The sequence below is a fragment of the Lonchura striata genome, chromosome W, assembly GCF_050655825.1.
Source record: "Lonchura striata isolate lonStrDom1 chromosome W, ASM5065582v1, whole genome shotgun sequence".
In the NCBI taxonomy this organism is placed as follows: Eukaryota; Metazoa; Chordata; class Aves; order Passeriformes; family Estrildidae; genus Lonchura; species Lonchura striata.
The window spans coordinates 3,014,918-3,159,096 of record NC_140743.1 but is presented as its reverse complement, the minus strand read 5'-3'; the positions used below and the strand labels follow the sequence as shown (position 1 = coordinate 3,159,096).

The 144,179-nt window shown below is 45.7% G+C and overlaps 1 protein-coding gene across 1 annotated transcript; it reads right to left on the bottom strand.

Moving 5' to 3' along the window:
* Window positions 1–142,480: 142,480 nt before the first annotated feature.
* On the bottom strand, window positions 142,481–143,559 carry LOC146762991 (endogenous retrovirus group K member 8 Gag polyprotein-like). The gene has a single exon (XM_085571342.1). It carries the CDS (start codon window positions 143,405–143,407, stop codon window positions 142,481–142,483), a length of 927 nt encoding a protein of 308 aa, XP_085427468.1. The 5' UTR covers window positions 143,408–143,559.
* Window positions 143,560–144,179: the final 620 nt, after the last annotated feature.

Sequence of the window (144,179 nt, the reverse complement as noted above, 5' to 3'; positions counted from 1 at the left end):
TCTTGATTGCGGCGAGGGTGGTGAGAAGCATCTGGAATGGTGTTTTCTCACTGTGGTTCTAAAGTCTTTTCTGTAAGAGACTTAAGGTAGACTTAATTCCTAGGCTCTATGTTATGTATTGGTTCATTTAGCTCCTAGCTCTGAGTTCTAGTTACATGTAATATTGTGACTGGAACTCCAAAAGCGGTATTATTTAGTCTGGTCACTTTGACAGTTCTGGTGGGGAATGTTTCTGGCCACCTTGAAAATGTATTTGCTAATATTCATAAATACTGACACCCCCCTTTCCATGGGGGCTTTGAAAAGCCAATTTACGACTGCTGTTTAGATCCATGGCCCTTCCCATACTGACTAAGTTTTGTCTGGGGTATTCCTGGGGTTAGTTTGGAGGCTGGGATCACACTGTCAGTTCACCTGGCATATAAGCTCCTGGAAATGATCCTTTAAATCAGATATGTGTTATAGAAAGCCTGTGGAAGCTACCACTTACTTTCGATGCACTCTGTAACACTGGCAACCTTGGTCATTCTGGGAAAGGAGCCACACTTTATAAAAGCTTTTAAGTAGTTAAGCCCCAGTGTGTTTTCTGGTGCTCTTCCCTTACTAGTGACCACACGTATGGGAAGGGATTTCTAGCTCTCCTTCAATGGTAATCTATAGCTTATCCTTCTTGGTTATATGTCCCTTTTGATTTGTATGATTCTTTTCTGGCTTACCTTTATGGGAAATCTGTCCATAATTACTTCACCCTCTACTGCTTTCTCTGCCTTTCTATCCACTAGCTCATTTCTTTTTCCCAATTCTGAGCTCACTCTCTGCTGTGCTTTAATATGCATACTTCCAGCTGCCGGATTATCTCTTGTGCATGTCAGATGTTCTTTCCTTAGGGGGTCAGCAGTCCCTTCTCTCTCTCTAGACAGCTCTATGTGTGTGCATGTGGGAAGATTATGCTCCAGCACGGTGGGGGTGGAGGGAGGCAGAGATCTCTGAAGCTTGCTCTTGGGGAAAGAGGTTTATTGGGGGTTTAGGAAGTCCCGAGCTTCATGCGTGGCTGGGCCTCAGAGGGTGGGGGAGGGGAGAGACAAAAGGTAGGAGAGGGGAGGCCCCAGGAGGGGAGGAAGTCCAAGAGCACGCATGGCCCCTCGGAGCTCCCTTTTCAGGGGCTCCTAGATGGGCCGGGACAAGGCATGGGCCAATGGGGTTACAGACATTGATGTTTTAGGGGCAGGTACAGAGGTGTGAGATGAGCCATACAATCTTTTGGAGGGTGGGATGGAACAGTTCATTTCACTCCAGGATTCATCCAAGGGCAGAAGTCACATCCGGCTAGCTGAGGGAATAAGTATATCTATCTATCATCTGCAACAATTGCCCCTTTTCGTTAAACTTTTTAAAAGGTAAATACTGACTTAATTACTATTTTTGCACAACTTGGGGTATATAACATATTGGCACTGAAACTATACTTATTACTCTCAAAACAATCAAGCTTACTTTACAGAGTTCCTTCAGCCAAGATGCAGAGCTCAAACCTTTAGATAAACTGTTTAGCTAGATTACTAATTGTAATCGAGATGGAATTTATTTCTTTACTGATTGAGCATTTTAACCTTTTAACTGCTTTAGTCTAATGGAAGAATTTAACTGAGGTAGTGTTATCAAAACCTTTTGGGGAAGGTTCTATAATTGACTAGGTTGAAAAAGTCTATTAGGGCTTTGTATCAGTTAGAGATATGGTACCAGAGCTTGCAGTCTTGGCCAGAGTAACCCAGGCATTTGTCTTTGGTTAACCTATAGGTGAAAATTCAATACAAAATTTGAAACAAGAGAACAAATGTAACAACAAGCGAACAAAAGCAACACACATGTGTAAACGAATGTCCATAGTCTTGAGTTGTTTCTGGCGGGCAGTTTTCATTTCAGCTTAGCACAGTTGAAGTCTGAGCACTTGCTTCTTGGTTTGCACCTGCAGAGTCACCGTTATCTGTGAGGGTACTGCTAGATTCTGGTGCGTGGTAGGACTTTACCTTCTTTTCTGGGACCACCTTGGATCTTTCGCCTGTGAAAACACAAGCAAACTCTCTCTCCCATGTTACAAGGTTGCATGGGCTTTCTATTCGTCCTGTGACTGAGGTTTTGATTAAGACTTTTATTTTTGCTTTTTTGTTGTTCAGAAAGTGTCTGTAAATCGAGATGTCAGGCCCTCCTATACAGCAATTTGAAAAATTGTATGCATATGGGGCTTTGCTGAACCTGTTTTGGGGTGTGGCCTGATACATTCCCCTCTTCTGTTTTAATAAGCTGCATTCTAGGGCCTCAGATGTCTTTTCCATGGTACTTCCCAACAGCTGGTAACCATAGGAAAAAGGGAAACTACTATCTTTTGCTGCTTTTAGGAATTTTCTCTCGTCCTGAGATGGGACAGCTGTCCATTCTCTGGGACTATCCGGGTTGAATCTATGACTGTCTATCAGTTGGAGGTTATCAATGCTTTTCTGGGAATTTTGGGAAACTGGGGTAGCAGGGGTGGTATTGGTAGGGATAGTATAGTTCTTTGTGGGTCCTGTATTCATCAAAGCAGCTGCCAGGTTCTGTTCCTCTCTCCCTTGCTGCATGCTAAGCTGTAAGTCAGATGCAGCAGCTGCTGATAGCTGGGGTGGAGGGGCAGGAGGAGAGGTGTCTGTAAGCGAAGCCACCAGGGAGGAACCGGCACGTGTGGAAGGACGTATCGAGGATGAGGCTGCAGCTGTTGAGTGTGGATACAGCGTAGGAGAGGAAGCGGAGGCGTCCAGGAGCTGCGGGGCGGCGGCGGTGTGAAGGGGAACTATTTGTTGCATGGATGCAGGGAGGTCCGGGCATATATGCGGCACGGAGGAATCCGGTGGCGAACCCAGAAGTGACGCAGGAGTCCCCGGCCTCGGCAGCGGCGGTGGAGCTCCACCCGCGAGCTCTGGGGGTCCCACCGCCGCCGTCGCTGGTCTCGGGGGTTCTGGCTGATCGCAGACCGCGGCACGGGGTGCGGAGGGAGCGGCGGGCTCCATCGGCGGCTCGGCAGAAGCGGCGGGGAGCGGCCGAACCGGGGGCACCGCGAACTGCGCATTCGCGGGGCGCACCACGTGGTCCGCCGGCCGAGCCAAGATGGCGGCTGCGTCTGCCGCGCCGCCGGGGCCCTCTGGGGTTGGGGCCATGCCGCGGGGAGGTTGCCGAGGGGCAGGGGGTGGCGGGGTCGTGGCGCGGGGCCCCGGGGTGTCGCCCCGCGGCCGCAGCTCTGGCTGGGGTGGGAGCGCCAGGCTTCCCGATGGGTTTCCCCACGTGGCCGGGATTGGAGGCGTGGCCACACGCTCTCCCGGCGCGGGTGGCGGCAGCAAGGCGGCGGCGGCAAGCGCCGGTTCGAATGTTTGTAGAAACGCGGCAAAGCTGCTTTGTAACAGGCCAGTGAAAGTAGCAACCGCTGCTACCAGATGCGTTTTGGGGGGAGACGGGGCGGGCACGAGCTCCGCGGCCAGTGGGGGGGGTGGGGCGGCCGCGGGGGCCGGGACAGGAGCGGCGGCCGTGGGTGATGGGGCACGGCAGGGGTCAACCACGGCGGTAGGGGGTGGGATCGCGGCAGAGGCGGGTGGGGGAGGGGCAGGGCGGAAGGGGATCGCGGCGGGGTCATCAGCAGCCGCGCAGGCCGGCCACATGGCCGGGACCGGCTTTCGCGGAACAAACAGTTCGGACACAGCTCTAAAAGCTGGGAGCAAATCGCAAGCTTTTGGGTCTCTTCTACAAATGTCAATAAAAAGCTTATCACCTACTGAGTCCCAGAATTCTTTGGTAAAGGCGGTTGACCGATCCGCATGAGGGAAGTTGGGCAGGACCCATTCCAGGAGGGATTTTAACTCTTTCTTAGGCAAAGTACTGTTATGACTACGTAAAAGATGGTTAAGTTGCTTATAGAGATCTCTATCTAGGGCAGAGTGGGATTGTCCCATATTTTAGACCTGTGTAGCTCACCTCGAGTTCACAAAAGCAGAGACCCTCTCCTCAGGGCTCTGCACAGGTCCCCTCAGAGCTCGGATGTCTCTCAGGACGTCTTTTCCGTGCTCGGGACCTTCAGACCTCCCCCCTCGGGGCTTCCAGTGCAGGCAGTGCTAGGCAGTGCTCAGTACGCTCTCTTAACGTGGCCACATGCCACCAGATGCTCGAGGCAATTCCAAGAGCTCCAAAAGCCAGCTACTCACTGGCTATGGTGCTCAAGGGTAGATTGCCTCGGCAAATCTTTAAAGAGCTAAGGCTTCTACGTTGCTTAGCAACGACAGCCTGTGCTCAGTGTGAAGAGGAGGCTATCACAGGTAATTACCGTGCATGGAGAGAGGTGTCGAGATGCGTGGAATCCTTTTCCTTCCACGTTGGGCGTCAGTTGTGAGAAGATTATGCTCCAGCACGGTGGGGGTGGAGGGAGGCAGAGATCTCTGAAGCTTGCTCTTGGGGAAAGAGGTTTATTGGGGGTGTAGGAAGGTCTGAGCCTCATGCTATCGTAGCACGAGGCCAGGCTTAAGAGGACGGGGGAGGGGAGAGACAAAAGGTAGGAGAGGGGAAGCCCCAGGGGGGGAGGAAGTCCAAGAGAGGGAGGAAGTCCAAGAGCACGCACGGCCCCTCAGAGCTCCCTTTTCAGGGGCTCCTAGGTGGGCCGGGACAAGGCATGGGCCAATGGGGTTACAGACATTGATGTTTTAGGGGCAGGTACAGAGGTGTGGGATGAGCCATACAATCTTTTGGAGGGTGGGATGGAACAGTCCATTTCACTCCAGGACTCATCCAAGGGCAGAAGTGACATCTGACTAGCTAAGGGAACAATCATATCTATCTATCATCTGCAACATGTGCACAACTCTTAAAGCATATCTAGAGCCTGTTTGCCATTTCTAAGACATGGGGCAGTGCAAGAATCTCGGCCTTCTGCGCAGAGGTGCCTGTTGGTAAGGGTCTGGATTCTATTACCTCTCTGCAGGTAGTGACTACATATCCAGCATGTCACTTTCCACTGGCAATGTAGCTGCTCCTATCAGTGAATCAGGCCTCTGCATTGCCTAAAGGAGTGGAGTGTCCTTTAAGTCTGGGCAGCTGGAGTAAGTAGCTTCAGTAGTCTCCGGGCAATCGTGGTGTACTGCTTTTCCTTGATTTCTACTGAGAAAAGAAGCTGGATTGACAATGTTAGTTACCACTGTCCCTATATCATTTTTTCTACCATGATGGCCTGGTACTTCAGGAACCTCTGTGGTGAGCCTTTACTTCCAGTACTGCGGACACTGTGTGGGACACTAGTAGAGTCAATTTCTGTCCCTGGGTAAACTTGCGTGCTTCTTGACTATTCAGCATGACTGTCCTGTGGGACTCAGATTCAGTCAAAGAAAGAAACTGAGAGTTTCTATCCAGGCAGAGGCCTGGGAAAGAGCTGGGAAAGAATGTAAATAATTCTTTATATATCTTGTTTTTCACATTGTTTATAGTTAAGTTCTATCACTGTGCATCAAGCACTCTGCACCAATGGTGGTGGGTTGTTTTCACTTCAGAACCAATGGATTTTGTCTTTGTGGAGCTCTGTATAAAAGAGCAGTGTATTTTGAATAAACCGGAGTTTTACTCTCACAGCCTTCTGAATCATATTCCTCTTCATTCCCGTCCTGCCTCGACAGCGACACTGTCCTACACCTCTGAGGCAGTCTGGCCATCCTTTGGCATTGCATCAGTTGCTTGGAAGCAACTGCTCTCTGGTATGAATACAATTTTTGAGCCACATGGGAGAATCCCAAAGCTGGAGCTGATATGAGGGCACTCTTTAACTGGTGAAAAGCCCGTGTGGCTTCTTCTGTCCATTGGAGATCTCTGTCTGACAAACAATTTGTAATTATAAAAACACACCCGGCACCACCCTGCCATGCCTGTGCCTTTTCTTTAATACCCTGTATCTTCGGTGTTATAGGAAATTTGAAAGGCTTCTTCCTTCTTCCTGTGGAATTTCCCAAGGCTCTGGATCTTTGCAAGTTGTTCTCTAAATAGAGTGGGAAATTTTGAAGCTTTGAGGCACATGGACCATGTGAACAAGGTTTTGAGTCCTCTTTTAGGGCTTTTCTATTCAAATGAAAAAAATTTCTGTCTGGCTTCGTGGATAGGGAGGTGTAGGGAAAGCTGTGCTCCAGGACGGCTTTGATGAATGGATACGAGAGATCTCTGAAGGCTGCTTTTAGAATATAAGGTCTATAAGGGATGGTGAAAGGTCTTGCTTGGAGCTGCCAGATGCAGCACATGGCAAGGCCTGAGGGGATGGGGGAGGGGAGAGACAAGGGGTAGAGAGGATGCTCTAGGAGAGGGTGGAATTTCTAAGAGGGGGGAAGATCCAAGAGAGGGGAGTTCCAAGAGGGTGTCTGGCCCCTCAGAGAACCCTTATCAGGGGGCTTCAAGGTGGGCTGGAACAAGACTTGGGCCAATGGGGTTACAGACACTTGATGTTTCAGGGGAGGGTTACAGGTGTGGGATGAACCATACATTTTGGGGGTTGAGATGGAACAGTCCATTTGACTTTTGGACCTATCTGTAGGTAAGGGTATTGTCCAGCCAGTAGGGGGGATTTTTTTCATCCTGGCTGTACTATTGTAAATCTTTTACCAGAATAAGAGGAGGGATTGTGAAAAATGCATTTTTTATGATTGGCTTTTTGCAGATATTACAATGAATATTATATGTGTAATGTTAGAAGGTTATGCTGTATTAATTTTCTAAAGTAGTGTGTTAAATATAGTTTTAGGTTATAACACAATGTTAAAATAGAAACTATGCAATGTAAGATTTTTTGTACTAGCTCAAGAAAGAGAAGAGATAATCAAGAAATTATTCACACAGAGATAACAGCGATGGACACATTAAGAGTTACTGCCTCCTTATCAGAAAAGACAAACATTCTTCCCTCTTCTCTCTATCTTTATGGAACCACCAGGATTAAGGGGAAGAAGTTGACAAAAAACAGAAAAATTCTTAATTCGCAAGGAATTTATGTATCATGTATGAGATATATGAATATGCAACAGGCTATTGATTTTAAGAGTTATTCCTTTGCTCGCAAGGTATGTTTTTGGCAGCTTAGTGCCCAAAAACATCCAGACATCCGTAATTCTTTGCTTTTTATTGTCTTGTAGTGTCCTAATCCTTATTGTCCAAATATTTATTACTCTAATTTTATTACTATTTTTATAACTATTTTATTACTAATAAGCTTTTAAAATTTAAAAAAATAAGTGATTAGCGTTTTTCACAGGTTGAAGGGGAGTGTGGAGAAATATTGTTAAGCAGTGGGAGGCTAACAGTGAGGACTGTGAATTTCCCTGCTTTATCTTAAAAATCTGTAGTCTAATACAGGGCCCGTTGCAAGTCTTTTCTATTCCTGGCTTCCATGATAGGGAAAACAGGGAGGTATTGTTCCTACACCCCACCCCTCCCTGCGTTATTATGGAGCCACAGTGGAGGCTTTGGGTTTATTTCCTTGATATTCAGGACTTAGGGGCGTTTCTGTCCAAGGCCAGGTGCAACCAGCAGCACAAGCTGGGGGACCTGTGGGAGAGGTGCAGGACTGAGCTGAGGCTGTGAGACAGCCAGGACTCAGTGCTGGTCAGTGCCCAATGCTGCCAGCCCCGTGGGCAGGGGCTGCAGTGGCTCTCTGGCCCTATGAGGTTGCAAGACTCCCCAGCCCCCTGCCTGTCCCTGTAGCACCTTCGGCTGTGCCCATCTGTTGAGTTGTGCCAGAACCTGGTGCTTTACAGAGCTTGTGGTGGTGTGAGAGTGGCCCAGGGGCCCAGATGGGTGTGCTGTGGGGGTGTCTGGATGCTGTGACTGGACAGGGAGTGTCTTTGGTGTGCAGTGTAAAGATAGAGTTTTGGTATACACTGTATAAAGGTATACACTTTGGTATGTAGTGTAAGAGACAATGAATCACCAAAGCCTGGCCTGATACACGGAGGGGTTTTGTTTGTCACCAGAGAAATTAGTGATTTTGAGCTGTGGGAGAATTAGCACCCACAGGGGCCGCAAGAGGAAGGGCAGAATAAGGCCCTGGATGAACTGGTTAAAAAGTGTATGTAGGAAGGGATGAGGAAAAGGTGAAAGCAAAGGCAGAGGTGATGGCAGAGTTCTTCAGCCCCAGACAGATAAACCTGTTATAAATAACTATGTAGTTGTTGGCTTTCGCTATTATGTATTGGCTTTTGCAAATTATTATTAATCACAGTGAAATAGTGAAAATTTAACAGGGTAGAAATCCATTTGGATTTAGGTGAAATGTGCAGCTTTGAGCTTGCTAGCATAAGTAAAATATGCTGTTTAGCCTGGTAACTATGCAGCACTAGTAAAACTGCCCCAGCTAAGGAGAAAGAATGTGTTTTTCCAAGCTGAAGAGCTAAGAGAAGCTCCTTAAACCTTGAAAGAGACAGGGCAGGGTGACCCAGGAGTTCTTTCTGTACTTTCTGATAAAAAACTGGCTACAAGTGTAACTAGCTGGAAGTGTAAAATGAAATCAGTACAATGAATATGCATGAACCTATTGTGAAATTCTATGCATATGTAAACTAGTAAGGGGTGATAAAAATGGATCAGGAGTCCTCAGGGGCACGCATGTCCTTTGAAGGGGAACAATCCCCCACATACATCCAGTGCTGTAATAAACATACCGTCCCTGCAAATCTTTACAGGGATTGTGGGGGTTTGATTTTTCATCCATGTTTCATTATGACGTGCCAGCCAGGAAAATTTCTGTCCTCGCAGGGACAGAGGGGAGAACGGACCTCCTTAGCACACCCTGGGGAATTTCCCTGGAGGGGGCTCCGCTCTGTCTTGGCTTGCCACCTCCAGAGACAGACAACAACCTGCTGGTGTGCGGATAATCAATATGTATATTAAAGGACCCCGGGGGAGACAGAGACAGGACTGCTGAGTAAGACACTCAGAGACGTCTGAGTGCACAGCCTTGCACAGCCTTGTTCCTGGGCCTGTAGGCAGCCCGGCCAATAGGGCAGCTGGAGATGGGTTCTATAGCTGATAGAGAAGCTAGAGACGGGTTCATTGTTCGATAGAGTGACTGTGAGTGACTCTGGTGGTGAGTCAAATGACCCCGAAGTTTGTATGCTTGTGGTGTCCGGACATTTTGTGGTTCATGTGTTTGTAATCGTGTAAATGCGTGGTGTAAAAAGAGAGTGAACGAGCGAACGAGTGAGTGTACCTGCGGTGCAGAGGGAGGGAAGTTCTACTCGTGTCTGAACCAGCCAAATGAGGCCCGAGGCGCCGGCTGGGACAAGCTGTGGGGGCAGGGAGTGCCCCACGGAGAAGTGAAACAAGTGGAGAAATGTGGGTGAGGACATTTATTGTGTTTAAAGGTGGTGATCTGTGTAGACCGTGACTAGACGAACTTAGGGGGTTCCTCTGCCCCAGTGGTTTGGAGCTGATTCCTGGAATTTTACCGCATGCTGTTATTCTGATTGTGACCAGAGTGTGTGGGGACCAGAGGAAGATGATGTGGATAGGTGCTGAAGTGTTGTATGCTGTGTTGTGTTGAGAAAAGTGGGCACTTCAAGGGATACCACCTTTCCCAGTGAGTTTGTGTGGTTCTTCCCCCTCATGGTGGCTGAAATGAACAGGGTCTATGACATGGAGAGGGTCTATGCCTTTATTCGTGTTCAGCTCTTTATTAAAAATTCAGCTCGGCAGGGGGGTGTTGTAGCTTCTTCCGGTACCCGAAGGGTGAGAAGGCGTGCAGAGTCTGTCCCTGGAGTCTCTGTGGCACACTGGTAGCTGGAGGTGAAGAGGTGTCCAGTCTGTATCTGAAGTCCCAATCAGCAGACCGTCCTCTCTCCTTTCCTCCTGGCACACTGGTAGCCGAAGGGTGGGGGAATGTGCAGAGCCTGCTGCCGAGGTCCAGCAGCAGCTATCCCTCTCCTTCCCTCCTGGTAACACCAGGAAGAGTGTCTGTCTTCCTTGTGCCTGCTTCCCACAGCCCAGTCCAATCTGGTTCTCTGCAGGTCATGGTGACAGGTCAAACACAGACTAGGGATGGGGTTCCCTTTTCCTCACCCTGCACACCCATCTAGCCCCCTCCACTGTGCACCTCTTTTTCATTTTGGGATGTTTTTCATCCCCAAAACCCCTTCCCATGATTCCACTGGATTATTTTGCATCCCAGTCCTAGTTTGGGTGGGGGTAGGTGATTCCCAGGAGCAATTAGGTAATTAACACTTCAATGTCAGTACTTAGTTCGAGCCAAGTGTCCCAGCCAGGCTGTTTTGTTCATAACAAATCCCTTCTCTATTTCTTTGATTGGGCTTAAGCCCGCATCAACTTAGTCTCTGGCTTTTGAGGGTTAGCTTCTTTGGGTAATTCTCTTAATTACGTATATCAGCTTCTAGCAAGCCTTCTTTAAAGCTAATTTTAAGTCTTTTGGTTCCTTAATTACTGTCTATGCACAAGAGGAGGTGGGTTGGGTGACCCTCTAAAGGATACTTATTAAATAGTTACAAAGTACTTAAACTTTGACCATGGTACCTTAACTCAGAAGCGGTTACCACCTTACCGTATATCAGCTTCTAGCAAGTCTTCTTTAAAGTAAATTTTAAGTCTTCTAGTCCCTTAATTACCATCTATGCACAAGAGGAGGTGGGTGACCTTGTTGGGTCTGGTCTGGCATCTGGGGGTGGCACTGGTCCTTTTACTCTGGGGATATGGATCCAGCCTTTTTCTTGGGTTCGCACCGCAGTGTGTGTGGTGAGTAACACCTGAAAAGGATCTTCGAATTTGGGGGTTAGTGGAGTGGTGGTGTTCCAGGATTTTATTAACACATAATCTCCAGGACTGATGTTGTGGGCATTGCTATCCAGAGGGGAGGTCTGGGGAAGATACCCCTTCTTTCTGAGGCCTTCTAGGGATTTTCCTATGATTTTTAAATATTTCTGAGTTGCTGCCTCCCCTTCTAAATAATCTGCCGTACTGAAAGGGGTGATTAGAAAAGGGAGTCCAAACATCATTTCATAAGGAGAAACCCCTATGTCGGACCGAGGTCTTGTTCTGACGCGCAAGAGAGCGAGAGGTGAACGCTTGAGCCAATTCATTTTTGTCTCTTCAATTAATTTGGTTATTACATTTTTAAGAGTTTTATTCATCCTTCCTACCCTTCCCGAGCTCTGAGGATGCCATGGGGTGTGCAATCACCACCTTATCCCCAGGGCTTTTTGTTACTTGATGCAAAGTTTGAGCAACAAAATGTGGACCTTGGTCGAGTCAATCTTATTGACTAGCCGACATTGAGGTATGATATTTTCTAAGATTATTCTTGGAACTTTTTGTGTGGTTTCCTTTTTGGTTGAGAAAGCCTTCACCCAGTGAGTGAGATGATCTATGATCACTAGTAAATGCTTGTACCTCTGCACAGAGGGCATTTCAGTGATATCTACTTGTATGTTCTGGAAAGGTCTTAAAGCAAGTTTTCCTCCCCCATGTGTTGTTTTTCTAATTACCTTTTGGTCAGTTTTCAGGCAAATCGCACACCCTCTTGTGACTGCTTTTGCCAGGTCATACACACTAATACATAAATTCTCCAGTAAAAAGTGGTCGTACAAACCTTGGATTCCCCAGTAGGTCAATTCACAACTTGAACTCCTATCTTTTTATCTCGTGGGATGATCCTTACCCTTTTTTTTTTGGACTTGCAAGTCTCTTCTTAAGAGATTACTTTTTAAATTTGGCAGAAAAAGTCTGTCAAAAATTGTCTAGAATTCTCCTTGATTTTTATATTTTTGGCTATAGATGCTTTAAATGACCTTCCCTTCACCTCTAAAACCTCTCAGACCTTCTTCCCAATGGTGACTATTACTGGTAACTTGTGCTGGATTTATCTGCCCCTGTGTTAACTGAGAACTCAAAATCTTTATAGTGGGGACTTTAAGGTTTACCAAGGGCTCTTCTTGATGGTTGATTGGATCTCTTCGCTTATAGAACCCCTAACACCTCTAGTCATCTCCCCTTGAAATATTTTATAAGACTTCTTGTTCTTTATGCATTGCTTTATCAAACTGAAATATAAGACACATCCCACTACAGTAATAGCACCTCCTGTTGCTCTGTGAAGCTTCAGGTTTCCTAAACTCATTGAAGTTCTTATTTCTCTCATATGATGGTGCTGGTTGGTCTCTTTTTTTTTTTTTTTTTTTTTTTTTTTTTTTTTTTGATAGCCCTGGTCTATTCCAGCTTGACTTAGACATCAGTGCTGGCGATTTCTCTACTCTTACACTTTCTCGAGCAACTGCAACCATAATTCTGGCTTTGGTTTTGGCCTTTTCTTCCTCCCTCCTTAAATATATTCTTAGGGTTTCTAGGTGTTGGTTTAGCTGATTATACATCTACTGATATTGGGTTCCATACCTGCGGGAGGGTAACGCTCCAGAACGGTGTACGTGGAGGGAGGCAGAGATCTCTGAAGCTTGCTCTTGGGGAAAGAGTTTTATTGGGGGTCCAGGAAGGCCCGAGCCTCGTGCTCTCAGGCGTAGCACGTGGCCGGTCTTAAGAGGACAGGGGAGGGGAGAGACAAAAGGAGGGTTTAGGAGAGGGGAAGCCCCAGGAGGGGAGGAAGTCCAAGAGACCGCATGGCCCCTCGGAGCTCCTTTATCAGGGGCTCCCAGGTGGGCCGGGACACGCCATGGGCCAATGGGGTTACAGACTCTGATGTTTTAGGGGCAGGTACAGAGGTGTGGGATGAGCCACACATCTTTTGGAGGGTGGGATGGAACAGTCCATTTCACTCCAGGATTCATCCAAGGGCAGAAGTGACATCCGGCTAGCTGAGAGAACAATCATATCTATCTATCATCTGCAACACATACCATGGCCACTCTCCCTATAATTTTAACTCTGGCCATACTTCCGTACTCTTGTCTAAACCCTTTGTGGTCTCCCAAGATACAAGTGCCCTAATGGACTGTTAGGGGGAATTCTCTTTGCTTTCTCTTTTGAAGGATCTGCTCCTTTGCTATAACCTCTTCCCATTTCCAGGCCTCAAAAAGAAGAGAAAAAAATACCTGAAATGGTGCCCCCCTCTAAAATGGAATATACAGATATGCAACTATAGTTCATTTGGCTCCTTCCCACAACTTAGTATTTTAAATCTCTTGACTGAACTAAATCTCTTTGAGCTAACCTCCCACTCTTGGCATTTATCTCTGTCCCTTGCCCAGAATAACCACTAATCACAATCACATATATTGTCTTCTGCTTTCCTGTTCTTTTTTGGACTTCTTGATGGACTTTCTAAGCTTGGACCCTGGGGAGGTCTCACCCCAATTCTTACTTGGCATTTTGCCCAACCGCCTTACTAGGCTGTCTTGGTTCGACAAGACAGGAGTCTGTAAAAGAGGGCAAAGCCTCCTGTGCAATGGAGAACGGCAAACCCCCTCCCTCTGAATTACCAGGATCTTTAAATTAAAAGGCTCTCAGGCAAAGATATGGGAATGGGAGTAACAATTCTTTACTAGGAGAAAACTAGACAACAATTTAAAAAGGCAAATGCAATCGGTACAAACAAAACCAGTGAAAAAGTCCAGAACCTGAGGATTCGGGGTGCCAGTAGCAGTCCTGCTGGGACGCTTGTTCCCCTTGCAGTGGCTGATGAATTGCAGCTGCAGTGGTGATCTTTAGAAGGGTATAGTTTTCCTCTGAAGATCTGGTGGCAGTGGGGCCGGTCTTCCTCTGTGCCGGGGTTGCCTCCGAGCTCCGCCGCCATCGCCTCAGCGCACTCCGGCTGCTTCGCTGCGAGTACCGCCGAAGAGAGCTGCTTCCCTGGGAATCCCGCGAAGAAAGAGAGAGCCAGCTGCCTCTCTCCCCAAAAGCTACCCCTTTATACCCAATAAAAGAGTGCTTGGCTTCCCCCTCTGGGTGGAACATCTCACAATAGCATGGTGTTATGTTACCAGCCCTGCATTGAATCAGTCAATGGCCCACTAACAAACCATTACCTCTTAGGAGCAAAACCGGTTCTTGGAAAAGATAACAAAACCTGTCAAACAGGTTTGCCTTCAACAGATGGCAAATAGAATACAAGCTTATCTTACAACCCAGGACATTATCCACCCCTTATTCTATTTCCATCTGCACACCATGAAATCTTACACCCAGTTCTCACTTAAGACCAAGTTTCCCTGTGGTACACAGCGGGTCTCCCCATCTTTCTGCATTACCCACTAAGTGTAACCAGGTCCTTGAGCAAAGACAATCCCACGAATGGGTTGGTCTTTGCCTGAGGTGGGATTAATCCAAACAGTTTTCCCTAAAATACCTTTCATATGTACTACAGGGACCTTATCTCCATCTACTGCGTGTAAGGGTTCTGACTGAGCAGGGCCAGCTCGATTGACAGACCCCCGGGTGTTGACCATCCAGGTTGCTTTTGCCAGGTTAATTTCCCAGTTTCTAAATGTTCCCCCACCAAGTGCCTTTAGGGTAGTCTTAAGGAGTCCGTTGCACCGTTCAACTTTGCCGGCAGCTGGAGCATGATCAGGAATATGATATATCCATTCGATACCATGTTCTCTGGCCCAGGTGTTGATAAGGCTGTTCTTGAAATGGGTGCCGTTGTCAGACTCAATTCTCTCAGGGGTGCCGTGTCTTCACAGGACTTGCTTTTCCAAGCCTAAGATGGTGTTCCGGGCAGTGGCATGAGGTACAGGGAAAGTCTCCAGCCATCCAGTGGTGGCTTCCACCATGGTCAGCACGTAGCGCTTGCCTTGGCGTGTCTGGGGCAGTGTGATATAGTCAATCTGCCAGGCCTCCCCATACTTGTACTTGGACCACCGCCCACCATACCATAGGGGCTTCACTCTCTTGGCCTGTTTGATGGCAGCACACGTCTCACAGTCATGGATAACCTGGGAAACACTGTCCATGGTTAGATCCACCCCTCGGTCTCGTGCCCACTTGTAGGTGGCATCTCTGCCCTGATGACCTGAGGCATCATGAGCCCATCGAGCCAGGAACAACTCCCCCTTATGGTGTCAATCTAAGTCTATTTTTGACACCTCTATTTTTGCTGCCTGATCTACCTGCTCGTTGTTTCGGTGCTCCTCATTAGCCCGACTTTTGGGGACATGGGCATCTACATGACGGACTTTCACCGTCAGCTTTTCCACCCGAGAGGCAATGTCTTTCCATATATCAGCAGCCCAGATTGGCTTTCCTTTACGTTGCCAGTTGGCCTTCCTCCACCTTCCCAGCCAGCCCCACAGAGCATTGGCTACCATCCATGAATCAGTATAAAGGTAGAGCTTTGGCCACTTCTCCCTTTCAGCAATGTCCAGAGCCAGCTGAACGGCCTTGAGCTCAGCGAGCTGGCTTGATCCACCTTCTCCTTCAGTAGCTTGTGCAACTTGGCGTGTGGGGCTCCATACGGCTGCTTTCCACTTCCGGTTCATCCCTACAATGCGACAGGAATTGTCAGTGAAAAGAGCGTAGCAGGTCTCCTCTGCTGGTAGTTGGTTGTATGGTGGAGCTTCTTCAGCCCTTGCCACTTGTACCTGCTCCTCATCATCAGTGAGAACAAAGTTTTCACCTTCTGGCCAGTTCGTAATTATCTCCAAAATCCCAGGGCGATTCAGGTTTCCAATACGGGAGCGTTGAGTGATGAGGGCAATCCATTTGCTCCATGTGGTGTCAGTGGCATGGTGGGTAGAGGGAACCTTTCCTTTAAACATCCACCCCAGCACCGGTAGTCGGGGTGCCAGGAGGAGTTGTGTTTCTGTGCCAATTACCTCCGAGGCGGCTTGAACTCCTTCAAAGGCAGCCAAGATTTCCTTCTCTGTGGGAGTGTAGTTGGCTTCAGACCCTCTGTAACTTCGGCTCCAGAATCCCAGTGGTCGGCCTCGAGTCTCCCCAGGCACTTTCTGCCAAAGGCTCCAGGACAACCCATGGTTCCCGGCTGCAGAGTAGAGCACATTCTTGACCTCTGGTCCCGTTCTGACTGGGCCAAGGGCTACAGCATGAGCGATCTCCTGCTTGATCTGGGTGAAGGCTTGTTGCTGCTCAGGGCCCCAGTGGAAATCATTCTTCTTTCGGGTAACCAGATAAAGAGGGCTCACAATCTGGCTATAGTCAGGAATGTGCATTCTCCAGAAACCTATGGCACCCAGGAAAGCTTGTGTTTCCTTTTTGCTGGTTGGTGGGGACATAGCTGTGATCTTGTTGATGACCTCAGTGGGAATCGGGCGCCGTCCGTCTTGCCATTTCACTCCCAGGAACTGGATTTCTCGGGCAGGTCCCTTGACTTTGCTCTTCTTGATGGTGAAGCCAGCTTCTAGTAGTATCTGGATGATCCTCTCACCTTTCTCAAACGCTTCTGCCGCTGTGCTCCCCCACACAATGATGTCATCAATGTATTGCAGGTGTTCTGGAGCCTCACCCTTTTCCAGTGCAGCCTGGATCAGTCCATGGCAGATGGTGGGGCTGTGTTTCCACCCCTGGGGCAGTCGGTTCCAGGTGTACTGCACGCCCCTCCAGGTGAAAGCAAACTGAGGCCTGCCTTCTGCTGCCAGAGGAATGGAGAAAAACGCATTAGCAATATCAATGGTGGCATACCACTTTGCTGCCTTGGACTCCAGCTCGTACTGGAGTTCCAGCATGTCCGGCACAGCAGCGCTCAGCGGTGGAGTCACTTCATTTAAGCCACGATAGTCCACAGTCAATCTCCATTCTTTGTCAGATTTGCGCACAGGCCAGATGGGGCTGTTGAAGGGTGAGTGGGTTTTGCTGACCACCCCTTGGCTCTCCAGCTCCCGAATCATTTTGTGGATAGGGATCACGGCATCTCGATCCGTCCGATACTGCCGGCGGTGCACTGTCGAGGTCGCAATTGGCACGCGTTGTTCTTCCACCCTTAGGAGTCCTACTGCAGAGGGGTTTTCTGACAGTCCAGGCAAGGCGTTCAATTGCTTAATGTCTTCTGCCTCTACAGCGGCTATTCCAAAAGCCCACCTGAGTCCCTTTGGGTCTTTGTAATAGCCGTTCCGGAGGAAGTCTATGCCTAGGATACACGGAGCATCTGGGCCAGTCACTATAGGATGTTTCTTCCACTCCTTCCCAGTCAGGCTCACCTCGGCTTCCACCAGAGTCAATTGTTGTGATCCCCCTGTCACACCAGCAATGGAAACAGGCTCTGCCCCCACATGTCCCGATGGTATCAGAGTACACTGTGCACCAGTATCAACTAAAGCATCATATTTTTGTGGCTCTGATGTGCCAGGCCATCGGATCCACACTGTCCAGAAGATCCGGTTTTCTCGTGCCTCTCCCTGGCTAGAGACAGGGCCCCCCTAACACTGGTTATCATTCCTTTCCTGGGCATACATACTAGAGGTCCCTTCAAGGGGGTCTGTCAGATCATACCCACAAGCTTGGTCACGGGAGGTTGAGGCTACCTTCACTTTGGTGGAACTCCCCCGGTTAGAGTTTCCCTCCTTGAGTTGATGGACCCGTGCCGCCAGGACAGAAGTGGGTTTCCCATCCCACCTCCCCATGTCTTCCCCATGGTCACGCAGGAAGAACCACAGATTAGCCCTTGGGGTGTACCCTCTCTCTCTAGCTGGGGATTGTTGGGCGCTGATTCTGGGGCCTGTGACTCTCACGGCTGCTGTATTAACCTTCCTTATCTCCTCCCTCATCTCCTCTTTAAACTCCTTAATCACGGCTGAGATATGAGCCTGCATTGGGCCATTAATCATACTCTCATAATTCCTAAGTTTGTTGGCAACAGAACCCACTGTCTCTCGGTGAGCGTCAGCATTGATTGTTGCAATGAAGGTGGTGTATTGAGATGGCCCCAGATTTGCTAGACTCCACAGCATTTGTCCCGTACACCTGACCTTGTCGGGGTCATTATTGTGTCATCCATCCCTCCCAAAGAGTACCTCCAATACTGCCACTTCCCTCAGCTGTTGGATCCCTTCCTCGAGGGTCTTCCAGCGCATTCTATGATGGTGCTCTTGCATTCTCTCTCTGTGGACAAACCTCTCCCTGACACTCATTAAGAGCCGCTCCCAGAGAGAAAGGGACCCTGGTTCCCTTACAAAAACCTGATTTATACCCGAGTCCTGGGTCAAGGGTCCCAAGTTCCTTGCCTCACCACCATCCAGCTGCACGCCTGTACCCATAAGATCCCAAACCCGGAGTAGCCAGGTAGCATAAGCCTCACGCCCTCGTCGCACAATGTCTTTATGCAGATTACGAAGACTTTCATACGTCAGGGACTCGGTGATGATAGCAATCTCTGGGTCCCCTGTGGGTTGTGAGGTTCCTCCATTCCTGTCCCTATCTGCAGGGTGCTTTGCTTTCACCTTAGACTTCCTTGTTTCTACCAGGGCAACTGCTGCTGACCGTGACTGCCTTTGTGGTTCAGCTGGAACCTGGACAGTTGTAACATCTGTGGGTTCCACAGCTGTACTATTAGACTGTCCCTCCTCAAGGCAAAGGGCCGGTTTCAAACCAGCTGGGGAAATGCACTCCTTCAGCATCTCTCGTATCTCCTTAACCAGAACCCACACCCAATCTGGGCGGTTCATTTCTGAGGTGGGCTGTGGGGCAGGGTCAGGCTCTGGAGCAGCAGCATCTCGAGTCTCTGGTGTAGGTGTGAGGGTAGTTATCCAGGTTAATCTTCCCTTATCTCTGAATGCTAAATATAACAGGACTATCAGCAACACCACCCATTGTATGGTATCATTAGCACTTATAAAGGATCTTAACCCTTTGAGAACTGGTGGAGCAGACCCAAAAAGATGGTTAAAAGGTTGGGAGAAAGTTTGCCCAGGTGCTATTTCCTCGCAGTAGGTACCGTTATTAAAGTAACCCCAAAAACATACAGTTAGCGTGTGATAGCTATGAATCCATGTACCTGCCTTCCAGAGGAAATTAAAGATCCATGAATTCCTCACCCAATTAACCCAGAAGCCAAACTTGATAACAGACACAGTAGCCTTAGTTATAGGACCCATTTTTAGATAAGGGTCTGCAAATGGGAAAAGTATAGCTACGATCACATGCCACCCAAACCAAGGTAAACTAGACCACATGGTGATGCTTAAGATGTTTCTACACACAACAACAACAAAAAAAAAAACAAAACCAAATTACTTAAGAACTGTTAATCCTTTTTCCCTCTCAATGCCCTCGGGCCCCACGTTGATGCACCAAAATCTGTCTTAGTTTGAACAGACAGGAGTCTGTGAAGGAGGGCTAAAGCCTCCTGTGCAATGGAGAAGGTAAACCCCCCCTCCGAATTACTAGGAGTTTTTAAATCAAAAGGCTCTCAGGCAAAGATATGGGAATGGGAGTAACAATTCTTTACTAGGAGAAAACTAGACAACAATTTAAAAAAAGGCAAATGCAATCGGTACAAACAAAACTAGTGAAAAAGTCCAGAACCTGAGGATTCGGGGTGCCAGTAGCAGTCCTGCTGGGACGTTTGCTCCCTTTGCAGTGGTTGATGAATTGCAGCTGCAGTGGTGATCTTTAGAAGGGTATAGTTTTCCTCTGAAGATCTGGTGGCAGTGGGGCCGGTCTTCCTCTGTGCCGGGGTTGCCTCCGAGCTCCGCCGCCGCCGCCTTAGCGCGCTCCGGCTGCTTCGCTGCGAGTGCCGCCGAAGAGAGCTGCTTCTCTGGCAATCCCGCGAAGAGAGAGAGCGAGCTGCCTCTCTCCCCAAAAAGCTACCCCTTTATACAATAATAGAGTGCTTGGCTTCCCCCTCTGGGTGGGACCCCTCACAATAGGATGGTGTTACATTTACCAGCCCGGCAGTGAGTCAGTCAATAGTGTATAAACAAACCATTGCCTCTACGGGGCAAACCATTGTCTTTGGGAGAGATAACAAAAACCTGCCCAACCTTTCGACAGATGGCAAATAGAATACAAGCTTATCTTACAACCTAGGACAGCTATCAGTTCATATAAAGGTTTAACAAGTAACCCATAGTTGTAGATCCAGAATCTACACCATCCTGTCATTCCCAAAAAGGTTCGCAGTTCTTTTATTGTCTGAGGTTGTGGGGTCTGGCATATTGCTTCTTTACGATCTTGTCCCAGAGTCTGTTGTCTGGCACTAACCTTGTACCCCAGGTAGATCATGTTTTGCTTTACCACCTGAGCCTTTTTCTTTGATACTCTGTACCCTTGTAGTCCCAAAAGTTTAAGAGACTTACCATCCAAGCCACACATGCCTCTTCTGTCCAAGTGGCTATTAGGAGGTCGTCTACATATTGCAGTAACTTTCCGTCTTCTGGTGGGGCTTCCCAGACCTCTAAATCCTTTGTAAGTTGTTTTCCAAACAAGGTGGGTGAGTTTTTGAACCCCTGTGGAAGTTGTGTCCATGTGAGCTGGGTTTTGCATCGACTTTTAGTTTCCCATTCAAATGCAAAAATTTTCTGACTGGCTTCATGTAGAGGAAGGCAAAAGAAGGCATCTTTCAAGTCTAAAACAGTGAACCAGGTTAGTTCTGGTGTTAAACATGTCAGTAGGGTATATGGGTTTGCTACCACTGGGTAAAGGTCCTCAGTAATCTTGTTAACAGCTCGTAAATCCTGCACCACCTGATATGATCCATCTGGTTTCCGAATAGGTAAAATATGGGTATTAAAGTCAGATTGACATTCCTTCAATAGTCCTTGCTGTAGAACGTTTTCAATCACTGGCCTAATTCCTTCTCTGTCTTTTCTCAAAGGGTACTGCTTAATCCTGACTGGCTGTTTTCCTTCATTAAGGTTAATTACTATAGGGGGTGCATTTTTTGCTCTTCCTGGCACATTAGAGGCCCATACCCCAGGGAACACCTGATTAACAATTTCCTCACTGATTTCCCCTTCTATCTCAGTGATTGTTAGTATTCAACTCAATGCCTCCACATATTGTTGATCATTTACCTCCAGAGTAATCTCTCCATCCTTAAAGCTAATAGTTTCTTGTAATTGTTCCAATAGATCTCTTCCCAAAAGAGCCTTTGGGGAATTGGGTAGATATAAAATTTATGAGTACCCCATTGTTTCCCAAACTTGTACTTTAGGGGTTTGCAAAAATAAGCCTTTTCAGATTGGCCAGTTGCTCCTTGTACCATAATATAATATTTTCCCACAGGCACAAGGGTTTTATTTAATACTGAATATGTTGATCCTGTATCAACTAGAAATTCTACCCTTTTCCCTTCTTCCCCCAGCCTCATGGTTATAACCAGGGGATCCTCTGTGGTAGGATCTCCTGGTCCTCTTCAGTCCTATTTGACACCAGCAACCACCCCTCTTCCCTTGTCCCCTCTCTGTTTGGGACATTCATTTTTCCAATGTCCAAACCCTCTACAAAATGCACATTGGTCTTTACCTAGTTGGGATAAACCTCCCTGGTTTTGCTGACTTTGTCTTCCTCCCCCTTTCTCTGCTCTTACCACTGCCATAAGTTTGTTCATATTCTGCTTATATGCTTCCTTCTCCATTCCTATACACTCTCCATGCCTCATCTACTAATTTTTCTAAGTTTCTCATATGAGGCCCTTTAAACTTCTGAAGTTTGCACCTAATATCTGTTGTTGATTGACCCAAAAATAAGTGTACTAATTGTTGAATGCCCACCTCTTCTCCAGGATCTAGGGTTGTATAGTGGTGCATAGCATCCCTCAATCGTTCCAAAAAGTCAGATGGTGATTCATAGGGACCCTGTTTAACATTGTATAACTCTGACCAATTTATGGTTTTAGGTATTGCTTGTTCCAGCCCTTTTGCTATCCATTCCTGGTATCTTTCTAACTTCTTCATGTCTTCTGGTCTGTTTGGTTTCCATCCTGGCTTCTGGAGGGGGAAATAGTCCTTTACATCTAATCCCTGGTCCTTACAATATTCCTCTGTGAGACTTCCTGCAGTTTTCAAAATGAAGTTTTTCCATCTCGGTTAGTGACTCCAACAATAATTGCATATCAGACCAGTCTGGGTTATGTTGTTTAATCAAGTATCACAAGTGCTGTGCGGTAGCTTCTGGGTCATCATGATAGTTTTTAGCAACCTTTTGCCATGATTCTAAATCGATACTTGAAAAGGGTGCTTTAACTATCACTGGCTCCTCGTCTGGCCCTACTGCCTCCCTCAGAGGTGCTATCATGATCTGTTGTTGTCTAGTCCAAGACACCACTGGACTGCTAGGGGGTGCCCTGCTGGGAGCTGATCTACTACGGGATGCTCTGCTAGGTGATGAGCTACTAATGGTTGACCTACTAAGAGATGACCTGCCACGGGATGCTCTGCTAGGAGATGAGCGAGCCTCTGGGTCTGCATCCCTTTCTTCCTCTTCCTCCTCCTGTGTCATGGTTTGACACTGGCACAATGCCAGTGCCCCCATGAAAATGTGATCCCTCCCTTGAATGCTGTGAAGTGGAATCTAGAACAGAGCAAAGCAGGCCCAAGCTTAATAACAGGGAAAAAAAACTTTATTAAGCTACTACTACAAAAGGAAAAAGAAAGGAAAAAAAGGAAAAAAAAAAACCACACAAAGATCAAATGAAAACCTTGCAAAGCATTCCTCCCCCCACCACCCAAATCCAACAAACCACAGTGAGACACAATCTGGACCCCAATCAGGTTTCCACCCTCCAAACAATCAATACTCAGTCCATCGAGGGAACAGAGTCTCTCCTGTGCCACAGACCCCCCAAGAAACACAGCTCCACATCCTGTGTTTCCATGTCACGCATGGCACCGCCCGGAGAAAAGTTTGCCATGGTGACCCTTCTCCTTTCCATGCACAGTGCTCTCACCACCAATGCATGGACAGACTGCTTTTAGGATTTTTCTTTTCAAGGATGCCCTGCCAAGAGGGGAGAAAACAACAGTTCAGTTTTTCATTGTTTGGGACCACAGTCCCCCCCATTTTCCCCTGGGGTCGAGGGCTCAAGAACAGAGATCTTCTTCTCTTCTCTTCTCTTCTCTTCTCTTCTCTTCTCTTCTCTTCTCTTCTCTTCCCAGGACAGGGGGCGCCACCACAAACCCCCTAACCTTTTCTCCATTCACTCCACTTTTGTCTTTTTCCCAGCTGAAGCAGGTCTCTTGACTCACTGGCATCCTCCCAAAACACAGTCCCTCTTGGAGGAGAAGATTGGTTCAGGTTGTGGCTAACACAGAAAAGTCCAGCCAAAAGCCACTCCTTGTCCCCCTCCCATCTAGAATTCCTCCTTCTAACATCCCAGAGTCCAAGGTGTCCCTCTTCCTCTCTTTCAAACTGCGGAGGGGAAAGGAAAAATTCACAAAGCTTTCATTTCTCAAGGAAGGGTTAAAAGTCCGAACTCCCAGGATGGCTCGATGCCCGGACATCCAGCAACTCCCACGCACTGGGCACCTTGCAGCTCCCCCCTCTCTCCTCCTTCCCCACGGTGGAATTGCTGACAAACAGCCGCTGTCTCTTTCTCTCTCCCTCTCGGGAGAGAAACTCTGGGGGGGGATGGAGACATCCCAGATTTCTTCCACCCTTCCATCTGCAGGGGCCAGCCCGGTTCCAGTCCTTCCACCACCCTTGGTACTACCTTTCAGGCCATGGGACTTCCCCTCCCCCACCCAGCTCGTTGCTGGGCAGGGGAGGTTTGCACTGCACGCTGACTGGAACCAAAGAGAGCGAGTTCCCCTGGGAATTCTGCTTCTAACCCTCTGTGTTCTCAGAGGCGTGTCCAACTTCAATTGGTCAGTATCTAAATTGACCTCTTCCTTCCGGAAAAAATTCTCTTTCCGTGTCAAACCACGACATCCTGTCTCTTAGGAGGGGGTGTCCATAAGTCTAATTGGTCTTGGTCCTGGTCCTCGGCTCGATATACCTTGTCCAATTTTATACACCTCTACCCAGTGCTGCAGGCTGAGCAGCATCTCTTTAATTTCTCCTTCTTTCATTTATTTTCTTTCTCTAGAGCTAGCACCAGGGGGTCATGGGGCGCTCTTATCCCGCAATGTCTCTGCCATTCAGGATGATCTTGGAGGGAGAAGAACATATCGCAATACCAAACTCCACTCCACTTACCCTCCCTCCTTAAAAATAACATTAATTGCAGCAAAGTATCATAATCTAATGCTCCTGTGGGTGGACACTTTACATCTTCATCTAGCCTATATAAAGGCCACCAGTGACTACAGTATTTAATAAGGGTGGACTTATTTTCAGTACCTCCTGTCCCTGCAACTTATTTCCAGTGTGCTATAATACAACCTAATGGGCTAGCTTTAGGAACTTCTACACTCTGCCCAGATCCCATTATCTCCTTCTTCGCGTCCTACTTTGCTCCTGTCCAAATTTTCCTCTCAAAACCTTACAGAAATCCTCAATTCAAATCAAAATTCTCACTCCGCCGCGATTATAATTTTTGACACAAGATGGCAGTGTCGTACCACAAATGAACTAAGAAGGTGTGACCAACAAAGAAACCAACAGAAACTACAATAAAACAATAAAATGCAGCAATTAGACAGCAATAAGACAGAACACAACGACAAGGCAGCAATTAGACAACAAAAAGTAACAGAAACTGCAATAAAACAACAACAAAGGAGATTTCCTCTGCTGGCTTTTCTCACTATGCAAACACAAACTTAACACGCTCAAATGCAAAACATACCACACTTCTTATTTACATTTCTATTATTAAAAAAACACTCTACTTACTTACACCACACTCTACACAATTACCCGAGGATTAAATCTGCGTAAATAACTCCCCTTTCACTCTGTTCCCTAGACACACCTTGCTCACCCTGCTTTCACCACTCTCCCAGTATCCAAACTTAAACACACACTACCTTTTATCTCTGATCATGCGGGAGCAGGGATCCACTTGATCCATGTTCTAGGATCGCTTCGTGGCTGCACTATCAACCAGGAAATCCCTTCACCAGCCTCCCCCTCCTCCCTCCTCCTCCCCTAGACCAGTGGGGATGGAGGACCTGTGCAGGTCCTGCAGGTATCAAATCCTTTTCCCAGCTGCACTATCAGCCAGGACATTGCAAGCTTTCACCTTCCTAGGGACTGTTGTACGCAGAACGTCTTCTGTGGATTTTATCAACACCCTTTAACCTTGCATACGTACGTCTTACAACCCCCTTAAAGTTGATACGTACCATTTGACCCTCGTGCTAGTGGCTCTTATCTCTAGCTGCAGTAATCAAGCCAAGGTCAGATTCCTCCTCCGGGAAAACTCCCAGGGGTGCGCCTGGATTCCTCTGTTTCTTAGCTCGATTCTTCAGACAGACAGAAACCTCCTGGCTGGCTCCGCCAAAATGATACACGGTAATAACTCCACAAGCAAGGGTTGTAAAGTAGGTACATATTTATTCAGCGCTGGTCACAGGGGGGCAAAATCTTCCCAAATCCTGTGTACCCCAGCTACTTCAATCCCCATATTTATTCACAAAATCATGCATATTCTATAGCGTCTATACATATTCAGCACCTACCTCTGCCTATTCTCTGCATGGTATGGAAATTAGCTGCGGCTGCGTAGTTCGTTCTTTTATTGAGTCAGTGGTCTCAAAAATGAGACTAGGGTCTGGTGAGATGAAGCTTCCATAGTCTTCCTCACTATTGAACTTTCAAACTCAGATGTCTTCGCATGCGCAGTTGCCCTTTTGCTTCTCATTTTTAGCAAGCTTAGCAATTTCCATCAGAGGCCCCTCTTCTTTTTGCCATCTCAGCATAAGTTTAATAGGTAACAGGTTTTCTTCAGAAAGTCCTGCGTAGAATTAATGTGCCCCAAATGTTCATATATCTATCGCCTAAATCATTCTAAATTCCCTATTAACCCTTAAATCCCCTCTTTCAAAACCCTTGTCCTCTTCTAGCACCAAGACATCATCCATCACTCCACATTCCAACATCCCAGAGTCTGCCAATCACCCCTCCCCCCTTTTTCAACTTCTTTCTTCCTTCCCTTCTCTGATTCAACACACCTTGGACCGCTTGAGGTGTACACACAACTAGTTTACTTCTAAAAGTAAGCTTGCAATCTTCTTTAACTAGGATCACAGTAGCTGCTATAGCTTGAATACATACTAGCCAGCCGTGGCTTATTGGGTCTAGCACCTTTGAAAAACTAGTTACTGGTCTCTTTACTCCTCCCTACTCCTGAATTAAAATTCTATGAGCTACTCCATTTTCTACATTTATGTGCAAATGAAAAGGGCTTTTCTAACGAGGGTAAGCTTAAAGCTGGTACTTAGGTGCCCTAGTTTAGGGCAAATTTGGGAGAAAAACCTCTGGAAGGAGCCCCCAGAAAACAAACCCTCACGGCCCCTCCCCACCCACCTGGTTCGGGAAGAATTTTCTCGGAGAGAAGTGGAAAAGAACCTGTTTCTTTAACAAACAAAACACTCCCCAGCACCAAAAAATGAACAACACCAGATGACAATGAAACTCTTTCACCACTCTGAAGAGATGACAAATCCAGAAAGTCTTTCCTGGGAGTGGTCACCCGGGTCTGGACACTGGGGATTACTCTCCGGCACTGGGGATGGCTGCTGCAGATCACAAAGCGCAGGCTCTCGGTGTTCCTTGGTGTTTCCCAGGTCCCAGTCCAGAGTAGGTTGGAGTGATATTCAGGAAAGGGAAAGGAAAAAAAAAAAAACAGTCCAGGGAAAAAAATGGACTGTTTAGCTAAACTAACTAAAAAGCAAAAGCAAAAGCAGAAGCAAGCGAGCAAAGCAAAGCAAGCAAAAGCCAGCAAGCAAATCAAAGCAAAAGCAAGCCAGCCAGCACTAGCCTCTTCTAGACAAAAGACCATGGGGGGAGATGAGCTAGCTGATAACAAGACAAAACAAACCTTCACTTTCAGAGTCAGTTCTGAAAGCACAGAACATAATATCAAACATAAACAGAACACACAATTGGGGATACTAGCATCATAACATCACCCCATGACATTAGGCCAGTTTTAACTTCAACTCTTCTAATTTAACACCATTTTCCTTTGTTAATTTTCTATATAAAACTTTTATTGCTTTTGTATACCCATCAATCCATAATCTGCAAGATCCTAATAATCCGAGTAGTCTTCTGATTTCCCTCTTTGAAGAGGGAGGGGGAAGAGATAAAATTCCTGAAATTCTCTTGTAGTTGAGTTTCCAGCTACCCTTACTTATTAAGTGTCCAAGATATTCTACCTCTGGTTCTACAAATTACAGTTTCCCTTTTGATACCCTTAATCTTTTTTCCTGCAGAAAATTCAAAAGTTTCATAATAGCATCTCCAACTTCAGCTTCCCTGGATAATAAAAGATACTTCCCCTTGGGCCTCTTTACTGGGAAAACAGGGTTATTATGAGGAGACTTACAAGGTTCTAATGTCTCATCTTTTATTAGTCCTTCTATTACTGGCTTCAAACCTTTCCGTCCTTCGAAGGATATATGACACATGGGAAAATCTTCTCTCTCAATTGTGACCCTTATAGGGTCTGTTATGTGTAGTAAATGTAATTTGCGCCATTCCTTGTATGAAATATGTAATATTGGATACTTGTTAGATTATGCCCATTGTATTAGTTCCCCCCCTTTGCAGGCGAGACTAGGTGTATATTGGAAACTGATTTAGAAGTAAAAGGATGTGTCTTGGCCAGGAGATGGGACATCTCGGGACTCCAGGTGCTGACCATTGGGACTCCAGGTGTTGATCATCGGGTGCTGATCATTGCGTAAACGGCCCAAGATGGATATCATGGAAATCCTCAGACAGATACATGTGAATGCAGCCTTCCTGTAAAATCTCATCAGGAATTCACCTATTCCGGACACTGAATTATTTCTCCTCATCACCAAAAAAGAAAATCTTATTAACCTATGGACTCTGAATAGAAGAAAAGACTGCTGAAATCTTGGCCTCAGGTGGAATTTTCCCTATAAAAACCGCTTGGGTCAGGATGGAGGTGTGTGGGCATAGGGGAAAACCTCTCCTGAGGCTAACTCCTTGTGGCACACCCAGGGCCGATTCCCGGGCTTGGCACTGTCTTTTTCTGTGGCTGGCTAGATAGAATTTGACCGCTAATAATTTTTTTTTTCCTTATTTTTAATCTGTCTGAATAAATTCTCATTTATAACAGGTCTATATCTAATCCTCCCCTATTTCCTTCCCCAGACCAGATTTCCTTGTTAATTTTTTTTCTCATGTCCCTGGCCAAGTATTAAAACTCTAGCTGTCATTTTCCCTTCTTCTGGTATAACCTCTATTCCTAGTTTTGGCTGTAAGTCTCTTCTTAATAAGTTGCTACCTACCCCAGGGACCAATAAAACATCCTCCATCTAAATTTTAGTTTCTCACTCAATTACCACATCTTTAATGACAGGAACTGTGAAACTCTCTCCTTTTGCCCCTATTACCTTTACAGTATCTTTGCTCACACTATATAACTTTTTGGAATATTTAACAGGCAGATTCTTTCTGCCCCTATGTCTACCACAAATTCTAATTCTTCTTCTTGGGGACCCACTTTTAAAGTTATCACCAGCTCCAGATGGTATTTGTCCCCTAAAATATAGAGCTTATGACTTCTCTATTCCTCTTCTGTACCCATCTCTCGGAAGATTTTCAGATCTTTTACCTGATTAGTACAATTTCTCTTATAATGTCCTAAGTCTGTCTAACTATTCAGTTGGAGTTTCTTCTTTCTCTCTTAAAAGCTGTCCCTAAAAAGCTTTTTTGGTTTTGACCCCACTCAGGAGGTGCTTCCTCTAGGGAGAGTTTCCCTGAACAGCCGGAGTTGTGGTTACCGAGCTACCGAGGGAACGGAGCGCAGGGCAGGAGGGGGGTTTAGGGGAGGGATCCGCGCCGAGGCTTGATCCTCCAAGGCGCAGGCGAGGTCGGCTGCCAGAACCGCCAAAGGGAGATCTTCTGGTGGAGACCGAGCCGCACATGGCCTAGCAACACGCTGCGCAGATGCAGAGCACATCGAGAATGTCACGAAGTCCAGAACTGAAGGGGTATGAGATAAGTAGAAGATAATTTGTTCACTGTAATATGCTTGCTTATCTTGGTTTGCATAAGAATGTACTGTGGTATGTTAACCTAATTTGTTTTGCATAAGATAGTGGCTAAGAATGTACTGGTGTGTCTTTGAAATGCTTATTTGCTTACAAGGTGATAAGGAGGTTGAGATTAAAGTCCTGGGCGTGTGTGTATCTGGTCTGCTTGCTGTATCTCAAAAGAAGAGACTTAGAAGCTATCACAACGACCAGACTCAGACTACATTTGGAGAGTCACGTCTGCAAGGAGAAAAGGGGGGATAAAAGGAAGGTTGGGACAGAACATTTTTGCGCGCCGTTGGTGGAGCAGGAGACTCCCCGGCCGCCCAGCACTGGATTTTGCCTGCCTTACTCGCTTGCTAATTTTAAATAAAATTGCTTTATTGAATTAAGACACTTCAAATTGCCGTGTCACAATTTATAACAATTTGGTGCCGTGACTCGGATGGAGAAGTAGATCAGTCGCTACGGGACAATCGGGAGGCGCCCCGCCTTTATGGCGGCCCGGCTGCCCCAGGCTTTCTGATCACTCTCCACCGACGAACCTAAATTGAGTAACGGGCAAAGGAGAACCGGTTACCCCTGTAAACTTTGTGCACGAAGAACCAGCGAAGACGCAGGACGCGTGAGTATAGGCCGGTTTCCCGCTCGGTTTGGGGTGGTTTTCCCGGAGTGCTGTGTGTGAGAGGTCTCGTGGAGACCAAGTGAGTGCGGACTCTGTATTAGTGCGTTTTCCAGTCCCCGCGAGGGGCTGGGCCACGAACCAGGGGAGCACGTGTGTGAGAAATTGAGTGCACTCCGGAAGATGGGACAGAGGAAAAGCAAGCCCTCTGGTCCCATGGGAGAGGGGACCCATGCTAAGCTTCCCCAGATTCCCAGGGATAGCCCCTTGGGTTTGATGATAATTAATTGGGATGCTTTCCCATCTAGAAAAGGGAAAGACAAAGTTAAAATGATACATTATTGTATGGAAGTGTGGGGGGGGAAACAAATTAGGGGAGACCATTTGTATTGGCCGGTATTCGGGTCCTTTGAGGATTGGATTTGTCAGGCTCTAAATATATATGTTAACTCAAAGGAAGCCTTTGATTCAGAAGAGAGCGAATATGCTTCCCTGTGGACAGTTGGGGAGACAAGGACAAAACTATTTGCCTTATCAGCCAGGGAAAAGAACAAGAAAAACAAGGAGGAAGATAATATGCCCCCCTACGTTCCTCCTCCATATATTCCTCCACTCCCACCCCCTGCTAGTCAAAATATATTTCCCCAGCTGCCTGCGGAGCCGGTTGGCCCCGGGGTCCCCACGGCTCCTTCAGACTCTGATGATGAGGCAGAGAGTGGAGGAACAAGGGAAAACAATCGTAGAGTAACTAGAAGTCAGACTAGAAAAAAGGAACAGGAATTGGGGATGTTTCCCCTAAGAGAACAAAGCATTGGTATGATCCCGAATCCCCAAGTGGGACAGGAGGGTCAGCCACCCCAAATAGCAGGGGTTGCCTATGTAACTGTGCCTTTAGACTCTGGGCAAGTCAGGGACTTTAAGAAGGAAATGGGACATTTGTTGGACGATCCTCTAGGAGTGGCAGAACGGTTGGACCAATTTTTGGGGCCCAATGTATACACATGGGAGGAGTTACAGTCAATACTAAGGATTTTGTTCACGGCAGAGGAAAGGAGGATGATAAGGGAAACGGGTATGAGGATATGGGATGACGAACACCACCAAGGACCCTTAGCAGATATAAAGTGGCCCCTACAAAATCCCCAGTGGAATAACCAGGATCCCTTGCATCGCACTCACATGGGTGATTTGCGAAACATCATCATTCAGGGAATAAAACAATCAGTTCCGCGGGGGCAGAATGTGAAGAAGGCTTTTGGATTACAACAAAAAAAAGATGAGGATCCCACGGAATGGTTAGAGCGCTTAAGGAAAGCCTTCCGCTTGTATTCTGGGATAGACCCTGATACCCAGGAGGGAGAGGCGGTGTTGAAAATGCAGTTTGTGGCAAATGCATGGGTAGATATTAGGAGGAAACTGGAAAAGTTGGATGGATGGCAGACTAGAGGATTAGAGGAGCTCTTGAGGGAAGCGCAGAAGGTTTTTGTGAGAAGGGAGGATGAGAATTTCAAGAGACAGGAGAGGATTATGGCTGCAGTTGTGCGGGAAGGGCCTAACCCTAATTTCCGTGCAAGGAATGTAGAACAAAGGGAGAATCGGGAGCAGAGTTATATTTCTAGGGAAGGAAAAGAAAGAGGTCGTGAAATTGTCTGCTTCTACTGTGGAAAGAAGGGACATATGAAGAGGGGATGCAGACAACGGATAGCGGATGAGAAGGCCTTTAAGGAAGATTAGGGGTGTCAAGGGCTCTATTTGTTGGGGAAGAAACATCATAAGGAGCCCTTGGTAAAGCTTAAAGTAGGACCCCAACAACAAGAGATGGAATTTTTAGTGGATACCGGGGCTGAAAGATCCACGGTGCAAGCCTTGCCGCTTGGATGTAAAAAGTCATCTGACACTGTACATGTAATTGGGGCAAAAGGAGAGCCCTTTGAGGTATCTGTTATCAAGGATGTGATGGTAGAAACTGATTCCAAATTTGGTATAGGTTCTTTACTACTGGTACCTGAAGCAGATTACAATTTATTAGGGAGAGATCTGATAATAGAATTGGGTATTAATTTAGAAGTTGTAAATAAAGAATTACAGATAAAGCTCTGCCCTTTAAGGGTAGAGGATGAAAAGAAAATTAATCCTGAGGTGTGGTATACCCCAGAAACGGTGGGAAAATTGCAGATTAAGCCTTTTTCAGTGGAAATAAGTGATCCTGGCAAACCCGTAAGAATAAAACAATACCCTATCCCTAGGGAGGGAAAATTAGGACTAAAACCTGAAATAGATAGGTTATTGGAAAAAGGGCTTTTAGAGCCCTGTATGTCTCCCTTCAATACTCCCATCCTGCCTGTAAAGTCAGATGGGTCCTACAGATTGGTACACGATTTAAGAGAAATAAATAAGAGGACTTTGGCCCGGTTTCCAGTAGTTGCAAATCCATATACTTTGTTGAGCCGTCTGGGACCTGAAAATCGATGGTATAGTGTTATTGATCTAAAGGATGCCTTTTGGGCATGCCCCCTGGATGAGAAAAGTAGGGATTATTTTGCATTTGAATGGGAGGATCCGGCAACACACCGGCAGCAGCAATTAAGGTGGACGGTTTTGCCGCAGGGATTCACGGATTCACCTAACTTATTTGGCCAAGCTTTGGAACAAATTCTTCAGGAATATAAAGTAGATAAAGGGACGACCCTGATTCAGTATGTGGATGATTTGCTTATTGCTGGGACAGGAGAAGAAACAGTGAGGCAAGAAAGTATTAAATTACTAAACTTCCTAAGCCTAAAAGGACTAAAAGTATCCAAATCTAAATTACAGTTTGTAGAGGAGGAGGTGAAGTATTTGGGGCATTATTTAAGTGGAGGGGTAAAGAAGATTGATCCTGAAAGAGTAAAAGGAATCCTCTCGATTCCAGCCCCCAGAAATAAAAGGCAAGTTCGTCAGCTACTAGGGTTAATTGGATATTGCAGACAATGGATTGAAAATTACAGTCAGAAGGTCAGATTCCTCTATGATAAATTAAGCCAAGATAGCCTAATGAAATGGAGCCCCACGGATGATCAGCGACTCCAGGAGCTCCAGAATGATTTGGTAAACGCGCCAGTCCTCAGCCTACCTGATTTAAAAAGACCCTTCTATTTGTTTGTTAATACGGAGGGAGGAACAGCATACGGGGTTTTAACCCAAGAATGGGCGGATAAAAAGAAGCCTGTAGCATATTTATCTAAATTACTGGATCCGGTGAGCAGAAGATGGCCTACATGCTTGCAGGCTATAGTAGCCACTGCCCTTTTGGTAGAAGAGGCTCATAAAATAACTTTAAATGGAAAATTGAAAGTGTTATCCCCACATAATATCAGAGGAATCTTACAACAGAAAGCTGATAAATGGATTACAGATTCTAGACTTCTGAAGTATGAAGGTATTTTAATTGATTCCCCCAATTTGACACTTGAAGTGGTTACCTCGCAAAATCCTGCCCAATTTTTGTATGGGAAACCCTGTGATGAAAAGTTAGCACATGACTGTTTTCAAACTATTGAAAGTCAAACAAAAATTAGACCCGATCTGGAAGAGGAAGAATTAGACGAAGGGGAGCGATTGTTTGTAGATGGTTCTTCTCGGGTTGTAGAAGGAAAAAGAAAGTCAGGATATGCTATAATTGGGGAAAAAGATTTAAAGGTAATTGAATCCGGACCACTAAGTAACTCCTGGTCTGCACAAGCTTGTGAATTATATGCAGTACTCAGGGCTTTAAGGTTATTAAAAGGAAAAATTGGAACAATATACACAGACTCTAAATATGCATATGGGATAGTGCACACATTTGGAAAAATTTGGGAAGAGAGGGGACTTATAAACTCACAGGGAAAAGATCTAATTCATCAAGAGCTAATTGTCCAAGTTTTAAATGCCTTAAGGGGCCCGGCTCAAATTGCTGTGGTCCACTTAAGGGGACACCAGAGAGGATTGGACTTTAGAAACAGAGGAAATAATTTAGCTGACCAAGAAGCCAAAAAAGCAGCCCTACGAACTCAGGGGAACATGGGGCAGAGCGACACTGTATCTGTGAACTCCCCCAAAGAAAAATGGCAAATATATAGTTTTACCACTCAAGAAAAGGAAAAATTACAAAAGATGGGAATTGAGGAGGGGTCTGATGGACAATGGAAGCTCCCAGATGGGAGAACTGTTTTACCTAAAAGCAAGGCCTCAGAAATTTTGCAAAGATTGCATGACCAGACTCATTGGGGAACTCAGGCATTAGTAGATCAATTTGCCACTAAATATATGAGTATTGGAATCTATGATTTGGCTAAAAGAGTAGTGGGAGATTGTCTGATCTGTCAAAAAGTAAACAGAAAACATCTTAGGGAAAGACCCATGGGAGGAAGGGAATTAGCTCACAGGCCTTTTGCCAAAATACAAATAGACTTCACTGAATTGCCTAAAGTGGGTAGATATAAATATTTGTTAGTAATAGTAGATCATCTCACCCATTTTGTAGAAGCTTACCCCACTACTCGGACTACTGCTCAGACAGTGGTCAGAATATTATTAGAAGAAATAATCCCTAGATATGGGATAGTAGAAACAATAGATTCTGATAGGGGACCTCACTTTGTGTCCAAAATAACTGAGGATATCTCACATGCTCTGGGAATTAAGTGGGAATACCATACCCCATGGCATCCCCAGAGTTCGGGAAGAGTGGAAAGAATGAATGGGGAACTAAAAAAGCAATTAACCAAATTAATAATAGAAACAAAATTGACATGGGTCAAGTGTCTCCCTTTAGCCCTATTGTACATAAGAACAAGACCCAGAGCAGATGTTGGGATTTCCTCTTTTGAAATGCTATACGGGATGCCATATGATTTGGAGGAACCCCGAGACCACCCCCGGTTAAAAGACTATAAAATAACCTCATATATTATTGCCTTAATGAAACGCCGCAATGAACTTTGGGAAAAGGGAATCATTACGCAAAGACCCCCTTTAGATTTAAAAATACATAAAATACACCCAGGAGACTATGTGTTAATAAAATCCTGGAAAGAATCTACACTAACCCCACAATGGGAAGGTCCTTATCTTGTGTTACTCACTACAGAAACTGCAATTCGGACTGCAGAAAGAGGATGGACACATGCCAGTCGAGTAAAAGGACCAGTTAACAACACTGTGTGGCAAGTAACCAGTCCTCCCGGGAACCTGAAATTGAAGTTACAGAGAAACTAATGGACTCTTATCAGATTGAATACACATCAGACTTATATTACTTAGATAGTGGGCTAATTAGTAATTCAAGTGTTAGAGTAAAGTGTAAAAATCAAAATTGTAATTGCTATCCTTTTGTATGCTATATCTGTAAGGTGTGTGGGGAACGGTGGTGGTCACATTGCAACAGAAGGTATCCTCCACGAGGAACTTGCAATTCCTGTTGGAACGTACAAAGAGAGATTACAGCTTGGGTACTGACCTGTAAAGTGACTAGAGGGGAAATCCGATTGGAATCTAAAGAGTGGTGGGAAATTTTCTCAAATTACTGCTACCATACAAACGAGCCGAGCCCATTTGTGGCAGAGATCATAAAAGGCCTTTGTAAGAAAGACCTAAAAGGGGTCAGTTGTACCGCATCAGAGGTAAAAGATCAGAATTGGCGTTCTTATTGCATGCGGCAAGGCACCAGAGGGCATAAATCCCCTCCTGAAGAATACTCTTGCTGCCAAGAAGATGGTACAACCTGTGGCTCGAAGCACACGAGTCGACAGGCGAGGCAGAGGAGTAAACAGCTGTGGAGGAAGGAGCCCTCAGGATGGAATACGCAAGCAATATTTGCGGAACTACCCCGGGACTGGGAGTAACAAAGGCAGAAATAGTTTTTGGGCTCAAAGGTATAATTGTTGCAGTGTGAGAAACCAGACCCCACATGCCATTTGCTTACTGCTTGTGATTTTCCTTTGTATATCTTGTAATACTGCGGAAGTAACAACTCATGAACCTTTCAAGTGGACTTTAGGAAGATGGGAGGATTCACGAGTTATAAGGAGCAATACTACAGCTGGAGCTCCCACTTTCCAGTTACCTGTGGCATCCTTAGGTACTGGTTGGGGTTCCCATTGGGTTTCATCGTTTTATATGTGTCCTGCTTCAAGTCCTGGTAAAGGGTATTGCAATAGTCCTGGACAATATTACTGTGCATATTGGGGTTGTGAAACAATAGCTGGTACATGGGACCCCCCCACTCCTGATCCATACATTAAGGTGGTCTGGAAGCCAGATGGTTGTATTCCTCCTGGCTACTGGACAGGTCATAAACCCCCAGAAAATATTTGCAGGAATATACAAATTACTGCATTAAGGCCAGAGGATAGTATATGGTTAATTGGAAAAACTTGGGGCGTTCGTTTATATTCGGCTGATTTTGGCAATTTTGGTAGCTTAATATTTATAAAGAAGGAACTTGTGCCCCCTGATCCTGAACCTGTAGGGCCAAACCCAGTGTTATTAGAAAAGAAGGTTGTTTTAGCCAACCAAACAAAAGAAAGGGATCAGACCCAGAATAAAATTCAGAATGAAAACACTTCAGGAGACGAACAGGAAAAAACCCAGGAGGGTAATATACTCTGGAAGGTTATGAAAGCAAGTTATGGTGTCCTAAATAGAACCAACCCAAAACTGACGGAAGACTGTTGGCTGTGCTATAATTTAAGACCCCCATTTTATGAAGCCATAGGGGTCACTGCAAAGCCCAGAAGAGTGAATGGAACTAATCCGAATCAGTGTTTTTGGAAAAAGGGTAAAGAGACAACACCGGGGCTTACCTTGGCTCAGGTAACAGGGAAAGGGAGATGCATAGGAAAAATCCCAACACAAAGAGAATACCTTTGTGGAGTAATAGAAACAGGTGGAAAGAAACCGGCTGACTGGCTATTGCCAGCAGCTAACACTAAGTGGGTATGTAACACTCTGGGTGTCACACCGTGCATCTCACTGAAACTCTTTAATCCAAGCCAAGACTACTGCATCCAGGTAACGATTATGCCCAGAATTACCTACCATACAAGTGACTACATATATGAACAACAAACTGTGCCAGAACACCATCTAATGAAAAGGGAACCCCTCACTGCCCTAACTATTGCAACTCTCCTTACCATCGGGGGAATAGGAGCTGGAACTGGGGTGGCATCCCTAGTAAATCAACAAAAGGAATTTAAAGCATTAAGAATTTCAGTAGATGAAGATCTGAGTAAAATTGAGCAGGCCATCGATGGATTGGTAAAATCATTAAGGTCCCTATCTGAGGTAGTGTTGCAGAACAGAAGGGGTTTAGACTTGCTATTATTACAACAAGGGGGATTATGTGTAGCCCTAAAGGAGGAATGCTGTGCATACGCTGATCATACTGGAATTGTTACAGACACCATGGCAGAATTAAAGAGAAGATTAGAGCAGAGAAAGAGGGAAAGAGAGGCACAGCAAAGTTGGTATGAATCATGGTTCAATCAATCTCCTTGGTTAACTACCTTGCTATCCACCCTTGCAGGACCTCTGATACTGATAATATTGGGACTGACCTTTGGGCCATGCATCTTCAATAAGGCAATAAAAATAGTAAAGGGACGATTAGAGGCAGCACATTTAATGCTCATTAGGGCAAAATATGAACCCATACACAATGTAGATGAGACCCTAATACTAAGTCACCAGGAGTTACAAAGATTCAGTGAACAAAATAAAGATGAACAAGAAAAGGGGGAAATTGAGATAAGTAGAAGATAATTTGTTCACTGTAATATGCTTGCTTATCTTGGTTTGCATAAGAATGTACTGTGGTATGTTAACCTAATTTGTTTTGCATAAGATAGTGGCTAAGAATGTACTGGTGTGTCTTTGAAATGCTTATTTGCTTACAAGGTGATAAGGAGGTTGAGATTAAAGTCCTGGGCGTGTGTGTATCTGGTCTGCTTGCTGTATCTCAAAAGAAGAGACTTAGAAGCTATCACAACGACCAGACTCAGACTACATCTGGAGAGTCACGCCTGCAAGGAGAAGGGGGGGGATAAAAGGAAGGTTGGGACAGAACATTTTTGCGCACCGTTGGTGGAGCAGGAGACTCCCCGGCCGCCCAGCGCTGGATTTTGCCTGCCTTACTCGCTTGCTAATTTTAAATAAAATTGCTTTATTGAATTAAGACACTTCAAATTGCCGTGTCACAATTTATAACAGGTATAAGAACTGAAAGACCGGGAGGTGCGGTGTGAGCCGCTGGAGGAGCAGAGACCCCCCCCCCCCCCAGCTTCACCCAGTGCTGTTTTGCTTGCTATCTCTTGCTGTAATTAATAAATTCTCAATTGACTTATTAAGGCTGAATCGAATTGCTCCCCAACCTTATAACAGTCGTCATGGGCAGGGCAGCCGGGGATGGGACGGCCGGGACCGACGGGACCCCCGCCCCCGGCGTGGTCAGAGCGGCTACCCCAGACCACGCGGAAGGATGGACCCCCGGCACAGCCGGCGGAGCGGCCGCGGGCCAGGCGGCCAGGACCGGGACAGACAAATTCACCGGCGAGACCGGAGCCGGGATTGGAACCGGGACCGGCAGGGCAGCCGCGGGCGGGGGACGGAGGGGACGGGGGCGGGGGGGGAGTGGGAATGGAGGAGGCAACACTTGCAAAGGATCCCGATCTTTTTCTTTCCTCCCTTCCTCCGGTTCACAGCCCTTTTCTTCCCCCTTTTTCTTTTCTTGCGTTGTATCGATGGTTTCTGATACTTTAAAGATTTTTATTCTCCTAAAATCTCCTGTCCAGCATATAGCATAGTCTTTCTTCTGGATTGAATGGTTCTTTTGAATTTATAAATAAATTTTAGAGCCTAACAAATCTAAACTTCTACTTGGATACTTTGAAATGGTCGAAGAGTTAAAATATAAACTATGCAATGTAAGATTTTTTGTACTAGCTCAAGAAAGAGATGAGATAATCAAGAAATTCTTTGCACAGAGATAACAGCGACAAGACACATAAAGAGTTACTGCCTCCTTATCAGAAAAGACATTCTTCCCCCTTCTCTCTGTCTTTATGGAACCACAAGGATTAAGGGGAAGAAGTTGACAAAAACCTGAAAATTTTTAATGTATGCATCATGTATGAGATATATGAATATGCAACAGGCTATTGCTTTTAAGGGTTATTCCTTTGTTCACAAGGCATGTTTTTGGCAGCTTAGTGCCCCAAAGCATCCGGGTGTCTGTAATTCTTTGCTTTTTATTGTCTCGTAGTGTCCTAATCCTCATTGTCCAGATTTTTATTACTCTAATTTTATAACTATTTTTTATAACTATTTTATTACTAATAAACTTTTAAGATTTAAAAAAACCCAAATTATTGTTGTTTTTAAGAGGATCTAATCTGAATTTATTATTATTTGTTTTTGAAACAAATCTGAGACATGTCTTAGAGATCCAGTCTTTTATGGTTAAGTATAAACTATGAATCTGATCCTGTTGTTATAGATACATATTATAATATTGGCTTTTCGCAAATATTAAAATGGATTTTATATGTGTGGTGTTAAAATAACTTTGCTATAAAGATGTATGTTGCAGTTAGTGTTTGTGTTACCCCAGCTTTCAGTTTTGTAATCCGGGTTCTCTGATAATGGTTGCTTCCAAATTCCTCCCTATGTTCCTAGGTTCCAAGTTGGTTTCTCCCTAAATTGTATTCATCCCTGATGTAAACCACTCCCCTTATTCCTTCTCTAAAGTTATCCCATTGGCTGGCTGTTTGTACCTACCTACCAGTTTTGGCCTGTTTATAAACACCTGGGGGGCTGGTCTGGCCCTCTTTCACTTCTGAATCTCTGGATTAAAGAACTATTGGAAGATCAGGCAGAAAGCATCCTTTGACTCTTTTACTTTTCTCGCTGATGCTGGTAAAGTTAATCCCACTGTAGAGCCACAGCTCTGAAGTTCAGCTCCTGGTGAATTCATCCTGGAGTTGTTCCATACACCTTAGCGTGGCTGCTGGAGTTCTAAAAGAGCTAGCTAAAGACTCCAGTTTCTAGCATCAGATATAGTTTTTATTTCTGCTGTTAATTAAGCTTAGACATAGTAGTGAAATAGCTGATATAAGTATACTTGTGTTAAAATGCCTGCTTGGATGGGATAACATCCAGTGAACATATGAATAGAAAACCTACTACAGATATGCCAACTATCAGCACCCACTGTCTGAAGACAATGTGGGCCAGGGCCCAAAACTGAAGGGGATGATAAAAAAGGACTAAAATCACAGCCAAGGAATATGCATGCTCTAAGAAGGTGGACCCAAGGAGAAGCCATGCTAAACAGTTCTTGAACATGTAAACTAGTTTGGGGGAAAAATTTACTATGCATAAGGGTCTATGAATATGCAACAGACTGATGTAAAGGGAAAAGTATTTAAAGCAGTATCCTCAAAGGTAATGGTGTGGTCTTGGCTAAGTGCTCTATGGTCCTTTTCTCCCATTGTCCTTTATTAAATTTTTTAAAATTTCACAGGACTGTGAGCGTGTTTTTCACACCTATTATAATTGCAAACACAATCCCTGTACCTAAAATCACAAGTAAACCCTTATCAAAGGCTCCAAACAAACCAGTTTTATTACTTCACACTCAATGTGTGCTACACTTTGACACAAGATGGCAGTGTTGCCTCAAAAAAACCCCGCCACTGCTACAAACACGATTACAACATCACAATCGTATTATGCCCACGGGAAACACTTCATACAATCTAACAATATACAAACACACTACACTAAAGCACTCATCTTCTATATTTCAAATTCCGCAAACATAAACACATGAACAGCGAAGCGCCGCTCCTATAATTTTTCAGAGTCCAAACCCTTTTAACATGAACACCGGGTGTTACGGTAAATTCCGTCCCCCATGACCGAAATGCACACACACAAAATCACAGCAGGGAGGGGATTTGATTAAGGATCATGCGCCCCTCTCACTTTGTTTTTCCCCTATTGTAAACACAGGTGAACCCAGTGGTATGAAAAGATGATGTCTGACTCCAGTTCAGAAGGCTGAATGATTTCTTTATTATAACTATACTATAATATATTAATATCCTATTTAAAGAAGATACTAAAACTACATACCTACTTTTTCTAACTACTATATCTAACTAACAACACGTGACCCTCTCGGGAGAGTCCAGACACAGGCGGATTTGATTGGCCATCAGGCTCAAACAATCCTCACCAGACTACAATCAAGCAATCACCCCAGGTAAACAATTCTCCAAGCACATGCCACATGTGAAAAACAAAGAGCAGAAATAGAAATTGTTTTTTCTTTCTTCTCTCTGTGCTCCTCTATGAAAAAATCTTGAGAGAGAGAAGAATGTGCCTTCCACATTCCCCGGCCTTTTCAGTAGCTCAAGAATGGAACCGTGGGTCTAAACTCCCACTTGCATCATGCTAACAGCATGTCTCAACAAATGCTCTCACAATCGTTCTCACAGTCAGGACACATTCATAATAGCATAACAACTTTAGACCAGGATTTTCCCTTATTGCTACCACATTGAGCCCTCTATGGCGAAACAAATGGCAAAATCCCTTTCTGCCAACAACAAAAGCCCGAGCTTGGTACAACAGTTCAACAACTCTTTCTGCTGGCAAACAGATTAACCAGATTTCAACTGCAACTTCAGCATGCAAGCACACTACAGAGGCTCAAGTTGCATATGGGACGTCTCCCACAACTTACCAATGGCCTTTCCTGACCACACGTACACCTTACAGGTCACTACTTAAAACTGTTTAAAGTTTTAAACATACTCTTTTGTCCAGAATTTTAGTAGTCAGGAGTCCTTTGCTGCTGGATGAACAGTCCGGGCAGTGAAGCCCACTCTTCCAGGAATATCTCAAGGGCGCCCCGAGGGGGTCCATGATCTGGGCTGGTCTCACAGCCGAGCAGAGTCTCCTCCTGACTTGGCTCGCCAATTGAATTGTTAAAACCGAAAATCAGGCACAAAGACTCTCTAAGTAGTCAAAGTTAAAAAGTGGTATTGTTAAAAATGGGAACACACTTCCGGTACTAAAAGTGATTTCAATATTTATTGTAATAAAAAGAGAAAGGCCTAAAGCACGGGGGCCAGCAGACTGAGCAGGAGCATTCCCATTGAGGATGCTGCAGTGTCAGCGCTGGGTCTTCTGAGCAGCAATATCCCCGATGTTCCAGGTGGAGTGGCATGGGTTCAGTGGGTCAGAAGCCCACTTTTTATCCTGTTTTTTGTCTCCTTGGATTGGTTTCTTTTTGGATTCTTCATTTGCATGAAGGTTTAAGGCGCTTGATTGGCCCATTACAGTTCTGTCCAGGCTGGCTCGCTTCACTTGGGAGTGGTGCACTTTACTTAAGTGCATTATGGTACGTAGAATACCATATTTCTGACAACTGAAACAGAGTAAAATTTAACAGGGTAAAAAATCCATCTGGATTTAGGTGAAATGTACTGCATAGTGGCTTGCTAACATGAGTGAAATATGTTGTTTAGTCTGTTAACTCTGCTGTGCTTGTAAAACTGTCCTAGCTAAAGAGAAAATAATGTAATCTTCAAGGTGAAGAGATAAGAGGGGCCCCTTGAACTCTAAAACTAAGAAAAGAAGAAGTCTGCAAAAATGGACAAAGGGATCAGAGAGTTCTCTGTATAAAGGGCCAACTGTAAATTGTAACTCAAAATCAACAGAATAAATATGCATAAACCTATTGTAAGATTCTATGTATATGTAAATTAGTGTGGGATAATAAAAAGGATCGGAAATCCCCAAGGAGCACGTGCCCTTTGAAAGAAAATCCCTGTGGCAGGGGAAATCCCGGTGTGCGCCCAGCGCTGAAAAAATAAAAATTACTGTTCCCTACAAATCTTTATTAGAATTGTGAAGTTTTGCTTTTTCATCTGTGTGTCATTTGGTGAGCCAGGCAGGAGATTTTCTGTCCTCGCAGGGACAGTGGGGCAGTGGACCCCTTGGCGTGCCCGGGGAATTTCCCTGGAGGGGCTCCACTCTGCCTTGGCTTGCCACCTGCGGAGACACACAACGACCTGCTGGTGTGCAGATAAACGGTATCTACTGAGAGGGCCCTGGGGGAGAGAGAGACAGGACTGCTGGTAAGTCACTCAGAGACGTCTGAGTGCCCAGCCTTGTTCCTGTGCCATCAGGAGGCAGCCCCGCTGATAGGGCAGCTGGGGTGAGCGGAGACGAGTTCACTGTTCCAATAGAGCAGCTGCTAGTGACTCTGGGGGTGAGTTGAGTGAACCCGAAGTTTGTGTGCTTGTGGTGTCTGGACACTGTGTGGCTGATGTCTTTGTAATGGTGTATGTGGTGAGTGTACCCGTGGCGTGTGGTGAAGTGGGTGAAGTGCTACTTGCATCTGAAGTGACCAGGGGGGGGTTTTGCTGGCTGAGCTGAGGAGAAGTGAGACGAGTGGAGATGTGTTAATTTACTGTGTTTAGAGGTGGTGAATTTTAACAGTGGCTAGACGAATTCAGGGAGTTCCTTTGCCCCAGTGGTTTGGACTTGATCTGTAGGAGTTTGTGAACCCTGTGGATTATTAGATAGATAGAGGAGACCAATGAGTTCAATTGGGGGGGCTTTATCAGACTTCAGCTGGTAACATTGTAAGTCTGGACTGGGAGCAACCTGCCGTAGAGGATTTAGAAGTCCCTGGAGTGACAAACGGAATAGCCTGCCTCTGCGGGCAGTTCTCAGGAGCTTTTGGTTTATCGAGAGGCTGGTACCCTGCATGGATACTGTTGCAGTGTAGTTTATGAAAGATGCTGGTATTGCTGCTCTAGTAGGCATCAGGGTATATGCCCTGAGTGTAAATTGAAGGTACCTGATCAGGCTAACTCAGAACCTGAGATCTTAAAGCTTGTGTGTGGAAAAACACATGTAATACCTGCCACCTGGGGTTGAGTGTGGGAGGAAGATTGGGAAAGAACTGTAAAGCTCTGTGAAGAGAGATTTGGATGGAAATTAAATAGAACAAGGAGAAGGAAGTAATGAGAACTAATCAGAGTAAAGAAGTTTCCTGGGGTGCATCTTAGCCCACTGGAAGGAAGTTGCCAGTAGGGGCGGCTCGGAAAATAAAAAAGGTTTAATTCAATATTGCACATGCTGGTAGCTGTTATACAAGTTGGAAGATAGGGTGAAGTGGCCTCCTGCTAAACTTTAGATTATAATATCTTACTGCAGTTAATGTTGTTCTTAAGACAGGAAGGTAAATGAGATGAAATTTTGTATGCTGATATGTTTTTTGCTTTCAGAAATCACCCAGAATAGCAGAGGGACTGTGGGCTCAGAGCTCCTTTTGACCCACTGGTGTTAGCTCTTGAAAAGGAAAACAAAGCAAAGAGAGGGCAAGTCAAATGCTCTTGTTCGGCATGCAGTATAGGACAGCAATGTATGAGATCAAATAAAGTTTATCATGCTGAGGAGCAAGAACAAAATACATTCCATCTGTTAAAAGCTCCTCCTAGAAGATGGAGATGGAGAGATGATGATCAAGATGAGGAGGATTTCCCAAAAAGAGAGGAGGAGGACTCAGGTAGAGAAAGCACATCTACTCTGATCTATCCCCCTCCTGCCAGCCCCATTTCATCCAGAACTAGGAGGCAAGCAGTGTTACAGGCCCGTTTGCGAGAGGCAGTGGGACCAGAAGGGGAGAAACTAATGATTAAAGTGCCATTCACCACTCTTGACTTAAAAGCATGGGAGAGGACTGCCAAAAATTATCGTGTTGATCTGATACTTAGTGCAAAACGTTTACAGTATGTTATCAAACAACACAATCCAGATTGGGCTGACATGCAGTTACTATTAAAAGCTTTTACTGATACAGAGAAACAGTTAATCTTAAAAACAGCAATAACTTTGGCATAAGATTACTACAAAAACAAGCAGCTAGATGTAAAAGAGTGTTTTCCCCTCCAAGACCCAAAATGGAATCCTAACATATCAGCAGAGGTAAAGAAATTAATTAATTATCAAGAGTAGATGTCATGGTTTGACACTGGCACAATGCCAGTGCCCCCATGAAAATGTAATCACTCCATTGAATGCTGTGAAGTGGAATAGAGAACAGAGCAAAGCAGGCCCAAGCTTAATAACAGGAAAATAACTTTATTAAGCTACTACTACAAAAGAGAAAAAAAATAAAGGAAAAAGGAAAAAAAAGCACACAAAGATCAAAATGAAAACTTTGCTAAGCATTCCTCCTCCCACCACCCAACTCCAACAAACAACAGTGAGACACAATCTGGACTCCAATCAGGTTTCCACCCCCCAAACAATCAATACTCAGTCTATCAAGGGAACAGAGTCTCTCCTGTGCCACAGACCCCCCAAGAAAACACAGCTGCCACATCCTGTGTTTCCATGTCACACATGGCACCGCCCGGAGAAAAAAGTTTGCCATGGTGACCCTTCTCCTTTCCATGCACAGTGCTCTCACCACCAATGCATGGATGGACAGACTGCTTTTAGGATTTTTCTTTTCAAGGATGTCCTGCCAAGAGGGGAGAAAACAACAGTTCAGTCTTTTCATTGTTTGGGACCACAGTCCCCCCCATTTTCCCATTTCCCCTGGGGCCGAGGGTCCAAGAACAGAGATCTTCTCCTTTTGAGACAGGGGGCGCCACCACAAACCCCCTAACCTTTTCTCCATTCACTCCACTTTTGTCTTTTTCCCAGCTGAAGCAGGTCTCTTGACTCACTGGCATCCTCCCAAAACACAGTCCCTCTTGAAGGAGAAGATTGGTTCAGTTTGTGGCCAACACGGAAAAGTCCAGCTAAAAGCCACTCCTTGTGCCCCTCCCATCTAGAATTCCTCCTTCTAACATCCCAGGGTCCAAGTTGTCACTCTTCCTCTCTTTCAAACTGCGGAGGGGAAAGAAAAATTCACAAAGCTTTCATTTCTCAAGGAAGGGTTAAAAGTCCGAACTCCCAGGGATGGCTCGATGCCCAGACTCCGGCTTCCACATGACTGGGCACCTTGTGGCACCCCCCCCCCCCCCGCTCTCCTCCTTCCCCACGGTGGAATTGCTGACAAACGGCCGCTGTCTCTTTCTCTCTCCCTCTCGGGAGAGAAACTCTGGGGGAGGGAATGGAGACATCCTAGATTTCTTCCACCCTTCCATCTGCAGGGGGCCAGCCCAGTTCCAGTCCCTCCACCCTTGGTACTACCTTTCAGGCCATGGGCCTTCCCCTCCCCCACCCAGCCATGGGCCGGGCAGGGGAGAGGCTGCACTGCGTGCTGACCAGAACCAAAGAGAGCAAGTTCTCCTGGGAATTCTGCTTTTAACCCCTCTGTGTTCTCAGAGGCGTGTCCACCTTCAATTGGTCAATATCCAAATTGACCTCTTCCTTCCAGAAAAAATTCTTTTTCCGTGTCAAACCATGACAGTAGATAATAACAAGAGTAGAAAAAGCTATTCCAAAGACCATAAAGTAGTCTGCCCTATATTTCCTTAATCAGGCGCCTTTCGAGACTCCATCTGAGTTTCTAGAGCATTTAAGGGATGCAATGCGTCGCCATACATCATTAGACCCGGGGTCTGAGATAGAGATAAACCAGATAGTTTAATCATTTTTGAGACAGTCTGCTAAAGATATTAGGCGTAAACTTCAAAAAATCCAGGGGCCAGAAAGGAGAAACCTTAAAACCTTGCTAAAAGAAGCATAGAGAGTATTTAGCAACCAAGAAGAATGATATAAACAGAAAACGAAAAATCTGGTGTCAGTGGTACAGGAGAAAAGGCAAGGGAGACGCAGGCAGGGACCACCCAGACGAGGCCCACCTCAGCTGGGCAGATGTCGGAATCTGTGGCATTGAAATGATTCTGAGATTGTAGAAAGTCTCTGTCAGCCCTGCTGCCAAAGAAGAAGTCGTAAATCATCTGTGCTGGTTTTCAAGGTTGTTTATTCTTGCTTATCTATAACATGTTCTGCTGCCCTGCCGCAGGTCTGTCCTGCAGGGCAGCGTGTGGGGCTCTGCCCCTCAGTGGGATGTTGCAAACATTATATACCAAAAACTACGCGTGCTATATTTACAATAATGTGCCAATATCTATCACCTACGTTGAACAGTGTGTCCCCAGCCTAAACCAATAGAAAAATGCCAACACTACAGTGAAACATGGAAGGCATGAAGAAGAAAAAGGACAAGGCACACCCAATTTCCTCCATCTTGTCCCCTTTGGACTCCTTATCTAGAATCCTAAAATTTTACTTTTGCACCCATGCCACATTTAATCATTACTTATATCAAACATTCAGAGCTTGTAATTCATCCTGTAAGATTGAAAACTCTTTTCCATGGACAGAGATCAGAGACTGTGTCTCTCGGGGTTCTGTACAGGGGGGTTCCTGACCCCCTGCCAGGGTCCCAGACCTTTGAGGGCAGCCAGAGGGATGTCCTGGACTCCCACAGGCAGAAACCAGTGTGCAATCTGTAAAAGAACTGGTCACTGGAAAATCCAATGCCCAGAAGAAAGGCAAGGTGACCAAAAGGTGGTTGCACATATACAAGACAACTGAGGAGGACTGGGGCATTCTACCCCAGCGGATCCACTGGTTATAACGATGAGGCTGGGGGAAGAAGGGAAAAGGCTGGAATTTTTAGTGGACACGGGTGCCACATATTCAGTTTTAAATAAAGCATTAGTACCTGTAGAAAATGATTATGTTGTGGTGCAGGGTGCAACTGGCCAATATGAGAGGGCATATTTTTGTAAACCTCTGAAGTATAATTTGGGACAGCAATGAGGTATTCACGAGTTTTTGTATATGCCCAACTCTCCAAAGGCACTTTTAGGGAGAGACTTGTTAGAGCAGTTACATGCAACCATTACATTCAAAAATGGGGAGGTTACTCTGGAGGTAAATGATCAAAAATATATAGAGGTGTTAAGTTTAACACTAACATCCATTGAGAATAAGGAAGAAATTAGTGAAGAGATATTAAGTCAGGTATTTCCTGGAGTATGGGCCTCTGATGTACCAAGGAGAGCGAAAGATGCCTCCCCTATAGTAATTAGGCTTAAGTAAGGGGCACAAACAGTAAGAATTAAGCAGTATCCCCTGAAAATAGAGGACAGGGAAGGAATTAGATCCATAATTGAGAATTTTCTGCAGTTAGGGTTATTGAAAGAATGTCAATCTGATTTCAATACCCCCATTCTACCTGTTCGGAAACCTGATGGGTTATACCGGATAGTACAGGGTTTGAGGGCTGTAAATAAAATAACAGAAGACTTATATCCTGTGGTAGCAAATCCATACACCCTACTGACTTGTTTAACACCTGAGTTTACCTGGTTTACTGTTTTAGATCTGAAAGATGCTTTCTTTTGCCTCCCTATCCACAAAACCAGCCAGAAAATTTTTGCATTTGAATGGGAAAGCACTAAAAGTGGTCATAAAACCCAGCTCACATGGTCGGTTGGTATTACCTCAAGGATTCAAAAATTTCCCTACTCTGTTTGGGGAACAACTTGCAAAAGATCTAGACTCTTGGGAAGCCCCACAGGAAGAAGGAAAGCTATTGCAGTATGTGGATGATCTTCTAGTAGCCACCAGGACGAGGTAAGCATGTGTGGCCTGGACGGTAAACCTTTTGAATTTACTAGGGCTCCAAGGATACAGGGTATCAAAGGAAAAGGCACAGGTAGTAAAGCAGATGGTAATCTACCTGGGGTACCAGGTCAGTGCTGGGCAACAGACTTTAGGGCAGGCTCGCAAAGAAGCAATATGCCAGACCCTGAAACCGCAGACAATAAAAGAACTCCAAACCTTCCTAGGCATGGCAGGGTGGTGCCGGCTGTGGATTTATAATTATGGGCTGTTTGTCAAACCTCTCTATGCTCTTATTGCCAATAGAAACAGAGAACTCCAGTGGGCAAAAGAAGCCACATGGGCCTTTCACCAGCTAAAAAGTGCCCTCATATCAGCTCCAGCTTTGGGACTTCCAGATGTAAGTAAACCATAGGAAACCATTGTCACCCTGATTCTTAAGATTTTCTAAAGCCTTCTGAGTTTACATTCTGTTAGAGAATTTTCTCACACAACTTTCTGTAAACAACCTATTGTTTTGCATTCCTTCATAGGGGTGGAGAAACTTGATGTACTAGTAGTTTGTCCAATGTCTTTGGAGAGGTGGCCCACTCACTCTCCAATCAACTGTCACCTTTGGAAAAGTATAAATGCTGGAGTCAGAAAATAAATGCTCTTTTTTTTCACCTTGCAAATAGCAGTGGCTCGCGTTGTGCTTTCACGTGTCCTATAGTGACAAACCATTCTTTCTATTTCCCATGAAAAACAAGGAATTGACCTGGGGATATTGGCTCAGGACTTGGGTTCCTACCGGAGGGCAGTTGCTTGTTTTTCCAAGCAACTAGATGCAATGGCTAAGGGATGGCTAGGTTGCCTCAGAGCTGTAGCAGCAGTCGTGTTAAATATACAAGAAGCATGCAAGTTTACCCTGGGACAAAAATTGACTGTATTAGTGCCCCACACAGTGTCCACAGTACTAGAAGTAAAGGGAGGCTGTGGGTCTCAGATTCAGTCAAAGAGAGAAACGGAGAGTTTCTAGCCAGGCAGAAGCCTGGGAAAGAGTTGGAGAAGAATGTAAATAATTCTTTATCTCTCTTGTTATTCACATTGTTTATAGTTAAGTTCTATCACTGTGCATCAAGCACTCTGCACCAATGGTGGTGGGTTGTTTTCATTTCAGGACCAATGGAGTTGGTCCTCCTGAAGCTCTGTATAAAAGAGCAGTGTATTTTGAATAAACTGGAGTTTTACACTCAGCAGCCTTCTGATCAGTCTTCTCATTCCCGTCCTGCCTCGACAGCAACAGGCGGCCACTAGCTCTCACCACAGAGGTTCCTGAAATACCAGGCCGTCATAGTAGAACAAGATGATATAGAGATAGTAGTAACTAACATTGTCAACCCAGCTTCTTTTCTCAGTGGGAATCAAAGAGAAGCAGTACACCACAACTGCCTGGAGACTATTGAAGCTACTTACTCCAGTTGCTCAGACTTAAAGGACACTCCTTTAGGTGATGCAAACACCTAGTTCACTGATGGGAGCAGCTACATTGCCAGTAGAAAAGGACATGCTGGCTATGCAGTCACTACCTGCAGAGAGCTAATAGAATCTGGACCCTTACCAACAGGCACCTCTGCGCAGAAAGCCAAGATAATCGCACTGACCTGTGCCTTAGAAATGGCAAAAGGGAAGAAAATAAATATTTACACAAACTCGAGGTATGCATTCGGAGTTGTGCATACACATGGAGCTATTTAGAAAGAAAGAAGACTGTTGACTTCACAAGAGAAAAATATTAAACATGCACAAAATATAATTTGTCTGCTGGAAGCAGTTCAGCTGCCCAAAAAGGTAGCAATTATGCATATTAAGGCGCACCAGAAAGTGAGCTCTGAATTAGAAGAAGGAAATGAGCTGGCGGATAGAGAGGCAAAAGAAGCAGCAAAAGGTAAGGTAACGACGGAAGGAGCTCTGATCCCAGATAGACAAATTTCCCTTGAAAATAAGCCAAAATATAATAAGAAAGACAGGAAATTAATCGAGGATCAAAAAGGGAAATATGACCACGAGGGGTAGTGTTGCAAATGATAGATAGATATGATTGTTCTCTCAGCTAGCCAGATGTCACTTCTGCCCTTGGATGAATCCTGGAGTGAAATGGACTATTCCATCCCACCCCCCAAAAGATTGTAGCTCATCCCACACCTCTGTACCTGCCCCTAAAACATCAGAGTCTTTAACCCCATTGGCCCATGCCTTGTCCCAGCCCACCTGGGAGCCCCTGATAAAGGAGCTCCGAGGGGCCATGCGGTCTCTTGGACTTCCTCCCCCTCTTGCACCTTTCCCCCTCTCTTAGACTTCCTCCCCCCCTGGGGCTTCTCCTTTCCTAAATCCTCCGTTTGTCTCTCCCCTCCCCCGTCCTCTTAAGCCCGGCCACGTGCTACGCTTGACAGCACGAGGCTCGGGCATTCCTGGATCCCCAATAAACCTCTTTCCCCAAGAGCAAGCTTCAGAGATATCTGCCTCCCTCCACCCACACCGTGCTGGAGCGTGGACCCATCCCACAGGGTAGGCCACTATTGAAGGGAAGCTCATAATCCCTTCCCACTTGTTGTGTTCACTAGTAAGTGAGGAGCATCAGAAAACACACTGGGGAGTAGATGCCCTGAACACCTATTTGACTTAAAAGATTATTGCCAGGAATCTATATGCCACTATTATTCAAGTGACCCAACAATGTGATCTTTGCCTCCAGACTAAACCCAAGAATATGCCCAGACCAAAACTCAGTCAGATTAGGAAGGGCCATAGAACTGGACAGCAGTGGCAAATTGCCTTTTCAGAACTCCAAAGGAAAGGGGGGTATAAATATTTGCTAGTGTTAACTGATACCTTTTCAAGGTAGCCAGAGGCATTCCCCACCAGAACTGTCAAAGCTTGAGAAGTGACCAGGGTATTATTACAAGAAATAATACCATGTTTCGGAGTTCCAGCCACAATCTCCTCAGACAGGGGATCACATTTCATTTCCAGAATAGTACAACAAATTAGTAACCACCTGGGCATAAATTGAGAACTACATACTCCATACTGCCCCCAGTCAAGCGGCCAGGTAGAGAAAATTATTCATCTGATTAAACAACAAATTGTAAGACTGGGGCAGGAAGTTAATCTACCCTAGCCCCAAGCTCTTCCACTGGCACTGTTGCAGATTCAAACTAAACCTAGAGCTAAAGAAAAGCTGAGTCCCTTTGAAATGCTTTATAGAAGGCCATATAGAGCACAAAAGGGGACGTCCACCCACATTATAGAAGTAACATTGGCCACCTATATGGTGGCTTTAAGTAAACAGCTCAGAGAAATTGAAAAACATGTGGCTAGAACTCAGAACAGAGAATTAGATGGACCAGTACATAACATACAACCTGGGGACTATGTATATATTATGTCTCTTACAAAAAAGACCCTAAAACCACTATAGGAAAGACCATACCAGGTGCTTCTCACCACCTTCACCGCAATCAAGGTCAAGGAGCAGAATGCCTAGATCCACCACTCTTGAGTAAAGAAGGCTCCAGAAGCCCCTTAGAAAGTGACACCAGGAGACAAGACTGAAACTAAAACTTACCTGGGCAAAATGAGTATATTGCGGCTGGGGGTAGCTTGTATTTTCATTTACATAATTATTTTGTATATAATTATAATTGGAGTCTTAGAATTAAAAAGTACCTCTATCCAAATTAATACTAAATAGCCTTGGTCCCAGGCTTTTGATCAGTATACTGGATCCATGGGGGAACCTTTTGAGATAAAAAATTTGAACCTATCTACTGTATTAATCCATGGGAATCAAGTATATGAAAAGCAAGAGTAGCAAGAAAAAGAACTGTAGACACTTCAAAAAATAAGAGAAGAAATTAAGGTAAGATGCTGGATAATCAATGGGACCACTCATGAGAGACCAGATGAAGTTATTGTCTCCACCCCTCCTGCATACAAGCACTGAGAAGTCTGTGATGGCCCAGATAATTTAGATTGTTGGTATAATTTCACATTAATTCAGCCTGTAGAAGTGATTTGTCTGTGGGCTCATGATACAATCAGACTCTCATTTAAATTTAAAATAGATGTTATCCATGTTACAACAATAAAAACACATACAACTCATACCAGTGCTCAAGCAGCTCAAACCCAGACTATACTTGAACCTCAAATATATAAAATAGGCCCATACATAGTAAGAAATATGGGTCAACAACAACTGTTGTTCAATCCAGAGTGGTCTCTCAAACATGTTGAATTGCTAATACAAATTAACATCTCAAAAATCCAGCCAGCCTGCACCTCTTTCCTAAAAACATCCTTTGAGGGCTGGACAATGTAGTTACAAAGACAAATATACCTCAGGAGCAAAATAAAAAGGGATCTGTGGGAACTCAAAATGTCTCTCAGACATTTTTAGAGGTTCCAGGCCTTGGTCAGAAGCATTTTAGATCATGGCAGGCAGCTGGAAACAGCTGTGATTTTGAGTTTGAGCCATGGAATGAATTACCAACTTTGAAGGTGGAACAAGCAGTCACAAAGGGTTAGATAGTATAGTAAAAGTAGCTACAAAACAGAGGGGAATTTTTTTTGGTATTGTACAGGGGGGGGTTTCAGCACCTGTACAGGGGGGTTGTTATTTTGTACATGTGGGTCAGAAGTTCTAAGATGGAGGAAAGTGGGCTGATCCTGTTCTTCCTCCTTCTTCTTCCTTGCCTCCATGTTCTTGGTGATGTTGGCACTCACAGATTGGTTTAGAGTAGAAAAGCACTTGTTAATATAGGTAGTAGGTATTGGGGAATAACTGTAAACATGTAGTACATAATATATCTTATAAAAGATAGCAGCAGCCCTGGGCAGGGAGGGAGAAGAAGACACCAGACAGTGAGGGTGTCAGGAGAGTGTGCCTCTGCCTGGGCCGCTGACCAAAGGGCCGCAGCCCGTGAAAACAATCTTTTAGATAACTAGCAATAAACTGCCTTGAGACCGAACATCAAAAGGCTGTGGAGTTTTTCTTTGGATGCACGGGTTGGAGGAGAGACTTTACCACCATACGAGACCCCAAACTAAACCCGGGGTTCTCACAGGATCTAACTGAGATATTAGGAACAGGATTAGGAGTTTTAAATAGAATTGATTCAGAGATACTGATGAATAAGCTGGCTACTGCAACAAGTAGTTTAACAAAATTAAAACAGCCTTTACAGTCATCTTTATTGGCATTAAGAACTAGCCAGTAGCAGATTTCAAAAGTACTGCCAAAGTGAAAAAAGGCTGGGGACCAAGACCACAAATTAATAGTAGAAGAGCTTAGCACAGTCCAAGATAATGTGTCTTTAGCTCTCAGCTATATGCAAGCACAGTTGCAGATGCAAGCAACAGCAGCTCTAATCATACAAGAAGGAAGTAAAGGTGAATTTCCAGTGAAAATCCAAAAGATTGTCTGAGATGATACGATTAATTTTGAAAGAAAGTTTCAGTCCTAGTAGACTTTAGTAAATTTTACCTATGATCCTGCATCCTGCTTCTAATATGGCCTCTGCCTTTGTGCTTACTATACGTAATGCCACTGTTTATGTGATCCACCCCATCATCACACTAAAATTAAATCATAAGAAAACAGTGCTATACCCCTCAGAGCACAGAGTGTGGGCACAAAAAGTAAATAAAAAGTAGGAAACAGTAAACTTAGAATCCTGTGTTGCTAGGGAGCAACTAGAATTCATTTATGAAGGCAATAACATTAATGCTCAAAATGTGTGTCTCTACGCTGAACAAAGTATTTGCCACTTTAAAATCCATCCAGTCACTTATCGAAAAAACTGTGGTTGTATATACTAGTAAAAGTTGTGTATGCTTGAGAACTGCCTATAATATTGCAAAAATCAATAACAGTGATTTTAGTTTGTCTACTAAAAATCATTCTAATTTTTGTATTTGCAATTTTATTAAGATTATTGAGTGTAATTTTTCATATTTAGCCCCAGTAACATGCTACCATCTGATTAAAACCAGTTTCACAATGTATCATAAACTATCACCCACTCCTATTAGAATAGACCTCACATTAGTAAAACAATTAAACACCAAGACCTATTAGAAATTTTAAAGAAAATCCAAAAAAAAGAGAGAAAAAACCCTAATTACTATTTGTCCTGCTTTGTAAAATAAGCTTGTATTCTATTTGCCATCTGTTGGAGGTTGGGCAAGTTTGTTATCTCTTCCAAGAACAATGGTTTACTCCGGAGAGGTAATGGGTCATTGACTGAGTCAATGCAGGCCTGGTAAGTGAGATGCTCCACCCAGAGGGGGAAGCCAAGCACTCTATTATTGTATAAAGGGATACCCTTCAGGGGACAGAGCAGCTCTCTCTTTGCGGGATTTCCCAGAGAAGCAGCTCCTTCGGCGGGACTCCCGAGAGAAGTGGCTGGAGCGCGCTGAGGCGGCGGCGGCGGAGCTCGGAGGCAGCCCCGGCGCAGAGGAAGACCGGCCCAACTGCCACCAGATCTTCAGAGAAAACTATACCCTTCTAAAGATCACCACTTCAGCTGCAATTCATCAGCCACTGCAAGAGGAGCAGCTGTCATTTCAACCGGACTGCTACCAACACCCCGACTCCTCAGGTTGTGGACTTTATCACTAGTTTTGTTTGTACCGATTGCATTTGCCTTTTTTTTTAAATTGCTATCTAGTTTTCTCCTAGTAAAGAATTGTTACTCCCATTCCCATATCTTTGCCTGAGAGCCTTTTAATTTAAAAATCCTAGTAATTCGGAGGGAGGGGGTTTACCTTCTCCATTGCACAGGAGGCTTCTGCCCTCCTTCACAGACTCCTGTCTTGTCAAACCAAGACACTATTCATCATGATACCAAAAAAACAGCCAGAATTCTGCAAAAGATAAAACAGTATGCAAATCATCACTAGTAAGATATAATCTTTAGATAGTCACCAACTGCAAATAAGATTTTTAATAAGTTGTGTCACCCCATTGTAGTTTTATTAATATTAGAGTAATATTGTAAATGCAGGCGAACCCAATGGGAAGAAATTACGATGTCTGACTCAATTCAGAAGGCTGAATTATTTCTTTATTATAACTATGCTAAAATACATCAATATACTATATAAAAGGAGGATACTAAAACTACATACTACTTTCTCTGACTCTAACACAACTCGTGACCCTCTCTTGAGAGTCCAGCCACAGGTGGATTGGATTGGCCATCAGGCTCAAACAATCATCACCAGAATCCAATCAAGCATTCACTCCAGGTAAACAATTACCCAAACACATTCCACACAGGAAAAACATAGAGCAGGAATAGAAATTGTTTTCTCTTTCATTTCTCTCTGTGCACCTTTATGAAAATCCTGAGGGAGAGAAATATGCTTGCCACAGAGTAAGTTTAGGATTATCCTTCATATTGCTAATATATGATTAAAAATACTACAGCAAATAACTATATCAACCTCCTTATCAAATGTACATAATAAAGCGTTAAGGGACACTTATTATTGCAATAATTTGCATTAAGTAAAAGAATTTACTTATATGTTTGAAAGGGGGGGATGAAACAGAGTAAAATTTAACAGGGTAAAAAATCCATCTGGATTTAGGTGAAGTGTACTGCGTAGTGGCTTGCTAACATGAGTGAAATATGCTGTTTAGTCTCTTAACTCTGCTGTGCTTGCAAAACTGTCCCAGCCAAAGAGAAAAGAATGTAATCTCCAAGGTGAAGAGATAAGAGGGGCCACTTGAACTCTAAAACTAAGAAAAAAAGAAGTCTGCAAAAACGGAGAAAGTGATTAGAGAATTCTCTGTACAAAGGGCCAACTGTAAATTGTAACTCAAAATCAACAGCATAAATATGTTCCCTACAAATCTTTATTAGAATTGTGAAGTTTTTATTTTTTCATCCACGTGTCACAACTACCCCTTTAAAACCCTTTTACCATAACCAAACAAACAGTACATGCTTAACAACTATCAATTATTTTACAATAGGTTCTAACCTATTTTAATAGTATGTTTATTATGCCGCTGGCAGCATGGGCGTGGTCGTCCCTGAAATGCGTGATGGTACCGCACAAGGATTTTTGCCTTCTATTTATTTCCCAAAATAATACATATGCATAATCCCAGTAACTCCTATCCCTGCTTTGAATTAAAATGAGGTTATTAGTCCTTCACACATTTGCAATTCTTCTCTTGAATTGGGTTGGTGGTCTCAAATTGGCTCAGCGGCCCCAGGGATGAAGTCAGAAAGGTCTTCTTCAGGTCTCTGTGACCCTCTGGCATGATCCAAGGCTCCCTGCTTTGTGATGGATTGACATAGAGTCCAGGTGCTGGGCATTGTTCTACTGTTTTCAATATGTTCCTGTAATGGTTCACTGGCTCCACTTCTTTCTACAAATTAGCTCATAATATAACAATTAGCTTTAGTGTTATAAATGAAAATTTATTCAGCCAAATTAAAAAATAAAAATAGTTTTATTTGCGGTCAAATTCTATCTAGCCAGCCACAAAAAAAACACAGTGACAAGCCCGGGGATTGACCCTGGGTGTGCAACAAGGAGTCAGCCTCAGCAGAGGTTTTCCCCTATGCCCACACACCTCCATCCTGGCACAGGCAGTTTTTATAGGGAAAATTCCACCTGAGGCCAAGATTTGAGCAGTTAGTCTTTTCTTCTATTCAGAGTCTATAGGTTAATAAGATTTTCTTTTTATGGTGATGAGGAGAAATAATTAAATGTCCGGAGTAGTTGAATTCTTGATGAGAGTTTACGGGAAGGCTGCATTCACATGTATCTGTCTGAGGATTTCCATGATATCTATCTTGGACGATCAGCGCCAATGATCGTGATGATCAACACCTGGAGCCCAGACATGGCCCATCTCCTGGCCGAGCCACATCTTTTTACTTGTAAATCAGTTTCTAATATACATCTAGTCTCGCCTGCAAGGGGGGGGGGGGGGGAAACTAATATGACGGGCATGATTTAACAAGTATCTAATATTACATATTTCATATAAGGAATGGCACGAATTATATTTTACTACACATAACAATCCCCCACCTTCTATATTAACTCATTAATTCGCGCCTTAATTTCTACCTTTATTCACTCTCAAGGTAGTGTATTGACTACCTTGAGACTGACTTTTAGTTTAATTTTGGAATATCTTGGTAAATTTTGTAGCTTTGTTCTTTTCCCTTTATTTGCCTTTCAAATTTTGCTAGAGCTTCAGTCGCCCTGCTGTGAGGAATTTTTTCTCCTAGTGTCATTATTTTTGGTACTTGATTTGTTTTTCTAAGGGCAGCTTCTGGGTTTTTGGGTAAAGCTGCTATTTGCATCCCCTGTACTACCGAATGGATGAGTCTTATAAAACAGGGGATGAGACAGGGTAGGAATATGACTCTTGCTATTGAATATAAAAATGAAGAAAATTATTTTCTTCCACTAAGCCTCATCAAACAAATGATCCCACCACAATGCCTGGAGAAGTGAGTTCCACTTTTGTACTGGAACATGGACTACTTCTTTAATTTTTGTGGTTAGATTTCTAATGGTTTTTCCATAATCATCTATTTCTACACAGGACTGAGATTCGTTAAATTTTCCACACACACCTCCTTTTATAGCTAGTAAGTAATCAAGGGCTATCCTATTTTGATATACAAAAGCCTTCATTTGAGAGTGTTGATGGGAAAATAATTTAAGAGTACTTGAAGTGTGATTGGATACAATCTCCACTACAACTTTCAACTTTATTAAGCGATTTAAATAGATGGGGGTTTGGTATCCCCACGACCCATCCAGTACAGTTACATTCATTATAAACTGGAATTGATATTTCCCTGTGCTCTTTTGATGCAGTTGATGAGCTGACTGTCCGTTTTTATGGTATGTTTTTTTATTTTTTTTTATTTTATTTCCCCTTTAATTTGTATACTCCCTGTTGAGTGTTTGTCTCAAGACACGGTTAAATAGGCTTACCCCTGCTGCAGTTCTATGAGGTGAGGGATAACTTCTCTGGGTATTTATCCCCAAGTTCCCCCTTGAGGCATGTGGCTAGGCTTAGGCTCACCAGGATTCCTCCCACTGTTAGGATCCCTCTGCTGTTCCCAGAGCCCACTGGGGTGCCTACAGCAGCGGGGCAAACCATTTTCTTGGCAGCAGGAATCTTCGTCTGCGGTTTTATGCTCAGGCTGAGCTGCATAGCTGTTTAAAAATGCCACTCTGGTGTAGTTCAGCAGAGCTTTGTATAACCAATGACATACAACAATAATAATTTTAGTTTTGCAAGTAATTTTTCCCTTAATCTGTTCTAATATGGGAAAACATCAGATTATTGAATTTAATTGAAACAATCTCAGCCTTGTGGCTATTACCAGAAAGCAGATAGTCAAGTCTAACTCTTGCTCAAAGCACTCCCACATAACCCACTTAGTTGGAGCAGTCTAACAGTATTCATAGGGGAAGCATACAAAGAGGATAATAGTTACACTCTGGCTCAGAAAGTTTGATTGAGATGTTTTCAGTCAGTTACTTTGCCAGTGCAGGGTTATCTTCATATCTCCAGGGTGGGAGGTGATTTTCCACTCTGGTGCTTGATCCTGGAGTTCGACTTTCTTTACCCTTGATGCATGTGTCCACCCCTTTTCTGCAGTTCGTATAGCAGTATCTGTGGTCAAAAGAACAATAAAGGGTTCCTCCCAATGAGGCGTTAATGGAAATTCCCTACACACTTTTACAAGCACTTTGTCCCCAGGTTGTATTTTATGTATAGAGAAGTGTCCTGGGTTGTAAAATAAGCTTGTATTCTATTTGCCATCTGTTGAAGGCAAACCGGTTGGACAGGTTTTTGTTGTCTCTCTCAGAGACAATGGTTTGCCCCGTAGAGGCAATGGTTTGTTTATACACTATTGACTGACTCACTGCCGGGCTGGTAAATGTAACACCGTGAGGGGTCCCACCCAGAGGGGGAAGCCAAGCACTCTATTATTGTATAAAGGGGTAGCTTTTGGGGAGAGAAGCAGCTCGCTCTCTCTCTTCGCGGGATTCCCGGAGAAGCAGCTCTCTTCAGCGGCACTCGCAGCGAAGCAGCCAGCGCGCGCTGAGGCGACGGCGGCGGAGCTCAGAGGCAACCCCGGCACAGAGGAAGACCGGCCCCACTGCCACCAGATCTTCAGAGGAAAACTATACCCTTCTAAAGATCACCACTTCAGCTGCAATTCATCAACCACTGCAAGGGAAGCAATTGTCCCAGCAGAACTGATACTGGCACCCCGACTCCTCAGGTTCTGGACTTTTTTCACTGGTTTTGTTTGTACCGATTGCATTTGCCTTTTTAAATTGTTGTCTAGTTTTCGCCTAGTAAAGAATTGTTACTCCCATTCCCATATCTTTGCCTGAGAGCCTTTTAATTTAAAGATCCTGGTAATTCAGAGGGAGGGGGGTTTGCCGTTCTCCATTGCACAGGAGGCTTTGCCCTTTTTCACAGACTCCTGTCTTGTCGAACCAAGACAGATTTTGGCGCATCAACGTGGGGCTCGAGGGCATTGAGAGGGAAAAAGGATTAACATTTCTTATGTAATTTGGTTTTTTGTTGTGTGTAAAAACATCTTCAGCATCACCATGCGGTCTAGTTTTCCTTGGTTTGGGTGGCATGTGATCGTAGCTATACTTTTCCCATTTGCAGACCCTTATCTAAAAATGGGTCCTATAACTAAGGCTACGGTGTCTGTTATCAAGTTTGGCTTCTGGGTTAATTGGGTGAGGAATTCATGGATCTTTAATTTCCTCTGGAAGGCAGGTACATGGATTCATAGCTATCACACGTTAACTGTATGTTTTTGGGGTTACTTTAATAACGGTACCTACTGCGAGGAAATAGCACCTGGGGAAACTTTCTCCCAACCTTTTAACCATCTTTTTGGGTCCGCTCCACCAGTTCTCAAAGGGTTAAGATCCTTTCTAAGTGCTAATGATACCATACAATGGGTGGTGTTGCTGATAGTCCTGTTATATTTAGCATTCAGAGATAAGGGAAGATTAACCTGGATAACTACCCTCACACCTACACCACAGACTCGAGATGCTGCTGCTCCAGAGCCTGACCCTGCCCCACAGCCGACCTCAGAAATGAACCGCCCAGATTGGGTGAGGGTTCTGGTTAAGGAGATATGAGAGATGCTGAAGGAGTGCATTTCCCCAGCTGGTGAGAAACCGGCCCTTTGCCTTGAGGAGGGACAGTCTAATAGTACAGCTGTGGAACCCACAGATGTTACAACTGTCCAGGTTCCAGCTGAACCACAAAGGCAGTCACGGTCAGCAGCAGTGGCCCCGGTAGAAACAAGGAAGTCTAAGGTGAAAGCAGAGCACCCTGCAGATAGGGACAGGAATGGAGGAACCTCACAACCCACAGGGGAGCCAGAGATTGCTATCATCACCGAGTCACTGACGTACGAAAGTCTTTGTAATCTGCATAAAGACATTGTGCGACGAGGGCGTGAGGCTTATGCTACCTGGCTACTCCGGGTTTGGGATCTTATGGGTACAGGCGTGCAGCTGGACGGTGGTGAGGCAAGGAACTTGGGACCCTTGACCCAGGACTCGAGTATAAATCAGGTTTTTGTAAGGGAACCAGGGTCCCTTTCTCTCTGGGAGCGGCTCTTAATGAGTGTCAGGGAGAGGTTTGTCCACAGAGAGAGAATGCAAGAGCACCATCATAGAATGCGCTGGAAGACCCTCGAGGAAGGGATCCAACAGCTGAGGGAAGTGGCAGTATTGGAGGTACTCTTTGGGAGGGATGGACGACACAATAATGACCCTGACAAGGTCAGGTGTACGGGACAAATGCTGTGGAGTCTGGCAAATCTTGGGCCATCTCAATACACCACCTTCATTGCAACAATCAATGCTGACGCCCACCGGGAGACAATAGGTTCTGTTGCCAACAAACTTAGGAATTATGAGAGTATGATTAATGGCCCAATGCAGGCTCATATCTCAGCCGTGATTAAGGAGTTTAAAGAGGAGATGAGGGAGGAGATAAGGAAGGTTAATACAGCACCCGTGAGAGTCACAGGCCCCAGAATCAGCGCCCAACAATCCCCAGCTAGAGAGAGAGGGTACACCCCAAGGGCTAATCTGTGGTTCTTCCTGGGTGACCATGGGGAAGACATGGGGAGGTGGGATGGGAAACCCACTTCTGTCCTGGCAGCACGGGTCCGTCAACTTAAGGAGGGAAACTCTAACCGGGGGAGTTCCACCAAAGTGAAGGTAGCCTCAACCTCCCGTGACCAAGCTTGTGGGTACGATCTGTCAGACCCCCTTGAAGGGACCTCTAGTATGTATGCCCAGGAAAGGAATGATAACCAGTGTTAGAGGGGCCCTGTCTCTAGCCAGGGAGAGGCACGGGAAAACCGGATCTTCTGGACAGTGTGGATCCGATGGCCTGGCACATCAGAGCCACAAAGATATGATGCTTTAGTTGATACTGGTGCACAGTGTACTCTGATACCATCGGGACATGTGGGGGCAGAGCCTGTTTCCATTGGTGGTGTGACAGGGGGATCACAACAATTGACTCTGGTGGAAGCCGAGGTGAGCCTGACTGGGAAGGAGTGGAAGAAACATCCTATAGTGACTGGCCCAGATGCTCCGTGTATCCTAGGCATAGACTTCCTCCGGAACGGCTATTACAAAGACCCAAAGGGACTCAGGTGGGCTTTTGGAATAGCCGCTGTAGAGGCAGAAGACATTAGGCAATTGAACGCCTTGCCTGGACTGTCAGAAAACCCCTCTGCAGTAGGACTCCTAAGGGTGGAAGAGCAACGAATGCCAATTGCGACCTCGACAGTGCAGCGCCGGCAGTATCGGACGGATCGAGATGCCGTGATCCCCATCCACAAAATGATTCGGGAGCTGGAGAGCCAAGGGGTGGTCAGCAAAACCCACTCACCCTTCAACAGCCCCATCTGGCCTGTGCGCAAATCTGACAAAGAATGGAGATTGACTGTGGACTACCGTGGCTTAAATGAAGTGACTCCGCCACTGAGCGCTGCTGTACCGGATATGCTGGAACTCCAGTACGAGCTGGAGTCCAAGGCAGCAAAGTGGTATGCCACCATTGATATTGCTAATGCGTTTTTCTCCATTCCTCTGGCAGCAGAATGCAGGCCTCAGTTTGCTTTCACCTGGAGGGGCGTGCAGTACACCTGGAACCGACTGCCCCAGGGGTGGAAACACAGCCCCACCATCTGCCATGGACTGATCCAGGCTGCACTGGAAAAGGGTGAGGCTCCAGAACACCTGCAATACATTGATGACATCATTGTGTGGGGGAGCACAGCGGCAGAAGCGTTTGAGAAAGGTGAGAGGATCATCCAGATACTACTAGAAGCTGGCTTTGCCATCAAGAAGAGCAAATTCAAGGGACCTGCCTGAGAGATCCAGTTCCTGGGAGTGAAATGGCAAGATGGACGGCGCCAGATTCCCACTGAGGTCATCAACAAGATCACAGCTATGTCCCCACCAACCAGCAAAAAGGAAACACAAGCTTTCCTGGGTGCCATAGGTTTCTAGAGAATGCACATTCCTGAGTATAGCCAGATTGTGAGCCCTCTTTATCTGGTTACCCGAAAGAAGAATGATTTCCACTGGGGCCCTGAGCAGCAACAAGCCTTCACCCAGATCAAGCAGGAGATCACCCATGCTGTAGCCCTTGGCCCAGTCAGAACGGGACCAGAGGTCAAGAATGTGCTCTACTCTGCAGCCGGGAACCATGGGTTGTCCTGGAGCCTTTGGCAGAAAGTGCCTGGGGAGACTCGAGGCCGACCACTGGGATTCTGGAGCCGAAGTTACAGAGGGTCTGAAGCCAACTACACTCCCACAGAGAAGGAAATCTTGGCTGCCTTTGAAGGAGTTCAAGCCGCCTCGGAGGTAATTGGCACAGAAACACAACTCCTCCTGGCACCCCGACTACCAGTGCTGGGGTGGATGTTTAAAGGAAAGGTTCCTACTACCCACCATGCCACTGATGCCACATGGAGCAAATGGATTGCCCTCATCACTCAACGTGCCCGTATTGGAAACCTGAATCGCCCTGGGATTTTGGAGATAATTACGAACTGGCCAGAAGGTGAAAACTTTGGTCTCACTGATGATGAGGAGCAGGTACAAGGGGCAAGAGCTGAAGAAGCTCCACCATACAACCAACTACCAGCAGAGGAGACCTGCTACGCTCTTTTCACTGACGGTTCCTGTCGCATTGTAGGGATGAACCGGAAGTGGAAAGCAGCCGTATGGAGCCCCACACGCCAAGTTGCACAAGCTACCGAAGGAGAAGGTGGATCAAGCCAAATCGCTGAGCTCAAGGCCGTTCAGCTGGCTCTGGACATTGCTGAAAGGGAGAAGTGGCCAAAGCTCTACCTTTATACTGATTCATGGATGGTAGCCAATGCTCTGTGGGGCTGGCTGGGAAGGTGGAGAAAGGCCAACTGGCAACGTAGAGGAAAGCCAATCTAGGCTGCTGATATATGGAAAGACATTGCCTCTCGGGTGGAAAAGCTGACGGTGAAAGTCCGTCATGTAGATGCCCATGTCCCCAAAAGTCAGGCTAATGAGGAGCACCGAAACAACGAGCAGGTAGATCAGGCAGCAAAAATAGAGGTGTCAAAGATAGACTTAGATTGGCACCATAAGGGGGAGTTGTTCCTGGCTCGATGGGCTCATGATGCCTCAGGTCATCAGGGCAGAGATGCCACCTACAAGTGGGCACGAGACCGAGGGGTGGATCTAACCATGGACAGTGTTTCCCAGGTTATCCATGACTGTGAGACGTGTGCTGCCATCAAACAGGCCAAGAGAGTGAAGCCCCTATGGTATGGTGGGCGGTGGTCCAAGTACAAGTATGGGGAGGCCTGGCAGATTGACTATATCACACTGCCCCAGACACGCCAAGGCAAGCGCTACGTGCTGACCATGGTGGAAGCCACCACTGGATGGCTGGAGACTTTCCCTGTACCTCATGCCACTGCCCGGAACACCATCTTAGGCTTGGAAAAGCAAGTCCTGTGGAGACACGGCACCCCTGAGAGAATTGAGTCTGACAACGGCACCCATTTCAAGAACAGCCTTATCAACACCTGGGCCAGAGAACATGGTATTGAATGGATATATCATATTCCCTATCATGCTCCAGCTGCCGGCAAAGTTTAACGGTGCAACGGACTCCTTAAGACTGCCCTAAAGGCACTTGGTGGGGGAACATTTAGAAACTGGGAAATTAACCTGGCAAAAGCAACCTGGATGGTCAACACCCGAGGGTCTGTCAATCGAGCTGGCCCTGCTCAGTCAGAACCCTTACACGCAGTAGATGGAGATAAGGTCCCTGTAGTACATATGAAAGGTATTTTAGGGAAAACTGTTTGGATTAATCCCACCTCAGGCAAAGACCAACCCATTTGTGGGATTGTCTTTGCTCAAGGACCTGGTTACACTTGGTGGGTAATGCAGAAAGATGGGGAGACCCGCTGTGTACCACAGGGAAACTTGGTCTTAAGTGAGAACTGGGTGTAAGATTTCATGGTGTGCAGATGGAAATAGAATAAGGGGTGGACAATGTCCTGGGTTGTAAGATAAGCTTGTATTCTATTTGCCATCTGTTGAAGGCAAACCTGTTGGACAAGTTTTGTTATCTTTTCCAAGAACCTGTTTTGCTCCTAAGAGGTAATGGTTTGTTAGTGGGCCATTGACTGATTCAGTGCAGGGCTGGTAACATAACACCATGCTATTGTGAGATGTTCCACCCAGAGGGGGAAGCCAAGCACTCTTTTATTGGGTATAAAGGGGTAGTTTTTGGGGAGAGAGGCAGGTCGCGCTCTCTCTTCGCGGGATTCCCAGAGAAGCAGCTCTCTTCGGCGGCACTCGCAGCGAAGCAGCCGGAGCGCGCTGAGGCGACGGCGGCGGAGCTCAGAGGCAACCCCGGCGCAGAGGAATACCGGCCCCACTGCCACCAGATCTTCAGAGGAAAACTATACCCTTCTAAAGATCACCACTGCAGCTGCAATTCATCAACCACTGCAAGGGGAGCAATCGTCCCAGCAGGACTGCTACTGGCACCCCGAATCCTCAGGTTCTGGACATTTTCACTGGTTTTGTTTGTACCGATTGCATTTGCCTTTTTAAATTGTTGTCTAGTTTTCTCCTAGTAAAGAATTGTTACTCCCATTCCCATATCTTTGCCTGAGAGCCTTTTAATTTAAAGATCCTGGTAATTCAGAGGGAGGGGGGTTTGACGTTCTCCATTGCACAGGAGGCTTTGCCCTCTTTCACAGACTCCTGTCTTGTCAAACCAAGACAGCCGTCATAGACAAGAAGATGGAAGGGTAGTAGAATCCAGACCCCTGAGTGCAGGGTGGTTGGCTCAGGCCTGTGAGCTGTATGCCATATACAGGGCTCTGCTGGGACTTGAAGGGAAAAAGGGAACAATTTTCTCTGACTCCAAATACGCATTTGGGGTAGTACACACCTTTGGAGAAATATGGGAGGAAAGGGGTCTGCTAAACACACGGGGAAAAGGGCTAATTCATGAAGAAATAATTAGACAAATCCTAAAAGCCATTAGGGGACCAGAAGCTATTACTGTGGTCCATGTAAAGGGACACCAAACTGGGATGCAATTCAGGACTCGAGGAAACAATTTAGCTGACAAAGAGTCAAAGAGTGCTGCTTTGTTAAAACTAAGTATCCCAGAACTTGGGAAAGGAAAAGCTCAAGAATTCCCCCACCACCTTTCTGAAAAAGAGATAAAGGCTTATCAAGAGATCAGGGGACAGTTAGAAGAAGGTAAGTGGAAGTTATCAAAAGGGCGGGAATTGTTATCAAAGGAATACACCAGGAAAATTTTAAAAAGATTACATCAACAAACACACTGGGGAGCCCGAGCTCTGGCAGAACAATTCCTAAGATTCTTTGGCTGCAGAGTGTGGAGTTGCGGTTTTATATGTTTTATTACATCTTTTTTCTGTCATGGTTTGTTCCAGTGTACCCCCATACTGTATTGGTTTCTCCCTGAGTTTTCCCGCCTTTCCTCAAGTGTCAGTTTCCCTAGAAAATGCCAAGTCAGTTCCCTGCCCCCTCCCAAGTGCCTTGTCTGTCACTCGGTGCCCCTTCCCCTACCTCTAGAAACTGCCATCCAGGGCACCGAGTGATTGGATGAGGTCCTGGGACCCCTACCCTGTCTCCCCCTCACTGGATCCCCCAGATGTCAATCCCCACAAGAGTCACTCCTGTCTGTTCCCCACTGGCTGATCGGCCCCCCTCCCTCTCCCTATGTAACCTGTTGCCAGCACCCTCAAGTTGCTCTTGTTGGCTGGTCCCCTCCGGTGCTCTTGGATCCACAGGACCTCAATAAACATTGGATTTTTGCCCCCAACAAGTGCCTCTCCTCATTTCCTTGCCATTGGAATCAGCAGCGACCTCAGGACCCACAAAGCACTCTCCAAAGCCCAGCCGGGTACAGCAGAGGGTGCTTCCACTCACACTACTCGCCCCGCTGGAGAGCTAGCCGAGGCTGAGGACAGGGGTCTGGGGCGGGAAAGCGGCAATTTGGCACCCGCCGGGGGGCCAGAAGAGAGCCTGACCCCACGGCAGAGGACCCTCGGAGTCCAGGAGACCCGTGGATTTATCCTTTCGGCCGTCAAATTACCCCGGTGGGAGCAGACTCACGTTTTAGTGAGCGGCGCTCCCGGGGGGACGGGACCGGCAGGTCCGGCCAGCACCACCGGAGTCGGTGTCCCCTTCGGCGTGTCTGCAGCCTGGATTTTACGTTTCTGCCTGGACGTGGCCGGACCCTTTTTGCTGGTGAGTGAGGGGGTCCTCGGGGCTTAGACTCCTGCTTTTTTTAAGGGTTTTCCTTTTGTCCTCAGTGTTGGGGGGAGGGATTCCCTCTTTGGGGGGGGTTTCTTGCTCCTTGGGTGTAGGGGAAAGACCCCACATTCTTTTGTTATAGCTCCCTTTCCCAGGGTGTGGGGAGCTTGAAGGGCAGGTGGTCTAAGTTGTGCAGGGTGGTCTTTTTTTTTTTGTTGTAATTCTCCTGGTTGTAGACTTTGTGGCACACCTTAAAATATGTCAGCATGGGTGCAAAGCTGACCCTGCCACAGAGGAGAATGTATTCCCAGGTTGTGGGTATCCTAGTTGGGGAGGATAAAAAGTTTTAAAAATCAGATATTAAAAGGTTTGTCCGGTGGCTGTCACAGAGCTTCCCAGATATTTCTGCAACCATATTATACCAAGTCCCCTTCTGGGACCAGGTTGGAAGGGAAATCCTCAAGCAGGGGGATCCTTCCTTGTCCAAATTTACTTATTTGGCACTGCATATTAGGGATAATATTAAAAACAATTATGAAGCTCTGCCACAGCCATGGGCTGACAAACCAAACCCCAGTTCTAAAAATCCTACCCCTCTCTCCTCTCCGTCTTTCCAAAAACCGGGCATTCTTAGACAGGCATTCTGGCTATGTCCACAGGCAGATTCTGGCCCCTCTGAGAATCCTCGGAACCCTTACCAGGACAGTGCTGGCACTGCTCTGGACTCTCCCAGTTCCCCTGTTTCCCTGCAATGTACAGTCCCATCCCGTAGACATTCTGTAAGCTTTAGTCTCCCTGATTCTGTTCTTAACCCCTTATCCCACAGTCCACAAAATGGTTTCCCCTCTTCTCAAAGGACACAAGATGGCAGGGAATGCATGGCTTTTCCTTGCACATGTGCTTCTTCTTCCCACAATCCCTTTCCAGCCTCTTCCTGAAACCCCTTCCGATCAACAGCCAACCCCTTCCACTCCCCAGATTTTCCCTCCCACTTCTCTCCTCCACCCACCTCAGTCACCGCCCCTCTTGAATTATTTAACATCTCGTCCCCCAGCTCCACCTCTGGGGGGAGCTTTCCATCAGCCACTCCCCCTGGCCCTCACTCTGCCTCCTCCTCCTCCCCCGGTTCCCATGCTTTGGGGTCACGTGAGGGCGGTGGGGGGGGGGGGGGGGGGAACATGGGAACTCTAGCCTGCCCCATTCCCTGCCTGCCTTCTCTGCTGCACCTGTCACCTTCACCCCACGGCAGGGGGGCAGGCCCCTCACACAGTGGTCCCCCATTCCACAACATGTCATCAAAGACCTCTGCAAGGCCCAGAAGGAATTTGGCCGTGAAAGCGAGTTTTTTAGAGGGATGTTAAAGGCAACACTTGCCTCTGCAGAGTATGTTCCCGCAGACATGCGAACTCTCTTTTCATGTTTAATAACTCAGGCTGAGTTTTTAGTTTGGGAGTCCGCATGGAGGCGGGAAGTGAGGGAGTTTTTGCCAGACCTCTGGGCCAATGCAGAAACCTCTACGGATGCGGATGGGGGAATGTTATCAATTGACCATCTGTGCGAGGCTGGGGATTGGGAATTTGGGCCAAAGCAGGCTGAAAAAATTCCCAGGGAGGCTTTAGTAGTCACTGCGAAGGCAACAGAGAAGGCCTTTTTTAAACTAAGGCCTGCCGGCCCAAATATTAACTATTTATCTATAAAGCAGGAGCCATTAGAGTCATTTGTGAGTTTTGTGGATCATCTATGCTGAGCCATTGAGGCACAGGTTCCGGACGAGGGCCTCAGGAGAGGCATCATCACCGAGGTTGCCAGGCAAAATGCCAACGAGGCATGCAGGCAGGCCATCTTGAGTCTCCCTCTCGATCCGGAGCCTACGTTACAAAGCATGCTGGACGTTTGCTCCCGCAACGTGAGCATCTGTCCTGGTTTTTAAGATAAGCTTGTATTCTATTTGCCATCTGTTGGAGGTTGGGCAGGTTTGTTATCTCTTCCAAGAACAATGGTTTGCTCCGAAGAGGTAATCGTTTGTTAATGGGCCATTGACTGACTCACTGCAGGCCTGGTAACGTAACACCATCCCATTGTGAGATGCTCCACCCAGAGGGGGAAGCCAAGCACTCTTTTATTGTATAAAGGGGTACCTTTTGGGAGACAGAGCAGCTCTCTCTTTGCGGGATTCCCGGAGAAACGGCCGGAGCGCAGTGAGGCGGCGGTGGCAGAGCTCGGAGGCGGCCCCGGCGCAGAGGAAGACCAGCCCAACTGCCACCAGATCTTCAGAGAAAAACTATACCCTTCTAAAGATCACCACTTCAGCCGCAATTCATCAGCCACTGCAAGAGGAGCAGCTGTCATTTCAACTGGACTGCTACCAACACCCCGAATCCTCAGTGTGTCAGGTTGTGGACTTTATCACTAGTTTTGTTTGTACCAATTGCATTTGCCTTTTTAAATTGTTATCTAGTTTCTCCTAGTAAAGAATTGTTACTCCCATTCCCATATCTTTGCCTGAGAGCCTTTTAATTTGAAAATCCTGGTAATTCGGAGGGAGGGGGTTTACCTTCTCCATTGCACAGGAGGCTTTTGCCCTCCTTCACAGACTCCTGTCTTGTCAAACCAAGACAGCATCCCACCCAGAGACTCGCAGGGGACTCCCCAAGCACCATCCAGGAGAGCCTCCTTCGCTGAAGTCGTCACCCCATCAACTACTCCTGCTCCCAAACGCTGCTTTCCAAGGTCACCTCCAAGACAATTTAATTCAGATAGACCCTGCAATCTTTGTAATAAAAGAGGCCATTGGGCTCCACAATGCCCATTGAGGGACGACTTTTTAAAATTCCGACAGCAGCAGCAAGGGTGAGGTGCCCTCAACCCAGGGGGGAACCAAAAAAACTAATAGACCAGTGCAGTCTCTCCCTGCGCGCAGAAATAATTATGGTGGGACAATCAATATCCAAGGAGGGGAGGGACAAAAACATCACCACTAGAAACTACACCCTATCGGATTTGACTACGGCTGACAAACCAGCCTATATGGGGGAGGATGTGCATTTCATTTCAAAAGCCTGGCTTGGCCGGGATCCCGACCACCCCAGGCCCATTCTTAATACTCAATCCAATTTCTCTCCCTATAGGTTGGCCCTGACTGAACCTTTACATCTGAAGGATACCGATTGGCACTTTATTACTGTTGACACCAAGGACCCTGGAACCTGGAGGAACCTCCACAGTAAGTGTATCGTTTTTGGGGACACAAAGTTCACGCCACTCAACATCACCATTGCACCAAGTCTGACATCTGCACATCCTAAACACTTGGTCTTGTGGCTGCACTGTGCTCACCCGCCAGTCTTCCTCCCCAAGGGCCAAATCATCGCCCAAGCCATTCCTGTATCTGGGCCTCCAGTTTTCCCCGAAGACATATGGAAGCAGATACCCGACAAAATCTACCAGGCGTGTCAGGCCCAGATACTGGGGAAGGAAAGACCTAAAATTTCGTGCTACATGTGGAAAGGCGAGGAGCACAAATATCTCAATGGACTTCTCGACACAGGGGCAGACGTGACAGTCATCCCCTCATGGGACTGGCCATCACGATGGGAATTGCAGGATGTGGCAGGACAGATTCAGGGTGTAGGGGGTTCTCAATTGGCCAAACAATCAAAGAGCATCGTAAAATTTGAGGGGCCAAATGGACAATCAGCTTATTTGCATCCGTTTGTATTGGACTATACGGAACCCTTGTGGGGGAGGGACCTAATGGCCCAATGGGGGGTCACAATTGACATACCGATCCCCCAGGTTTTTCGGGTAGCGGCCACTGAGGAACATCCTACTCAGAAGTTGGATTGGCTTACAGATACACCAATCTGGGTAGAGCAGTGGCCGCTCAACAAACAAAAATTAAAAGTGCTCTGGGAGCTTGTGGATGAGCAGCTCACTCAGGGGAACATCCAGGAAACAACATCTCCCTGGAATTCCCCCTTCTTTGTTCTCAAGAAACCTGGCAAAGATGAGTCGCACCTCCTCCACGACCTTCGTGCAATAAATAAAGTCATTAAAGACATGGGTCCTCTCCAACCAGGGATGCTGTCCCCCACGATGTTACCTGAAAATTGGGAATTGGCAGTCATTGATATAAAAAATTGTTTTTTTCCAAATTCCTCTACATCCTGAAGACGCGCCACGTTTTGCCTTCTCGGTTCCTTCCACCAACCGAGAAGCCCCAATGGAGAGATATCACTGGAGATGTCTACCAGAAGGCATGAAAAACAGCCCTATTATCTGCCAGTGGTACATTTCTTCATTGCTGTCCCCTGTGTGTGCAGCCACCGAGGGCGTGATAATACATTACATGGATGACATACTCATTTGTGCCCCCAACAGTGATTTACTTACACACGCGCTTAACCTGACAACTGATGTGTTGGTTGCTGTGGGGTTCGAGCTGCGATCAGATAAAATTCAATGGATGCCACCTTGGAGGTACCTTGGTTTGGAAATAAACAAGCGGACCATTGTTCCGCAAAAATTGGCAATCAAAAATAACATTCGGACCCCAGCTGATGTTCAGCAGCTGTGTGGATCCTTGAACTGGGTGAGACCCTGGTTAGGTATCACCAACGAAGACCTAGCCCTCCTTTTTGATTTATTGAAAGGGGGGGAAGAGCCTACTTCTCCTAGGGAACTCACCCCAGAGGCCAAGGCTGCATTAGAGAGGGTTCAGGAGACAATATCTGCCAGGCAGGCCCACAGGTACGATCCGGGTCTGCCCTTCAAATTCATCATATTGGGCAGACTGCCACACCTCCATGGTGTTATCTTTCAGTGGACAGACACCCTAGGGAAGGGTAACCAGGACCAAAGGGACCCACTCTCCATCATAGAGTGGGTTTTCCTAAGTTACCACCGGTCCAAGAGAATGACACGACCACAAGAGCTGGTGGCAGATCTAATCCGCAAGGCTAGAGCGTGGATTCGGGAGTTGGCGGGATGTGACTTTGAATGCATTCACGTTCCCATTAAATTAGAATCGGGCCAATTCACAAAGGCTATGTTGGAACACCTGTTACAGGAAAATGAATCGTTACAATTTGCTCTAGATAGCTACACAGGCAAAATTTCAGTTTTGAGACCGGCCCACAAAATTTTTAATTCAGAGATTCAATTCACACTATCAACAAAGCTAATTCAGAGCAAGAAACCCTTGAAAGCCCTAACAGTTTTTACTGACGCATCCGGAGGGTCCCACAAGTCTGTGGTGACTTGGAAAGATCCTCAAACTCAGCTGTGGGAGGCAGATGTTGTTGAGGTGGAAGGATCCCCTCAGGTAGCTGAGTTGGCCGCAGTCGTTAGAGCTTTCGAGCGGTACTCTGAACCCTTTAATTTGGTCAATGATTCGGCTTATGTAGCAGGTGTAGTGTCTAGAGTGCAGGATGCAATCCTACAAGGTGTTTCCAACGATGCCTTGAATAGGTTGCTCTCAAAATTAATTAAGTTGGTCTCCCATCAGGAGCAACCGTTCTATGTGATGCACATCAGGTCACATACTGACCTGCCGGGGTTCTTGGCCGAGGGCAATAGGTGTGATGATTGCCTCGCTGCCGCCCCCGTACAAATGGCACCGCTCCCTGATAAATTCCAACAGGCTAAAATAAGCCACCAGCTCTACCATCAAAATGCGCCAGGTCTGGTAAGACAGTTCCACCTTACTCGAGACCAGGCTCAGGCCATTGTGGCCACATGCCCATCCTGTAAGTCGCTCCCCCTACCATCGGTGAGCGCAGGGGCCAACCCTAGGGGTCTGAAGTCCTGTGAGGTGTGGCAGATGGACATTACTCACATCCATTCCTTTGGGAGGATGAAGTACGTCCATGTCTCCGTTGCCACCTTCTCTGAGACAGTTTTCGCCTCTGCCCACACAGGGGAGAAAGCCTCAGATATCGAAAAACATCTCATACAGGCTTTCTCTATGCTGGGCATCCCCAAATTAATCAAAACAGATAATGCCCCAGGTTACACCTCCAAGGAGTTCGCCAGCTTCCTACAGCAATGGGGAATAGAACACAAGACTGGCATCGCCTATTCCCCATCAGGCCAGGCCGTGGTAGAGAGGACTCACCAGAGTCTTAAACGGATGTTAAAACAACAACAGCCGGTAATGAAGGTAGAGTCCCCCCAGGTTCAATTAGCGCGGGCCCTCTTTACCATTAACTTTCTTAACTCCTCTTTTGAATGTTTAAATCCGCCAATCACTCAGCACTTTAACAACTACGAGCAGGGCAAGGTCAGGGAAAAGCCACCAATCCTCATTAAAGATCCTGAGACCTGGAGGCAGGAGGGGCCCTATGACTTAGTCACCTGGGGACGGGGATATGCTTTTGTATCCATGCCCTCAGGCCTGAGATGGATCCCCTCCAAATTTGTCAGGCCGTATGTCCCCAAAGTCCAAGCCAAACCGGAGAGTCCTCAGGTGGGACATGCTGCCTTCAGAAGGCGGAAAAAAAACTTCCCTTTTTGGGTCTACCTCTTCCCTTTCCAGTTCCCTTGGTTCTTTGTTCTCTTTTGAGCTGGACCTCCCCTACCCTGATTGTTAGTGTATCTTCAAGTAATTTTTCAGATTTTGTCCCAGTTTAGATCCAGCCCAGGATGTCACCCACACTGAGCTTCATCCTTCTCACCATCACGATCAGCGTAAGACCCCAGCAGGCATGGATTATTCCTCAGCCTCAGGCTAACGTGTGGACTACGTTGGCCAAATGCTGTATGAATCTAAGTTCTAAGGCAGAGGACACCCGTGCCACCATAGACAAAATGCAAAATATGATAACACATCTCAAGAAAGAATCATCAGACTGGCTGGGGTCTCTTTTCGAAGGATGGGGACTCTGGTTGGAACCAATCCCTGGTTCAAACTGGACTTTTACTTTTGTCAGGCATTGTTGTATTTGTCATTAGCTTTAGTATTATAAAAGTTATTTTTACTTCTCTCTTCCCTTTCCTTTTAAACAAAAAAAAAAAAAGAGGGAGATGTGGAGTTGCGGTTTTATATGTTTTATTACATCTTTTTTCTGTCATGGTTTGTTCCAGTGTAACCCCATACTGTATTGGTTTCTCCCTGAGTTTTCCCGCCTTTCTTCAAGTGTCAGTTTCCCTAGAAAATGCCAAGTCAGTTCCCTGCCCCCTCCCAAGTGCCTTGTCTGTCACTCGGTGCCCCTTCCCCTACCTCTAGAAACTGCCATCCAGGGCACCGAGTGATTGGATGAGGTCCTGGGACCCCTACCCTGTCTCCCCCTCACTGGATCCCCCAGATGTCAATCCCCACAAGAGTCACTCCTGTCTGTTCCCCACTGGCTGATCAGCCCCCCTCCCTCTCCCTATGTAACCTGTTGCCAGCACCCCCAAGTTGCTCTTGTTGGCTGGCCCCCTCCGGTGCTGTTGGATCCACAGGACCTCAATAAACATCGGATTTTTGCCCCCAACAAGTGCCTCTCCTCATTTTCTCGCTGTTGGAATCAGCAGCAACCTCAGGACCCACAAAGCACTCTCCAAAGCCCAGCCGGGTACAGCAGAGGGTGCTTCCACTCGCCCTACTCGCCCCGCTGGAGAGCTGGCCGAGGCTGAGGACAGGGGTCTGGGGCAGGGACATGGCAACAGACGTATATACGAATTGGCTAAACAAGAGGTACAGGGATGTCATGGTTTGACACTGGCACAATGCCAGTGCCTTTATGAAAATGTGATCTTTCTCTTGAATGCTGTGAAGTGGAATTTAGAATAGAGAAAAGCAGGCTTAAGTTTAATAACAGGAAAAAAAACTTTATTAAACTACTACTATTAAAGAAAAGAGAAAACTAAAGAAGGGAAAAAAATTACACAAAGATTAAATGAAAACTTTGTAAAACATTCTTCCCCCCACCACTTAATTTTAACGAACTACAGTGAGACATAATCTGGACCCCCATCAGGTTTCTACCCTTTAGACAATTGACACTTAGTCTATCCATTGAGGGAACAGAGTCTCTCCTGTGCCACAGACCCAACAAGAAACACAGCTTTACATCTTGTGTTTCCATGTCACACATGGCACCACCCGGAGAAAAAGTTTGCTATGGTGATGTCCTGGTTTGAAAGCAAAACCAGTGAGAGACTCCAAGTCAGAAATACATTTTTTTGGGAAAAGGGGAAAAGGACAAAAATACATGCAATAATACAAAGGGAAAGGCTACTGACAAAGTCAGAATACAACCTGGCCAGTGTCCTGGTAGCAGTCCGAATTGGAGTAGCTGCAGTCCTCTTGGGATGGCAGATTTAGTTGCTGTGTCTTCTCAGAGAACCTGTGGAAAGGCTCCCCTCTGTGTAGAAATCTCCAGTTTTATCCAGGTGGGAATGCCTAGCTCCTCCCCTTGGGCAGAGCATCTCACAATGGGTCATTATGAGTCACAAGGTGTGTCCTTAATCACCTCCTCCTCCTGGAGGGTGTTATCTCTCAGGCATTGATGGGGCCATTAACAACAGATAAGGAAAACTGCCCCAAGGCAACTCCTACTCAGATGGGAATTGGAAAACTTTTTTTTTAAAAAACTTGGACAGGTGACCTTCTTCCTTTCCATGCACAGTGTTTTTATCATTAAATGCATGGAATGGACAGACTGCCTTTAGGATTTTTCCTTTCAAGGATGCCCTGCCAAGAGGGGAGAAAATAACAGTTCAGTTTTTTATTGTTTGGGACTACAGTCTCCCCCATTTTCCCCTGGGGCTGAGGGCTCAAGAACAGAGATCTTCTTCTTTTCCCTTTCTTTTCCAGGGCAAGGGGGCGCTACTATAAACTTTTTAACCTTTTTTCTGTTCACTCTAATTTTGTCTTTTTTCCAGCTGAAGTAGGTCTCTTGACTCACTGGCATCTTTTCAAAACACAGTCCCTCTTGAAGGAGAAAATTTGGTTCAGGTTGTGGCTAATATGGAAAAGTCTAGCTAAAAGCTACTCCTTGTCCCCCTCCCATCTAGAATTCTTCCTTCTAACATTCCATCCCAGGGTCCAAGGTGTCCCTCTTCCTCTCTTTTAATTCGATGAGGGGAAAGGAAAATTCACAAAGCTTTCATTTCTTAAGGAAGGGTTAAAAGTCCGAACTCCCAGGATGGCTCGATGCTCAGACATCCAGCAACTCCCACAGGTAGCTTAGCACTTTGCAGCTTCCCCCCCCCCCAGCCGCTCTTCTTTCCTCCTGGTGGAATTGCTGATAAACTGCTGCTGTCTTCCCGCTGGGGGGGGGGGGGGGGGGGGGAAATGGAGACATCCCAGATTTTTTCCACTTTTCTATCTGTAGGGGCCAGCCCGGTTCTAGTCCTTTTATCACCCTTGGGGGCTTACCTTTCAGGCCATGGGGGCTTCCCCTCCCCCACCCAGCTCGTGGCTGGGCAGGGGAGGTTTGCACTGCACGCTGACCGGAACCAAAGAGAGCGAGTTCCCCTGGGAATTTTGCTTTTAACCCCTCTGTGTTCTCAGAGGCATGTCTACTTTCAATTGGTTGATATCTAAATTGACTTCTTCCTTCTGGAAAAAATTCTCTTTCTGTGTCAAACCACGACATTCCACCCTTCGCCTCTGAGAACACAGATTACAAAAAAAATTATTATCAAAATTACATTCAACACATTCTACATAAAACAGCAATTTACACTATCTCCACCCTAATTCATCTCAAAACTTAACACATGCTTTGCTCTTACTCCTTTTGATCTCATCTTACAGCATTCACTTTATCACCATCTTATCTTATCTTATCTGATCTTATCTTATTTTTTCCCGGTTAGGGAACCAAACGTCATGGTTTGACACTGGCACAATGCCAGTGCCTTTATGAAAATGTGATCTTTCTCTTGAATGCTGTGAAGTGGAATTTAGAATAGAGAAAAGCAGGCTTAAGTTTAATAACAGGAAAAAAACTTTATTAAACTACTACTATTAAAGAAAAGAGAAAACTAAAGAAAGGAAAAAAAATACACAAAGATTAAATGAAAACTTTGTAAAACATTCTTCCCCCCACCACTTAATTTTAACAAACTACAGTGAGACATAATCTAGACCCCCATCAGGTTTCTACCCTTTAGACAATTAACACTTAGTCTATCCATTGAGAGAACAGAGTCTCTCCTGTGCCACAGACCCCCCAAGAAACACAACTTTACATCTTGTGTTTCCATGTCACACATAGCACCGCCCAGAGAAAAAGTTTACTATAGTAACCTTCTTCCTTTCCATGCACAGTGTTTTTATCATTAAATGCATAGAATAGACAGACTGCCTTTAAGATTTTTCCTTTCAAAAATGCCCTGCCAAGAGAAGAAAAAATAACAGTTCAGTTTTTTATTGTTTAGAACTACAGTCTCCCCCATTTTCCCCTGGAACTAAAGGCTCAAAAACAGAAATCTTCTTCTTTTCTCTTTCTTTTCCAGGGCAAAGAAGCACTACTATAAACTTTTTAACCTTTTTTCTGTTCACTCTAATTTTGTCTTTTTTCCAGCTAAAATAGATCTCTTGACTCACTAGCATCTTTTCAAAACACAGTCCCTCTTAAAAGAAAAAATTTAATTCAAGTTGTGACTAATATAGGAAAGTTTAGCTAAAAACTACTCCTTGTCCCCCTCCCATCTAGAATTCTTCCTTCTAACATTCCATCCCAGGATCCAAAGTGTCCCTCTTCCTCTCTTTTAATTCAATAAAGAAAAAAAAATCACAAAACTTTCATTTCTTAAGAAAAAGTTAAAAGTCCAAACTCCCAAGATAGCTCAATACTCAAACATCCAGCAACTCCCACAAGCAACTAAGCGCTTTACAGCTTCCCCCCCCGCTCTTCTTTTCTCACAGTAAAACTACTAATAAACTACTACTATCCTCCCACTAGAAAAGAAAAAAATAAAAACATCCCACATTTTTTCCACTTTTCTATCTATAAAAGCCAACCCAGTTCTAGTCCTTTTATCACCCTTAAAAACTTACCTTTCAAGCCATAAAAGCTTTCCCTCCCCCACCCAGCTCGTAGCTAAAAAAAAAAAGTTTACACTGCACACTAACCAGAACTAAAAAAAAACAAGTTCCCCTAAAAATTTTACTTTTAACCCCTCTATATTCTCAAAAGCATATCTACTTTCAATTAGTTAATATCTAAATTGACTTCTTCCTTCTAAAAAAAATTCTCTTTCTATATCAAACCACAACAAGGGATGTATAATTTGCAGAAAAATAAATTGAGCAAACTCCCAAAAGTTAACAATGGGGAGTCACCCAGCAGCTTACCGGCCCTTTGAAAGGGTCCAGGTAGATTTCACTGATCTACCTAAGGTCGGGAGATACAAATTCCTATTAGTCATAGTGGACAAAATAACCCACTGGGTAGAGGCTTTCCCAAGCTTTCGGGCTACAGTCCAAACAGTGTCAAAAATCTTATTGTAAGAAATTATACCACGATATGGTTTCGTAAGCTACATTGATTCAGACCAGGGAACACATTTCACATCAAAAATTATTAAGCAATTGGCAGATGCTTTAGGCATTCGGTAGGAATGCCACACCCCATGACACCACCAGAGCTCAGGACAAGTTGAGAGGATGAATCAAACACTAAAAGCCCATTTAGCCAAATTGATGTTAGAAACAAAAATGTCATGGACAAAATGCCTCCCGTTGGCTTTATTAAATATAAGGACTATGCCTCACTCTGAAACAGGACTTTTACCTTTTGAATTGTTATATGGGATGCCTTATACCCATGGTATGCCTGTAGGGCATCCGAAATTAGAGGATAGACAAATACAACCATACCTAATAGCATTAAATAAGAATCTTGAAGAATTGCGAAAGCAGGGGGTGATCATGCAGCACAGTCCTCTTGGCTTTTCGATACATGAAATACAACCTGGGGACAAAGTGCTTGTAAAAGCTTGGAGGGAATCTCCATTAACGCCTCATTGGGAGGGACCCTTTATTGTTCTTTTGACCACAGATACTGCTATACGAACTGCAGAAAAGGGGTGGACACACGCATCAAGGATAAAGAAAGTCGAACTCCAGGATCAGACACCAGAGTGGAAAATCACCTCCCGCCCTGGAGATATGAAGATAACCCTGCACTGGCAAAGTAACTGACTGAAAACATCTCAATCAAACTTTCTGGGCCAGAGTGTAACTATTATCCTTTTTGTATGCTTCCCCTATGAATACTGTTAGACTGCTCCAACTAAGTAGGTTATGTGGGAGTGCTTTGAGCAGGAGTTAGACCTGACTATTCGTTTTCTGGTAATAGCCACAAGGCTGAGATTGTTTCAAATTAAATTCAATAATCTGATGTTTTCCCATATTAGAACAGATTAAAGGGAAAAATTACTTGCAAAACTAAAATTATTATTGTTGAATGTCATTGGTTATACAAAGCTCTGCTGAACTACACCAGAGAGGCATTTTTAAACAGCTATGCAGCTCAGCCTGAGCATGAAACCACAGACGAAGATTCCTTCTGCCAAGAAAATTATTTGCCCCGCCGCTGGAGGCACCCCAGTGGGCGCTGAGAACGGCAGAGGGATCCTAGCAGTGGGAGTAATCCTAGTGAGCTTGAGCCTAGCCACATCCCTCAAGGGGGAACTTAGAGATAAATACCCAGAGAAGTTATCCCTCACGTCATGGAACTGCAGCAGAGGTAAGCCTGATTAACCGTGTCTTGAGACAAACACTCAACAAGGGGTATACAAATTAAAGGGGAAATCAAAAACATACTGTGAAAACGGACAGTCAGCTCATCAACTGCATTGAAGGAGCACATGGGAAATCTCAATTCCGGTTTGTAATGAATGTAATCGTACTGTATGGGTTGGGGGAAGACAGGAGTCTATCTTTGTTGCTTATTTCCAAGCTAACCCATTGTGTTACAATCCAAATAAAATTAGTATGTGTATAATGGGGGGAAAAACATACTGGGTGGGGAATAATCTGAAATATGAAAATAAGATACCTCTAGAAACTGAGCCAATCATTCTGGACTTCTTAGGGGACCAGGATGACAGAATCTGTCTGCAGTATGACAAAACATTTTGTTTCAGCAAGAATTAAGAAGGGGTAGACCCAGAAAATAAAATAAAACAAGTTATGCAAGAAGTAAAAAGACAAGAAGCTGAGATGAGGAAAAAGAGAGTAGAACAAGAAAGGCTAAAATCCCTAAGCAAACAGTATGATCAATTAGAAAAACAATACGCAAAATGGGGATTGCCTACCTCAGATCAGAATCTCTTTGTGGATCTAATGCAGGAAATTTCCACAGAGCTGAGGTTGTCTAAATGCTGGATCTGTGGGGGGCTAAAATCCGCAGAAAAATGGCCTTGGAGTGCTGAGGGTTTGACTCCTGAGCAACTACTAAAATGGGAAACTGGTGAGACCCCCAAAATAATTCAGAGGCCAGAGGGGTGGATAGTATACCAACGAGTAATTGGAACATTCTGCCTTAGCAGAGAGGGAGGGTTATATTCAGAAATCGTACGATACACTCCATGTGTTTCCACCCTATCTATAAATTCCACCAGCCACTTCAAAGCCTGGCAGCCTGAAAGCCCTACTGGGTACTGGAGCCAAGAAAAAAAAGGTAACTGTGAATGGAGTGACAAAATTGGGCTCTGCTGGTACAAAAACCCCGGAGCTAACCCCTATCGGTCAATCAGCAAACTTAAAAAGTATTGGGAAGAGCCCGAGAGCATAACAATCAGATGGAAAGCACCTAATGGATTACACTGGATCTGTGGAAAGAAAGCCTACAGTGAATTACCTCCACACTGGAAGGGATCCTGCACGGTAGGACTAATCAGACCTGTTTTCTTCACCCTTCCCAGGTGTCTAGGTTCAACAAGACAGGAATCTGCGAAGGAGGGCTAAAGCGTCCTGTGCAATGGAGAAGGTAGACCCCCTCCCTCCGAATTACTAGGATTTTTAAATCAAAAGGCTCTCAGGCAAAGATATGGGAATGGGAGTAACAATTCTTTACTAGGAGAAAACTAGACAACAATTTAAAAAGGCAAATGCAATCGGTACAAACAAAACCAGTGAAAAAGTCCAGAACCTGAGGATTCGGGGTGCCAGTAGCAGTCCTGCTGGGACGCTTCTTCCCCTTGCAGTGGCTGATGAATTGCAGCTGCAGTGGTGATCTTTAGAAGGGTATAGTTTTCCTCTGAAGATCTGGTGGCAGTGGGGCCGGTCTTCCTCTGCGCCGGGGTTGCCTCCGAGCTCTGCCGCCGTCGCCTCAGCGCGCTCCGGCTGCTTCGCTGCGAGTGCCGCCGAAGAGAGCTGCTTCTCTAGCAATCCCCCAAAGTAAAGAGCTGCTCTGTCCCTAAAAAGGTACCACCTTATATCCAATAAAAGAGTGCTTGGCTTCCCCCTCTGGGTGGAACATCTCACAATAGGATGGTGTTACGTTACCAGCCCTGCATTGAATCAGTCAATGGCCCACTAACAAACCATTACCTCTTAGGAGCAAAACCGGTTCTTGGAAAAGATAACAAACCTGCCCAACAGGTTTGCCTTCAACAGATGGCAAATAGAATACAAGCTTATCTTACAACCCAGGACACCATGTCAGAGAGTAGTTCACTTGGAGCCCCCTTGTGTGAATCCCTGAACCGAGAAAAAAGGGGCCTAAAGGAAAAATTCCCTCTCATCGGAGGGAAACAAACATGGGGAGAGGATGAATGGCCTGCTGAAAGAATCATTGAATATTATGGTCCTGCCACGTGGGCTCAGGATGGGTCGTGGGGATACCGAATCCCCATCTATTTACTTAATCGCTTAATAAGGTTGCAGGCTATGGTGGAGATTGTCTCCAATCACACCTCAGGTGCTCTTGAATTATTATCCCAACAACACTCTCAAATGAGGGCTTTTGTATATCAAAATAGGATAGCCCTTGATTACTTACTAGCTGGAGAAGGAGGTGTGTGTGGAAAATTTAACGAATTTCAGTGCTGTGTAGAAATAGATAATTATGGAGAAACCATTAGAAATCTAGCCACAGAAATTAAACGGGTAGCCCATGTTCCAGTACAAAAGTGGAACTCACTTCTCCAAGCATCTTGGTGGTTTCATTTGTTAGATGGGGCTTGGTGGAAGAAAATAATTTTCTTCATTTTATGTTCAATAGCAGGAGTCATATTCCTACCCTGTCTCATCCCCTGTGTCATGGTTTGACACTGGCATAATGCCAGTGCCCCCATGAAAATGTGATCCCTCCCTTGAATGCTGTGAAGTGGAATCTAGAACAGAGCAAAGCAGGCCCAAGATTAATAACAGGGAAAAAAAACTTTATTAAACTACTACTACAAAAGAAAAAAAAAGAAAGGAAAAAAAGGGAAAAAAAACAACAAAAACACACAAAGTTCAAGTGAAAACCTTGCAAAGCATTCTTCCCCCCACCACCCAACTCCAACAAACCACAGTGAGACACAATCTGGACTCCAATCAGGTTTCCACCCTCTAGACAATCGATACTCAGGCCTTCAAGGGAACAGAGTCTCTCCTGTGCCACAGACCCCCCAAGAAAACACAGCTCCACATCCTGTGCTTCCATGTCACACATGGCACTGCCCGGAGAAAAGTTTGCCATGGTGACCCTTCTCCTTTCCATGCACAGTGCTCTCACCACCAATGCATGGATGGACAGACTGCTTTTAGGATTTTTCCTTTCAAGGATGCCCTGCCAAGAGGGGAGAAAACAACAGTTCAGTTTTTCATTGTTTGGGACCACAGTCCCCCCCATTTTCCATTTCCCCTGGGGTCGAGGGTTCAAAAACAGAGATCTTCTTGTCTTCTCTTTCCTTTCCAGGACAGGGGGCGCCGCCACAAACCCCCTAACCTTTTCTCCATTCACTCCACTTTTGTCTTTTTCCCAGCTGAAGCAGGTCTCTTGACTCACTGGCATCCTCCCAAAACACAGTCCCTCTTGGAGGAGAAGATTGGTTCAGGTTGTGGCTAACATGGAAAAGTCCAGCCAAAAACCACTTCTTGTCCCTCTCCAGTCTAGATTTCTTCCTTCTAACATCCCAGGGTCCAAGGTGTCCCTCTCTTTCAAACTGCGTAGGGGAAAGGAAAATTCACAAAGCTTTCATTTCTCAAGAAAGGGTTAAAAGTCCAAACTTCCAGGGATGGCTCGATGCCCGGACATCCAGCAACTCCCACGCACTGGGCACCTTGCAGTTCTCCCCCCTCCCCCACTCCTCCTTCCTCGCGGTGGAATTGCTGACAGAACTGCTATGTCTCTTTCTCCCTCCCTCTCGGGAGAGAAACTCTGGGGGGGGGAATGGAGACATCCCAGATTTCTTCCACCCTTCCATCTGCAGGGGCCAGCCCGGTTCCAGTCCTTCCACCACCCTTGGGACCTACCTTCATCAGGCCATGGGGCTTCCCCTCCCCCACCCAGCTCGTTGCTGGGCAGGGGAGGCTGCACTGCACGCTGACCGGAGCAAAAGAGAGCGAGTTCCCCCGGCAATTCTGCTTTTAACCCCTCTGTGTTCTCAGACGTGTGTCCACCTTCATTTGGTCAATATCCAAATTGACCTCTTCCTTCCGGAAAAAATTCTCTTTCCGTGTCAAACCACGACACCCTGTTTTATAAGGCTCATCCATTCAGTAGTACAGGGGATGCAAATAGCAGCTTTACCCACAGACCCAGAAGCTGCCCTTGGAAAAACAAATCAGGTACCAAAAATAATAACACTGGGAGAAGAAATTCCTCACAGCAGGGCGGCTGAGGCTCTAGCAAAATTTGAAAGGCGAATAAAGGGAAAAGAACAAAACTACAAAAATTACCAAGATATCCCAAATGTAGACTAAAAAGCCAGTCTCAAGGTAGTCACTACACTACCTTGAGAATGAATAGAGGTAGAAATTAGGGCGCTAATTAATTAATTAATATAGAAGGTGGGTGATTGTTATGTATAGTAAATATAATTCACATCAATCCTTGTATGAAATATGTATGATTGGATACTTGTTAAATCATGCTCGTTGTATTAGTTTCCCCCCCCCCCCCCCCTTTTGCAGGTGAGACTGAGTGTATATTGGAAACTGATTTACAAGTAAAAGGATGTAGCTAGGCCGGGAGATGGGCCATCATCGGTGGTGATCGTCCGAGATGGATATCATGGAAATACTCAGACGGATCCATGTGAATGAAGCCTTCCCGTAAACGCTCAACACTGAATTTTTTCTCCTCATCACCAAAAAGAAATTCTTATTAACATATGGACTCCAAATAGAAGAAAGAACTGATTGCAAAAATCTTGGCCTCAGGCAGAATTTTCCCTATAAAAACCGCCTGTACCAGAATGGAGGTGTGTGGGCATAGAGGAAAACCTCTGCTGAGGCTGACTCCTTGTTCCACACTCAGGGTCAATTCCTGGGCTCGGCTCTGTCCTTTCTGTGTGGCTGGCTAGATAGAATTTGACCGCTAATAAAATTATTTTTATTTTTAATCTAGCTAAATAAATTCTCATTTAAAACACTAAGTGTTTAAACCGGTCTATTCCCAACCGAACCTTGCCAACTTAGTTACCTCACGGCGAACCAGTCCGTGGGTTTTCAGTTGGAAGAACAGTGAGCTCTCTTTTACCTTTTTGTTGGGCTCTCCGAGCCCGGAACCGGTGAGGTTTACTATTTTCTAGAATCTACGAGAACGTACTTTCCCTCCCCCGACCCGTCTGTGGGTGGACCCCTGTAACTCCCTGAGTTTCAGGTCGTATGCGTGTTGTGAGTATACCGGAATACTTTTGCTTTCCCTGTGACCGACCACCTCCCTCTCGGGTTAGTGGAACTGTGGTTTGTAGGGGTCCGCTTTCGCGCCGTGACTATGTCATGTCTCACACACACACCCACTCACGCCCCACTCAACCACGCGATACTCACGGCTCCTTTTCTCACGTGGATTCTTCGTGCATGTTGATTTTATGAGTGAAAGTTTTCTGCTGCAGCCTCGGGGATTTAGTTCCGAGTTCCGAGAGCTTTGGGCCCATTTATAGCCTTTCCTTAACGTGGCTTTTCGGCTGTTTTCAGAATCTGGTTGGTTCCAAGGAGTTCCTTAGTCCTGTCTGGCCTCTAAAATTAGCGGGGCACCGCCTGGATCAAGGATAGGGGAACTCCCTGGATACCCCCAAACCAGACCGCGTCGGGGTCACCAAGATTACTATAAATGAGAATTTATTTACCCAGATTAAAAATAAAAATAATTTTATTAGCGGTCAAATTCTATCTAGCCAGCCACACAGAAATGACAGAGCCGAGCCCGGGAATCGACCCTGGGTGTGCAACAAGGAGTCAGCCTCAGCAGTGGTTTTCCCCTATGCTCACACACCTCCATCCTGGCACAGGCAGTTTTTATAGGAAAAATTCCGCCTGAGGCCAAGATTTGAGCAGTTAGTCTTTTCCTCTATTCAGAGTCTATAGGTTAATAAGATTTTCTTTTTTTGGTGATGAGGAGAAATAATTCAATGTCCGGAGTAGTTGAATTCTTGATGAGAGTTTACGGGAAGGCTACATTCACATGGATCTGTCTGAGGATTTCCATTATATCCATCTTGGACGATCAGCACCGAAGATCATGATGATCAACACCTGGAGCCCTGACATGGCCCATCTCCTGGCCGAGCCACATCTTTTTACTTGTTAATCAGTTTCCAATATACATCCAGTCTCGTCTGCAAGGGAGGGGGGAATTAATACGACAGGCATGATTTAACAAGTATCCAATATTAAATATTTCACACAAGGAATGGCGCAAATTATATTTTACTACACATAACACTTACTAGCTGGAGACGGAGGTGTGTGTGGGAAATTTAACAAATCTCAATGCTGTGTGGAAATAAATGATTATGGGGAAACCATTAGAGATCTTGCCACAGAAATTAAATGGGTAGCCCATGTTGGAGTACAAAAATGAAACTCATTTCTCCAGGCATCATGGTGGGACCATTTGTTTGATGGGGCTTGGTGGAAGAAAATAATTTTTTTCATTTTATGTTCAGTAGTAGGAGTCATATTCCTACCCTGTCTCATCACCTGTTTTATAAGACTCATCCATTCAGTAGTACAGGGGATGCAAATAGCAGCTTTACCCACAGACCCAGAAGCTGCCCTTGGAAAAACAAATCAGGTACCAAAAATAATAACACTGGGAGAAGAAATTCCTCACAGCAGGGCGGCTGAAGCTCTGGCAAAGTTTGAAGGACGAATAAAGGGAAAAGAACAAAACTACAAAGTTTACCAGGGAATTCCAGATGTAGACTAGAATGGGGAAAATTAATAAAAGGGGAATATAATGTTTTTTTTCCTAATAAAGAAATCTTGGGAGTCAGTAGGGGTAGAAATTAGGGCGCAAATTAATGGGCTAATATAGAAGGTGGGGGATTGTTATGTGTAGTAAACATAATTAGCGCCATTCCTTGTGTGAAATATGTAATATTGAATACTTGTTAGATTATGCTCGTTTTATAAGCCATCCCCCCTCCCCCCCACCCTCGCAGGTGAAACATGGTATATGTTGAAACACGATTTACAAGTAAAATGATGTGGCTCGGCCAGGAGATGGGCCATGTCTGGAGAGATAGGGGGACACCCAAGCCACCCAGGCGCTGATCATCGCATAAACGACCAGAGATGAATATCATGGAAATCCTCGGGCAGATACATGTGAATGCAGCGTTCCCGTAAATTTCATCAAGGGATTCAACAACTCCAGACACTAAATATTTCTTCCACATCACCAAAAAAGAAAATCTTATTAACCTATGGACTCTGAATGGAAGAAAAGACTGACTGCCGAAATCTTGGCCTCAGGCAGAATTTTCCCTATAGAAACTGTTTGTACCAGGATGGAGGTGTGTGGGCATAGGGGAAAACCTCTCCTGAGGCTGACTCCTTGTCACACACCCAGGGTCGATCCTGGGCTCGGCACTGTTTTTTTTGTGGCTGGCTAGATAGAATTTGACTGCAAATAAAACTATTTTTATTTTTTAATTTGGCTGAATAAATTTCCATTTATAACAACTTGTAGCCAATTTTTTTACCAGAAAGGACAGAAATAACTCCTGGGTCACCCTGCCCTGTCTCTTTCAAGGTTCAAGGAGCCTCTCTTATCTCTTAATCTTGGAAATTCGCATTCTTTCTCCTCAGCTGGGGCAATTTTACTAGTGCTGCCGAGTTACCAGTCTAAACAGCATATTTTACTTATGCTAGCGAGCTCAAAGCTGCACATTTCGCCTAAATCCAAATGGATTTCTACCCTGTTAAATTTTAACTCTGTTTCATCAGTTTGGTCAGAGGGTTTCTGTAAATCTCCTTCTCCAGCCAGCTGTTTGACTGTAAAATCTGGTCTATTTGCATCTTGAGCATAGGTGTCTGATAATGTTTCTAATTGTCTTTTCCAATGCCTTTCCCATAGCACATATTCTGCTGGGGAAAGAAGGAAGTGGACAATGTTTTTAATATCATGAGACACGGTTATGTGTAGTAAATATAATTCACACCATTCCTTGTATGATATATGTAATATTAGATCCTTGTTAGATTATGCCCGTTTGTATTAGTTCCCCCCCACCTTTGCAGGCGAGACTGGGTGTATATTGGAAACTGATTTACAAGTAAAAGGATGAAGCTCAGCTGGGAGATGGGCCATGTCGAGACTACATTGGACTCCAGGTGTTGATCATCAGGTGCTGATCATCGCATAAACGGCCCAAGATGGATATCATGGAAATACTCAGATCCATGTGAATGCAGCGTTCCCGTAAATCTCATCAGGGATTCACCTACTCCAGACACTGAATTATTCCTCCTCATCACAAAAAAAGAAAATATCATTAACCTATAGACTCTGAATAGAAGAAAAGACTGATTGCTAAAATCTTGGCCTCAAGCGGAATTTTCCCTATAAAAATCGCTTGTGCCAGGATGGAGGTGTGTGGGCATAGGGGAAGACCTCTGCTGAGGCTGACTCCTTGTTGCACACCCAGGGCCGACCCCGGGCTTGGCTCTGTTCTTTCCTTGTGGCTGGCTAGATAGAATTTTACCGCTAATAAAATTATTTTTTCATTTTAATCTGACTGAATAAATTCTCATTTATAACAATACTAAAACATGTTCCGAGAAGATAGCTTCCAGGAAATTTTTAAAAATATGTGAACTTCTACCATGTTCCTTGGCTATATATTGTAGTTGTACCAGTTCTTTACTTGTGTTACGTTCCCATGTTGTTTTAGTGATGGCCCCGCCTCTTTTTCCCTTTATATAAATTGCTGGGAAGGCAGAAATTCTCTGAGCTAGTTCCCAGTCCCCTGCCTGAGTCACTTCAATTTTGATTAGAGCCCATGGATCAATGTCCTCTGTGTCAGAATCAGATGAGGAGTGAGAGTGAGCAGGAGGTGCACTATGCTTTTTTGGGGCGTGTTGGAGTGACAGCTTGCAGGGGTGTGGGGGACTGGAGAGGGTGTGAGGGAGCAGCTGGGTGAGCTTGGCTAGAGGGAGGCAGCAGTGGAGAGGCAATGGCAGCGCCACATGTGGCACAGCCTGTGCAGGACTGAGGCACATGGAGAAGTGGGTGCCATTGTAGGGGGTCTTGGAGGTGCTGTTTGGGGGGCACTGGGGGTGGGTGTGAAATGAACAGGGCTTATGCCTTTATTAATGTTCAGCTCTTTATTAAAAATATTAGCTGGGCAGGGAGCTCACCCCCGCTGTTGTAGCTTTTCCCTGGTAATCTAAGGGGGAGAAGGCATGCAGAGTCTTTCCCTGAATTATTCTTGGCACACTGGTAGCCAGAGGTGAAGACGTGTGCAGTCTGTATCTGAAGTCCCAATAGGCAGACCATCCTCTCTCCTTTCCTCCTGGCACACTGGTAGCCAAAGGGTGAGGAGATTTGCAGAGCCTGTTGCTGAAGTCCAGCAGCAGCTGTCCCCTCTCCTTTCCTCCTGCTAATACCAGGAAGAGCTGCTTCTTTGTTCCTGCTTCCCACAGACCAGTCCAGTCCTCTGAAGGCTATGGTGACAGGTCAGACATAGACTAGGGATGTGGTTCCCTTTTCCCCAACCAGCGCACCCATCCAGTCCCCTCCACTGTGCCCAGCCTTCCTTTTAGGGGTGTTTTCATCCCCAAAACCCCCTCCCATGATTCCACTGGTCCCTCTATTTTGCATCCCACTCCTAGAATTGCAGTGTGGGTGGGGGTGTAGGTGATTCCCAGGAGCAATTAGCTAATTAACATTTCAATGTCAGTACTTAGCTCAAGCCAGCAGTATCCCAGCAAGGCTGTTTTGTTCACAACAGGTGGGTGGTTGCAATGTCTGGGGATGCGGGCAAGGGAGAAGCGGGGGAGAGGAGGAGAGGAGGCGGTGGGTTTGGGGAGAGCTGCTGCTGCCACATCGGGCACGACGGGGCGTGCTGCAAGGTTCGCCGGGGCTGCAGCGGGCAGGCAGGCAGGGATGGTAACGGGGGTGGGGAGGGGCTCGGCGGGGGTGAAAGGCAAAACGGCAGGGATGGTAACGGGGGTGGGGAGGGGCTCGGCGGGGGTGAAAGGCAAAACTGCAGGGGTGGGGGGATTCGCGGCGGGCTGCACGGAGATGTTGGAGTGAGGCGGGGCGGACCCGGTAGAAACCGACGCAGTTATACCCGAACATTGATCAGGGGAACGGTGCAAGCAACATGCTGTGTATTGAGTAAGCGGGGGAGAGGAATCTGTGCTTGCCACATCTGGGGCGGGAGCCGAGGCATAGGCGGGCTCCACAGACCCTGCGGGCATGGAGAGGGTGGGTGGGTGTGGCGCGATTTCCCTGTTGTCCCAGAAAGGGTGGCCTGAGGGTAGAGCGGTCCCAGGGCCGGCATTTGGACCCGGTAAAAGTGGAGAATAGGATTCAGAGACTGAGAGAGGAATGGTATCTGGCAAATTAACATTTGAAGAGACAGTGTCTGTTGGGAGCTATATAGTTAGAATGCCCTCAGCAGGGGAAGGCTGCAGAGGAATTGAGCTCTTTATATTTGTATTTTCAACTGCTTTAGTAATAGAATGAAAAAGAGGTAAAAACCGAGGTACAGAAAAGTCTTCATTAGTTTGGAGAGTGTATATTAAAAGCTAGGGGCCTCATTAAATCGGGGGAGCTGGCCAGAACAGAATGCACATCCAATCAATATGATTAATGCAACGTTCTCCTTTTATTCGTGAGAAGATAGCAGTTTTTATACACTTCTACATAGTTTACAGGTTACAAAGGCACTCTGATTTGAGATAAGTAGAAGATTATTTGTTCACTGTGGTATGCTCGCTTACCTTGGTTTGCATAAGAATGTACTGGTGTGTCTTTGAAATGCTTATTTGCTTACAAGGTGATAAGGAGGTTGAGATTAGAGTCCTGGGTGTGTGTATCTGGTCTGCTTGCTGTATCTCAAAAGAAGAGACTTAGAAGCTATCACAACGACCAGACTCAGACTACATCTGGAGAGTCACACCTGCAAGGAGAAGGGGGGGGATAAAAGGAAGGTTGGGACAGAACATTTTTGCGCGCCGTTGGTGGAGCAGGAGACTCCCCGGCCGCCCAGCGCTGTGCTTTGCCTGCCTTACTCGCTTGCTATTTTAAATAAAATTGCTTTATTGAATTAAGACATTTCAAATTGTCGTGTCACAATTTATAACAATTTGGTGCCGTGACTCGGATGGAGAAGTAGATCAGTCGCTACGGGACGATCGGGAGGCGCCCCGCCCTTATGGCGGCCCGGCTGCCCCAGGCTTTCTGATCACTCTCCACCGACGAACCTAAATTGAGTAACGGGCAAAGGAGAACCGGTTACCCCTGTAAACTTTGTGCACGAAGAACCAGCGAAGACGCAGGACGCGTGAGTATAGGCCGGTTTCCCGCTTGGTTTGGGGTGGTTTTCCCGGAGTGCTGTGTGTGAGAGGTCTCGTGGAGACCAAGTGAGTGCGGACTCTGTATTAGTGCGTTTTCCATTCCCCGCGAGGGGCTGGGCCACGAACCAGGGGAGCACGTGTGTGAGAAATTGAGTGCACTCCGGAAGATGGGACAGAGGAAAAGCAAGCCCTCTGGTCCCATGGGAGAGGGGACCCATGCTAAGCTTCCCCAGATTCCCAGGGATAGCCCCTTGGGTTTGATGATAATTAATTGGGATGCTTTCCCATCTAGAAAAGGGAAAGACAAAGTTAAAATAATACATTACTGTATGGAAGTGTGCGGGAAGGGCCTAACCCTAATTCCCGTGCAAGGAATGTAGAACAAAGGGAGAATCGGGAGCAGAGTTATATTTCTAGGGAAGGAAAAGAAAGAGGTCGTGAAATTGTCTGCTTCTACTGTGGAAAGAAGGGACATATGAAGAGGGGATGCAGACAATGGATAGCGGATGAGAAGGCCTTTAAGGAAGATTAGGGGTGTCAAGGGCTCTATTTGTTGGGGAAGAAACATCATAAGGAGCCCTTGGTAAAGCTTAAAGTGGGACCCCAACAACAAGAGATGGAATTTTTAGTGGATACCAGGGCTGAAAGATCCACGGTGCAAGCCTTGCCGCTTGGATGTAAAAAGTCATCTGACACTGTACATGTAATTGGGGCAAAAGGAGAGCCCTTTGAGGTATCTGTTATCAAGGATGTGATGGTAGAAACTGATTCCAAATGTGGTATAGGTTCTCTACTACTGGTACCTGAAGCAGATTACAATTTATTAGGGAGAGATCTGATAATAGAATTGGGTATTAATTTAGAAGTTGTAAATAAAGAATTACAGATAAAGCTCTGCCCTTTAAGGGTGGAGGATGAAAAGAAAATTAATCCTGAGGTGTGGTATACCCCAGAAACGGTGGGGAAATTGCAGATTAAGCCTTTCTCAGTGGAAATAAGTGATCCTGGCAAACCCGTAAGAATAAAACAATACCCTATCCCTAGGGAGGGAAAATTAGGACTAAAACCTGAAATAGATAGGTTATTGGAAAAAGGGCTTTTAGAGCCCTGTGTGTCTCCCTTCAATACTCCCATCCTGCCTGTAAAGAAGTCAGATGGGTCCTACAGATTGGTGCACGATTTAAGAGAAATAAATAAGAGGACTTTGGCCCGGTTTCCAGTAGTTGCAAATCCATAAAAAGACTTAAAGGTAATTGAATCCGGACCACTAAGTAACTCCTGGTCTGCACAAGCTTGTGAATTATATGCAGTACTCAGGGCTTTAAGGTTATTAAAAGGAAAAATTGGAACAATATACACAGACTCTAAATATGCATATGGGATAGTGCACACATTTGGAAAAATTGGGAAGAGAGGGGACTTATAAACTCACAGGGAAAAGATCTAATTCATCAAGAGCTAATTGTCCAAGTTTTAAATGCCTTAAGGGGCCCGGCTCAAATTGCTGTGGTCCACTTAAGGGGACACCAGAGAGGATTGGACTTTAGAAACAGGGGAAATAATTTAGCTGACCAAGAAGCCAAGAAAGCAGCCCTACGAACTCGGGGGGACATGGGGCAGAGCGACACTGTATCTGTGGACTCCCCCAAAGAAAAATGGCAAATATATAGTTTTACCACTCAAGAAAAGGAAAAATTACAAAAGATGGGAATTGAGGAGGGGTCTGAAGGGCAATGGAAGCTCCCAGATGGGAGAACTGTTTTACCTAAAAGCAAGGCCTCAGAAATTTTGCAAAGATTGCATGACCAGACTCATTGGGGAACTCAGGCATTAGTAGATCAATTTGCCACTAAATATATGAGTATTGGAATCTATGATTTGGCTAAAAGAGTAGTGGGAGATTGTCTGATCTGTCAAAAAGTAAACAGAAAACATCTTAGGGAAAGACCCATGGGAGGAAGGGAATTAGCTCACAGGCCTTTTGCCAAAATACAAATAGACTTCACTGAATTGCCTAAAGTGGGTAGATATAAATATTTGTTAGTAATAGTAGATCATCTCACCCATTTTGTAGAAGCTTACCCCACTACTCGGACTACTGCTCAGACAGTGGTCAGAATATTATTAGAAGAAATAATCCCTAGATATGGGATAGTAGAAACAATAGATTCTGATAGGGGCCCCCACTTTGTGTCCAAAATAACTGAGGATATCTCACATGCTCTGGGAATTAAGTGGGAATACCATACCCCATGGCATCCCCAAAGTTCGGGAAGAGTGGAAAGAATGAATGGGGAACTAAAAAAGCAATTAACCAAATTAATAATAGAAACAAAACTGACATGGGTCAAGTGTCTCCCTTTAGCCCTATTGTACATAAGAACAAGACCCAGAGCAGATGTTGGGATTTCCTTTTTTGAAATGCTATACGGGATGCCATATGATTTGGAGGAACCCCGAGACCACCCCCGGTTGAAGGACTATAAAATAACCTCATATATTATTGCCTTAATGAAATGCCGCAATGAACTTTGGGAAAGAGGAATCATTACGCAAAGACCCCCTTTAGATTTAAAAATACATAAAATACATCCAGGAGACTATGTGTTAATAAAATCCTGGAAAGAATCTACACTAACCCCACAATGGGAAGGTCCTTATCTTGTGTTACTCACTACAGAAACTGCAATTCAGACTGCAGAAAGAGGATGGACACATGCCAGTCGAGTAAAAGGACCAGTTAACAACACTGTGTGGCAAGTAACCAGTCCTCCCGGGAACCTGAAATTGAAGTTACAGAGAAACTAATGGACTCTTATCAGATTGAATACACATCAGACTTATATTACTTAGATAGTGGACTAATTAGTAATTCAAGTGTTAGAGTAAAGTGTAAAAATCAAAATTGTAATTGCTATCCTTTTGTATGCTATATCTGTAAGGTGTGTGGGGAACGGTGGTGGTCACATTGCAACAGAGGGTATCCTCCACGAGGAACTTGCAATTCCTGTTGGAACGTACAAAGAGAGATTACAGCTTGGGTACTGACCTGTAAAGTGACTAGAGGGGAAATCCGATTGGAATCTAAAGAGTGGTGGGAAATTTTCTCAAAGGGCATTCATCCAGACTATTACTGCTACCATACAAACGAGCCGAGCCCATTTGTGGCAGAGATCATAGAAGGCCTTTGTAGGAAAGACCTAAAAGGGGTCAGTTGTACCGCACCGGAGGTAAAAGATCAGAATTGGCGTTCTTATTGCATGCGGCAAGGCACTAGAGGGCATAAATCCCCTCCTGAAGAATACTCTTGCTGCCGAGAAGATGGTACATCCTGTGGCTCGAAGCACCCGAGTCGACGGGCGAGGCAGAGGAGTAAACAGCTGTGGAGGAAGGAGCCCTCAGGATGGAATACGCAAGCAATATTTGCGGAACTACCCCGGGACTGGGAGTAACAAAGGCAGAAATAGTTTTTGGGCTCAAGGGTATTTTGGTGATAACCAGCTAATAGAGGGAAAGAAGTCACAAGGGTATAATTGTTGCAGTGTGAGAAACCAGACCCCACATGCCATTTGCTTACTGCTTGTGATTTTCCTTTGTATATCTTGTAATACTGCGAAAGTAACAACTCATGAACCTTTCAAGTGGACTTTAGGAAGATGGGAGGATTCACGAGTTATAAGGAGCTGGAACTGGGGTAGCATCCCTAGTAAATCAACAAAAGGAATTTAAAGCATTAAGAATTTCAGTAGATGAAGATCTGAGTAAAATTGAGCAGGCCATCGATGGATTGGTAAAATCATTAAGGTCCCTATCTGAGGTGGTGTTGCAGAACAGAAGGGGTTTAGACTTGCTATTATTACAACAAGGGGGATTGTGTGTAGCCCTGAAGGAGGAATGCTGTGCATACGCTGATCATACTGGAGTTGTTACAGACACCATGGCAGAATTAAGGAGAAGATTAGAGCAGAGAAAGAGGGAAAGAGAGGCACAGCAAAGTTGGTATGAATCATGGTTCACTCAATCTCCTTGGTTAACTACCTTGTTATCCACCCTTGCAGGACCTCTGATACTGATAATATTGGGACTGACCTTTGGGCCATGCATCTTCAATAAGGCAATAGAAATAGTGAAGGGACGCTTAGAGGCAGCACATTTAATGCTCATTAGGGCAAAATATTGTCCTGGGTTGTAAGATAAGCTTGTATTCTATTTGCCATCTGTTGAAGGCAAACCTGTTGAGCAGGTTTTGTTATCTTTTCCAAGAACCGGTTTTGCTCCTAAGAGGTAATGGTTTGTTAGTGGGCCATTGACTGATTCAGTGCAGGGCTGGTAACATAACACCATGCTATTGTGAGATGTTCCACCCAGAGGGGGAAGCCAAGCACTCTTTTATTGGGTATAAAGGGGTAGCTTTTGGGGAGAGAGGCAGCTCGCGCTCTCTCTTCGCGGGATTCCCAGAGAAGCAGCTCTCTTCGGCGGCACTTGCAGCGAAGCAGCCGGAGCGCGCTGAGGCGACGGCGGCGGAGCTCGGAGGCAACCCCGGCGCAGAGGAAGACCGGCCCCACTGCCACCAGATCTTCAGAGGAAAACTATACCCTTCTAAAGATCACCACTGCAGCTGCAATTCATCAACCACTGCAAGGGGAGCAATCGTCCCAGCAGGACTGCTACTGGCACCCCGAATCCTCAGGTTCTGGACTTTTTCACTGGTTTTGTTTGTACCGATTGCATTTGCCTTTTTAAATTGTTGTCTAGTTTTCTCCTAGTAAAGAATTGTTACACCCATTCCCATATCTTTGCCTGAGAGCCTTTTAATTTAAAGATCCTGGTAATTCAGAGGGAGGGGGGTTTGCCATTCTCCTTGCACAGGAGGCTTTGCCCTCTTTCACAGACTCCTGTCTTGTCGAACCAAGACAAATATGAACCCATACACGATGTAGATGAGACCCTAATACTAAGTCACCAAGAGTTACAAAGATTCAGTGAACAAAATAAAGATGAACAAGAAAAAGGGGGGAATTGAGATAAGTAGAAGATTATTTGTTCACTGTGGTATGCTCGCTTACCTTGGTTTGCATAAGAATGTACTGGTGTGTCTTTGAAATGCTTATTTGCTTACAAGGTGATAAGGAGGTTGAGATTAGAGTCCTGGGTGTGTGTATCTGGTCTGCTTGCTGTATCTCAAAAGAAGAGACTTAGAAGCTATCACAACGACCAGACTCAGACTACATCTGGAGAGTCACGCCTGCAAGGAGAAGGGGGGGGATAAAAGGAAGGTTGGGACAGAACATTTTTGCACGCCGTTGGTGGAGCAGGAGACTCCCCGGCCGCCCAGCGCTGTGCTTTGCCTGCCTTACTCGCTTGCTATTTTAAATAAAATTGCTTTATTGAATTAAGACATTTCAAATTGTCGTGTCACAATTTATAACATGATTGGCACATTAACATTGTTTTACCTTTGCCTTAAGGTGGTCAAACTTTTCACACTGCAGCTCTACTCTAATTCATGCTCGAATAGCTCATTACTTTGTAGTTACCTTAGCATAACTTCTGACTGCGCCACAACTGAATTCTCACTGTATCAAAGGCTTCGAGGCCCCATCAAGGCCACTTATCAGGGCCTAGTCTGACTGGGTAGCTCAAGTCTCACTCCATGCATAAATCTGCTCTCTGTCTCTTAGAAATTCTGTAACAATTCCCTCTTTTTTTTTTTTTTTTTTGAGCTACCCAGGCTGACTTGAAGGTGCGGTGCACTATCTATTGCATACACCATAATAAACACAGTATAGAGACTAAAATAGTTATAGTAATAAGAAAAAATACAATAGCAAAATGAACTAAATCTTTGATTCAACTAGCAAAACATAAAGAATTGATCCAATTAGCAAACAGACGGTCTACACCAACAAGTTCCTTCATGTTGTCTTTCAATTGTGATAACTATTTGTGAATTGATTGAAAGAGGTCAGCCAAATTCATGCAGCACGTCTTCGTGCTAGAAGAAGGAAGTCAATGGCAGCTCTGTTTTGAAGAACTGCATGACAGGTATCATCTACATCTGTGGCAAGCTCACTTAACATTTTAGATGGAATATTAATTTACTTTTCTGTCCAGCAGTCTAGGTTTTTTAATTGTGTGAGAGCTTGCACTGAAGCAACTCGTGGGGTGAAAAATGAGGTTAGTATTACAGAAGTGCGCCCCACTACATATTTCTCATGTTCTTGATTGCTCTGTTTAACATGAAAGGAACAAACTTAATTCTAAATACAAACTACATTTATCATAAACTTAATGTTATGCTTATAATTATCTAATTGATTGTCCCTGTTTTTCTTTTGCCATTGAAAAACAATGGCGAAATGGACAGAAAAATCACAGGCATTACTAAAACCCATTAAAACGTAGTAATTAAATTCTATAACATCACTAATTCCCACATCTATGAAGAAACCCAAAGTCCACGATCTTCTGTGGGTGAAACACAAGTCTTTGCACAATCCACATCTTCTGTGCATCTTCTGCTTCCACTTGTGGAGAGATCAGTGCTCTGTTGCAATTGATAAGTTCCATATTCTTCATTGAAATACATCCAGATTCTGCACCTGTTAAAACACAAACAAACCCGACACCCCCACAGGGACTGGAGGGTCTTCTCTCAATTCTGTTCCATAACATTGGCATGAAGAAATGGAAATATCAACATCTTTGTTATAAACATGAAAAAACATCAAGAACAAAACAATGCATATAGTAAAGAAACTAACAACAATTAAAAATCAATCAGATAATACACAATTAATATTACATATAAAATCACAGTTACCAAGTGCTACACTATCAAATTGTCATCCCAGAGTCTGCAGCAGCTGACAATCCTTAAAACAACAGAGATTTGGATAAAACATGTCTGGATCATGTCTCTCCAAAACTCCCTTTGAGGCTCAGCTGCCCTACATGGTCAAATTGTCAAGCCAAAAGGACTTGAATACTTTTTGATGCAGAAAATACCTGGGTCAATCACACCATCCACATAGAGCCAGAGCTTGGCCAGAGCTCGAAATCTAATTGGAGGATATGTTTTAACACATTATAAAACAAAAGTCTTAGAAATAACAGTTATAAGTAAAAACCTATGATTAAAATTTTATCAAACCATCAAAGAATTGAACCTGTCCAAAATTTCCTTCAAGACAAAAATTCTCTAAATACAACAAACCCTTTCTTCAGAGATCTGAAAATTTGAAGTCTGAAATCTTGAACCAAAATTTGGACAAGGAATTTTTAAAGGAAGATGAATTGCAGCTGCATAAAAGATTGGATAAAGAAATCACATGAGTAGTTAAAACATCAAAAACACAGGATCCTGAAAAAACACATCTTGTAATCAATTGAAGCGATACACGGAATAAATAAATAGACTCCACAACTCGATGTACTTATGAAGTGGATATGTATGACAGCGCCCGGCACAAGTGAGATAGCTCTCCGAAATTTTGTGCCCCGAGCTGGAGTTTGTCCCACAATTTTATTCACAAAGGTGTTCCATATGCAATACATTACACAACTTTTCTATGCATATTCAACCCCTGGCCCCGCCTGTCTTCGCCTCTCATGCTAAATAGGTCCACGCCCTTCTGGGCATGCGTGGGTTTTTGTGGTGGTCTTTTCGGGGGTCTCTGATGGTCTTTTGAGGCTGAAACCATAGTCTTCCTCTGCATTGAACTTTTGAACTCTTCTCCTCTGCCCATGCGCTTTTGGTCTTCTGCTATTTTATCTGGATAAGTCCATCATCCTTGACAGAGGGGCCTCCTTATCTGAGTTCTTTGCATTCCTGGTCTTCTCTGGTATTTGTCTTTTTGCAAGAAGCTTTAAAGATTTTTTTTTTTCCTCTCTCTTTCCTATGCCTTTTGCGCCATGGCAGAGGTTTCTTAAAATTGAACACATGATTCTACAAACACGATACATTCATTTTTTGATACATTCATTTTTGATACATTCATTTTGTTAGCTCAAGTGATCTCTGGAAAATCTCTTATTTCACAATCACCTAAAGAGACAATAACATATATGAAAACTGACTGTAAATACTATAACAACACCTCAATACCTTAATAATCATTCTTATCACAAAAATCAGACAAGTCACATTATATGATCAGCCTATCAACAATAAATGCTTAAAATAGTTTAAGACAATCCTTTTAAAGCATTCATATAACATTAGTAACAATCACTACTTATCATTACCTAGAAAAACTTATCAATAATCACTATTTATCGTATTATCTATAAAACTTAAAAATCATAATTACTTATATTATTGTTATAAATGAGAATTTATTTAGCCAGATTAAAAATAAAAATAATTTTATTAGCGGTCAAATTCTATCTAGCCAGCCACACAGAAAGGACAGAGCCGAGCCCGGGAATCGACCCTGGGTGTGCAACAAGGAGTCAGCCTCAGCAGAGGTTTTCCCCTATGCTCACACACCTCCATCCTGGCACAGGCAGTTTTTATAGGAAAAATTCTGCCTGAGGCCAAGATGTTAGCAATCAGTCTTTTCTTCTATTCGGAGTCCATATGTTAATAAGAATTTCTTTTTTTTTTGTGATGAGGAGGAATAATTCAATGTCTGGAGTAGGTAAATTCTTGTTGGGAGTTTATGGGAAGGCTACATTCACATGGATCTGTCTGAGTATTTCTATGATATCCATCTCGGACGATCAGCACCGATGATGGCCCATCTCCCGGCCTAGCTACATCCTTTTACTTGTAAATCAGTTTCCAATATACACTCAGTCTCGCCTGCAAAGGGGGGGGGGGGGGGGAACTAATACAACGGGCATGATTTAACAAGTATCCAATATTACATATTTCATATAAGGAATGGAGCGACTTATATTTACTATACATAACATTATGATCTATAAAAACCCAAAAACAGATTACAAACTCAATACCAACATTCCATCTGACATTCCCCAAATCTTTGTTTTCAGAGACATTTTTGATAGTTAAATCATTACTAACATTTCTGTATTTATACAGTGATTTCCATCTATTTCGTATTTCAAATAACATTGATTTGCATAATGTTCATCCTTCTTGGTATCTTGGAAAACACTCGGTATTGCTATACTTTTTCATTACGTCTTCTGATTCTTGTAAGGAATTGGAAAAATGCTGTTGAAATTTTTGCTGTAGTGTTGCAATCCCTCCATCATCGGTGGCGCTGCTGCTCTCGGCGATGTCGCTGCCGTGGCAACCAGGACTGTGCAGCCGTGTCCGCTGCCATTGCTGGGTGCTGCGGGGAGATGAGGGGCGGTGCGGCATCGCCCCTGTCCTTGTTGCGTCACTGTGGGGATGGGAGAAGAGACGCCCCTGCCGCAGTCGCTCCCCGCCTGCTACGACTCCAACGCGGACGAGCCCCCGGGAACGCTCGTCTCACCCTTTGCGCTGTTTCTCAGCAACAAGGAACCTTCCGTCTCTCGGCCGATGTCCGCCCCGCCCCGAGCTCGCCTCCGGCTCGGTGCCGGCGGGCGCCTCTCCGCCTGGCCCCGCGCCTGCCGCTCCGCGCTGCCGCTTCGCGCTGCCGCTTCTGCGGTCCGCCCGGGCGACTGGCCAGTGCTCACCGCCGCATCCCGTTGCTCGCCGCCACAGCCCGCTGCCTTAGTTCTGCCAACCCATTCCGCTAGGGACGAGGAAGGGCTTTCTGTAACTTTTTCTTTTGCCCACCGAGTCAATTGCTTGCATAAGATTGGACTCTTTTTATCTTTTTCCCTCTCTCAGAGAGGATATGTGAAAGGAGCCGCGGTGCTCTTCCTCGGACTCTCTCTATACTTCCCCTTTCTTTCCCTTCACGGCTTACCTCCACCTCCGCGAGGAGCTCCGTTCGCTTTTAATCGGTGCGGCAGCACTCCCGCTCCAGCTCCCCGGCCCCGGCCCCGTCCACACCTGCCTTTCAGGCTTCTCGTGAACACCAGGGTCTTCTCTCTGCTCCAGATCCCGTCGTGAACGTCTTGATTTGGTTCTGGAGACTTCGGCTCCGTTCACCTGATCCTCGTTTGCAAAAGGCAAATTTAGGATCCCAGCCCCATCACTATACAGTGATTTGGACCATATTTTCGTCGCGTGACTCAAATTCGTCTCCCCGTTACCCTAAAAGAAATTTGTGAGCTTTTCAGAGCATCCTGGGTCCCTGGTTTGGACGCCACAAAAAGCCAGGGACCTCATTAAATCAGGGGAGCTGGCCAGGACAGAATGCACATCCAATCAATATGATTAATGCAACGTTCTCCTTTTATTCGCGAGAACATGGCAGTTTTTATACACTTCTACATAATTTACAGGTTACAAAGGCACTCTGATTTGCACACTAACATTGTTTACCTTTGCCTTAAGGTGGCCAAACTTTTCACACTGCAGCTCTACTCTAATTCATGCTCGAATAGCTCATTACTTTGTAGTTACCTTAACATAATTTCTGACTGTGCCACAACTGAATTCTCACTGTATCAAAGGTTTCGAGGCCCCATCAAGGCCGCTTATCAGGCCTAGTCTGAGTGGGTAGCTCAAATCTCACTCCAAACATAAATCATGCTCTCTGTCTCTCAGAAATTCTGTAACATATATTCGTGTCCCTACTGTGTCCCAAAAAGAATATAAACCGATAGAGTGTGCGTTAGTGTCCGGAAACTGGGAAATAATCAATTTTATATATTTTTTCAAGATAGTTTTTGAAAGATTGCCTTTAGAGAAAGAAAAGCTGTTAGCAGGTAGGATTTCTAGGATTGGTAAATAGAAGTCTCTTTCATTCTGGGATAGTTTTAATTTACTAGGTTTTGATCCCATTCCGATATAGTTCCCTTTCCCCCCCCAGAAGTAGAAAAGAAAAAAAAAAGAAAAAAAACAAAACCAAAAAAGGACCCAAGGTCAAAGCGTGCAAAAAGATTCTTTAAAACTTACTCTTCCTCAGCCAAATGTTGGTCAAGGACTGCTGGATGGGTGGTCTACTGTCCAGCTCCTGAGGATCTCGTCTCAAAAAGCAATATGCAGGTTTGTCGGACACCTCTTCAGATAACTTCTTCTATAACGGGGAACTTATCTTCAGGAGGTTGCAGCGAGCCAAGGCAGTGACAATTCAGGATGAATGCTGCTCTCTGTAGTGCCAGGATGCCAACATGCCAATTCGGTCGCCACATATTACGGCCTGGGGTTCCTGGAGTCCATCCAACCGCGGCTGCTGTAGGTGTCCCAGATAGCACTGGGCTGATAAGCACAACCTGTCCAGGTCCCTCAGGCAGGCTTCCAGACACAGGCAATCTTAGCAAGCAGCTCAGCTTTTTAGTGAGATCAGCTCTTTGGTGAATTCAGCTCTTCAGTGCTTTCAGCCCTTTGCTTGCTAAATGCCATGGGCAGATGTGTGGGGAGAGAGAGGAAAAGGCTGTATGAGGTTCCACAGAGGTGTATTTATTGGCAGCTCCCGCGAAGGGTTTCAGTGACAGCTCTTCTGCTGAACTGGGCAGAGATGGGGTTTTATATAGGGTACAGGGGTTTTAGGAAATGGTGCAATAGTAAGGGTAGAGGCGAATATGACATATAGTCTTACAGAGAGATAACAAAGGTCCGAAGGTGGGGCTACTTTTGTCCAGTCATCATGACTAGTCATTTCTTATCTTAGGCAAGTGACTACCAGGGAGGCCTTGCAGGGCCTCTGGCTGCTACAATAACAGAGACGTCACCCTGGAAAAAGCAAAAGATATCAGAAAACTAACTCAGGTACCAGTCCAAAACTGGGAACCAATGTTAAAAACTAGCTGGTTGGGTAATGTATTGGAGATAGAATGGTGGAAGTAATTAGGCTTCTTGCCTCTATGTGTTACGACTATTTTGATATTTCTTCCCTGTTTTATTTGGCTAATTACCAGCGTAATCCAAATAATGCAAGTGGACAATGTGAAAAAATGCATATTTTATTATTGGCTCTTCGCAAATATTAAATTGAGTGCTATATGTATCATGGAGGATTATTTTGTAATACTGTGTCGTGGTTTAACACGGAAAAATAATTTTTCTCAGAAGGAAAAGGTCAATTTGGATATTGACCAATTGAAGGTGGACACGCCTCTGAGAACACAGAGGGGTTAAAAGCAGAATTCCCAGGAGAACTCGCTCTCTTTGGTTCTGGTCAGCGTGCAGTGCAGTCTCTCCCCCACCCGGCGACGAGCTGGGTGGGGGAGGGGAAAAGCCATGTGGCCTTCTGAGGTAGGCCCAAGGGTGGAGGGACTGGAACCGGGCCTGGCCCACTGCAGATGGAAGGGTGGAGAAATTTGGGATGTCTCCATTCCCACCCCCCCAGAGTCTTTCTCTCGAAAGAGAGAGAGAGACAGCGGCAGTTTCGTCAGCAGTACACCGCGGGGAAGGAGAAGAGCGGGGGGGGCCGCAAGGTGCCCAAGCACCCTTGGGAGCCGGAGCCTGGGCAGTGACCCATCCTTGGGGGTGAGGACTTTTAACCCTTCCTTGAGAAATGAAGGCTTTGTGAAATTTTTTTCCTCCTTGGTTTAAAAGAGAGGAAGATAGACAGCTTGGACCCTGGGATGTTAGGAGAAATTCTAGGTGGGAGGAGATGATGGAGTGGCTTTTGGCTGGACTTTTTCTTGGTAGCCACAGACTGAACCGATTTTCTCCTCCAAGAGAGACTGTATTTTAGGAGGATGCTGGTGAGCCAGAGACCATGCTTCAGCTGGGAAAAGACAGAAGTGGAGCGAACAGAGAAAAGTTAGGGAGGTTTGTGGTGGTTCCCCCTGTCTTCAGAGAAGAAGAAGAGAAGAAGATCTTTGTTCTTGGACCCTCGTCCCCAGGGGAAAATGGGGGGGACTGTGGTCCCAAAAATGAAAAACTGAACTGTTGTTTTTTCCCTCTCTTGGCAGGACATCCTTGAAAGGAAAAATCCTAAAAGCAGTCTGTCCATCCATGCATTTGTGGTGAGAGCACTGTGCATGGAAAGGAGAGGGCCACCATGGCAAACTTTTTCTCCGGGCAGTGCCATGTGTGACATGGAAGCACAGGATGTGGCAGCTGTATTTCTTGGGGGGTCTGTGGCACAGAAGAGGCTCCTCTCTCCCTTGATGGACTGACTATCAATTGTCTGGAGGGTAGAAACCTGATTGGGGTCCAGGTTGTCTCCCATTGTGGTTTGTTGGAGTTGGGTGGTGGGAGGAGGAATGTTTTGAAAGGTTTTCATTTGGAATTTTATGTCTGTTTTTTCTTTTTTTTTCCTTTTATATTAGTATCATAGTAGTAGCTTAATAAACGTTTTTTTTTTTCCTTGCTATTAAGCTTGGGCCTGCTTTGCTCTGTTCTCGATTGCATTTCACAGCATTCCATTGAGTGATTGCATTTTCATGGGGGCACTGGCACTGTGCCAGTGTCAAACCATGACATACTATATTAATCCTTTTTAAGTAGTGTGTTAAATATAGTTTTAGGTTACAACATAATATTAAAATAGAAACTATACAATGTAAGATATTTTTTAACTAGCTCAAGAAAGGGATAAGATAATCAAGAAACTCTTCACACAGAGATAACAGCAACAGGTAACCTGAAGAGTTTCTGCCTCCTTATCAGAAAAGACAAACATTCTTCTACCTTCTCTCCGTCTTTATGGAACCACCACGATTAAGGGGAAGAAGTTGACGAAAGCCAGGAAAATTCTTAATTTGCAAGGAATTTATGCATCATGTATGAGATATATGAATGTCACTCTGTTGTTTTGAGAGTTTTAAAGTTCTTCTAAAAGTTCCTATGCCTTCTGATATTTACATATTTCAACTGAATTTTCTCATGCATGTTCATGTAAATAATTATTGTTTTTCATTCTTCTTTGTGGGTGGAGATAATTGATGGATTGTTCATTTGACCAGTGTGGTTGGAGAGGTGGTAGTTTCACCCTCCAATCCACTGTCACTTTTGCTATTGTATATATGGTGGAGTCAGAAAATAGAGTTTTCTTCTGTGAGTTATTTTGTGTCGCAGTGTGACATATGAATATGCAACAGGCTATTGCTTTTAAGGGTTATTCCTTTGTTCGCAAGGCATGTTTTTGGAAGCTTAGTGCCCAAAAACATCTGGACGTCCGTAATTCTTTGTTTTTTATCATCTCATCATGTCCTAATCCTCATTGTCCAAATTTTTATTACTCTAATTTTATTAATATTTTATAACTATTTTATTACTAATAAACTTAAAATTTTAAAAAACAAGTGATTGGCATTTTTCACAGACAAGAAATATTGATCAAGTCAAATGATTCATAAAGAATAAGAGGGGGAATTGTTATAGATACATATTATAATATTGGCTTTTCGCAAATATTAAAATGGATTTTATATGTGTGATGTTAAAATAACTTTGCTATAAAGTATTTATTTTTGTTGTTAATTAAGCTTAGTGAAATAGCTGATATAAGTATATCACCCATTTTGTTAAAACATTTGAAAACTAAATATTGACTTAATTACTATTTTCTGCACACTCTGATGTATGCAGGGTACTGCTACTGAAACTACACTTATTATTTTCAGATCAAACCTACTTCACAGAGTTCCTTCAGCCAAGGTGCAAAGCTCAAACCATCAGATAGACTGTTTAGCTAGATTACTGATTATAGTAGAGGTGGCATTTACTTTTTTACTGAGCTAGCATTTTAACTTGACTGCTTTAGTGTAATGGAAGAATTTAACTGAGGTAGCATTATCAAAACCTTCTGGAAAAAGGTCTTCTAATTGAACAGGTTGAGAAAGGTCTGTTAGGGCTTGTGTCAGCTAGAGAGATGGTACCAGAGCCTGCAGACTTGGCTAAAGCAACCCAGGCATTTGTCTTTGGTTAACTTACAGGTGAAACTTCAATATAAAAACTAAAACAAAAGAACAAAAGCAAAAACAAGGGAACAAAAGCAACATGCACGCGCGCAAACGACAAATTTCCATTCTTTTCTCGGGCTGTCTCTGGCAGGTAATTTTCTCTTGGCTCTGCACAGTTCAGATTTGAGAACCCGCTTCTTGGCTTGCACTTGTAGAAGCACTGCCTGGTGTTGGGGTACCAGTGGGCTTCACATTCTTCGCTGGGACCCATTTGAATCCTTCACCTGTGAAAACATAAGCAAACCCTTTCCCCCATGTTAGAAACTTGCATGGACCTTCTATTTGTGCTGGGTGTAAGGTTTTGATTAAGACTGAGGGGTTCCCTTTTATTTTGCTTTTTTTGTTGTTCAGAAAATATCTATAAATCAGGGGATCAGGCTCTCCTGCAGGGCTATTTAAAAAATTGTAAGCATACAGAGCCTTACTCAACCTCTTTTGAGGTGCAGCCTGATAAAATCCCCTTTTCTGTTTATATAAGCTGTGTTTTAGGGTTTCATATGTTTTTTTCTATGGTACTTTTCAACAGTTGTTTACCATAGGAAAAAGGGATACTACCATAATTCGCTGCTTTTAGGAATTTTCTCTCATCCTGAGATGGGACAGCTGTCCATTTTCTGGGACCACCAGGTTTTTGGCTGGATGCCACAGGCATGGATTGGGGATTCAGACTGTCCTCCTTGTCACCATGATGTCTGAATGCATGCCAGTGTATCAGTTGGCAATTATCAACATTTTTCTGGGAGTTCTGTGAAATCGAGGTAGTAGGGGTAGCATTGGCAGGGGTACCACAGTTTTCTGTGTGTCTTATATTTGCCAAAACAGCTGCCAGGTTCCATTCTTCTCTCTCTCGCTGCGTGCCAAGCTGTGGTGAGGTGCTGGGTGGAGCAGGTGCAGAAGCAGCTGGTAGCTGGGGCACAGGTGCAGGAGTGGAGTTTGTCAGCAAAGGCACATGGGAAAAACCCGGAGGTGCAGAGGGATCTGTCCAAACTGTGGCTGCAGAATCATGTTGTGGTGCTGCCGGCAGACTGGTTAGGGGCGGGGGGGGGGGGGGGGGGGGGGGAGAGTTTGAGGCTGCGGTTGAAGAGAAGCTGCTGGTGGCTGTGAGGCTGGGGTTTCCAGAGGCTGCGAAGGCGGTTGTGTGGGAGGGACTATATGTGATGCGGCTGAAAGAAGATCCGGGCGTGTCCGCCGCTCAGAGGCAGCGGCGGCGGGGCCCCGGTGGCCAATTCTGGGGGCCCCAGTGCCTGTGCGGGAGGGCGCGGGGACGTTGGCTGGGCGTAGACAACGGCATGGGGCGCGTGGGAAGCGGAGGCTGCATCAGGGGCACCGCAGGGACGGCGGGGGGCGGCCAGACCAGGGGTATCGCGAACTGCGCATGCGCGGTGCACGTCACATGGTCTGCCTGGCGAGCCATCATGGCGGCCGCGTATACCTTGCGGCTGGAGGGGTTGGGAGCCGGGGCCGCGCCGGAGGGCTGCCGCGTGTTCACGGGTGCAGGGGGTGGCAGGGGCGCGGTATGGGGCCCCGGAGCATCTCCCTGTGGTTGGGGTGGCAGCGCGGGGCTTTCTGCTGGGCGCCGCCGTGGCACCGGGACTGGGGGCGTGGTCACGTGGTGCCGCGGCGCGGGTGGCGTCTCTCCCCAGGCGTCTGGGGTTCCCACGGGAGGCGGCAGCGCCAGGCTGGCCACGGCGGGCACCAGTGTTATGAGTGAGCACAAGAGGCCATCTGATCCGATTAACAGAATTTATTTAATTCATTTAATAGAGTATATGAGAGCAAAGCAAAAAGCAGCGCTGCGGCGACAGAGGGGAGCAACCGCTCCGCCAAACTGCCGCGCTGTGATCCCCTAGCTCACTGTTTTTATCTCCTTCCTTAGTTCACTCGTTTCTTCTGCGCAGTCGCATTCTGTTGCTAGGTGGTCGTTTTCTGCCTCCTGGTGGTCGTGGGATGAAGGCTGGTTGTCTTCCTCACAGGTGTCTTTTGATCTGGGGATTCTCACAGTCTCAAGTATACGTGTTATCTTAGAAATGCGTGTTATCAGTTAAGCACTGCAAAGCCTATTGCCTACTACCGCTGTAAAAGGTTAGGAATGCGTATTATCAGCAATTCACAGCCTGTTGCCTATTACCGCTGTAAAAACAAACTTCTTTGAAACAAATTACTATCTGCAGCTGCATCGAACAAAAAGGTCACCCTTCTCTTACACCAGCTCCACTGTTTGGAAAAACGGGACCAAGTGGTTTTGCAACAGGCCAGCGAAAGCGGTGATCGCCGCTGTTAGGGACGCCGCTGAAGGGGCAGGCACGGCCGTGGGACCCACGGCAGATGGGGGGAGGACCGAGCAGCTCAGGGTGGGGGATGGGGCTGTGGGGGCCGTGGGGGGGGCTGCAGGGGCGGGGGGGATGGGGGCGGGGGCGGCCACGGCGAGGGTGGGGCCGCCCAGGGCAGGGGCGGCCGCGACAAGGGCGGGGCTGGCCGTGGTGAGGGCGGGGCCGACCGGGGGGGGGGTGCAGGGGCGAGGGGGATGTCGCGGGGGCGAGGGCCACGGGGGCCACGTGGGGGGGAACCGCGGCGGGGGAAGGAAGGGCCACGGAGGGGCCATCAGAAATTGCGCGGACCGGCCACGTGGTCGGGACCGGCTTCTGCAGGGCAAACATCTCGGCCATGGCTCTAAAAGCTAGGAGCAAATCACAAGCGTTAGGATCCTGTTGTGAAATATCAAAAAAAGTCTATTTCCAACTGAGTCCCAAAATTCTCTGGTAAAGGCAGCTGACCGCTCAGCATTAGGGAAGTTAAGCAGGACCCACTCCAGGAAGTTTTTTAACTCTTTCTTAGACAAAGTACTGTTATAGCTACGTAAGAGATGGTTAAGTTGCTTATAGAGATCTCTATCAAGGGCAGAGTGGGATTGTCCCATTTTTTAGACCTGTGTAGCTCACCTCGATGTCGCAAAAGCAGGGTCCTCTGTTGAATTCCGACGTACCTCCAGTCAGTGCTCGGGCCACTGCAGGGGTCCCCTCAGAGCTCCGGTTTCAGGCGCCTCTTGAGGATGGCTTTTCCGTGCTTGGGACATCCAGACTTCCCCCTCAGGGCTTCCAGCACGGGCAGTGCTAAGCAGTGCTCTCGCACGCTCTCTGCACGTGGCAGTGTGCCACAAGGCTCCTCACAGAGCTCAGAGTCGCTGCACCTCCACAGCGTTTCCTGTGTTCGAGGCCAAGGATTCTCCAAGAGCTCTTAAAGCTCGCTACTTAGTAACGAGCTGGGGTCCTCGAGGAATGATTGCCTCGGCAATTCTTTAGAGAGCTCCGGCCTCTATGTTGCCTAGCAACGAAATGCCATGCCCACGACAATGATGCAGAGGCTACCACAGGTTATCTAATTACCGTCCATGGAGAAGTGTCCCACAGGTAGAAAGGCTGGAGACGTTTTCACAGACATGTGGATTTGTATTCCTTGTTGGGCGCCAGTCTGTAGCGATTTCACGTGCCGGGACGGTATTGATGAATTGAGGCGAGAGATCTCTGAAGGTTGCTCTTGGGGTATAAGGTTTATTAGGGATGGAGAAAGTTCCTGCCTCGAGCTGCCAGACACAGCACGTGGCGAGGCTTAAGGGGGTGGGGGAGGGGAGAGACAAAAGGATGCTCAAGGAGAGGGGGAGTTCTAAGAGGAGGGGAAGTTCCAAGAGCCCATGGGTCCCCTCAGAGCCCCCTTTTCAGGGGGCTTCAAGGTGGGCTGGAACAAGGCATGGGCCAATGGGGTTACAGGCACTTGATGTTTTAGGGGAGGGACAGAGGTGCAGGGTGAATCATACATCTTTTGGGGGGTGAGATGAAACAGTCCACTTGACCCCAGGACCCATCCGTAGGCAGGGGCGTTGTCCAGCTAGCTGTGAGAACTGTTCTCATCCTGGCTGTATTATTTATCAATAATTATATTTATCTATCCTCTGCAACAAGTATACTTGTGTTAAAATGCCTGCTTGGATGGGATAACATCCAATGAACATATGAAGAGGAAACCTTGTTGCCGTGTGAGACTGGCTCCGGGCGAGCGCCGGTGGGACACAGCGGGATGGGGGGGGGAGGCGGCGCCACTTTTTCCCCTTCGACTCTGTGAAGCTCAGTTCTAGTGCGGGAAAAGACGAAAGGACAACACGGGGCTTGGGTGCAGACACGTGTTTATTGTGGGAGCATGTTCCCGAGAACATGCCGGGCACTGACCCACGGGTCAGTTATACCCCGTGCTGGGGGCGGGGGGGAACCTGAGCTGCGGCCAATGGGACGGGAGGCAGGGGACAGGGGCAGGGAAACCCCGGGGACAGCGATGGGAAAGGCGGGGGGGGGGGGGGGGGGGGCAGGGACCGGACCGCGTGGCGAGAGGGAAGGATAAAAGAACAAAGGGTCAGGACAAGGGACCACGGGATGGAGGGGGAACGCGCAGGAAGGGGGGAGGGGGAATGGGGAGAAGAAGGGAAAATTACAAACCCCCCCAAAACCTGTTACAGATATGCCAACTATCATCACCCACTGTCTGAAGACAATGTGGGCTGGGGCCTAAAACTGAAGGGGATGATAAAAAAGGACTAAATTCACAGCCAAGGAATGTGCATTGCTCTAAAAAGGTGGACCCAAGGAGGAGCCATGCTAAACAGTTCTTGGAACATGTAAACTAGTTTGGGGAAAAAGTTTACTATGCATAAGGTTCTATGAATATGCAACAGACTGATGGAAGGGAAAAGGTATTTAAAGGGTATCCTCGAAGGTAATGGTGTGGTCTTGGCTAAGTGTCAAGATGCACCCAGCCATAATAACCTTTGCTCTATGGTCCTTGTCTCCTATTGTCCTTTATTAAACTTTTTAAATTTTCACAGGAGAGTGAACTTGTTTTTCACATGTGAACTAGTAGTAATGTACTTATATGTCAAATAGATGTTATGTAATGGTGCACAGTCACCAGGAAACATCAGGTTCTTATTAGGAAACTGAGGGAAAGATTTGCATAATATCACTTGTGGATTTTTTTCCCAAGAAAATGAGAAACCTTATTTTTTTTTGTTATACTTGGTAAGTGTGACATCTCATAAAGTATGTTTTAATCTTTTTTAAGTGACATGTTCACTGAATATTTGGTATGCAAAATTCAACTGGAAAAGTAATCTAAAACTTCTGCTGAAATTGCCACTGACTCAGGCTGCCCAACAGGAGGCGTATGCAGAGATGCATGCAGGAGTGAAATCACAAGATGTAGGGTGGAATATCTGACTTAGAATGATTAGAAATTACTTGGATGAAAAAAGTTATAAAATTTAAGACAGAAATCTTTCTTGTGAAAAAGAAATCTTCAAAGGAATAGGCAATTCCAGGCTTTAACACTTGTAAAAATATAACTTCAGTGGTACTGTGTTAAAAAGTGTGTGTATATAAATGCCTATATTTTAATGAAATGTGTATTGAATATGTATATTTATCAATATATTGGAAGGCTTATAAATGATAAGTTGAAAGACACAAGAACAAAGAAAACTTCTATTTCCTTTTTGTCCAAATGCTATGGTACGGTGGTCCAGTTGTGAACAATTTTTCATAAAAACAAGGTGAGGACTGTATAGAGATCTCATTTATGTATACCAAATGGATTGTGGTTCTTGTGGCAGAGTAAGTTCTTGTCCGAGAGTGAGAAGCAAGATGTTTTCTATTGCCATCTGCGTAGCAGTTGTCTTCTGAGTTTTCCGTATCTCCTGTTAATAGGCCCATCAATGTCTCGCCACATGACTCAGAGATAACTCCCTCCAGGACCCATTTCTATTTAACAAGTAGTCAGGGACCCACCACATGACTCAGAATGACATCAGCCCATTGTGAGATGTTCCACCCAGGGGGGAGGAGCTAAGCATCCCCACTTAGATATATTCTGGGGTTTTGGGCAGAGTAGTCAACCTTCCCACATGTTTCCAAGAAGACACAGCTGGGGTTTTCCACTAGACCAACTACACCTTTTCTACAGGACCACTGCTCCAACAAAACCACATCTACCACTTCAAAAAGACTGAAGCCATTCCAATTTAGACTGCTACCAACACGCTGGCCAAAGGGGTATCTGTGAGAACCCTGGGTTTGGTTTGGGGTCTCGTGTGGTGGTAAAGCTTCTCCTCCAACCTGTGTTCCCAAAGAAAAACTCTGCAGCCTCTTCTTGTTCGGTCTCAAGATGATTTATTGCTAGTTATCTAACAGATTAGGTTCTCGGGCTGCGGCCCTTTGGTCAGCGGCCCAGGCAGAGAGGCACACACTCCTGACACCCTGACTGTCTGGTGTCTTCTTCTTCTCTCTCCCCGCCCAGGGCTGCTGCTATCTTTTATAAGATATATTACGTATAACATGTTTACAATTATTCCCCAATACCTATTACCTACTGTTAGGAAAATAAGGCCTTTTTGTTCATAATATAGAGTCTCTCATATTCACAGAATAGAGTTTTAATTAGAGTTTTTACTTGTCTGAACATGTTCTCATTTTGCCAGGCATTCCAGTGACTATCTCTCAAGGACGACTTCGTTACAAACTTTTTAGGGAGTTAAAACTGTTTTGAGAAAGCTGCTGCTAGGCACCCAAACACCTAAGCGAATAGATATGTTTCAAGGATAGTTCCGTTACAGACTTAGCAAAACATGTAAACGTGCCTAGAGATAACATTTCTTGTTTTTGAGGGAATTTCCAGGTCGCAGAGACAACCTTAAAGAAGACCACTGGCGCCACCAAGAGGCAGAGAACGACCACCTAACAACAGGGTGCGCCTGCGCAGAAGAGACACCAGAGCGTCACCAGAACGTCACACATCCGGAAGAGACAACCCAATAAGTGGGGGGGAAACGGAGAACTAGGCGCGGTAGTTGAAACGACTGCTGCCCAGCGCGCGCTGGTTTGCTTTCGCTTTCCGCTATTAATAAATCCTTTTAATTGGATTTGACAGCCTATTGTGCTCGTTTATAACACCTACGTTGCCAAGTGTTTTTCTATTCTAAACCAATCTATGAGTGCCAACATCACCAAGAACATGGAGGTATAGAAGAAGAAAGAAGAAGGATGGGTTCAGCCCACTTTTCCTCCATCTTAGAACTTCTGACCCCCATGTACAAAGTAAAACCCCCCCTGTACATGCACTAAAACCCCCCTGTACACTACCAAAAAATTTTTCCCTCTACTTTGTGACTGCATTTACTATACTATCTAGCATTTTGTGACTGCTTGTTTCACCTTCAAAGTTGGTAATTCATTCCATGGTTCAAACTCGAAATCACAGCTAAATCCAGCTGCCTGCCGGGGTCCAGACTGCATCTGACCACGGCCTGGAACCTCTAAAAATGTCTGAGAGACATTTTGAGTTCCCACAGGTATCATGTTTTATTCTGACTTTGTCAGTGGTATTCCTTTTGTATTATTCCATGTATTTTTTTGCTTTTCCCTTTTCTCAATAAATTGTATTTCTGACTTGGAGTTCCTCACTGGTTTTGCTTTCAAACCAAAACAGTTCTTCTACAGAAGACTTGTGTAGAGCCCTCTCCTGAAGTACTCTTGAATATTGTAAAAGGAATGAGGGATTTTCTTTACAAACTGCGGGTCTGCTGGTAGATAAAACTAGCACTGAGAGGTAAAAAACAATGGAAAGGATTCCACTGATTGATAAGTGGAATGAGATAGATTTGTCTTTACAAACAAACTGTAGGTCTGCTGATAAATAAAACTGGATACTGAGAGATGAAAGAAACAATGGAAAGAACCATAAATTCCATATGAATTCCACTGAGAGACACAAAGAAAATAAAAAAGGAGGGAGGGGGGGTATACATTAGAAGGGAGTCTTAGGTGTTTCAGGGAGTCTGTACCCCTCAAGTACCTCAGCCAATGGGGAAAGAGAAAGGAAAATACAGTTGGAAAATTAGGATAAAAATGAGGCTGTGTCCTCCAAAAATCTGGGAGACTCCAGGGGAAATGCCCCATGGCCTCTCCCTTTATTTGAATAAAGTTACAAGACTCCTCTGTCTCCTTTTTGGACATAAACCTCTGGTGTTGGTAGATCAATTTTCCTGACAATAGTATCAGGATTTGGGCTTTTGCTTTTCTAAGCATTTTCTTCACACAATTGCTGCTTTCTTCACAGAAAAGCACTTTGACTGAGAGTGAACCACAGAAGTTGAAAACTTATTCATTTTTCCATGCAGAATCCTTTTTCTATTGTACTTGATTGGGATAAGAAAGGATAAGAGGTACAGTACTATTTCATTCCTATGCAAAGCTAATATTGGCAAGGATGTTTGGCATCTTAAGTTGCTATATTTTACACTCAGCTGTGTGGTGGGTTTGACCTTGGCTGGATGCCAGGTGTGAAAAATACATATTAAATGATTGGCTCTTCTCAAATATTAAATTGAATACTATATATGTTATGTTTGAAATGTATTTTTTAGTACTGTATTAATCCTTTTTAAGTAGTGTGTTAAATATATTTTTAGATTAAAACATAATGTTGAAATAGAAACTATGTGATGTAAGATTTTTTTTTAACTAGCTCGAGAAAGGGATAAGATAATCAAGAAATTCTTTGCACAGAGATAACAGCAACAAGACACCTAAGAGTTACTGCCTCCTTATCAGAAAAGACAAACATCCTTCCACCTCCTCTCTGTCTTTAAGGAGCCACAAGGATTAAGGGGAAGAAGTTGATAATAACCAGAGAACACCCTTTTTTTTAAAAGAATGTATACATTATGTATGAGATATATGAATATGCAACAGACTACTGCTTATAAACATTAATCCTTTGTTACTGTGTGTGCTTTTTGGGTTTAATTGCCCTAGGAAAGCACCCAAACAGTCCGTAGTTCTTTGTTTTTTAATGTCCTATATTGTCCTAACTCAGATTGTCCAAATTCTTATTAATCTATTTTTATAATCATTTTATTACTATTAAATATTTAAAAGTGATTGGCATTATTCACAATTTTGGTGCCAAAACCTGCAAATAATACCTCGCTGCTGGGGCCCCAGAGGATTCTGAGTGAGGGAGGCACGCCCTGCGCATTTGGCAGCCCTGCTCTGCTTCCTCTGGGTGACCGACAGATGCAGGTTGCAACCAATGGACAAAAAGACACAATAAAACAAAAAAAAAGGGAAAAGATTCCCTAAAACCGTGGTAATTGGCCCCTAAGACTAAAGTGTGAATGAAGACAAAGACCTGAGGATAAAGGATAGGTAAGTATTTGTTTGGATTGGGCAGATAAAGGGGGGGATGAATGTGTGTGAATGAGAGGCGGGATGGTTATTCCAGACCTGCCAAGTAAGTGCGGAGCCTCCCATGCTGTGGTTTCGTCTTTTTGCGAGAAAAGCGGCCTGTTGCAGCATTTCTGAGAGAGGGCATGATTTATGTTTGGAATGAGATTTGAGCTACTCCAGTCTAGGCCTCAGATTTGGGCCTTGTGAGGCCTTCCAGCCTCTGACGCAGTTAGAAATTAAGAGCTTGTGGCACAGTTAGAAATTATATTAAGCTGTGATATGAAGCACTGGGCTGTCTGGGTGTGAAGTAGTATAGGTTTATAGTGTAAGGTTTAGGCCACCTTAAGACAAAGACAATCAATGTTAGCTTGCCAATGAGAGTGCCTTTGTAAACTGTAAACTATATAGAAGTGTATAAAATCTGCCATCTTCTCTCGAATAAACTGAGAACATTGCATTAATCATATTGGTTGGATGTGAGTTCTGTCCTGTCCAGCTTTCCTGTTATCTGAGGTCCCTGGTCACAGCAGCCAGTAAAGAGACAAAGTGAGTGATAAAAAAGAGTGAGGGAATCCCTCCTGGAGAAACTGGGACTGGGTCTCAGGGAAAAGGTGGGACCCCTTGGAGAGAGAGAGCTGAGGGTTTTCCTGGCATAATCCACTGGGAAAGCAAAATAAAATAATGCAAAAAGTGTAGAAGGGGCCCCTAAAAATTCTACTGGATTGAGGGTTAAGAGTGCCTAAGAGCATTCAGGATTCAAACCTGCTGGCTTGAGGGATTAACATTCTAAGAGCATCCAGGGTTGAGCAAAAATTCTGCCAGATTGAGGATATGCCCAAGAGCATCCGGGGTTAGATAACACAGCTAGATTGAGGGATAAAAAGGCCCAAGAGCATCTGGGGTTGGACAACACAGCTGGATTGAGGGATATCCAAAAGCACCGGGACTGGGCCAGTAACACCTAAAAGTGTAATAGGTGAATTGAAATTAAAAGGTACCTTGTTGTCTTGTTGTGTGTGTGAGGGTGAGTCCCACACAAACAAGCCGTTGTTTCCCTGACAGGTGGGGGCTGAGGCATAACCCGCAAACAAGCCTTGTTCCCCCAGGTGTGTGGGGGAAGCTGTGACTAAAGAGTGTGAGTCACACACAGACAGCCTCAGAGGTGAACAGGGACCAGAGGCAATCAAATTCAGGGCACTTCCCAGAGGCCTGGCAGTACTGAAGCCCAGAGAGGCTGACCCCAAAGCAAGGAGTGCACAGTATCGTAGGACCTTTTAGAACCGCGGCTGCACAGGGTAGTTGTGTAACCCATTACCCAAGGGCGGGGGGAGGCTGGGGAGTCCACATCAGGCAAGGTGAGGAGGTCTAAACTCCTGACTCTGAGGCTATCTCTAGGGAAGAAGGATAGCCAAATCTCAGGGAGGTGGAAGGGGTCAGGGTGGGGACTTACATGATCTGGGATTCTCTGGCAACAGAAATCCCTTAGTGTAAGTCTAAGAGGTTTGCTAACGTTTCCTTCCTCTGTGCAATAAAAGAAAGGGAAATGTATGAAGTGCTGAACCTAAGAGTCCCCATGCCCCTGGCTGTCTGTATAAAACCTTACACAGTCGAGGTGGGTGAGATACAAAAACCAAAAAAAAAAAAAAAAAAAAAAAAAAAACCACCTCGACTAGGCAGAAGTCGAGAAGTATGAATGAGCAGGCCTGAGGGTGTGAATGTGTGTGAGAGTGAGGGAAAAATAAAGGTGAGTAAATGTAGATGAATGGAAGTATATGTAATGTAGATTGTTTATTTTGAGCTTCACTTTATCTCCTTGGAGGGAGGTGTGTTGTGTTGCCTAGTATTGTGAGAAAAAGAGGTTTTTATTTTTTGTGTGTAGTCGAAAGAAAGTGGTATTTAAGTTGTTAGAAAAAGTGAAGAACAGAGGCAGGAAACGAATAGATAAAATCTTGAAAAATGGGACAGAAATCCGGTAAGATGGATACAGGAAAGAAAAAAAAGGAGTAAATGAGTACCAATGGAAATACCTCAAGATAGCCCTCTGGGAGTTATGTTAGCCAACTGGGGAAAAAAAAAAAACGCTTGTACAAGAAAAATGACAAGGTAAAAATGATACAATTCTGTATGTTCAATGGCCAACAAAGGAAATAAGATCTGACCACATTTATTGGCCTAGGTACGTGTGAAAAATGCATATTTTATGATTGTATTTTTTCAAGTGTTACAATGAATATTATATGTGTAATGTTAGAAAGTTATGCTGTATTAATTCTCTTACATAGTGTGTTAAATGTAGTTTTAGATTACAACATAATGTTAAAATAGAAACTCTGCGATATAGGATTTGTTACAAGCTCAAGCAGGAGGATGAGATAATTAAGAAACTCTTCACACAGAGATGTCAGCGAAGGGGGCCCATAAAAAGTTACTGCCTCCTTATCAGTAAAGACAAACATTCTTCCACCTTCTCTCCATCTCTGTGGAACCAACAGGATTAAGGAGAAGTTGACAAAAACCAGAAAAATTCTTAATTTGCAAAGAATTTATGCATCATGTATGAGATATATGAATATGCAACAGGCTGTTGCTTTTAAGGTTATTCCTTTGTTCACAAGGCAGGCTTTTCGTGACTTAGTGTCTGAGAGCATCTGAACATCCGTAATTCTTTGCTTTTTATTGTCTTGTAATTGTCCTAACTCTAAACTTTATTACTCTAATTGTATTTTTATTTTTATAACCATTTTATTATTATTAAACTTTAAAAATTTTTAAAACCAAGTGATTGGCATTTTTCAAAGTACGGCTCTTTTGAAAATTGGGTTTGTCAGGCTTTAAATGTATTTGTGAATTCAAAGGAACCGTTTAATCTAGAAGAAAGAGAATATGTCACACGTTGGACAGGAGATTTTAGGAGAATAAAAATCTTTAAAGTATCAGAGAACCCCGAGACAAAGCAAGAAAAGAAAAAGGGGAAATAAAAAGGAGGAGAGCAAGAAAAAATATAGGAAAAGAAAAAGAGTGGGATCCTTTGCAGGTCTTGCCCCCCCCCGCCGTTGCCACTTGCACCCCCACTGCTCACAGCTGAGGCGCTTCTCCCGGGTCCCGGCTCACCCCCTGCTTCAGCTCCACCTGTCACGGTCCTGATGCCTGTCCCAAGTCCCGGCTTGCTGCCTGCTTCATCCCCGGTTCCCGTCCCAAGTGTGGGCTCGATGCCCACGGCAGCTTTTCCGGTCCCCGTCCACACCCCAGCCCCGGCCCCGATGCCGATGGTGAATTCATCCTGGCCACCTGGTCCGCAGCTGCCCTAACGGCTAATGCCGGAGGTCTCTCCGGCTGCATGGTCTATGACCACCACTCTGACCGCACTGGGGGTCCCGTTGGTTCTAGCCATCCCATCTCCGATCTCTTCCCCCACTGAGCTATGCCCTCCCCTCACCTCCTTCCCTGCCCTGAGCTCCGTGCCCTTTGTAACCATAGCTCCAGCTCAACGAAGTTCTCCCTCCCTGGAGGAGGCACCTTATCTAAACACTAGAAGGTCAGTTAAAGAGATTGGTCTATTTCCATTAAGAGAGGTCCCAATGGGAAGGGGTGTAACGGGGTTTGTAAATACACCTGTTATGTGTAATAAATATAATTCGCGCCATTCCTTGTATGAAATATGTAATATTGGATATTTGTTAAATCATGCCCATCATATTAGTTTCCCCCCCCCCTTACAGGCGAGACTGGATGTATATTAGAAACTGATTTACAAGTAAAAGGATGTGGCTCAGCCAGGAGATGGGCCATGTCTGGGCTCCAGGTGTTAATCATCACAATCATCAGTGCTGATCGTCCAAGATGGATATCATGGAAATCCTCAGACAGATCCATGTGAATACAGCCTTCCCGTAAACTCTCATCAAGAATTCAACTACTCTGGACATTGAATTATTTCTCCTCATCACCTAAAAAAATAAAATCTTATTAACCTATAGACTCTGAATAGAAGAAAAGACTAACTGCTCAAATCTTGGCCTCAGGTGGAATTTTCCCTATAAAAACCGCTTGTGCCAGGATAGAGGTGTGGGCATAGGAGAAAACCTCTGCTGAGGCTGACTCCTTGTTGCACACCCAGGGTCGATTCCCGGGCTCGGCTCTGTCCTTTCTGTGTGGCTGGCTAGATAGAATTTTACCACTAATAAAATGATTTTTATTTTTAATCTGGCTGAATAATTCTCATTTATAACAATCTTAGAGACCCCGACGCAGTCTGGTTTGGGGGTATCCAGGGGGTTCCCCTATCCTTGATCCGGGCGGCGCCCCACTGATTTCAGTGGCCGGACAGGACTGAGAAACTCCACGGAACCAACCAGATTCTGAAAACAGTCAAAAAGACACGTTAAGGAAAGGGTATAAACGGGCCCAGAGCTCTCGGAACTCGGAGCTAAATCTCCAAGGCTGCAGCAGCAAACTTTCACTCGTAAAATCAACGTGCACGAAGAATCCACGCGAGAAAAGGAGCCGTGAGTATCGCGTGGTTGAGTGGGGCGTGAGTGGGTGTGTGTGTGAGACATGACATAGTCACGGCACGAGAGCGGACCCCAACGAGCCGCAATTCCACTAGCCCGAGAGGGACGTGGTCGGTCATGGGGGAAGCGAAAGGAGTCCGGTATACTCACAACACGCATACGACCTGAAACTCAGGGAGTTACGGGGATCCACCCACGAACGGGTCGGGGGAGGGAAGGTACGTTCTCGTGGATTTGAGAAAATGGTAAATCTCACTGGCTCCGGGCTCGGGGCGCCCGACAAAAAGGTAAAAGAGAGCTCACTGTTCTTCCAACTTGTTATAAATTTACGCCACAACGGATCATAATCCAATTAGAATTTTATTAATTACAGCAAGTATGATATGAGCAAAGACAGCGCTGGGCGACCGGGGAGTCTCAGCTCCCTCTCTGCCGTGGCGATTTGTCCAAACAGTCCTCTTTTTATCCCATTTCTTTCAATGAATTCCCAAGGGGTCTCCTTTGTTTAAGCTTGCAGTTTCCTTTTGTTTACATAAGCAGTCTGTGAGTAATTGTGCTTATCTTTATCTTGTATCTTCAGTCCCCAGGTGTAAGTGTTTGGTTTCCTTATCTTGCAAATGTTGTGTCCGCAGGCTATTTGCGTATCCTCGTTTCCTAAACAATACCTTAGTCTGTAAGCAGTCTGTATTTTCTCACCCTCCGTTTCCTATCCTCAGTCTGTGATTTCTCACAAATCCGTTTCCTAACTTTTATATATATCTTAATAAACAATACCTCAGTCTGTGGTTTCCCACAAACTGAAAACCCACGGACCGGTTCGCCGTGAGGTAACTAGGTTGGCAAGGTTCGGTCGGGAATAGACCGGTTTAAACACTTGGTAAGACTCAGTCCGGGACAGGACTGAAATACACATTTTAGCACGCGGGTTGCTGACTTATTGGAACGGCTTACAGACACTGACTTAGAATACGGTTAGGAAAACTTTTAAATATGGGACAGGGGAGCAGTAAAATGCCCCTTAAGTTAATGTTTTAAAAAGGCTGCACAGCCCCGTGCAGCCGCAGGCAGCAAGGCTCTGCAGATTTTAGAACCCGCGCGGCAGTGGCAGACGCGGCGGTGCCGGCTCAGAGGGAGCGGGGGGTTCTGCCTGCCCCTGCCCTTTGCAGCGCTGCGGGGCGGCTTTGGTTTCCCCGTGGCGGGAGGGGCAGGGGGCTCCGACCTACCCCGATAGCGGCGGGAGGCGGCAACGGCTCCCGGAGGCGGCGGGGACCGCAGGCGGTGGGGGGAGCCCGGCTCGGCCACATGGTGTGGGAAGTCCCCGTTCCTGCAAGCGGCAGTTTTAAAAGCAGCACAAGCTGCTGCTGCTCTGCCGGGTTGAAATCTAAGTGCGTTTCGCTTCTCAACAACAATTTTTAGAAATCAGTAGTGAATTTGTTTTGTTGCTAGTCAGTATAAAGTTGTGCTGTGCATTTTACGCCTAAAATGAGAATGGGACGATAAGGAAAAACAAAAGACACAAGCCAGGGTGTTAGTAACAGCAGTAAGGGAAGCACAAGCACAAACGGCTGGGACATCCGCTCCAGCCCCGGGGCACCAGGGAAAGCCGGCGCTCACACAAAAGACAAAGAAACGGGTAAGTGCCCCTGAATGTTTTTACTGCAAAAAGAAAGGACACCTCAGGAGGGATTGTAAGAAATGAATAAAGGATGAAATGGTTGTTGCAGAGGATAGATAGATATGATTGTTATCTTAGCTAGCCGAATGTCACTTCTACCCTTGGATGAATCCTGGGGTGAAATGGACTGTTCCATCCCACCCCCCAAAAGATTGTGGCTCATCCCGCACCTCTGTACCTGCCCCTGAAGCATCGGAGTCTGTAACCCCATTGGCCCATGCCTTGTCCCAGCCCACCTAGGAGCCCCTGAAAATGGGGCTCCGAGTGGCCATGCGGCCTCTTGGACTTCCTCCCTCCTCCCCTCTAGGACTCCCTCCTTCCCTGGGGCTTCCCCTCTCCTAAACCCTCCGTTTCTCTCTCCCTTCCCCCGTCCTCCTAAGCCCAGCCACGTGCTATGCCTGAGAGCACGAGGCTCGGGCATTCCTGAATCTTTGAATAAACCTCTCTCCCCAGGAGAAAACTTGAGATCTCTGCCTCCCTACACCCCCACCGTGCAAAGGAGCCTACTCATCCCACAACTGGTGCCCGACGTGAAAGAAAAAGGAATCCACGAATCTCGACACCTCCATGCACGGTAATTACCTGTGATAGCCTCCTCTTCGCTCTGAGCACAGGCTGTCGTTGCTAAGCAACGTAGAAGCCTTATCTCTTTAAAGTTTGCCGAGGCAATTTACCCTCGAGCACCATCGCCCATGAGTAGCGGGCTTTTGGAGCTCTTGGGACTGCCCGAGCAAGGAGCTGTGAGCTGGTGGCACGTGGCCACGTTAAGAGAGCGCACCGAGCACTGCCTAGCACTGCCTGCGCTGGAAGCCCCGAGGGGGGAGGTCTGAAGGTCCCGAGCATGGAAAAGCCGTCCGGAGAGACGCCCGGAGCTCTGAGGGGACCTGTGCAGAGTCCTGAGGAGAGGGTCTCTGCTTTTGCGAACTCGAGGTGAGCTACACAGGTCTAAAATATGGGACAATCCCACTCTACCCAAGATAGAGATCTCTATAAACAATTGAACCATCTTTTACGTAGTTATAACAGTACTTTGCCTAAGAAAGAGATAAAATCCCTCTTGGAATGGGTCCTGCCCCACTTCCCTCATGCTGATCGATCAGCCGCCGTTAACCAAAGACTTCTGGGACTCAGTAGGTGATAGGATTTTATTGAGATTTCCAGGAGAGACCCAAAGGCTTGCGACCTACTTCCAGCTTTTAGAGCTGTGGCCGAACTGTTCGTTCCTCGAAAGCCGGTCCCGGCCATGTGGCCGGCCCGCGTGGCTGCTGACGACCTCGCCGCGATCCCCATCTGCCCCGCCCCTCCCCCACATGCCGCGGCCGCGACCCCACCCCCTCCCGACGCGGCTGCCCCCGCCGCGGCCGCCCCCGCCCCTCCCTCCTTCTCCGCGGCCGCCCCCGCCCCTCCCTCCTTCTCCGCGGCCGCCCCCGCCCCTCCCTCCTTCTCCGCGGCCGCCCCCGCCCCTTCCGCCTTCGCCGCGGCCGCCCCCGCCCCTCCCGCCCCCGCCGTGGCTGCCCCCGCCCCTCCCTCCTTCTCCGCGGCCGCCCCCGCCCCTCCCTCCTTCTCCGCGGCCGCCCCCGCCCCTTCCGCCTTCGCCGCGGCCGCCCCCGCCCCTCCCGCCCCCGCCGTGGCTGCCCCCGCCCCTCCTGCCTCCGCCGTGGCCGCCCCCGCCGCGGCCGCCCCCGCCCCTCCTGCCGCTGCCGCCCCCGCCCCTCCCGCCTTTGCCGCAGCCCCATCCCCCACCGCCGCGATCAGCCCCAGCCCCGCCCCACCCCCCGCGGCCGCCGCTCCTATCCCGGCCGCCCCGCCCCCCCCACTGGCCGCGGGGCTTGTGCCCGCCCCAGCTCCCCCCGAAACCCCCCTAGCAGTGGCGGTTGCTACTTTCGCTGACTCCTTACAAAGCGCCTTCGCCGCATTTCTACAAACGCTCGATCTGGCGCTCGCCGCCGCCGCTGCCTTGCCACCGCCGCCCGCGCCGGGAGGGCGTTTGGCCACGCCCCCAATCCTGGACGCGCGGCAGGACACACCAGGAAGCCCGGCGCCTCCACCCCAGCCTGAGCCGCGGCCACGGGGGGACACCCCGGGTTCCCGCGCCGCGACCCCGCCACCCCCCACCCCCCGGCAACCCCCCCGCGGGATGTGCCCATCGTCAGCGAGCTCCGGCGGGGCGGCAGACGCGGCCGCCATCTTGGTTCGGCCGGCAGACCACGTGACGCCCTCCGCGGATGCGCAGTTCGCGGTGCCCCCGGTCCGGCCAGTTCCTGCCGCCTGTGCCGCGCCACCGACAGAGCCCGCCGATCCCCATGCGCCCCGTGCTGCGGTCTGCGATCAGCCAGAACCCCCGAGCTCAGCGACGGCGCCGGCAGGACCCCCGGAGCCGCCAGAAGGAGCTCCACCACCGCTGCCGCGGCCGGGGAATCCCGAGTCACTTCCGGATTTTCCGCTAAAGCCCTCCGTGCTGGGTGCCCGCCCGGAACTCTGGCCAGCCGCACAACAAGTGGTTCCCGTCACACCGCCGCCGCCCCTGCAGCCCCTGGACGCCTCCGCCTCCTCTCCTACGCTGTATCCACATTCCACAGCTGCAGCCTCATCCTCGGTGTGTCCTTCCACACCTGCCGGTTCCTCCCTGGTGGCTTCGCTTACAGACACCTCTCCTCCTGCCCCTCTGCCCCAGCTGTTGGCAGCTGCTGCATCTGATTCACATCTTAGCATGCAGCCAGGGAAAGAGGAACAGCACCTGGCAGCTGCTTTGACGAGTACAGGATCCACGGAGAACTGTGCTACTCCTACCAATACCACCCCTGCTGCCTCAGTTTCCCAGGATGCTCAGGGGATCATTGATGGCCTCCAACTGATGGACAGGCATATATCCAAGCCTCATGGTCTCAGAGAGTGGACAGCTGTCCCATCTCTGGACGAGAGAGAATTCCTAGTAGCGGCAGGAGATAGAAGCTTCCCTTTCTCCTATGGTTACCAGCTGTTGGGGGGTACCATAGAAAAGACATCTAAAGCCCTAAAATGCAGCTTATTAAAACAGAAGAGGGAAATATATCAGGCCACACCCCAAAATAGGTTCAGCAAAGCCCCATACGCATACAATTTTTCAAATTGCTGTATAGGACAGCCTGACATCCCCATTTACAGACACTTTCTGAACAACAAAAAAGTAAAAATAAAAGTCTTGATCAAGACCTCAGTCACAGGACAAATAGAAAGCCCATGTAACCTTGTAACATGGGAGAGAGAGCTTGCTTGTGTTTTCACAGGTGAAAGATCCAGGTGGGTCCCAGCAGGGAATGTGGGGCCTTACCATACACCGAAATCTAGCAGTGCCCTCACAAATGGCAGTGACTTTGCAGGTGCAAACCAAGAAGCAAGCGCTCAGATTTGAACTGTGCTAAGACGAGATGAAAACTACCTGCCAAAAACAACTCATGACTATGGACATTTGTTTTCACATGCATGTTACTTTTGTACCCTTGTTGTTACATTTGTTCTCTTATTTCAAATTTTTGTATTGAGGTTTCACCTATAGGTTAACCAAAGACAAATGCCTGGGTTACTCTGGCCAAGACTGCAAGCTCTGATACCATATCTCTAACTGATACAAAGCTCTAATAGACTTTTTCAACCTAGTCAATTATAGAACCTTCCCCAAAAGGTTTTAATAACACTACCTCAGTTAAATTCTTCCATTAGACTAAAGTATTCAAAAGGTTAAAATGCTCAATCAGTAAAGAAATAAACACCACCTCGATTACAATTAGCAATCTAGCTAAACAGTTTATCTGAAGGTTTGAGCTCTGCATCTTGGCTAAAGGAACTGTAAAGTAAGCTTGATTATTTTAAGAAAAATAAGTGTAGTTTCAATACCAATATGTTATATACCCCAAGTTGTACAAAAATAGTAATTAAGTCAGTATTCACCTTTTAAAAAGTTTAACGAAAAAGGGCAATTGTTGCAGAGGATAGATAGATATGATTGTTATCTTAGCTAGCCGAATGTCACTTCTACCCTTGGATGAATCCTGGGGTGAAATGGACTGTTCCATCCCACCCCCCAAAAGATTGTGGCTCATCCCACACCTCTGTACCTGCCCCTGAAGCATCAGAGTCTGTAACCCCACTGGCCCATGCCTTGTCCCAGCCCACCTAGGAGCCCCTGAAAAGGGGGCTCCGAGTGGCCATGCGGCCTCTTGGACTTCCTCCCTCCTCCCCTCTAGGACTCCCTCCCTCCCTGGGGCTTCCCCTCTCCTAAATCCTCCGTTTCTCTCTCCCTTCCCCCGTCCTCCTAAGCCCAGCCACGTGCTATGCCTGAGAGCACGAGGCTCGGGCATTCCTGAATCTTTGAATAAACCTCTCTCCCCAAGAGCAAGCTTCAGAGATCTCTGCCTCCCTACACCTGCACCGTGCAAAGGAGCCTACTCATCCCACAAATGGTCTTTCAAGAGGAATAGAGGTGTCAGGAGCTTTACAATCTGGGGTCAAGGACATCTAGAGAGCTCTTGATAAAATTAAAAATTGGACCCCAAAAACAGGAACTAGTCTTTTTAGTTGACTCTGTAGCAGAAAAAAAACAGAGTCAAACATCTACCTCCTGGGTGCATCAAAGGTAAAGATTTTATGACTGTGATTGGGCAAAAGGAGAACCTTTTCAGGTCCCTATCCTAAAAAAATGTAGAAATAGAATCGGATAATAAAATCTGTGTTGGAGATATTTTATTAGTGGAAGAAACAGAATACAATTTACTGGGAAGGGATTTTATGGTAACATTATGAATAAGTATAATTGCAAAAGACTCACAACTCACGGTAAGTTTATACAACCTAACTACCGAAGATGAAAATAAAATTGATCCCAGGGTCTGGCACACTCCCGGGGAAGCTGAAAAATTAGACATAGAACCAATCCACATTAAAATTGAGAGACCAGAAGACCCCATAAGGGTGAAGCAATATCCCATCCCTCTAGAGAAAAAAAAAAAAAGAAAAAAAAAAGAAAAAAAAGGATTAAAACCAATAATCGAAGATTTAATAAAATGAGGCACCTTAAAGCCTTGCATATCAAGACATAATACACCTATCTTGGCAGTTCAAAATCAGATAGTAATATGGTATAGTGTGATCAACCTAAAAAAATGCCTTCTAGACTTGTCCTCTAGCTGAGGAAAGCATGATTATTTTGCCTTCCAATGGGAGGATCCAAACACCCACAGAAAACAACTAAGATGGACTTCCCTCCCTCAAGGGTTTGTAGACTCACTAAATCTTTTCAGTCAGGCCCCTGAAAAGGTGCTCAGTGAATTTGTGCCAGTCCCTGGGACCAAACTATTCCAATATGTAGATGACTTATTGGTAGCTAGCTCTAAGGAGGAAGAAGTCAGGGCTGGAACCATAGCTTTATTAAACTTCCTGGGAGGACAAGGGTTGAAAGTTTCCAAGTCTAAATTACAATTCACTGAACCTGAAGTAAAATATTTAGGGTACTAGTTAACAAAAGGGAAAAAGAAACTAGATCCAGACCGGGTGGCAGGAAAATTGCATTACCCTCTCCTAAGACAAAAAGAGAAATCAGGCAATTACTGGGACTTTTGGGCTTTTGCAGACCATGGATCGAAGGATACAGTGAAAAGGTAAGGTTTTTATATGACAAACTTACAACAGACACACTTAAGTGGACTAAAAAAAGACGAAGAGAGTTACCAAGGATTAAAAGAAACCCTCATAGCAGCTCCAGTACTCCCTAACATAAAAAGGCCCTTTCAGCTCTTTGTGGATGTTAGTAACCACACTGCCCACGGGGTTCTGACCCAGGACTGGGCAGGGGCCAAAAAAACAGTCGGTTATCTATCCAAGCTCCTGGACCCAGTCAGCAGGGGCTGGCCCACCTGCTTACAAGCAATTGTGGCAGTGGCAATATTAGTAGAAGAAGCCAAAAAGGTAACATTCGGGGCTTCATTAACCATCTACTCCCCCATAATGTAAGAAGCATCTTGCAGCAAAAAGTTGACAAGTGGCTGACAGACACCAGGCTTCTGAAATATGAAGCCATTCTAACCCACTCCCAGGACCTGGAGCTAAAGACTACCCCAGCACAAAATCCTGCCCAATTCCTGTTTGGGGCAGTCCCAGGGGACCCCCTCCATAACTGTGAAAAAATTGTAGAATTACAGACCAAAATACGACCAGATTTAGAAGAAGAACTCGAAGAAGGGGAAAAATGGTTTGTGGACGGTTCTGCAAAAATTGTGGAAGGTAAAAGAAAGTCAGGATATGCAGTCAGACGGGAAGACGGGAAGGGTGGTAGAATCCGGGCCCCTGAGTGCAGGGTGGTTGGCTCAGGCCTGTGAACTGTATGCAGTATACAGGGCTCTGCTGGGACTTGAAAGGAAAAAGGGAACAATTTTCACTGACTCCAAATACGCATTTGGGGTAGTACACACCTTTGGAAAAATATGGGAGGAAAGGGGTCTGCTAAACACATAGGGAAAAGGGCTAATTCATGAAGAAAAAATTAGACAAATCCTAAAAGCCATTAGGGGACCAGAAGCTATTGCTGTGGTCCATGTAAAGGGACACCAAACTGGAATGCAATTCAGGACTCAGGGAAACAATTTAGCTGACAAAGAGGCAAAGAGTGCTGCTTTGTTAAAACTAAGTACCCCAGAACTTGGGAAAGGAAAAGCTCAAGAATTCCCCCACCACCCCTCTGAAAAAGAGATAAAGGCTTATCATGAGATCGGGGGACGGTGTGAAGTAGGTAAGTGGAAGTTATCTGATGGGCTGGAATTGTTATCAAAGGAATACATCAGGAAAATTTTAAAAAGATTACATCAACAAACACACAGGGGAGCCCGAGCTCTGGAAGAACAATTCCTAAGATTCTTTAGCTGCAGAGGTATATACGAATTGGCTAAACAAGAGGTACAGGGATGTATAATTTGCAGAAAAATAAATCGAGCAAACTCCCAAAGGTTAACAATGGGGAGTCACCCAGCGGCTTACCGGCCTTTTGAAAGAGTCAAGGTAGATTTCACTGATCTACCTAACGTCGGGAGATACAAATTCCTATTAGTCATAGTGGACAAACTAACCCACTGGGTAGAGGCTTTCCCAAGCTCTCGGGCTACAGCCCAAACAGTGTCAAGAATCTTATTGGAAGAAATTATACCACGATATGGGTTAGTAAGCTACATTGATTCAGACCAGGGAACACATTTCACATCAAAAATTATTAAGCAATTGTCAGATGCTTTAGGCATTCGGTAGGAATACCACACCCCGTGGCACCCCCAGAGCTCAGGACAAGTTGAGAAGATCAGTCAAACACTAAAAGCCCAATTAGACAAATTGATGTTAGAAACAAAAATGTCATGGACAAAATGCCTCCCGTTGGCCTTATTAAATATAAGGACTATGCCTCACTCTGAAACAGGACTTTCACCTTTTGAAATGTTATATGAGATGCCTTATACCCACGGTATGCCTGTAGGGCATTCGAAATTAGAGGATAGACAAATACAACCATACCTAAAAGCATTAAATAAGAATCTTAAAAAATTGTGAAGGCAGGGGGTGATCATGCAGCACAGTCCTCTTAGCTTCTCGATACATAAAATACAACCTGGGGACAAAGTGCTTGTAAAAGCATGGAGGGAATCCCTATTAACACCTCATTGGGAGGGACCCTTTATTGTTCTTTTGACCACTGATACTGCTATACGAACTGCAGAAAAGGGGTGGACACACGCATCAAGGATAAAGAAAGTCGAACTCCAGGATCAGACACCAGAGTGGAAAATCACCTCCCGTCCTGGAGATATGAAGATAACCCTGCACCGGCAAAGTAACTGACTGAAAACATCTCAATCAAACTTTCTGAGCCAGAGTGTAACTAGTATCCTCTTTGTATGCTTCCCCTATGAATACTGTTAGACTGCTCCAACTAAGTGGGTTATGTGGGAGTGCTTTGAGCAGGAGTTAGACCTGACTATCCACTTTCTGGTAATAGCCACAAGGCTGAGATTGTTTCAATTAAATTCAATAATCTGATGTTTTCCCATAGTAGAACAGATTAAGGGAAAAATTACTTGCAAAACTAAAATTATTATTGTCGAGTGTCATAGGTTGAACAACGTGCCGGCTCTGCTGAACTACACCAGGGAGGCATTTTTAAACAGCTATGCAACTCAGCCTGAACATGAAACCACAGACGAAGATTCCTGCTGCCAAGAAGTTGGTTTCCCCCGCCGCTGGACGCACCCCAGTGGGCGCTGGGAACGGCAGAGGGATCCTAGCAGTGGGAGTAATCCTGGTGAGCCTGAGCCTAGCCATGTGCCTCAAGGGGGAACTTGGGGGCAGATACCCAGAGGAGTTACCTTTCACCTCATAGAACTGAAGCAGGGGTAAGCCTATTTAACCGTGTCTTGAGACAAACACACAACAGGAGGTATAGAAATTAAAGGGAAAAAAAAAAAAACCAAAAAAAACCATACCATAAAAACGGACAGTCAGCTCATCAACTGCATCAAAAGAGCACAGGGAAATCTCAATTCCAGTTTATAATGAATGTAACTGTACTGGATGGGTCGTGGGGATACCAAACCCCCATCTATTTAAATCGCTTAATAAAGTTGCAAGTTGTAGTGGAGATTGTATCCAATCACACTTCAGGTACTCTTGAATTATTATCCCAGCAACACTCTCAAATGAGGGCTTTTGTATATCAAAATAGGATAGCCCTTGATTACTTACTAGCTGGAGAAGGAGGTGTGTGTGGAAAATTTAATGAATCTCAGTGCTGTGTAGAAATAGATGATTATAGAAAAAACATTAGAAATCTAACCACAAAAATTAAACAAGTAGCCCATGTTCCAGTACAAAAGTGGAACTCACTTCTCCAGGCATCGTGGTGGGATCATTTGTTTGATGGGGCTTAATGGAAGAAAATAATTTTCTTCATTTTATGTTCAATAGCAGAAGTCATATTCCTACCCTGTCTTATCCCCTGTTTTATAAGACTCATCCATTCAGTAGTACAGGGGATGCAAATAGCAGCTTTACCCACAGACCCAGAAGCTGCCCTTGGAAAAACAAATCAGGTACCAAAAATAATAACACTGGGAGAAGAAATTCCTCACAGCAGGGCGGCTGAGGCTCTAGCAAAATTTGAAAGGCGAATAAAGGAAAAAGAACTAAACTACAAAAAGATAGTCCAGATGTAAACTAAAGGCCAGTCTCAAGGTAGTCAACACACTACATTGAGAGTGAATAGAGGTAGAAATTAAGGCGCGAATTAATGAGTTAATATAGAAGGTGGCGTATTGTTATGTGTAATAAATATAATTTGCGCCATTCCTTGTATGAAATATGTAATATTGGATATTTGTTAAATCATGCCCGTCGTATTAGTTCCCTCCCCCCCCTCTTACAGGCGAGACTGGATGTATATTAGAAACTGATTTACAAGTAAAAGGATGTGGCTTGGCCAGGAGATGGGCCATGTCTGGGCTCCAGGTGTTGATCATCACAATCATCGATCATCAGTGCTGAACGTCCAAGATGGATATCATGGAAATCCTCAGACAGATCCATGTGAATACAGCCTTCCCGTAAACTCTCATCAAGAATTCAACTACTCCAGACATTGAATTATTTCTCCTCATCACCAAAAAAAGAAAATCTTATTAACCTATAGACTCTGAATAGAAGAAAAGACTAACTGCTCAAATCTTGGCCTCAGGTGGAATTTTCCCTATAAAAACCGCTTGTGCCAGGATAGAGGTGTGGGCATAGGAGAAAACCTCTGCTGAGGCTGACTCCTTGTTGCACACCCAGGGTCGACCCCGGGCTTGGGTCTGTCCTTTCTGTGTGGTTGGCTAGATAGAATTTGACCGCTAATAAAATGATTTTTATTTTTAATCTGGCTGAATAAATTCTCATTTATAACACACCTTTGACTTTTTCCGATGTCAGAAATTTTAAAAAAGAAATCAAAGGTGTTATAGGTAAAAATGATCCAGCTGAATTAGTAGTTAATAAAAATAAATTTTTATTCAGCTATCAAGATTCAGGCTAAGACTGCCACAATCAAAAGGACAGTGCTGATCCCGGGATCAGCACTGGGTGAGACACAGGTCCGACTACTACAGCATAGGCTCTCCTATGTTCACACCGACTGTCCTGTCCAAGCAGTTCTTATACAGTCTATTCTGCCTGAGGCAGAGTTTTCAGCAATCCAGCTTTTCTTCCTTTCAGAGTCCCACATATTCATGTAGTTTCTTTTCTCCACGTTGAGCTGAACAAAATCTTGTCTGGAGAGTGATGTATGTCTATGACTGAGTTACTGGAACCTGGCATTGAGATGTATCTTTCCGATGGCTCCAGCTATCTCAATCTTAGATATTTATCAAGTCGAACATTGATTGGGAGTTCCTCGGATCACCTTGGGAATCGACCCATCTCCAGGGGAGCTAAATTTCATTTGTTTGCAAATTAGGTCCTCCTCTTTCTTGTCAGCAGTGGTTTCAGACAATTGAAACAAACCCCCAACTTTGGCTTGCATGCTTAAAACCTTATAAGAATATTTCTCTCCAACATAACATATTTATCCAAAATACACATAACAATCCCTCCCCTTCTATATAAACACCTTAATTCATGCCTTTTTCTAAAAGTTTTGCATTTTTTGATTATCTGTGGATTTTCCCCGAAGCCGTGCAACTATCCCATACTCTTAACCATTTTAGTGCTCAAAAAACCCTCTTAATTCTTTCCAGATTCAGCATCCCATTCTTCCCATGGAATCTCTTGGTACATCTTATAAACACCTCCTTCTCTCTTTATTTGTTCCTCAAATTTGGCTAGGGCATCTGCTGCTCAACTGTTTGGGTCTCCTTCCCCCAATTTCATTATTTTTGATACTGAAATTGAGATATTTGGAATTCACTTAAGTTAACAATGAATTAAGCATTTCTATTCTAGCTTGTAGAGTTATGTGTTGAATTTTAACCTTTTACTTAAGAAACCTCTGCCATAGTACAAAAGGGCATAGGAAAATGCAAATTTCTGAAGCTTCTTGCACAAAGAACAATGCCTAGGGATGCAAAGAACCCAGATAAAGAAGTTTCCCTGTCTCCAAGCCTATCAAGACTGACAGACATACACAGATAAGCACTGAAGGACCAAAAGCGCACCCACAGAGAGGAAAAGTTCAGAAGTTCAGTCATGAGGAAGACCAAAAATCTTCAGCCTCAGAAGACCCCCAAAGACCCCCACAGGACCACCACAGCAAACCAGGCATTCCCAGAAGGGTGTGGACCTATTTAGCATGAGAGGCAAGGACAGGTGGGGCCAGGAGTTGAATATGCATAGAAAAGTTGTGTAATGTACTGCATATAGAACACCTTTCTTGTGAGTTTGTGGGCTCCCCTGGCAGGGGCAACCCTCCTGAAGCAGTTCTTTGTCAGGAAAAGCAGACGCACAGAACTTTTTCAGTCTTCAGCTTCTTGTTTTATTGTTATCTTATCATGACTTCAGCACAATGTCTGCACCAAGACCTTGCATGCGTGAAAACAGCACAAAAATGGCTAACAAACTCATGCTACAAGGTCTTTTTAAGTCTAATCAAAAACTAAACTACCCAATTAAGAAGTGACACCTAGATTATTTCCCTTTCTAACCCAATAACTGACCCCTAAAGACTCGCAATGTGGATTTTTCTACCCAATTAGAAGATACCACCCAAACCCAACAAGAAGGAAGAAGAAAGAAGAAGAAAGGAACTTAAGACAACACCTTGTACCCTCCATCTTGTACCTATCTACAGTATGCTAAAATCCTAAAATGTAAATTTCTCATGCATGTGACATACTAAACTATTCTCTACAATTTCTACAATCTATTTCACATTTTTGTGGTCTCTAGTTTACTTTGAGGCTTAGGAGGCCTTCTCCATGAATGAGGGTCAAAGTCAGTGTTTTCCTGGGAGTCAGAGAAGCTCAGAACAGACAAGGGGATATTCCCTCTGCCCCGGGTTCCCACACTTTTTGAATAAGTTTAGGTCAGACTGAGGCTCGGGGCACAAGTTTTTGGGGAGCTATCTCACTTGTGCCGGGCGCTGACAATACATACCCACTTCATATCTACCCCAGGTTGTGGAGTCTATTTATTTATTCCGCATATCGCTTCAATACCTGATTTAATTTTCCGTTAGCACATTCTGGGTCCATGGGCATGGCTGCTACCTGCATGCCCTGTACCACTGAGTGTATTATTCTGATAAAGCAGGGTGCGAAGCAGGGCAGGATTATGACCCCGGCTATTGAACATAATATGAAGAATACTGCTTTCTTCCACCAAGTTCCTTTGAACAAGTGATCCCACCAGGATGCTTGAAGGATGGAATTCCACTTCTGGACTGGGACAAGTGCTACCTTTTTAATTTCGGCCGCCAGACCTCTGATGGTGTCTCCATAATCATCAATTTCTATACAACATTCTGACTCATTGAACTTCCCACAGACTCCCCCTTCTTCGGCTAGCAAATAATCTAGGGCTATCCTGTTCTGATATATGAAGGCCCTCATTTGGGAGTGTTGTTTGGATAGTAGCTTCTGGGCATCTGAGGTGTGGTTCAAGACAATTTCTACCACTGCCTGGAGCCTTATTAATCAATTTAACAGATAGATCAGGGTCCTATACCCCCAACTTCCATCCTGGGCCCACATTGCAGGGCCATCATATTCTATTATCCTCTCCACAGGCCATTCTTCTTTACCCCATGTCTGACCCCCACCAAAAATAGGTAATTTCTTCTTCACCTTCTTTTTCTTTCTATTTAAAGTTTCATACAAAGGGGCTCCTAGTGAGCTACTTTCTGACCAGGGTAGTGTGAAGAAAACAGGCCTTATCAGTCCCACGGTTCATGACCCTTTCCATTTTTGAGGTAGTTCACTGTATGCCTTTTTCCCGCAAATCCAATAGATACCGTTTGGAGCTTTCCATCTAACCTTTGTGCTTTCTGGCTCGTTCCAATAACCTCTTAGTTCTTCCAAGGATCAGTAATGTCCTAGTTTAGGGCAAATTTGGGGAAAACCCTCTGGAAGGAGCCCCCAGAAAACAAACCCCCACGGCCCCTCCCCACCCACCTGGTTTGGGAAAAAATTTTCTCTGGGAGAAGTGGAAAATAACCTGTTTATTTAACAAACAAAGCACTCCCCAGAACCAAAAAAAATTAACAACACCAGATGACAACAAAACTCTTTCACCACTCTGAAGAGATGAACAAATCCAGAAAGTCTTTCCTGGAAGTGGTTGCCCGGGTCTGGATGCTGGGGATTGCTCTCCGGCACTGTGGATGGCTGCTGCAGATCACAAAATGCAGGCTTCCGGTGTTCCTTGGTGTTTCCCAGATCCCAGTCCGGAGCAGGTTGGATGGTATTCAGGAAAAAGAAAGGAAAAGAAACAGTCCAGGGAAAGAATTGGACTGCTTAGCTAAACTAACTAGAAAGCAAAGGCAAAAGCAGAAGCAAGCAAAAGCAAGCCATCCAGCACTAGCCTTTTCTAGACAGCAGACCATGGGGTGCGGGAAGATCACGCTCCAGCACGGTGTGGGTGGAGGGAGGCAGATATCTCTGAAGCTTGCTCTTGGGGAAAGAGGTTTATTGGGGGTGTAGGAAGGCCCGTGCTTCATGCTCTCAGGCGTAGCACGTGGCCGGGCTTAAGAGGACGAAGGAGGGGACAGACAAACGGAGGGTTTAGGAAGGGGAAGCCCCAGGAGGGGAGGGAGAGGTTCTAAGAGAGGGGGAGAGGTCCAAGAGGGGGAAGGAGTTCCAAGAGGGGGAAGGGTCCAAGAGGCTGCATGGCCCCTCGGAGCCCCCTTATCAGGGGCTCCCAGGTGGGCTGGGACAAGGCATGGGCCAATGGGGTTACAGACACTAATGCTTCAGGGGCAGGTACAGAGGTGTGGGATGAGCCACACATCTTTTGGGGGGTGGGATGGAACAGTCCATTTCACTCCAGGATTCATCCAAAGGCAGAAGTAACATCCGGCTAGCTGAGAGAACAATCATATCTATCTATCATCTGCAACAATGGGGGGAGGTGAACCGGCTGATAACAAGGCAAAACAAACCTTCACTTTCAGAGTCAGTTCTGAAAGCACAGAACATAATATCAAACATAAACAGAACACACGATTGGAGATACAAACACCATAACGTCACCCTAGGACAGGTAAGGATTAGCTCCAGAGCCTTTGTTCCAGCAGAGCCCAATTTTATCACTCCATTCACATCTAGCCCCTCTTTCATGGCTCCAGTACCCCGCAGGAGGTTCTGGCTGCCAGATCCTGCTTTTGTTATATGAATTCACTGCTAAAGTGGATATACACGGGATATATCCCACTATTTCAGTATACTCCTTTCCTTCCCTGCTAATACAAAATATTCCAATTACCCTCTTATCTAAAACCCATCCCTCAGGTCTCTGGATTGTTGTAGAAATTCTAGCATTATCCCATTTTAGAAGTTCCTTTGGAGATAAATTTTCACCTTTCCAAGGCCATTTTTCAGCTGACTTGAGCCCTCCACAAATCCAGCAATTGGACAATCCCAATTCTGTCGCAATTTCCTGCGTCAAGTCTATAAATCGGTTCCTGTCTGATGGCAGGTAATTCCCAATCGTTATACTGTTTCTCCAGTTGGTCGTATTGCTCACTCAGGGTTTTTAACCTTTTTTGTTCTACCCTTCTTTTTTTCATGTCTGACTCCTGTCTTTTTAGTTCCTGTGCTACCTGCTTCATTTCACTCTTTGGGTCTACTCCCTCTTTATTTCTTGAAAAGCAGAATATCCTATCAAACTATCAAATTGTAGACAAGCTCTGTCATCATGATCCTCAAGGAGGTCACGAATAATCCGCTCATCTTTGAGAGATAGTTTATTTTCATATTTCAAGTTCCTTCCGACCCAGTATGTTTTTCCCCCCATTGCACACATTCCCAGCTGATTATTATCATAACACAGTTGGTTAGCCTGAAAGTTAGCTATAAATACTGACTCCATTTTTCCTCTGATCCATACCATGTGGTTACATTTATCACAGACAGGGATAGATATTTGCCCAACATCCCTCTTATATATTTTGTGCTCTGACTGCCCGTCCTTAGATGTCACCCTTTGTAAGTAATACTTTATCTTTTCTTTTAATTCACATATCCTCTGCTGAGTGCCATTTACGGAACAGTACCTGCTTTGCTTACCCTTCCTGCAGTTTCTTGCGGCTGTGTATGTTGGAGCCTCCGACTCTCCTTGTCCTCCCAGGACAGTCTGTATGCACTGTCCACACCCCTCTCTGCCCCTCTTTGCTGAGCGAGTTTTCCAAGTGCGTACTAGTTGTGTGGCACATGGCTAGACTCAGGTTCATCAGGATTCCCCACATTAGTATTCCTCTGCCTTTGCCTACGCCCACTGGGTTGCCACCAGCGGCGAGGTAAGCCATCTTCTTGGCAGCAAGAATATTCTTCCGGGGTTTCATACCTGGACTGAGCTGCATACCTCCTTTTAAAGGTGCCCCACCTTGATACTTTAACTGCATCTTCGCTGCAGGGTACTTTGTTTAATCTCCAGCACTCAACTGTTATGATTTGTGCCTTTGATCTTAGTTTTCCTCCCAACCCGTTTTGAAATAAATGAAACCAGAGCTCGGAGTCTATTTTGATTATACCCACACTAGTGGTGATCTCTAAGACATGGTTAGTCAGGCACAGTTCTTCGTCTAGGCACTTATCGCACAAACCCTTTGGCCAATAAGCCCTCCTACAATGCATGGCCCAAACCTCGTTACAATATTCACATTTAAAATGCACAAACGGATAGCATTCACAACCAGGCTCTGTACACCTTATCTGGCCTCTCTCAGTCATTTACTTGGGCGACACAAGGTTATCTTTAGGTCTCCAGGGGGAGAGGTGACTTTCCACTCAGGCGTTTCTTCCCGGGGTCTGATCCTTTTCACCCGAGATGCGTGTGTCCAACCTTTTTCCGCTGTTCAAACTGCTGTGTCTGTAGTCAAGAGGACAAGAAAAGGGCCTTCCCAGTGAGGGGAGAGGGGGGCATCCCTCCAGGTTTTTATGAGCGCCTTGTCCCCGGGTTGTATTTTATGTATGGCAAACCTCAAAGGGGTACTTTGCATTATTATTCCCTGCTTTTGCAATTCCTGCAGATTCCTGCTTATGGCTATGAGATATGGCTGTATCTGTCCATCCTCTATCCTCAGATGCCCCACTGGCATACCATGTTCATAAGGCATCCCATACAGCATTTCAAAGGGCGATAGCCCAGTCTCGGAATGAGGCATGGTCCTGATATTTAACAGAGCTAAGGGGAGACACTTCAGCCTGGACATTTTTGTTTCCAAAATCAACTTTGCTAATTGAGCCTTCAATGTTTGATTCAGTCTCTCAGCTTGTCCTGAGCTTTGAGGATGCCAAGGGGTGTGGTATTCCCACCGGATCCCTAGAGTCTCTGCTAGTTACCTAATGATTTTCAAGGTGAAGTGTGTCCCTTGGTCTGAATCTATGTATTTTGCTAACCCATATTGGGGTATGATTTCCTCTAGTAGAAATTTTGACACTGCTTGAGCCGTATCCCTAGAGCTTGGAAGGGCTTCTACCCAGTGAGTTAGTTTGTCCACTATTACCAGTAAAAATCTCTATCTCCCTACCTTGGGCAGATAGGTGAAATCCACCTGAATTCTTTCAAAAGGTCAATATGCTACTGGGCGACTTCCTAATGCCACCTGTCGTGCTTTCACCCGATTGACCTTTTGACAAATCATGCATCCTTGCACCTCTTGTTTAGCCAATTCATAAATCCCCTTAAACCCAAAGAATCTCAGGAATTGATCTGCCAGGGCCTGGGCCCTCCAATGCGTCTGTTGGTGTAATCTCCCCAGGATTTTTCTAGTATAGTCCTTAGAAAATAGCTCTTTCCCATCTGACAATTTCCACTTACCTCCTTCTAATCTACGTCCTATTTTTCCGCACCCTTCGATTTCCTTCGGGGAAGGATGTGGTGGATATTCCCAGACCTCACCTTCCTCGATTTCCAAGGTACTTACCTTCAGTAAAGCCATGTTCTTAGCTTCTTTGTCTGCTAAGTTATTCCCTCATGTTTTGAACTGCATTCCTGTTTTGTGCCCCTTCATGTGGACAATCAAAATTGCCTCTGGTCCCCTGATAGCCTTTAGAATTTGCCTTATCATTTCCTTTGCACTAATCCTCGTCCCCGAGTATTGAGTAATCCTCTTTCTTCCCAAATTTTCCCAAAATTGTGTACCACCCCAAATGCATATTTTGAGTGTGTGAAAATAATTCCCTTCTTCCCTTTTAATTTCCGTAAGGCCCTTAATACCACATATAATTCACAAGCTTGTGCTGACCACCTGGCATTCAGGGGTCCTGATTCCACTACTTCCCCTGTTTTGCCGTCCACTACTGTCACTGTCGAGGCAGGACAGGAATGAGAAGACTCTGACCAGAAGGCTGTGAGAGTAAAACTCCGGTTTATTCAAAATACAACACTCTTTTATACAGAGCTTTGGGAGGACCAACTCCATTGGTCCTGAAGTGAAAACAACCCACCACCATTGGTGCAGACTGCTTGACGCACAGTGATAGAACTTAACTATAAACAATGTGAATAACAAGAGAGATAAAGAATTATTTACATTTTTTTCCAACTCTTTCCCAGGTTTCTGCCTGGATAGAAACTCTCAGTTTCTCTCTTTGACTGAATCTGAGACCCACATTTCCCCCTTTTTGTTTAAAGAAGGAGGCGGTGTTTGTCAGGGCACCTTGCAGAGAAGAGGATAAACACGACTCCGAGGTTCACTAGTTAATAATTCAAAATCCCATTGAATGTTGGCTCAGAACAGTCAAAGAGATTTTGACTTACACTATAACTCTTTACAAACTTAACTATTAAGTCTAAAACTCCATCACCAACACCAAAACATTGTTAGTCTGCTTGTAACACAGGCAGTCTAACTCGTCATCAGTCCATGTCCAAAAGCAAAGCAAATCAAATGTTCATTTTCCCCTCGTGGAGGGGCCAGCTGACTGATGGTCGGTGTCTTGATCATCGTCTGAAGATTGTGATGGATGGTCAGCACCATGGTCGCTGCTCACAGGCTGTCTGTTGACCACATTCTGTTTCTGCTGTCTCAAGTCAGGGCAAACACACTTCGCAGGTATCCATCATACCCCAGTACCTGTGGAGACACATGCATACCCGCGGCCCCAAGTAATGAGGTTGCACGGGCCCTCCCACCTATTGGTGACAAGGTCCTGCACCCAGACCTTCACTCGGGGCAGGTGTGTCTCACCTGCTGAATGCAGTGAGAGAAAATGATTCAAAATAAGAGGAATTTCTACATTCTTTGGCACAGTTAAATGGTTGATTGTATACAAAGCTTTCTCCAACTGATTGTGTGGAGTCTCTCCTGGCATTCCACCTTTTTGTTTCTCCAGAACACGCTTTAAAGTGCCATGCACGTGTTCAACAATGGCTTGAGCTGTTGGTGAATGCACGGTGCTAAACTTGTGTGAGACTCCCCACAGGCGCAAAAACTGACATACCTTCTGTGAGGCATAGGCAGGGCAATTGTCAGTCTTTACGCACGAAGGTATCCCCAAAACTGCAAAAGCCATCGTCCAATGAGCAATTGCATCGCAACTCTTCTCCCTCGTGTGAACAGTTGCCCACATGGCGGAGGAGAAGGTGTCGACAGACACATGCGCATCCTTGAGTCGACCGAACTCAGCAATGTGTGTAACATCTGTTTGCCAGAGCTGCAAGGCCTTCAGGCCTCTGGGGTTCATCCCCACCGGTAAAGGTGCAACAAACCCATGACAGTCAGCACAAGAGCTGACAATGTCACGAGCCTCGGTTGGTGTCATATCAAATTGTTTTTGCAAAGTATGTGCACTTTGGTGAAAAAAGTCCTGCATTGCCTTGGCTTGTGCAGTTCTGTCAGGCTGAGGTGCCACCCACACAGGGTTAGCCAACCTATCAGCCCTGGCGTTACCTTCGGTTATAAAACCTGGTAAAGTGGTGCAACTCTGAATGTGCAGGATGTAGTACGGATTAACCCAGTCCGGAATTGCACACCACAATGCTCTCAGCAATTGAAACAAGATGGCATTGTTGATCTCCTTCAGCAGTGAGCAATCAAATTTCGGTCTGTCATCAGGATGCAGAGGGATCGTAAAAAAACAATACTTCAAATCAACGATCAAGATGTCCCAACCTGCGGGCGGCATGGTAGGCGAGGGCATACCAGGCTGCAATGCCCCCATGCTTTCTATGACTGCATTAACTTTTTGGAGGTCCTGTAAAAACCTCCAGTTCCCCAACTTTTTCTTGATTACAAAAACAGGAGTGTTCCAGGGACTGGTAGAAGACTCAATGTGTCCCTGGCGAAGCTGATCCTGAACTAACTCATGAAGGGTAACTAATTTCTCAAATGGCAGGGGCCACTGGTTCTCCCAGACGGGTCTGGTCACCAACCACTGTAAAGGTAGCGTAGGATAATCTGCGCCCTTCAACACAGTGACCCCCATCAAAAATCTGTCCCGATGCGCACACCTCAGGCTGCCAGAACATCCTTCCCCCAAAGAGTGACCAGAGCTGCAGTAACATAGGGCCAAACCTTAGCTGTCTGCCCTTCCACATTTTTGATCAACACAGCCTGCCGGCTCACAAATGTCTGTGCTGCATCCCCCAAGGCTTCAATGGCCGCTCACACAGAGTCCAAAGGCCACTTAGGAGGCCACACAGAGGCGGAGACGACTGTCACGTTGTGAGAACCCCGGCCTTGCTCTGGGGTCTCATGTGGTGGTGAAATTCCTCCTCCAACCCGTGCTTCCAAAGAAAAACTCCGCAGGCTTTAGCTGTTCAGTCTCAAGGCAGTTTATTGCTAGTTATTTAACAGATTATGTTCTTGGACTGCAGCTATTTGATCAGCGGCCTGGGTAGAGGCACACACACACACTGACATCCTCTCTATTTGCTGTCTTCTTCGTCACTCCCTGCCCAGGGCTGCTGCTATCTTTTATAAGATATATTACGTATAACATGTTTACAATTATTCCCCAATACCTACTACCTACGTTGCCAAGTGTTTTTCTACTCTAAACCAATCTGTGAGTGCCAACATCACCAAGAACATGGAGGTAAGGAAAAAGAAGGAGGAAGAACAGGATCAGCCCACTTTCCTCCATCTTAGAACTTCTGACCCCCATGTACAAAGTGAAAACCCCCCTGTACATGTGTTAAAACCCCCCTGTACAATACTAAAAAAATTTCCCCTCTACTTTGTAACTACTTTTACTATACTATCTAACCTTTTGTGACTGCTTGTTCCACCTCCAAAGTTGGTAATTCATTCCATGGCTCAAACTCAAAATCACAGCTGTTTTTCAGCTGTCTGCCAGGGTCTAGAATGCCTCTGACCAAGGCCTGGAACCTCTAAAAATGTCTGAAAGACATTTTGAGTTCCCACATCACGTCAGCCCTGGTGTCGATCAAACCTTGCAGCTGGATCCGAGATGGGCTCGCACCTGGCAAAACCACGGAGCACATCATCTGTGGACGGTTGGCAGAAATGAGCACGGACCAGAGGACTTGCGGTGGTCCCGTGGATCCGGAGCCACCATCTCCATGCATTTGTTGATCTGCCCTGGGAACACACGACTGGAAAGACACAAGTTGAGCAATGCGGGTTCCTGCCGGAATAATGACGGAGGGGAGGGTGTGGAAACCATAGCACAAATTTGGCCCGTAAAATCAGAATCAATGACACCCGGATGCACAAAGACTCCCGAAAGGGTAGTACTAGACCGCCCCATCAACAATGCACCCAATCCATGACCTAAAGGCCCGAATGCATTCAGAGGGACCCTGTGCACCTGAGTAGAATCTAAGATGACTGCTGCTGCGGTGTGTACATCCACCCCGGCAGAGCTGTGGGTGCCTGTGTTGAGTTGACTGGGGCACCCTGCACTGGTGCTGTGCTCTGGGGGAACACTTGTGTCAGCGCGCAGTTCCCCTGTGCGCTCCTGCCCCCGTTTCCCGAGCCTGTCAAATGCTTACCATTGGCATGGTAAGTAGACTTGCATTCCTTTGCAAAATGACCTGGCCTACCACACCTGGAGTACAGGAAATTAGAGTCTGACCCCTTCCTGACTTTCGTCCCCTGCACCTGCTTGCCCTTCTTTTTCCCCTTCTTGCGCCGATCAGTCCCTGAGGACGGCAGGCCTGCCCGCAAAGATGCTGCCAGAACAGACATTTTATGGTCCACTGTACCAACCTTGGAACAAGCCTCGACCATGTCTGTCAATGACGGATCGCCTGGCAATGCATTTATAATTTTCCTACAATCCTCATTTGCATTGTCCCTTGCCAAAGTTTTGCACAAAACCTGCCTCAAATTCTCATCCTCAATCTGCTTCTCCAAAGCAGCTGCAAGCCTCTCAACAAATGACAGGAACAACTCTTTGGGCCCCTGTGTTATCTTTACATATCGCTGCCTGGGAGCAGCTGTCTCCATGGTTTTGATCAATGCCACAAAGCCCACCTTCTGGGCCTGCTCAAGAATGATGGGGTGCCAAGTAGCCTGAAAATCAGGATTGGCGAAGTTATTGAGTCCCATGAGTGCATCTACCCCCACACAGCACCTAGGGTCTGTCTGAGGATAGTGCTGATTCTCAGCTGCAACCCTGTCGGCCATCCTCCTCCAGTTGCTCATAAAAACATCCATATGTACAGGTTGGAACAACACAGAGGCCAGATGTTTGATATCATAGGGAGCCAGCAGGTCAGTGTTTATCACTCTGAGGACCTGCATCAATGGGGCAGAACCCAGCCCATATTTTGCCACCTTGTCCTGCAAATCCTGTACAACCTTCCAAGCTATCACCTCGTGCTTGTCCAGCTGTCCTGAATTCTGGATAGCCTTGTTCACAGGAAAGGCTTGAAGCTTATGGCCGCTAGGTACGGTCTCTGCCTCCTTGAGAGGCGGGTTCAAAACTGCACCACCAGGCTTTCCCACCCGCTCTAACAAATCCCAATCACACACTTCCAAATCGCATTGCCTGACTGCATCCCAAAAGCGACAGAGATTTATTGGTTGCACAGACACCTGACAGGTAAGCAGCATCCACAGATCTCTCTGGGACGCTCGCTGCCCTCGTCAGTGTTGGCGTTCCACACACGGTCAGGCCCCCGTGATGGAATCGAGCAGATCAAAGCATCGCTGTCAATACCTGCCTCCTGTGACAGGGGTGTGTGGGACAGTCCGCGATCCACGAGGGAGGGTGGGCTGATGGGAGACACCGAGGCCGGGGAAGCGGCTATCGACCGCGAAGCCGAAGAACCGGACACGGCCCCCGAGCCAACAGCCCCCAAACCAGGAGGGCCAGCCGCCAGTGATGAGGCTGGGACTGGAACCTTCACCGGCAGATCGGTGGATCCTTCCATCGCAGGCAGCAATATGAAAGGATCAGCAGGAGCTTGCAATACCGTGGATGTGACGTACGTTGAAGCTGCAGTCATCAGAGGCAGGAACGGCACTGGCTGCTGGGGCGCAGCAGGCATCACGGGCACCGGAGCCACAGCGG

Excerpts from the sequence above, each read along its gene's own strand:
- LOC146762991 (XM_085571342.1), bottom strand. The coding sequence starts at position 143,407 with ATGCAGGTCCTCAGAGTGATAAACACTGACCTGCTGGCTCCCTATGAT.